General features: G+C 33.5%; 12 protein-coding genes, 1 long non-coding RNA gene and 1 pseudogene across 20 annotated transcripts; 7 read left to right on the top strand and 7 right to left on the bottom strand.

The window, feature by feature from the left end:
- The first annotated feature begins 5,760 nt into the window (after window positions 1-5,760).
- On the top strand, window positions 5,761-8,677 carry LOC122583158. Its single transcript, XM_043755587.1, has 2 exons — window positions 5,761-7,415; window positions 8,480-8,677. Exon 1 carries the CDS (start codon window positions 5,761-5,763, stop codon window positions 7,393-7,395), a length of 1,635 nt encoding a protein of 544 aa, XP_043611522.1. The 3' UTR covers window positions 7,396-7,415; window positions 8,480-8,677.
- A 1,553-nt stretch (window positions 8,678-10,230) lies between these two features.
- LOC122581133 (nodal modulator 1) lies at window positions 10,231-23,468 on the bottom strand. Its single transcript, XM_043753289.1, has 27 exons — window positions 23,282-23,468; window positions 23,068-23,133; window positions 22,442-22,528; window positions 21,368-21,424; window positions 21,181-21,245; window positions 20,876-21,045; window positions 20,584-20,645; window positions 20,362-20,445; window positions 20,018-20,177; window positions 19,575-19,690; window positions 18,917-19,045; window positions 18,202-18,273; window positions 18,018-18,113; window positions 17,806-17,883; window positions 17,497-17,625; window positions 16,731-16,907; window positions 15,942-16,145; window positions 15,732-15,845; window positions 15,394-15,644; window positions 14,780-14,825; window positions 14,460-14,708; window positions 14,053-14,283; window positions 13,881-13,972; window positions 12,663-12,891; window positions 12,193-12,549; window positions 10,853-10,926; window positions 10,231-10,740 (listed from the first exon to the last, which is right to left on the bottom strand). The coding sequence occupies exons 1-27, from the start codon at window positions 23,411-23,413 to the stop codon at window positions 10,650-10,652; spliced, it is 3,618 nt and encodes a 1,205-aa protein (XP_043609224.1). The 5' UTR covers window positions 23,414-23,468; the 3' UTR covers window positions 10,231-10,649.
- A 6,084-nt stretch (window positions 23,469-29,552) lies between these two features.
- Window positions 29,553-39,991, bottom strand: LOC122582904 (protein MALE DISCOVERER 2-like). Of its 4 annotated transcripts, none has more exons than XM_043755334.1 (14): window positions 39,691-39,991; window positions 38,321-38,917; window positions 38,083-38,215; window positions 37,742-37,813; window positions 36,994-37,137; window positions 36,136-36,279; window positions 35,562-35,657; window positions 35,428-35,471; window positions 33,157-33,612; window positions 31,725-31,915; window positions 31,512-31,644; window positions 31,279-31,433; window positions 30,675-30,866; window positions 29,553-30,099 (listed from the first exon to the last, which is right to left on the bottom strand). In XM_043755334.1, exons 2-14 carry the CDS (start codon window positions 38,424-38,426, stop codon window positions 29,839-29,841), a joined length of 2,127 nt encoding a protein of 708 aa, XP_043611269.1. In that variant the 5' UTR covers window positions 38,427-38,917; window positions 39,691-39,991; the 3' UTR covers window positions 29,553-29,838. The 4 variants fall into 4 exon arrangements, with proteins under 4 accessions (XP_043611269.1, XP_043611268.1, XP_043611267.1 ...); XM_043755333.1 differs by having other exon boundaries at window positions 33,157-33,615; XM_043755332.1 differs by having other exon boundaries at window positions 35,428-35,477.
- Window positions 39,992-46,216: 6,225 nt separating this feature from the next.
- Window positions 46,217-48,815, top strand: LOC122581231 (uncharacterized protein At5g02240-like). Its single transcript, XM_043753406.1, has 7 exons — window positions 46,217-46,505; window positions 47,195-47,466; window positions 47,563-47,599; window positions 47,685-47,782; window positions 47,891-47,952; window positions 48,153-48,276; window positions 48,528-48,815. The coding sequence occupies exons 1-7, from the start codon at window positions 46,304-46,306 to the stop codon at window positions 48,645-48,647; spliced, it is 915 nt and encodes a 304-aa protein (XP_043609341.1). The 5' UTR covers window positions 46,217-46,303; the 3' UTR covers window positions 48,648-48,815.
- An 851-nt stretch (window positions 48,816-49,666) lies between these two features.
- Window positions 49,667-52,187, bottom strand: LOC122583852 (annotated as a pseudogene).
- A 2,373-nt stretch (window positions 52,188-54,560) lies between these two features.
- On the top strand, window positions 54,561-58,686 carry LOC122582535 (protein SCO1 homolog 2, mitochondrial). 2 transcript variants are annotated; one of them, XM_043754938.1, is made up of 6 exons: window positions 54,561-54,777; window positions 55,306-55,441; window positions 55,532-55,610; window positions 56,419-56,718; window positions 57,121-57,253; window positions 58,295-58,686. In XM_043754938.1, the coding sequence occupies exons 1-6, from the start codon at window positions 54,710-54,712 to the stop codon at window positions 58,401-58,403; spliced, it is 825 nt and encodes a 274-aa protein (XP_043610873.1). In that variant the 5' UTR covers window positions 54,561-54,709; the 3' UTR covers window positions 58,404-58,686. The 2 variants fall into 2 exon arrangements, with proteins under 2 accessions (XP_043610873.1, XP_043610874.1); XM_043754939.1 differs by having other exon boundaries at window positions 55,309-55,441.
- Window positions 58,687-59,286: 600 nt separating this feature from the next.
- Window positions 59,287-64,213, bottom strand: LOC122581531 (peroxisomal nicotinamide adenine dinucleotide carrier-like). The gene is made up of 11 exons (XM_043753761.1): window positions 63,992-64,213; window positions 63,793-63,879; window positions 63,030-63,104; window positions 62,815-62,945; window positions 61,320-61,374; window positions 61,086-61,238; window positions 60,924-60,992; window positions 60,734-60,841; window positions 59,869-59,937; window positions 59,743-59,797; window positions 59,287-59,620 (listed from the first exon to the last, which is right to left on the bottom strand). The coding sequence occupies exons 1-11, from the start codon at window positions 64,070-64,072 to the stop codon at window positions 59,430-59,432; spliced, it is 1,074 nt and encodes a 357-aa protein (XP_043609696.1). The 5' UTR covers window positions 64,073-64,213; the 3' UTR covers window positions 59,287-59,429.
- Window positions 64,214-73,546: 9,333 nt separating this feature from the next.
- On the top strand, window positions 73,547-74,032 carry LOC122583160. The gene has a single exon (XM_043755588.1). It carries the CDS (start codon window positions 73,547-73,549, stop codon window positions 74,030-74,032), a length of 486 nt encoding a protein of 161 aa, XP_043611523.1.
- Window positions 74,033-74,404: 372 nt separating this feature from the next.
- Window positions 74,405-78,141, bottom strand: LOC122581721. 4 transcript variants are annotated; one of them, XR_006321035.1, is made up of 6 exons: window positions 77,983-78,141; window positions 76,596-76,673; window positions 76,484-76,505; window positions 75,130-75,467; window positions 74,789-74,948; window positions 74,405-74,684 (listed from the first exon to the last, which is right to left on the bottom strand). It is a non-coding gene; the product is annotated as an uncharacterized LOC122581721 (long non-coding RNA). The 4 variants fall into 4 exon arrangements; XR_006321034.1 differs by lacking the exon at window positions 76,484-76,505; XR_006321032.1 differs by having other exon boundaries at window positions 76,484-76,673.
- A 13,160-nt stretch (window positions 78,142-91,301) lies between these two features.
- On the top strand, window positions 91,302-91,868 carry LOC122583161. The gene has a single exon (XM_043755589.1). It carries the CDS (start codon window positions 91,302-91,304, stop codon window positions 91,866-91,868), a length of 567 nt encoding a protein of 188 aa, XP_043611524.1.
- Window positions 91,869-93,412: 1,544 nt separating this feature from the next.
- Window positions 93,413-96,538, top strand: LOC122580886 (protein SCARECROW). Its single transcript, XM_043753036.1, has 2 exons — window positions 93,413-95,359; window positions 95,843-96,538. The coding sequence occupies exons 1-2, from the start codon at window positions 93,606-93,608 to the stop codon at window positions 96,264-96,266; spliced, it is 2,178 nt and encodes a 725-aa protein (XP_043608971.1). The 5' UTR covers window positions 93,413-93,605; the 3' UTR covers window positions 96,267-96,538.
- An 11,121-nt stretch (window positions 96,539-107,659) lies between these two features.
- LOC122582226 (bifunctional protein FolD 1, mitochondrial-like) lies at window positions 107,660-111,942 on the top strand. Its single transcript, XM_043754592.1, has 6 exons — window positions 107,660-107,767; window positions 107,911-108,162; window positions 109,637-109,953; window positions 110,388-110,624; window positions 111,042-111,209; window positions 111,579-111,942. The coding sequence occupies exons 2-6, from the start codon at window positions 107,949-107,951 to the stop codon at window positions 111,747-111,749; spliced, it is 1,107 nt and encodes a 368-aa protein (XP_043610527.1). The 5' UTR covers window positions 107,660-107,767; window positions 107,911-107,948; the 3' UTR covers window positions 111,750-111,942.
- A 281-nt stretch (window positions 111,943-112,223) lies between these two features.
- LOC122583162 lies at window positions 112,224-116,054 on the bottom strand. Its single transcript, XM_043755590.1, has 14 exons — window positions 115,883-116,054; window positions 114,942-115,069; window positions 114,706-114,838; window positions 114,402-114,558; window positions 114,132-114,251; window positions 113,908-114,024; window positions 113,732-113,812; window positions 113,543-113,605; window positions 113,400-113,448; window positions 113,158-113,232; window positions 112,863-112,910; window positions 112,734-112,769; window positions 112,581-112,655; window positions 112,224-112,371 (listed from the first exon to the last, which is right to left on the bottom strand). Exons 1-14 carry the CDS (start codon window positions 116,052-116,054, stop codon window positions 112,300-112,302), a joined length of 1,326 nt encoding a protein of 441 aa, XP_043611525.1. The 3' UTR covers window positions 112,224-112,299.
- Window positions 116,055-121,626: 5,572 nt separating this feature from the next.
- LOC122581410 (probable serine/threonine-protein kinase PBL8) lies at window positions 121,627-128,552 on the bottom strand. Its single transcript, XM_043753641.1, has 6 exons — window positions 128,192-128,552; window positions 126,778-127,115; window positions 126,549-126,684; window positions 124,286-124,422; window positions 124,052-124,175; window positions 121,627-122,296 (listed from the first exon to the last, which is right to left on the bottom strand). Exons 1-6 carry the CDS (start codon window positions 128,241-128,243, stop codon window positions 121,806-121,808), a joined length of 1,278 nt encoding a protein of 425 aa, XP_043609576.1. The 5' UTR covers window positions 128,244-128,552; the 3' UTR covers window positions 121,627-121,805.
- Between the last annotated feature and the right edge of the window lie 15,627 nt (window positions 128,553-144,179).

A 144,179-nucleotide genomic window follows, 5' to 3' on the forward strand; every position in this document is an offset into this window, starting at 1 on the left:
TGTAGCTGCAGCAACCCTGAAAACTGCACAGGTTCCCAGGCTACCCGCATGTAATAACACTTGGCTATCAAAATGGCTACCTGAAGTGTGTGAGACACATACATGCAATGTATTATGTATATTAACTTCAGGATTACAGTCATGTTTGATATAAACTTCCTTACTCGGGCCGGGAAAATAATTTTCTTGTGCTTTAGCCCAACGTTAAGGCCAAGGTCCTCTGCTAAATTGGATAAACCTTGCACACAAGAGCAATTAGAGACAACTCCGCAGTTGGCACGATCAGTACATTCTCGTAAGTGGCGATCAAAACTTGTAAGCCACTGCAAGGAAACCATTGTAGCAATTATTCACAAACTAAAAACATCCATATACAAAATTTCACTTGACCTGCACCTAGTGGTGAGCAAAATTAACACAGCGTTTTTTAACTATATTATATATACAAAAGTTCATGTTCAAGTTCAAGATAAGGCTATACAGTAATACTAGAGTTAGTGCGTAAACGATGGAGAATGGGAATGGAAGCTCCAGTTGATCGAGCAGCTAGCTGTGGTACTAAAAGAATCAAGCTAAATAATATCTCCTAGCTAGCAAGCATACATAACTATACTCATGTAATTTGAGAGGGATACATATATTGTAACAAGCATAAGAGAAATGAGAAATAGGTCAAACATATAAGTAGAAACAACCACATGCAGCATACATAATATTCCAACATATAGATAAGAACATTAAACATCATCGTCATCAAAGTTTTAGACGACACATTAATTAAAATAAAATTAAAAGAACATTAAACATTTAACGTCCTTCCTCCGGGAGGGGATGGAGGCGCTTGTTGGGGTACAAAAGAACATCATCCTTCTCATCTTTCATAATCATCATCTCGTACTGACCATCCATCTGCTTATCATTAGCACCTGTAGGAACATCATCATCATCATCATCATCATCATTGGGACCACGATTATCCTCAAATGAACAAAACTCTTCCCAGGTCAAGGGGGACAAGGGAACACCATCATCTTCATATTCCTTGCTTTCAAGGTCGATATCTTTCCACGGATCGTAACCCTCGGGGGCGACCTGGATGCAAGGAAGCGGAAAATCAAACTCTTCCCGAACAGGAATAAAATCATCTACTGAATAACCAAAGTCACCACGGTCACCAGCTTTCAGGTCTTCCACGGTAATCCCCGTTCTAAGCATCTCTCTCTCGAACTGGGCTTTTGCTGAAGTATCACCCATATCCCTCCCATACAACCTTGTCCGATCCGGATCCAATTCGTCCAGATTCAACCCCAAATCCACCGCCATCCCCCACATCTCTATCTTGAGTCCACACGGACCATCCATTCTTCTTCCTTCGATATATCTTCTTCGATACGATCGATATCTATCTAGGGTTTCTTTTTTCCTTCCTTTGATACCTAATAATCTTAATTTTGGGGATCGTGTTAGGGACTTTTATACATAGGGTCGTATTTAATTACACGGATGGCCCCCCTTGTTTCTTCCGATTTCACACTTCATCCTAAATTCTTACCTCACTCGGAAATCATAAAGAATTAAAACGTAATAAGGAACGATCATGGTATCCGCGCAATGCGACGAAGACAGCGGTCTAGTGGTGTCGGTGACGGTATTATTAGTGGTGGTGACGGTGCTAAATGGTGTAAATTGATGTAAAGATGATAGTGAAATATTTAAAAACATAAAGATTTAAAGTGTTAATTATTTTTATTTTTTTTTAAAGGTAAAAAAATAGGGTTTAAGGTGTAGTTATTAAAATAAGGTTTAAGGTGCAAATTAATTCATTAAAGAAAAATTTGGTAATTTATGAAAACTCTTTTTATAGTGGGTGTTTATTAAGGGCAATTTAGTATTTTCGTATGTAACATTTGAGTAACACTATCTATTTGTGGTGGGTGAATAATTTTTATAATGAAGTATAGATAAACATAATGGAAAAAAGAATGAATATTTAAAAAGAAAATAAATGTTCTCATTTGATACAAATAAAGAATAAATATCAAAAAAAAAAAAAATTAATTAGCAATCACATATAACTAGAATAATACCCGTGCGTAGCTCGGGATCCACTCGAATATCAGTAGTTGGCTATTTGACTACTTGTTGGTTCGGTTTTCCGACGACCCCTTTTTTGGGGTTTCCGGTTTAATCGATATGGTTCATGCTGCTTTGTTGGTTTGGTTTTCCAGTGAGCCCTTCCTTAGGTTTCTGGTGAACTACTGCTACTGCATGTTGCATCGGTTTTCCGGCGAACCCTTTCTTGGGTTTCTGGTTAGACTGTTGCTGCTTATATGTATATTTATCTTTTTACATTGCCGTTAATTGCATGTTTGTGATTAGCTTGGTTGTGTTAAATTAGCGGTAGCGTTGCCAGATTTTTCCTTGGCAGCGTTGCCGGATTTTGTTCCATTAAAGCAATAGGTTGCCAAAAAAAATAGTTTTTAGCCGATGATGGTATCGTTGAACAGTTTTAGGTTGCCGGTGTTACGTTAAATGGGCGATGATGATACAAATATTCATAAAAATGGGACTCGGATGATCCGAGGCGTATCTTGGCGGGGTAAACCTTCGGGTTAGCAGCCATGGCGTCTCCGACTTTTGAAATTCCCGACTCCCAAATTTCGAGCCCAAGTTTTATTTTATACAAAAAAGGTCACTTTTTTAGTTTTACGACAACATCGATTAACAATTCCGGTTACCTTTTATTAGTTTTCAAATTGGCAAGTTTGGCTAGTTTTCTTTGCCACACCACTTGTTTTGGCTACTTTTGGCTAGTTTTTTGCTACGACACGTGGCGAATTGTGATTCGTCGATAACTTGCCAAACTAACCAATTTGCCAAAACTTTGACACTACACCCTTGCCCCTAACAATCAACATTCTACCTTTGTTCAAATAAACCATTGCCTTGTAACAATCAACATTCTACCTTACATTCGTAAGCCAAACCCTATGAGTCTACTTAACCCTTGTATCCAGCTTTAGGATATTAAAGGAAAGTAATAGAGGTAAACTAGAAGAAAATAAAATAAAATAACTAGAAAAAGAATCTTCAGTCGGAAGCTTGTACCTTGTATCCAGCATTAGTTTGTGGGATATTTTTGTGATACTTTTCCTCAACGAACACAAGTAAATTTATGACTGAACGTATATCTTCAGTCGGAAGCTTGTACCTTGCGGGTATTGTTGTTGTAGTAGCTTTATGGCATCTGCAAGGTATTGGCCTCGTTGTCTTAGTAGGGCTGTCATGTGTTCGTTTGATAAAATGCTCCCCTCTTGGCGTGTCTTGTTAGCGGTACACCAATTGTTTTTCAACTTGTGCCTTTGGGGGCAGCGGGGATCATAGATATAGCCTTCAATTCGTAGTTTGTGGATCTATCTTGTGGCAGAATACCGAAGAGAATTCCTGGTATTTTTGATGATGCAGTTATCTTTGAACCTGGACAGAGCATGGATTGCTTGTTTAGATATATCCGAGGCTTACCGTTACTTCATGATCTCACGCTTCATATCACTAGCTAGAGGTATTAATTCCAGCCCTTATAATATGCATCGTCTAGAGGTAGGCCGTAGTTTCTTTGATGTTCGCAGCTCGAAATAAATTCTACGGGTGTGATCACCAACAAGGTGCTTGTGTAATAGTGACTTTTTGGAGCTCCCCTAGTTGTTCTTTCTCGTGAGTGGCCGAAGATCATCATTTTTCTTATTTTCGAACCTCATAGCTAGCTGATCAGTGGCTACCAATTAACTTTGGCATAACTTTTATTTTGAAGTTATATATCCACGTGCTGATCAGTGGAAGTCTTGGAATTGATTAATGCGTACTCGAATGTGAATCACCTGCGTCGTCTCTTCATGAAATCACCTGCGTCGTCTCTTAGGGACAAAGTGTCTAACCGACTTGATAGGCAATGATGGAGGGTATGTTTGCTCATGGCGTTTTCTCAAGTCCTTTCGATTTGGTATTTTTTCTTGCCAAGGTTGAAATTTAAGGTACCTATACAGGCCTTAGTTGTCCCGTAGCGACTCCCCTCGTGATCAGGGATCATCTCCAAGGTGGTTGCTTGCGATAGTGTCATGATGGCACCCGTTTTCGGTTTTCTTGTAAGCTCTCTTTTTTTTTTTTTGAACTTTTCATGACCCCATGCTTAGTTCGATTGAGTGCAGATCCTCATCAGCATTTTTCCTGGCCCTCTTGGATGTTTATGGTTATAAGTGACGGCTGAAACATAGTTTGCGACGGTGCGACCGAAAAAATTGTTTTCAGTTCTTTAAACTTCTTTCCGTCCAAGATTACAAACCATCATTGTCATATTTATTATTTGAGCTCCATCGGGGAATCCTTCATGATTTAGAGATCAGATTTGCGGTGTAGGCTTCGTGGTGGCACCCGATTATGGGTTTTTTGCCTTTTTTTCTTGAAGTCCTATGTACCAAGGTTTTTACTTGATTTCTGATCAGGTCTTTCTTAGCCTGTTTCATGTGAAATCAAGCTCTAAACCGGCCACGAGTGGCGCTAGGATCATGGTTTGTGGCTACGCACCAAAAAACCGTTTTTGATTCCTTTCAATGTTTTTTCTGGCCAAGCTAGGTGACGACCCAAGGCATCTATACAGGTCTTAATCACCCTGCGAGATCTCTATTCGTGGTTGAAGACCAGTACCAAAGTGGTTGCTTGTGGTGACGATGCAAAAATTCGGTTTCTCGGCTTATTAACCAAGGATCATGATTCCACTCCTGATCTTCACTTGCATTATTCAGCGTCTTCTTTGTTTGGCTCCTGCTCTTTATTGAGAATTTTTCCAACCTTGTTGACATCAGATTTTATATATATGGTGGCTGTAGGTGACGACTAAACCGTAGGCTATAATAACGTACTTAAAAAATCGTTTTCGAGCCTTCTAAGTCCTTCTTCTTGCGAAGGTCAGAACTTGCGGTTTCTTACCATGTCGTAGCTGCTCCATAGTGGACTTTATCTGGGGCTCGGTCCTACAGTGATGGATGATGGTACTCGAATGGTGACAGAACCAAACAAACAAGTTTTTTTTTTTTTTTTTTTTTTTTTGTAATCGTGGTGAGGCCTTGCCTCTTCCTCTTTTCTTTTTCTTTTATTTATTTATGGCTCGAGGCCTGGCTTTGGTTCTCAAGCTCCGTTGCTGGTCCTTGCCGTGTCGTCAGGTGGCGGTATGGTTACAGCCGTTGATGGCGGTTCATCGAGTTTCTTCGATCTTCTTATGGTCTCTCCTTTTTTAGGATAATGTGATCAGTGATGAGAGGGATCTTTATTTGATGTCAATGGTTTTTCATCAGAAAGGTTTGAAATAATTAGTGGTTCATCTCAAACAATATTTGATGAGTCAACAATTGTTTTTGGGATTTCGACAGTGATATATGTATGATGGGCTGTATGTTTATTTTTTCTTTATGGTAGGGATTGGCGGGTTAATTGAAGAGTTTACAAACTTTATCCAAAATCATTCTTGGAGGAGCTGAAGGGTTCAAAATATCCAAGCTTAAAAAGGTGAACTTTCCATTAAGGGGCTACATGAACTAACCAATGCCATAGACGCGAAGGAAGCCAACTTACAGCAAAAAAAGGGTCTTCGTAATTTGGAGATGGAGATATGCAATCAATGATTCTCGGGATGAAAACTTTGACTTTGAAGTACTTGACGGGTTAAGGCCTTGTGATAAGTTGAGAAGCCTGATGATTTTGCACTACATGGGAACAGAAATTCCTAGTTGGGTCGGAGATCCCTCATTTGCTTGCTTAACCCAGCTTACATTACGTGGTTGTAGAAGATGCAAAAATTTACCAACACTTGGGCAATTACGTTCACTTCAGAAGTTGTTCATTGAAAGCATGAATGGGGTTAGGAGACTCGATCCTGAGTTACATGGACCTATTAATTCTCGTCATGATGTTGCATTTGCATCACTTAAAATTTTGGAATTTAAAGATATGCAGGGATGGGAGCTATGGTCAACTATTGGTACTTACAAAGATGGAACAGCAGAATCTTTTCCATGTCTTCGTGAGATCTCTCTGACCAACTGTCCGAATCTAGCTGTTGTGACAATTGAATCAATACAGTCACTTCAGGTTTTACATATACAAGAATGTTCTGTAACGGTGTTAACCAGCATGGTCGGTGTGTCTTCTTCATTTGTAGAAATATCAATGGTCAACATTAAAGGACTTACTCAATTACACAGAGAAGTTTTAGAGCATCTTGGGGCAGTTGAATATCTCTCCATCAAAGGCTGTAACGAACTTAGATACTTGTGGGAGTCAGAGTCAGAGGCATGCAAGTATCTTGTGAGTTTATCAGATCTGAGAGTAAAATCTTGTAAGAAGCTGGTGTCGTTGGGAGAGAAAGAAATGAATCCGGGGTTTGCTCTGAAAGTTGCTAAAATGGAACTTAACAATTGCCCGAGACTCAAGACTTACATTTGTCCAAGTAGCATTGAAAATTTGGTTATATACAGTTGTGGTTCAATTGTAGCATTGACCTTTCCAACTGTGCAAGATCCCCCATCCACATTGAAGATTCTTAACATTAGCTATTTCAATAATCTGGAGGTTAGCTGTCTGCTCAGCAACTTCTTATCGTCACTTAGATATCTTTCCGTGTTTAGGGTGCCTAATCTTCTTTCATTTCCTGAAGGATGCTTAATTCATCTCACCAAACTGACAATTTCCAGTTGTGATAACATAGAATCCATTCCTGATAAAGGCTATGGTTTTCTTCCCCTTCTATGCCTAAGATATCTTGAGATCAATAAATGCAAGAATCTAAAATCTTTTCCATATGAGCATTTGCAAAGTCTAACTTATTTGGAAGAGCTGTGGGTAAGAGATTGTCCACGTTTGGACTCGTTTCCTTGTAGGTCGTGGCCTCCTGCCTTAAGAGTCCTAACAATAGGGGGATTAATGAAGCCGATTTCAGAGTGGGGGATGCAAAATTGCCCAACTTCACTGGTCAAATTACATTTATATGGTAAAAATTCAGGAGCGGTTCCATTTGCAAAGGCAGAAGACGTGACGAATAGCGAATCTATGGCTTTATCGCCATTTATTCTTCCCCCGTCTCTAACTTTTCTACAACTACATGGTTTTATGGAACTGGTATCAGTGTCAGAGGGTCTACAGCACCTCACTTGCCTTGAGCAACTTCTTATTCGGTCATGCCCGAAGCTTAAAGATCTGCCACAGACACTGCTTCCTTTACTTTCACGTTTGTGTGTGAATTCTTCAACAGAACTCAGAAAAAAGTGTGGTTCGAAAGGCAAGTACTGGCCCATCATCTCCCAAATTCCTGACCTTCATCTAGAATTTGAAGAACTTGAAAGCTGAAATAGTTGATTGATCAAAAGGTACGGCTTCTCCTTGCACTCGATTTTTTTGAAGAGTCACTTTATCCATGTTTACAGCAGTTATTAAAATTAAAGAAAAAGAAGCATGGGTTATAATCCCCTCTTTCTTCCCTCATTCCAATCGGGTAGTGAGAATACGTCCCTATGACCAGAAAAAGAAAAAAAAAATGAAAAATTTTAAAAAAAATGAAAAGAAAAGGTTATTACTCATTATGTTGAAATGAGCTTAAATGTTAGTAGTAAGTAATATAGAGAATACAGAGACAGAGACCTAAGGATCAAAATGAGCTAATTAGTTAACATGGACTTTGCGAGCCGATCACAAAGCAACTAAAACTGAACTTTAAGAGATTACCATGTGCAGTCAAATGTTACACTAATTAAAAGAACCAGAAGATTAACTTCGTACAAAATCAAAATGATAAGTAAGTCTTTGAGCCAATGGGGTGGGTGGGCTATTTGTAAGGTAGTTGTACATTGAGGCCTCCCATCAGGTTTCAAATCTTGGGAGGGGGGTTTATTTGAGTATTGTAGTAAAAGTCTTAGGTTTCATCCTAGGCATTCGAGTTATTTTTAGAAGCAGGAGTAGGATAGGTTGCTGTTCAAAAGAAGAAGAAAAGAAAGTAAGTCCTTGAACTTCTTTTTACATATTATTGAATTAGCTAACCTACTAATTTAACAGTCATGGAACTCCAAAGAAATTCACAGGGAGTTGAGTTTGACCAAAAAAAGTCCAACTTCTATCGCAGTGACAATCTGACCAAAATACTTGACTAATATTCAAATAGTCTCATTATATCATTTAAGGTTGATCATTGCATTTAGTTAAGCTCTTCTTCTTTTTTTTTTTTTTTTTTTTTTTAATTGGGAAAGAAACGAGACATGTATGGTTTCGTAATTAGGCATTGCGAAGAAAAGGTGGAAAAACCTCAGATTGTTTAGAAAACATACATGCATATCTTGATTAAGATTGGTATGCATGTAACCACATTATCAGTAACTAAAGAAAACCTGTAATTTATATGTTTATCCAGTATAACTAAATTTTGTGTGGTGTATTGCAGGCAGTGGAACTGAAAGCATTCAGTATGACAGAAGACGAGGACCCACGTGTATATATATATGTGTGTGTATGTGTGTACGTGTGTGTGTGTGTGTGTGTGTATACATATATATGCACCTTTTAATTGATGATTATGTAATTTTGAACCAAGTAATGACTATTTTTCAACATATAAAGACATTTTTTAATTGTTACAGAATTTTGATTGTGAGGTATGAATGCAAAAAAAATTCATTCCGCCTATATCTGGGTGGGGATGGTCTTGAGGTTCCAAAATTTCATTCTATTTTATACCAAACGAAGGTATAAAATCAAAATTTCAGAAATCTTGGCTGCCTAAATGAGAAAACACAATATGGTTATTGTCAAACAGAATCACAATTAGAAAGCATCAACCTGACCCCTATTATACATATATACATATAATTGGGGTAAAGTTTGTCAATTATAAGTAGAGCTCTTTACACAAATTGAGTATGTCCGCGTCACATATTTGCTCGGTAAAAGCTTCAAGGGTCTCATACTCTCATCTTAAAGAAAGGAGAAAACATACTGCAACTAGTGAAAACATAAAATGCCTGAATACACCTCTAACAATCAAATATTACCTCAGTGTCATATTTTTTTATATTATATTAATAGAATGTAACTAGCAAGACGCTAGTTATCAAATATTACAGAGTACAATTCTAGAGTTTTACAATATTAACTATTCTAGACACTATCCGAGACATTAGCTGTTAGGATTGCAAAAGAGGTGACAATAAAACGAAGTGGAGTTTGTAGCAAGGATACATATCAAGACTACACAAATAATAACATCTGCAATAGACTTTGGGGACCTCATGATCATGACAGAAACAAGTAACATCCCAATAATGACTCATTGCAACCAATCCAAAAGTAGCAGCATAATATCCAATACCCTTTGCATATCTTCTTTACTAAACCAAAAGTCAATACTTTTCAATTTGTTTGATACTCTATGCAAGTGGGATCAAAGCATACCAGAATAGGGCATGGCAGGGCAAACACGAAAAGCCATCACTCAACCCTTGTAGCTCAATCCTTCAAAGGCAAAAGCGGGATTTTGATCCAGTCTTCCCAAGAGATTTTTCTTTTCTTATATCTGTTGTTATACCACAAATAGGAATAATGAACAATAGAATCTACGAGAACAATGTCTTGTTTTTTGATGGTATTAAACACCATATCATTTCGGAAACGCCACAGTGTGTCATATTGCTAGTAATGACGGGGGAATGAGAAGATTGGGAGGTGTTACTGTAATATAGACCCTAATAACATGATATCCATCAACAAAACTTATCATTCAATAAGTATTAATTAACTTTTTGTATGAACTAACATAGGATTCACGAGAAATCTAATCCTTTAATATGAAAACAAAACTTACAAAAGTAATGGTTGAAGGGGATTTCCCCAGCAAGTATATAATTTAGAAGATAAGCGTTACAAGACAGACATTCTAACAAAGTAACTGTAGACCTGCAAGACATGCAAATGCACCCGAAGAAATTTGGAAATTATATTGCACAAATTTTGAAAATACAAAGCAAGTTGCCAAAAATTTATAAAAACATGCATATTTTGTTCACTTAAATAGTTATGATTGAAACTTAAAAAACCTTTGCCATGTTCATCATTCAACTTTCCGCAATGCAAAAAGAATAAGCTTGACAAAAAAATGCATCTAATACTAACCACGATCACAACTGTTGATCATTCGTATCTGACAATCATGTTTTATTCACCAAAATATCTTTTCGTCAATGTTTTGTTCAAGTCACAATTGTATGCTACTGAACATTTGGAGAATGATCAGAGACCCTCGCTAAATAGCAAAAACATCAGGTTCAACTTTTCCTTGCATTAATACATAGTGCACTAGTTTACTCAACAAAAATGGTTAGAAGTATGTGACAACTCCATTGTGCCGTTTACTGATTGAACTAGGAGTTTATCGAAAAGGCGATGGCAAAATTACTTGTACATCAGACGTACCGCACTAAATCCCTGAAATTTCATAGGTGAAAAAGGATATCCCTATAACGTAATGACCACTTTAACAAGTCTCCTCTACCAATGGAGAATATCTCAAACTATGTTGCTAATGTGACATTAAAGACACTTGAATGCACAAAGGCTCCTCAGTATGTTCTTTTTCTCACAGCTTTCTTAGTTGATGCATTGGGTCCTGGAACTAGGGCTCCGACATTACTTTGATACACGTCTTTTAATCTGCAGATAACCATAAAATTATGATCAAAATATAACGACAATGGGTATGTTTTCTGATGAATTATCAGAGGTATGTCTTACAAAGAAACATTGTACAATAGAATTCAGTTACCTCGGGATACTAATAAATAGTGCAATCACCATTACTCCGAGGATGAGTTGATATACAGGTGCCGGAGTCAATTCCTGGTGAACATGGGTGAATGATTAAGCCAATAGGTTATAAAATAGACAGCCACATATATCAAAGGCATGCATACGAGATTAGTATTTGGATGAACAATATAAATCAGGATCAGATTCTACATGATCTCCACAATACAATCAGGGAATCTATCCATATAGCTAACAAAGGGGCGTATTGCTGAATTTATATATATCTTTCTCTTCAACCAAGTATATATTGACTGAAATTAAACTTGTAACTTGACCCATTTCTACATCCAAGTCAAAAAAGAAAAGTCAACACAGTCGAAGTTACCAACACATGAAGTGCCACACTATGTTATCAATTTCGGTGAAATTTCGGTTTTCGGTGGTTGGCCATATTTTCGGTTTTGAATTTCGGTTTAAATTTCATTTCCGAAATTTTCGGTGGTTTTGACTGAAATTCATCTATCTAAATTTCGGTTGATTAAGTGGTTTTTTCGGTGGATTTTTTCTTTTTTTTTGGGCTAACTTAATAAAATAAATGGGTTTCTTTTTGGGCCCATATGTCAATTAAACCCATGAGTAATAAAACCCACCAAATATAAAACAACAAAAGAAACCTAATTTCCAATAACCACCGATCGGATCAAGATTCAACTATTCATGTTCTTTATATGAGTACTTCACTATTTAAGCTTCTGAACTCTGCTTTTCTGTTTCATGTGATCGTCTGAATTATGTTTTCTGCTTTGCTTTTTGGATTCTATTTTCTGTTTTCTAGTTCTCTGCTTTTGAAGTCTGTTTTCCAGCAATCCAAATTCTGTTTTTCTATTTTCAGCAATCTGGATTTGTTTTCTGTTTTCAGCAATCTGCAATCCGTTTTCCGTATTCAGATTGTGTTTTCAGCAATCTGTTTTTGTTTTCAGCAATGTATATCCTATTTCAGCACTTCCAGGTTTCATCTTTTACTCTTATTTATGTATATATATATAAATATATATGTGATATTAGAATTACCGAAATACCACCAAAAAAACGATATTTCGTATATCAGTCCTTGACCGAAACACCGAAATTTATGTCCTTAACTACTTAGGTGCCACATCATCATTTTGACTGGGCTGGCCAGATTACCAACAAAAATCTTTGTAAGAAGAATATCTTGCATCAAATTTTGTATTTAAGTCTTACCTTTTTATAGGTGAAAAGAAGGGATTGCTGCATTAAATAAAAATCTTCTGAACAATTCTACGCAATTAGTCTATTTTCAAATGTTTACAATTCTTAGTGAAGGGGAAAAACCTGTTTATGGTGATCATCTTCAACTTTGTATCTGAGAGAACCCACATGTATTTGAGAAATTTGGTCCAAATCAACTTCAATTACTTCAGATTCAAATCTGAGGGTACGTGGTGATAAAGTACATCGAAGCTGCAGAAGATGCTTGCCCCTAGGCAAGCCCTTCACCTGGAAGAAGTTTGAAAGTGACAAAGGTGTCAAAGATTCAACACTGGATGGATCACTAGCCGATCTGACTTCCAATTGTAGGTGTTCATACACCTCTTTAATTCTTTTTCCATCAACTGTGCCGGTCAACAAAGTTGTGGCTGGCTGCTCGAAAACCAAAAAGTCTAATCCCTTGATATCTTCATATCCCACCTACACATGCCAAACGAATACGGGATCATAAAACAAGCTAAAAAAGAGATGACCCGCTTTATGATTTTAAGGACTTTAATTATAATTATGGCATATTGACATGTACAGCTCACCTTGACCACAACGGATTCCGGGGAAGCACGTTCAATGTTAGAACTGCCAAACCCACCTATCTTTGCTATTCTAATTGTGTATGTTGTATCAGGCTGAAGCCCCCTTAGGCGATATGAACCTGATGAATCTGTTACCGTCTCCTCATAATAACCTTTCATGTCAGAGCGAGCCTCAACTGAAACACCCTCTTTTGGCAAACCAGACAACAGAGTAACAACACCCATGGCACTAAAAGTAAGAGAAAAAAAAAAGATAAGTTAAACTCTGCTGTCTCCAGCATACAGCAAAAAGATTTGATATATAACAAACCGATTGAGCGGCTTTTCTTTTTTAGAAAATTATCGAGTAGTTTATGTTTATAGATAGGCAAACCTTGCATGCAGGAATTCCATATATCCCCGCCTAAACTTGCATAATTACATATATCCCCAGAACAAACATTTTTCAATGCATAATTACAATACTCTTAAATCATGCTTTGTGAATATATGGAATTATGCAAGTTTAAAAGGGGATATATGCAGATGCACAAAGTAAGTAAATACCATCGATGACCTTTAGTAGAATTTTTTTAATGAAGTGCTAGAGGGATCTTAGATGTTTTTTGGATAACATCAAAGGTTAATTAAAAAATTCACAGATATGTAATTAAATCAAGAACATTTCATTTTAAGCCTTTATAGTCATAAATCATATATATCATGTCATTTTAAGCCTTTATAATCATAATCATATGTATCATGTCATTTTAAACCTTTATAATCATAATCATATATATCATGGAGTGCTCTTTTCAACCTTAAGTAATTCTTTAAGTTAGTGTACATCTGTATGAGACCTAACCATCAAGTTAACTTATAAATCTTTGAAGTTTGCTAGTGTTTCATGAGCTATCATTTCTGTTTATTACAATGTACTAACAAAAACCGTTGATTCCAAGAAATAATGAAGCCCAATACACCACCAAATACATGATACTTAAATCAACATACAACGTGGCTCTCTATTGTAGGAGGATTATCATACTGGAGACCTATGACAAAGCTTGGGCACCTTGGGGAGAAAGCTAATGATGCAATGAATCTTTCAAAAATAAACTTATGTAACAAAGTGGTAATCGATATTAGCAGAAAATTACAATGTGTACCAACTCAACCAGTTCGAATTTCTTTCTTACTACAGTTGTCAATAATAGATTATAAATAACAAAAAATTACCTGTAAGCAACACGTGTAGCTTGGAATACAACCTCCCTGGACTCTCCAGAACCAAGCTCAACTGGTTGTGCTGCCGGTGAGAAAGCATACTCCTACAGATGACAACAATTATTATAGGAAAACAACACTATACAAACTTCATATGAAGGAAAATGAAATGAAGAGCCTGCACCTTTAACAGAGGACGGAGATAAAAACTTCCAGGAAACAGATTATCAAATACAAAAGCTCCACCAGCAGCAGATATCGAGTTATTTCTATAACCATCTTCCCCACTTAATGATAACAGTACAGAGGGAAATAATTCCTTGGCATTTTCTTCAGAATTTATATGCACGAAGATTTGACCAAGCTTCTGACAAGAAAAGGAATACGGTCCAATTTTCTTTACATGATAACCATGCTATTAAAAAAGAAGAGAAAAAAAAGTTAGTGCAAGAACTATAAAAGTACAGACTAAACCCTCAAACAAATTTAAATCTTTGCTGCTGATTATGAAAAATGAAAAGCATATCAGAAAGTTGCATATTATGTATCAAGTGTTTGTATATTAAAGGTAGTAGTTGGCTAGTTGCATACCTTTGAAGCCTCGACTTGGTAATTTATGTCATCATATAGGGGTCCACCAATAAACAGACCATCTCCGCTTGTAGTTGTTGCAAAAGCTAATTCATTTTTCTTGATTTGAGCATTGTGACTGTCTCCAGAAGCAATGATTCTAATATTAACATCTGAAAGCGGGGGAGAAACTGATCCTTGTATGTATAACCCCATTCGCCCAGAAAATAGAGGAACTGAAGCTTTACAGTCATCTTGTGCCACCTTGACCTGATCAAAACAATGACTTGAAAAGTGAAAATTTACTGACATGCATTAATATTATCTTCAGAGTTGTTTACCTGATGTTGTCTAGGATAAAATAAAATCTTCTTGTCATTTTTACTCCTGCATCACATGATGCAAACGGATCAGCCTTGATTTTGGCATATGGGGTGCATAATATATAGGAAACAAAAATTAAGATGAATAGCAAATTTAAATAAGGCTTTTGTCATTCACGTATAAAACCGGACATTAGGCAGAGGGTCATCAATAGTACCACTACTCAAGGTGTTGACGCCGTATTTTAAGATTCAACGGTGAAATATTACTCTCTCTTCCATAAACTAACACTCCGTAACACTAAGCAACTCCCCCCCCCCCCCCCCTTCCCAAAAAAAAAGAAATAAATTCATATCACTGCTGCTAACCACCACACAGGCAACACAGCCAAAGGAACCACCAGAAATTACTCTTTGCTGGCTTATTGCACGGGTACTACGCTAGTTAAGCACGAACCGTGACCTATTGTTTCATTCGGTTCAACTCATGAGTTTGGTTTTAAGCATACACCTATTCAAAAGCCCAAGATATTTTGCTAATAATGCATCGTATTCCAATTAGTACTAATAGATTTAATGCGAAATGCGCATGATGAAAGAGTCAAAAAGTAAAGACCATGCAATAGACCTACCCAGTATCCTTGGGTACAAATGCAAGTCTTTCTCCAGGATTTGCCCATACTTTATACTCATAAAGAGCTGGATTTGAGTGCTCATTTCCAGTGTCTACTAATCTTGCAGCAGTGTTATCAATTACAGTTCCTTCATCGTTCAAAACAGAAACCAATAGATTTCCAGGTAACTGGTCATCCCCATTTTGTGAGCTCGATTCAACCTTTATTTGTCCTTGCAGCAGATACTTCTCTCCTTTCAGATAGATAGGCTAAAGGGCAAAAAGAGCTAATGAAAAATGGAGCCAAATAAAAGTAAAAAAACTCCAGCAGTGAAATTCACCAAATGAACAATGTACCATTTTGGTTGCTGTGTCAACTTTCACAGGTGAGCTTTCAAAAAGTATACAAGAGTTTACAAAGTGAAGTTCATGCACTCCAGGAGATTCAACACATATACGCTGAGGACCTTTCTGCAATTGGCAATAGAATCAACATGAGCGAAAATAGGTTTGCATCATGTGTGAATGCTCTCATGTTTAATATCATGTGTGTACTGTCTGAAATACCTTGATTTTTAGGTCCACACGAGAACCATCTGACTGGAGTAGATATGCATCTACATCATGAGTGGAAACTAAGTTAACCCAATAACCTTTTTGCACAAATTTAACCCCTTTAACATCCTCTATTCCAACATTAAGAAGGACAGAACTCTTTTCCCAACACCATTTATCTTCTCCAGCAATAGCTTCTTTAGAGAGGTGTTTGACCTAAAATTTAGCATATGGTATAAGTCAAACACTTAAATAAGAATCGCCACAGTAATACAAGTAATTCTGGAACAATTTTAAGGTAATTATACAAATCCTTTAGTTTAATAGCTTCTTTAGAGAGGTGTTTGACCTAAAAATTAGCATACAGATATATAAGTCCAACACTTGAATAAGAATAGCAACAGTAATACAAGTACTTCTTAAACAATTTTAAGGTAGTTATACAAATCCTTTAGTTTAATAGCTTCTTTAAAGAGGTGTTTGACCTAAAAATTAGCATACAGAAATACAAGTCAAACACTTAAATAAGAATAGAAACAATAATACAAGTACTTCTGAAACAATTTTAAGGTAGTTATACAAATCCTTTAGTTTCCAAGCAAGATAGGTTAAAATTTAATGTAAGTATGTAAATATGGAGTTGTATTGCTACTTTAACTGAAGACTATAGAGCATCCTACAATAGAAAAAAAAGAAACAAGAATTTAATTAATGGGTTTACTCTTTATTCACTAACTAAACAATTTGTCAATATCAACTCAATTCCAGAGGTATAATAGCAACCATAAAGTAATGCATTACCTCAAGCTTATATTTTCCGGGTAGAACATTTTGAAAAATAAACTCACTACTCTGGTCAATCAAACCCACTATCTGCCTCTTTTCTTTGCTTTTAGCATCCAACCTCACAAGATCAACGGATACAGATGAATCACATTTCTCTTTGCAAGTTACCGAGCCATGGACCTTAACTTGGGACTGAAATTTGAAAATATATAAGACACTGAAATCAGTCTTAGATCACACATGTAGTATAATACACCACTCACATAAAAAAAATTCACATTTGGATTTTGAAACTAAATGGACTACCATCAAATTCGATATTAACACACAATTGTCGAAGCATTCAGATAACTGAACTATAACGATATTATCATGTAGAAAAGGATCATCCATATTGAATATGAAGCTAAGGGGGTGTTTGGTTCGCAGAATTTCAAGGAATTCGATGGAATTGGAATTGGAATTGGAATCTGAATTCCATTTCATATCATGTTTGGTTGGCAGAATGAAATTCAGATTCCATTCCATTAGTTGTTTGGTTCACATGGAATTGGAATTGGAATTGGAATCCTTCAAATTCCATCATATGATGGAATTCAAAATTCCTTCACATATCGAAAGAGGAAATAACTTTGAGCTAAAGTTCAAAATGGTTTCTGAAACTGACAGCTAAAGATCTGAGTTCCTAAATTGGTTATTGACATTCTGTGATCAAATTTAACAACCTGGAAAAAGTAAGAAGGGACAAGCAACTATAAATTGAACTTTGAGATATAATTACCTGATAGAATTTCAGCGATAGCAATGGACCATTCACATTGACATCAATATGTGGTGGTGAAAACAGAAGATCTGGATTACTTTCAGGTTTGGATGCAATAGCTGATAACCTATAGTCACCAGGTGGAACCTGAAAATATTAAGACCAATGAAGTGATACAAATTGGAGAAAGTTCAGGAAATATTTGTCTGTAAGCTTTAAACTTCATCATTAAGAAGAGATAATCATAATTCATGACATGGAAAATTAATTGTTGTCATCATGAGAAGAGCTTAACATTTGCTCTTAGATGCAGAATCTGTAAACTACCTCAAAGCAAAAATAGCCGGTATCATCAGTCTGTTTCATTTGTGGCTTAGCATTATGCGGTCCATGAGTCAAGGCTACCTGAGAATGTATAATGTGCGAGTTAACAGCAAAGCACATTCACTGTTACAGTACCTTCTCTTAAAAGGTTAATTATAAATTAAAAATTATACGTACAGATAAATACAAGGAAAGATATAGAATGTTGGGAATACCTTTGCTCTGTAACCAGAATCAACTGTCTGCACCGAGCCACAAACATCATATAACACTGCTTTTATATCAGCAACCGAGGCCATGTTTGGTAAAACCTAATTATCAGAAACATTAATGGTAAGGGTTGCCAGCAAAAAAATAAAAACAAAGTTTATATGTGCCTCAATATTCTGGTGCACTTGCCATGAAGTTAATCAATTTGTCAAACTTGTAGTGCTCCTTTTTCGCTTCAATCTGATACTGTTTAGATGTTACCTGTAAGACAGCATAGGTGGAAATAATTAGGAAGGATAGAAGCATAAACAAGCTTATCGTGTACAAATTTTGAAAGTTTGGTGGGGAACCAGTGCAATAAAAAAGTCTATGGTGCAACCGTGTACAAATTTTGAAAACATAACTAGGCAATCAGTTCAATTAAAAAAAGTTATAGTGTAAACGTGTACAAATGGAAATGTACATCAGTGCACCAATGATTAATCCCAGAGAAAAATTAAAACTCTGTAGTATAATTAGACCAGTCCATGTACTGAGTACATATATCAAAAACGGAACCAAGGGAATACATCCTTAAAAAGCACCAAATAGACAAAACTTCAACCTTTACTTTCATATGAAGTCAACATATCAAAATGCATATGATGCAAACCATTTTTTATGCTAGAATATATTTTAAAATACTGCTACTACTGAAGCCGGTCAAGAAAAAAATATGTATAGGGTTAATCATGTCTATGAAATTCAAGCTTTTCATAAGATTCTCTCAAGTCTGGTACCTTTACATAAATATAAACAAGCATAACAAAATCCCACATTCATAGATACACATCCATACACACTCACACACACACACACATCTATGTGTTGGCGTATACACACCGATGCCGATAAATGAACTCACTTGGTCAAGCTTATAATATCCTTCTTTATCAGTGATAGACCTCTCTACGCCATCCACCACAACTGTTACACCATCCACTCCCTTGCCATTAGCATCAACGACACGGCCCCCAACAGAAAACCCAGTGACCTGCACATGATTAGTTATACGAAAGTTTTACTTCAGAAGAGAAACTAAGGCAAGCATATAATCATGACTGGTGATTAAAAAAGCACTCAAGCTAGTGATTAACCAAGTGATGATTGTACGTCGACGAGAAATTTACATGTTGCTTCACACTAGGGGAGAAAATCAGGATTAATAGAATACAATGATGATATGCTCCCTTATGGCTTAGAAATAGTAACTTCACTTAGAACTTGGATGGTTTTTAATGTCAGGCTCTCTGGCTCAGAGTTCTAAAATAGTGCGGAGAATTTAGATATCTCCTAACATAAGCAACTAATTTTAAGGTTCTATGGTCTGTAAATGGGAATAGAAACTACAAAGAGAAGGGAAACCATTAAGTATAACTTGCCACTTTGCAGCTAGAAATTGAACTGTTACTACTTACTACCTGCGAGTATTATAAAATCCTGACAGTACTTGATAAATAGCAAAACTGCAACAGATACCACCAACATCAGAACTAGAAAAGAAGATTGATAGATTTATGTACCTGAAACTTCTGAAACAGTATCGCATGCTCATGCTGAACAGTCACATCCGCAGAGGGAGGAGAAACATCAAAAACTGTGTTCTCGCCCTTATAGTAAGGTATAAGTTTATAAACCCCTGCAGGTATCAAGTACATTGAGTCATCATACTATACACAATCCTTTGGATGAAAACACATCATATGCTCTGAGTAAGATAACTAACAACATCCATTTTTATAGGTATAATTAAAATTCAAAGATATAAATACTATGTGCACCAAAATTTATTGGGGGTGTTTGGTAACATGGATATAAAAAGGAGGTAGTGGCACAATGTGATTGCCTGATTGGTAGTGTTGAATTCAAAATAATGATATATAAATGCCATGCATAATAGTGTGTGTGCGTGTATGTGTTTGTGCGTATATGCAATTGAGTGGAAGAAAGAGAACCAGAACATTACCGCATGGAATGGACTTAAACTTAAATGTTCCATCAACATCAGATATAGCATGGCAAAGGGCAGTTTTATCTCCAGAGGGTTTACCAGAACCCTGTGGGCAGTGCACTTCCTTGACATCATCAGAATACAGATAAAAGTTAACCCCCAAAATAGGGTTTCCCTGAGATAGCATAATAGAGATTGTGCATTAGCTTTGTTAATAATCAACATCCACCCATACCAGCTTATCTTCTTTGACCGCGACACTATATAACTGATACAACTAGATCGTATAGCATATGATAGAGTGATAGGCCCAGGATAAGAAATTTGTATTTCAAACGTCTAAAAAGGGGCAAACTTACTTGTGCAACGACCAACCCACGAATATCATAACCAGAGACAAAGAAGACATCATCAACTTGAATATTTCCAAACCCCAATTCAACCTGACAGTTTATATACAGAATAAATCATGTGAATTGAGTTTGCATTCAGATGTAAGCACATGTAAGAAATTAAGTGACAGCAAACAAATTGAAAATGGACGAGAAAAATAACAAAGATGACAGGTAAAAGTTTATGACCTCTGTCGAGCCTTTCACTTCAATATTCAGGTCATCACGGGATGCTCGTAGGTTGTATCGTCCTACACCCAAAAATGTTGTGACTAATATAATCAAAGAAACAATGGTATCAAGTATCAACTTGATAATTGTCACGCAAATACGTCACGAACCAAGTGTGAATTTTATGATTTGTATAAACAAGCACTTGCACTGATTTTGTTATATTGATATTACAAAGATTGACACTCGTGATGAACACATATAGTCAAACACAACGACTTCCAATCATGTCCATGCAGAAAATATTAACCTGGATTTATGTTGGTGAATAAGTAGCTTCCTGCTACTGATGTCAAAACAGATGATACAACACTCCCACTAGAATCCAAAAGCTCAACATTTACTTTCGATGGACCACCTTCTGCGGATGAACAACTTGCACCGCCAACTGCTCCCACGATTTTTCCACTAATACTAAACCTGCAAAGATATCATACAGTAGAAGTTGACGTCCAACAAGATCTAGTACAACATAAGTTTCATCAAATGTAAGTCATGCATACAGCCACAATGCATAGATTATTTATAAAGATGATGAAAATAAATAAGACCAACCCTGTGAATTGAAAATTTATATCTTCGTTTCTGTTGCAACCAGTGTGATCTACAAGCACGGGAACCTAGGAAAAGGAAGACATCAGATATTGCATTCATATACTAAGATACTTCAGTACACAAATTATCTATCAGAGAACGAAATATAGAAAAAGTAAGATGTGGACTATTATAATAATTTACATACCTGATCTGGGTCCAATGACCATCCTTCAGGTCCCTTAATCTTGATAACAAATGAACCCTGCACCAAAACTATCCTCATTATAATGGTGTCATGTATTCACGTCGACATAGAAGACCTACAGCCGGATGTAACCTATAGTGTAAGGTCAATCTAAGAAAAGAAAAAAAAAACACTACGAAAATAAAACCTACAATTTTAAAAAATGTTACTGAACTCTGAAGTATTGTGTTAACTAAATCTATTACCAGGGTATTTTGTGTTAGCTATAAAATATGAATAATGGTAATGAAGCCTTAATCCACAGAGGTGTGCGTCCTAGCTTTCTCATAATGAGCAGTGAGAGAGGGGGAGGGTGTTCAATGTACCCCATGTAATAAGGTTTATCATTTAACTACACACAAACTTAAAAAACCTAAATAATGTTTTTTGGTTGATCAGCTGCTCTACATAATGCAAGTATGCAACTTAACAAGCCTAAATGAGTTGAACCCACCAAATCTATAACAGCAGCTGTGAGTTTGCTCACTAATTTAGTTTCTTAGACTTTTGGTGGTTCATTTAAAACCTAAATAATGTTTTTTGGTTGATCAGCTGCTCTACATAATGCAAGTATGCAACTTAACGAGCCTAAATGAGTTGAACCCACCAAACCTACAAAAGCAGCTGTGACTTTGCTCACTAGTTTCGTTTCTTAGACTAATGGTGGTACATTTAAAACTTGATCTAAAAGAGTTCATTTGTGGCTTGAAACAATCCCTAAGAACTGACTCAATGAGTCAATGCTCAAGCTTATGAAAGCCTATATCAACAAACCAAAAGGCCACTTATACAAGAATGTTGGAACCAAAACAATACTAGTCGAGCCAAGGCTTGGCCTTAGACAAGCTGATCACAAACCTGAAACTAGCACATGAGCAAAAAGCCCAAGCATCAAGAAGCAACCTAGGGCTCAAGTTGGGTTGAACACAATATACTATAACTAAAGACAAAATATACAAAATACATAATTAAGGATACAAATTGTGAAGATCATTAGTAAGCAGTAACTTAAGCCAATAGTGAATGTTACCGTACCTTATCATAAACTGGGATAAAGTAGTAACCATTTGGAGCACATTGCGTTCTGTCCTTCACCAAGCCATCCAAAGTACGCAGCTCGACCTAAAATATGATAAATTAACACATTGGAAACCTCATTATTTGTCTGGATCTTCATTGGTGAAAGCATAAAAGAACAGTCCACTAAATGTTGAATTAGATTAAAATCATATGATAACTTTGGTCTACATTCAATCTTTTGCACGACATTATCTAAGAGCTACACACATACTCCGTCACTTGTAACCGCCACATCAATTCAGACATTTTGTTATAACTTCTATTTCTGTCGCATTTAAGACTACTTGGAAATTCTATGCATCCTAACTCGTATTCCCGTGTCCTGGCCATCCCAAGATGTTTACCTATGTGTTCCGACTCTGGTCTATTCAAAACGCCTAACCGCTAGGCCACCTTGTACCGAACTAAATTAGGTTCAGGTAAAACGGAAGCATATTGAATGTATTAACCAAATTTTTTTAGGTCAATATCTTTCATATATATTTTTGTGTCATATAGCTACTTGCAAAAATAACAACAGCAATAATAATAATAATAATAATAAGTGTGAAAATGGAGTAAAAGCGAGATGCATATAATACCGTGATATGAGAATAATCTAATTTTGAATCCGTTGACTTCCTTGACTTGATCAAAGAAGAACTCGCCTACAAACACAATATATACGTAGAATCATATATATATGTACGTATATATGTATATGTATATTTTATATATATAGATATAGATATAGATATAGATATGATGAAAATAGTAATAAATAAAATGAAAAAAAAAAGTGTGTGTGAGCGATACCTCAACAAACCCGCCGCAACCTTGGATAGAATCGGAAGCAGAAGCAAGTGTAGATGTATAGATGATGATGATGATGATAGTGAAGAAGAATGAAAAGTGGTTGCAGTTGTTGTTGTTTAAGAACTGCGCCATTGTTGTGAGTACTCACTGACTCACTCTCTGGTGAGAAGTTCTCAGATCTTATACAAAATCAAAAATATATAATCTAATCAAAAATATAATTATAATGATCGACGGGTGGATACTCCAACAAACAATAGGCTTTGAAGTGTGGCTACTGGCTAGGCCCATCTATGTAGCCCGAAGCCCCGAACAGATTAATGTTTTTACATAAACATGTGGGAATGAGTAGACAAAGAAGGAAAGTGTAACATCCCAATATTTTAATATAATAGATTATTAACCTTTTTGTAGTTTAAACATTAAATTAGTTTGCTACTATTTTATTTTGAGATAAGGGGTTAATTTAGTTATAACTTTAGTGGATAGCAGGTATAATACCCTTTTTATTTCTAAGAAAAACGTGGCTAACAGGAAATAAGTCAGCCAAACAATTCTTATGACTCATATTTTCCCACTCAAGTTCCACTCCTCTTCTAACTATCTTATTTCTCAAATTCTTCCAAAATCCATGCAATTGAAACTCCAAATCTCAAGTTAAAGAGTTGAAATCCTTGAACAATAACAATTATCATCTCTAATTAAACTAGAAATTGAAATTGAGGGTTTGTGTGGGGGTGGTGGTGGCCGAAAATTCTAAGAAGAAAAGGGGAAGAATTATGATTTGAAAGCCCTAATCCTTTGTTTTTCACTTTGAGGTATTGATTTCCTTAACCCTAGTTTTTATTTGTTATTGAAAATTAGGGTTCTTAATCTTACAATTGGGGGTTTTTGTTAATTGAGATTTTCAAGTAGAACCCTAATAAAATTTAATTGAGAAATGGTTAGTTTGATTTAAAGAGTTTGTTGATAATGAAAATTCCCCATAGTAAGAATTTCATATTTAGTGGTGTTTGGCTAGTAATCATGAAATAAAGTTCTATTATGAGAACTTGGATTTGTTGGAAAAGTTGTTAGTAGTCAAACACAATAATGTTAGAATTGATGAATGCTAGTAGATACTTGTAGGGGAGTTGAGTTTATAGAACTTATAGAATGTTTATGTGTTGGTTCATGTATAGGTGGTGAAGAATAAATTGTTGAACCTATTAGCCTTGTAGTACCAAGTAGCCAAATTTGATGTGGGTGTGTATACATATAATCATGTTCTTGTTATTAGAGGTCATAGGTGGGTAAATTCCTATGACCCATTGTTTGATTTATTGTGAGAACTAGTAGGTGGGTAAATTCCTACTAGTCATATTGTTTGTAAGAGCTAGTAGGTGGGTAAATTCCTACTAGCCAAAATGTCCATGGCCATGTTGAAAATGAATGTGTGTTGTTTGTTATGAATGAAATGGCTAGCTTGTTAGGCTTTATGTGGTGCTTGATGCACATTGTTACGGTAACATGATTATGATTATATGTGTATGCATTCACTAAGCGTAGCTTACGTTTTAGATGTTTAACTCTTTTATAGGAGTTGGTAGTAGCAAAGGCAAGGACTTGACCGAGTAAAGATAAAGTTGGAAGCTTTAGTCGCCAAGAGGGTTGGCAAGTTGGATAATTTAAGGGTAGATAATCCCTTTTGACCTATTTGGCTCATGATACATGTTTTGGTTAACAACTCGAATTTGGTTTAAAACCTTTGATTATGTTCAGTTTTTGGTTCTTTGAAGATCTGATGGTATTGTAAATGTCGTTGGACTTATATCTTGGATAATTGACCCGTTTCGATGTAGTTTGGGTAAATGACCATATGGGTCACAATATTTGATCAAAACCTTCTTGAAATTTTAGAATGTGTATCTATGTATCACTTTTGTTGTCATAAGTAAATTTCAGAAATGGTATGGAAATTTGATGTTTGAAGACAAAGTCTAAGTGCAGGAAAAATTGGTTTTTGAACAAAAGGTTTTCTGCAGGTAGTCCCACTGCGCCGCAGTGGGAGTCTTTCCAAGCTCACTGCGCCGCAGTGGGCTTTTGGTCATTTATTTCCGAGAGTTTCCACTGCGCCGCAGTGGGTATTGATTAAAAAAAAATTATTCGATTTTGATTTAAAAGGTTTGGGTCCTTACAGAAAGTCTTCAAATACATTATATAGGTTACGTGTTGGTGCATGTGGAAAAAAAGGAATAACAAAAGGTCCAATAATGTGGAAGTATATCGCGTGAAGAATCTCGAGAGTATAAGTCTTTCGATTTTTTAAGGTATAGAAACCGAGCTAAGCAAGCAAACCTTAGTTGGGTCGATTGGTGTAATTTCAATATTGTGTAATCTTTGTAAATTTTGTACTGTATGCGGTTTTTGTCGCCTGTGAATACCATTACCTTTCAAAATAAAAAATTCAAGGTTGTAAATAATGGTTGACGGTCATTCGGCGGTCGGGGCCACCTTTAAGATAAAATCTCATTTCGCAGAGCTATAATGAAGACTATAAAATATAAAAGAATTTATTTAAAATATATATATATATATATTTAGCAATATCCTAACAAAGTTATTCAAAAGTGATGTCTTTTGAACGTTATTTGACCGTTAAATCCTGTTATTTGACCGTGAAGCTCTGTTAAATTCGTTATTTGATCATTATTGACTCAGGCCTTCAAATTTATTCTATAACCCCTTTAATGTGACGGTAGACATCTGTTACCGTTATAACAACCATTATAACGGTCTTTAAAGCCATTATTAACAACACTGTGTTCAATACGGGATTTTTCATATAATTACTAATGACTAAGTTAATATATTATGTGTTGTTCTCTATGGTTATGAGTTATGACTACGTGAATGTGGCAAGCTATGTTTTGTTTTCTTTGCATGGATTGCTTTGATATAACATTTTTAAATTTTGACCATTTATTTTAATTTAATGGTCAAGATTTTTTTAACATGACTAGTCATTCCCTTTTGATACAATTATTTTCTCTTTAACTAACAATTCTTTATACATCAATTTTAACATTTGTTTTATAATAAATAATAAAATAATACCTTTATATATATATATATATATAGGAGAGAGATCAAATAAGAAGGTCTCTTAAGGAGAGAAGGGAGAGGAGGTCTTGTGAACCAATCAGAACGCGACATGTGGATTTAAAAAAAAACGCGGTGACATTTTTGTAAATAAATCAAACTTTTGTCAGCCTGGTTTTGGGTCAGCTTGGATCTGGGTCAGCTTGGGTTATGATCAGCTTGGTCTGTCAGCTTGGTTGAGTCAGCTTGGTTGGGTCAAATTGGTCAGCCTGGGTTATGGGTCAGCTTGGTCAGTCTAGAATCTGGGTCAGCTTGGGATCTACATTTGTGTAGATTGTGTAGTTTTGTGTAAGCTGACCCAAAAACAAACTGACCCAACTTGACCCAGACCCCAAGCTGACCTAACCCAACCCCAAGTTGACCCAACTTGACCCCAAGCTGACCCAAAACCCATAATCTACATTTGTACATTTGTGTAGATTAATCTACATTTGTGTAGATTGTGTCAAGCTGACCCAACCCAAGCTAACCAAGCTCACCCAACCTGACCCAGACCTCAAGTTGACCCAACCCAACCCCAAGCTGGCCCAACCTGACCCCAAGCTGACCCAAAACCCATAATCTACATCTGTGTAGATTAATCTACATTTGTGTAGATTGTGTCAAGCTGACCCAACCCAAGCTAACCAAGCTGACCCAACCTGACCCAAACTCCAAGCTGACCCAACCTGACCCCAAGCTGACCCAATCAGACCCTGACCCCAATCTGACCAAACTGATCATACTGACCAACCAAGCTGATCAGAACCCAAGCTGACCCAAACCAAGCTGACCCAGAACCCAAGCTGACCAAACCAAGCTGACTTACCAATCTGATCATAACCAAAGCTGACCCAGACCAAAACTGACCCAAAACTAGGCTGACAAAAGTTTGATTTATTTACAAAAATTCCACCGCGCATTTTTTTTCATTTTGACACATGTCGAGTTCTAATTGGCCTATAGGACCTTCTATCCCTTCTCTCCTTAAGACACCTTCTTCCAAGATCTCTACCCTAAATATATATATATATACTAGATATTTTACCCCGCGCGATGCGCGGCTAGTTAAAAAAGTTATTTTATGCATTAATAAATAGCTATTCTATAGGCTTATTATGTTGAAATTGATTATGTTATAGTTAATGGTTAATTCCTGGAATACCTCTGGTCATCTTTTGTCTTTTCTGACATGTCGATATTACAGTCACTAAACCTACTATAGTGATTACACACCAACATTTAACATAAGATATTTTGATATCATTAACAAATCAAACGTAAATCGATAATGTAGCATGATATCTATATATTCATCAAACGAAATAATATATACAAAGTAAAAAAACTAAACATGACAAAAATTTAGTCATATAAAATACACATAAATACAATACGAATAAGTAAAAAAATAATAAGATAAATAAGAGAAAATCATTATAGTTTTTGCTTTCAGTTATGCTGAAAAGATGGAGAAAATACCTTATGTAGTGACGGGAAAAAATAATCCTAAACACAATTAGGAAATAAAGTATTTTATCTCCAACAATCAAGAAATTCATTCGTAAACTCAAAATAACTACTATTATCATTATAAAATAGACATTTTTTTGTGGTTAGAATAACCAATTTTGGTTAAGGTTTTGGCCAAGAGAACGAAGGAGAAACAACAAAATTGTTTGGTCGTGTATAACCTAATAATATTTTTAAATAAATTTTAAAATTTGATATAGTCTTCAAAGTTGTATATATTTTAATAAATAATATTATTTATGTCAAATTAATAGATGTATTGGACGTCTTCTTATATCTTAATATGGGTTTTGATTTTTTTTTTTTAATTTTGTGTATATAGTTTTGATTTAATATTTTATGTTATATTTAATAAAATAAATTACATTGGTTTGAGAATAAATAGAGGTTATAAGATAAATATTGTAAAAAAAGTATGGAGATGCCACGTAGGATACAATCCTATGTGGCAATGTTTAAAGCTAGCTTTAGGTTGAAATAAGGGTTTAAAAGGCTAGGATTTTTACTGTTTTAATATATATATATATAGATTGGTATACGACAGAAGAATAACTTTATAAATTAAAAACCAATTGAAAAATACTTCATGATTATGATAAATTAACAACGAAGAAAACTGTGAAACATAATATATGTATAGATAGATTATTAAGAATAACTTTATAAATTAAAAACCAATTGAAAAATACTTCATGATTATGATAAACTAACAATGAAGAAAACTGTGAAACATAATATATGTGTAGATAGATTATTATAAAGGGTTATGTAATTTGAGGTGTACGTGTTGAACGTAATATATATAGTTTGATTATGAAGTGTATATAGTAAATAGAAAATGAAAAAAAAGGAAAGAAAAGGTAATAAAATATCATGAATTATGAGTCATGAATTATGAAGTGTTTATAGTTAAAATAAAAAAGTTAAAAAATGTCATGCAATGTTAGTCGTGATTTTTTATATATGTTTGATTTATATAAATATAAATTTTATATATATATGCTTTTTTATATGCCATATTTAAAATATATGTGGCATGTTTAGAAATAATTTTAATTTGAGGTGGATGGCTTTAAAAAGTCAGGATAACTATTGTTTTATTATGTATATAGATATAGATAGATAGATAGATAGATGGATAGATATAGGGGAAAGATAATTTGAGACCAACTAAAAAAAGTCCAAAAAAGGACCATTGATTTTCGTAAGTTACACACCACCATCATGATCTACTACGATATATAAGACTTTTTTGTAAAAACACTAAGACTTTCCAGTGATGGATCCATAGAAAAATCATGTGTAAGTGTGTAAGTTAACTTACACATGATTTTTCTGTGGGCCCGTCGCTTGAAAATCTTAGTGTTTTTACAAAAAAGTCTTGTATATCATAGTAGATCATGATGGTGTATAAAAATCAATGATCCTAGTTGGTCCTAAAATAAGAGGTGGTCTCAAATTATCTCACCCCGATATATATATATATATATATAAATATAAATGTTACATTATTCAGTTAAGCAATCAGTGAATGCTTTTTTTAGCATAGTTAGAATAACAGTATGCAGTTAAGCAAATCGAAGTACGAGTGACAAGATGAACTAGTTTATTTGAAAGCTTTTAAACAAAATCTAATTTATCTTCTATAGAATACATCTCAAAAATCTTGAAACTGTGGTTCAAACAATATCATCCTTACCTCGAAACACATCAAGTACACAGGCCAAGCATGTTATGTTACACGACAAACAATTCCTCAGAAAATAAACTAATAAATCAAATCGGGCACACACTTGACACACAATGATATCTATACATATCCTGTCATGCATCCATCTAATGAAACTCCTTGAAATCTACAAGCAGGAACAGGGAGTCATGTATCTTCAATAATTATTGCTTCTTTATGCTGCTTCGCCAGATAAGATCTCGAGTTCAGCCCACCATAGAGGCGAGAGTCTAGGAATCGCTTGCTCTGGCGAAATCCTTAACACTTCCCTTAGTTTTGCAACCACTTCTTTCATCGTTGGTCTCTTTCGAGGATCCTGCTGAATGCATTCTTCGATAACTTCACATATGACGTCGAGTTCGTGATGCTTGAATGATTTAAATGTTGGATCAACCATGGCACTGGTGTTTCTTTTATCATTCAGATATTGAGCAGCCTAAACAGATAGATGGATCATTATGGTATCGCAAAATGCTATGGAGAACCACTTAAATGGACAAAGATTTGATGAGCAATCATAAGCAATTTATCGTTATTACAAAAATGTGATAAGAAACTATTCTGAAAGGTTAAGCACTCAAGAACAACGTATATTAATTTGTAAGTAGAACGCCATAACCAAATTAGTGGTTTTAGTCTTTTAGACAGCATAAATGTCGAGTACAAAAATTTTCATTTTCTATTTTTCATCCAAGTTACACAATTGGTTCAAAATCATTTGATGCGGCAAATAATTTTCTAATTTTCATCTAAGTTACAGAATTGGTTCTAAAGATTTTGGCATCAATTAGTTTTCCATAAAGTGGTCAAGTGGGTTCGTTAATAGTTATATTTTTGAAACAAATCGAACTGTTTGGAAGCCCCCCCACCCCAACCAAAATCACCAGCTTTGCATCATTACCCTACCCGTCCATTTTTCCATTTCAAGCAGGCACTATCTTTTGAAATGCTGCTACTGAATACTATAATAAGTAATGCTTCTTTTACTGCTCATCTTTCCAAAGGTCTTACCCAAGTTACAAGAGATCCTTGTTCATCGGAACAAGGAAGCTTGCCAGAAATAACTTCAAGCGTTAAGATACCAAAACAGTAGATGTTTGTCTCGGTATCAATGAGCGGCGGCAGTGTAGAATGCTCTGATTCGGACTCCACTGATACCTTTGCTTTTGATATCAAATCTCGCCAGAAACCCATCTCTGCAACCTGAGAAATAAGATTATTTTAATAATTTCTTCATTTTCCACGGGTAGCCAAATCAACTGTAATGCAGGTTAGGTAATCGGTTCAGATCAAAGTGAGTAATTATTATATATTATGTCAAATATGACAAAAAAAAAGTAGTATTATGATAATAACTAACTTATTTATATAAAACAACTTAATAACATTGTGAAAGGATTCAAATTATCGGCTTTTATCATCTATTTTTTAATCCCCATTCTATCTACATTTCTACAACACATTTGACCTCTTAGAGATAAAAGTCATTAAACACAGCCAAAATCGACACACATAAAATAATTGGTTTGAATTTGCAACCTGTTCTTCATACCACAAGTAAGCAGGTGATGAATACATGGAAAAGAAAGAAAAAAAGACTTGGAAGAAATCTTACTTTGGGTGCATAATCATCTGTCAGAAAGATCATTGTTGAGGTCAGACTTGTGTGCAGTACAGGAGGATTCAATTCGTGCATGTACTCGAGACAATAAGCGATTCCCATGATAATTCTCATCCTTGAACTCCAATCAAGATGCTCAAGTTCTTTAACTGTAACAGCATCGTTTTATTCCATCATAATAATCTAAAAACGAACGTCTAATGCAAATATAAAAAACAGGTTATCACCATGTAGATGCTCTGAGAGTGAGCCATTAGGAGCATACTCAAACACCATCATCCTAACAAAAGGTTCGTCCTCCTCACAATAACCAAGAAGATTTACAAAGTTCTTGTGATTCACTCGTGACAACGCATCAATCTACACACATGTAAAGTTAAATGTTAGCTATAATTAAATTGTACACTGGATAGATAAACTTAGACACCCAAAATCAACACCTTCTTACGGAACCCTAGTTCTGCACGTTTTGACCAATCTTTGAGACTGTCAATAGAAGTTGATGCCACACAGATCTCCACTCCACTAGATAATGTGCCTTTGTATAGTGTATAGCTTTCTGTTGTCTCAATGATGTTGCTAAAATCCTCACATGCTGTTTCTAGCTCGGAGCGATTTAGCTTTGGCACACCTGTGGACAATAACAAGTGGCGTGAATCCAGGATTTGACAAACAAAGTATGCAGTTATGCACTAGTAACAGATTATAATTACTTGTGTTTTCAGAAAACAATCCTTTAGCCTATCTTACATATAGGCTTGCCCATGGTGGAGTTTCAAAAATAAAAAGAGTAAATGAAGAGGGATCCCTGTTCAGGATACCTGGCGAAAGTCGAGCCTTTGACTCTCATGTACGCAGCATTACTATAGCATTTACTGATCTATGATAATCTAGTAAATTGATATTTTGTGTTTCATCATTCCTGTTCTAAAATTAGGATTTACTGGTTTGACGAAGAGTCTGCGTATTTCATTCTACTACTTTTCAAATGATTAAGCTTCCAACTTTCAAACATTATAAACACTATCTTCTGCACCATCATTCCATCAATTATTTCAACCCAAGATTGGAATGAAAAAAATTGAAGTAAAAGACTCCTGAAATTTACTTATCAGTTCAATTGATGCAGCAACTACAAAACAAACTATTTAATCCTAAAATAACCTAAGATAATTGACCTGGCGGTATGTGAGTTGACACATCAAGTCATCAACCAGAGATAGAACTTGAGCAAGTTCTTGGGAGGCCAAGATCATTTTAGATATATACGGGGTTCTATAAATTGTGATACTTAAGGTTATAGTATAGTGATGATAAAGAAAAAACCATTATTAATGGTTAAAAATAACTTTGGCATTAGTTTTTTATTCTTAAACAAGATTTCATCAACCAAATCATTGTTAATATTACTTACCCATACATGTACATATATAAGCTAATTTAACTATAAGATTGCGTCATTTGATCGACAGTTATAGTAAATACATATAGAAATAGAGCTATACTTTGAAAAGCAATATTTTAATGGGGAAAAAAATGGCACCAGGTTTTGAGCTCATGCGTTAGATAGAAGGTAGAGCCCGAGCTAAGCGTTTGCATGTTAATTCTTTTTCTTGAATAGCCAATATGGCAATATGAGATTAGTAGTAAAGAAACCTCCGGCAAGGCGCCGAAGGATTACAATAGAAGACTTGAATTACTAAAGAAGCTTTTGCATGTTAACAACCCTCCTAACATAAATTTACAAAACATTAAAAACCAATGAATGCAATTTTCAGTGATCAGATAATCAATCCAAGAATGCATATGCAAACTTCTAACTATGTTTCAAACTATAAATGGAACAAATAAGGAAGTGCTTCCGAGAATTACCTGTAACAAAAGCTTTCTGTAACTGTCCGCTGATACCAGTCCTCCAAGGGCCAATGGTCTTTACAGCTCTACTTCGACACACACACCACACAGCTATGGCTATGATTATCAGCAGAAGTAAACAAGATATTATAAGCCAAATCTTCCACTTATCTGAATTCCTTTTTTCACTTTCATTATCTAGAGGCTGATTTGCTGGTGGTTGGTTGGAAGTTACGGTTTGAGGAGTTGTTCCAGCGATGTCAAGTGGTGGTGGTGGTGGATTACTATAAGGATGCTGTTCTTTCTTGTCCTTGGGTACAGCAGGAAATGATCCACTACTTCTACTAGTTGGAAGAGCTATAATCATTGGTGGACCTATCCCGGCATTTGGAGAAGGTGCAGCTGCCAGGTTTAAAGACTCTTCTGCTAGCTTTCGACGTACAACATTTTGGACCATTTCTGATTCCAATGCACCTACTAATTTACACACAAAATGAATAATGAGCAGCAAATAAAATTAGTAGTTTTTAAAATATATTTGGTGACATAATGGTATTGTGACGCAACATTAGATTCACCTCACCGCACCGCACCGCCCCGAAGACGCTTCTTGTTCAATTTCAGAAGTTTAAAAAAAGAAATACTTAATACTTGTATTGAGTTCTTAAAGGCTCAAAGCGCACGAAGGTGCAAAGGGATTTTCAGGGCTTAGCTGTGGGGTTCATGAATGTGACTATGTGCGGCGCATCATATCAAATAAATGAAAGAACATATATATGCATCTCAAAAAGTATAATAGCATTTAAAGTAAAAAACATAGGTTAATGCTATAAATAAAATATCAAGCATAGATCAGTTATGCACGAAGAGCTTCAAACGTAGTCAATTCCATATCATGACATCATGCATAGCCAAAGAAAGTTTGAAACAACTAGAGCTGAAAAAAACCATCAAGTCATCATCAACTAAGGTCACTAAACTCCTTATCATCATCATTTGTATTTTTCATTCTTGACTGACAAGCTGTGGAAGCTTAAGAGTTATTTTAGGTAAGCGGATAACCCCTGGTTAGCCTATTTTTCCTCAAAACAGTGAAGTACAAGTAATATGACTACCGGAACTTTTGATCGATTTCTCTATGAAGATGGATATGAGAAGAATGACATAGTTGCTAGAGGTTTAAATTTAAGGAATACTATATTGAATATCTTAAATAGACTAATAAGATCCAAAGTTCTTAGTCAACCTAATGTCCCAAATATTCACCAGGGGGCACCTAAGCCCTTAAAGACCTCACAACCAAGGCATTACGACTAGGTGAGACGGTTTGAGCCTAGCTCCTGAGCCTAGGTGTGACTTAGGCATGCTTTTAACAACTATGTTTTAATCCAGTTGAGATTACACATAGCCAAAATTAGCCCAGTCATCAATATGTTGTTCGAAATACATCTAATCCAAAAGAATGTTATGCATAGATCACTAAGTTACAAGTAACCATAAAATTGACCCAGTCATCAATATGTGGGTCGAAATGGCGACAACCGGTACCATACATCTAATTCCAAGATAATGTTATACTTGGATCACCTAAGTTGCATTCAGGATTTCCTTTTTCAGTCTGGAATAAGTTTACCCATTGCATATGATCTTGTCATCTTGATTCATAAGATTCACATTGTCATTTTTGAGCCATATTGTAGACATCTTACTAGAAGTAAATCACTTTAATCAAACTATGATAGAAAATATGCTACTAATTTAAATGAACTCCCCGATAAGGCCTCAAAACTCAACACAAAAGAGGGTTTTAAGGTAGATATGGAGCATCTTGGGGGGAAAAAAACAATATACTTATGCATAATGAGCATGTTTGCCAAATATATAGGCCTATAGCATGTCTATCCATATATAGACCCACGGAATCAACTTCTTTTGCTTTATCTTCACCTTTAATGTTGCCATATGTCTTCATCCCTTCTTAGACATACTGTTAAGCGTACATTTCAAACACATTTATAAAGTTTGATATGAAAAGAAATCATTTTGAATATTCGATCGTTAGCTTGGGCAGGGGAGAACCAAGATTTCATAGCTGGTTTCTTCATCTGATTAGTTTCTATTTCAGCCATTTATCACTATCCAGTTCTTTTTCTTGTTATTTCTGTCAAAAATTGCTCATTCACTGCCAAATCGTTTCCATCAAACCATATGTAGAACCATGTATTGCAATTTCAAGAGAAAAAGAGAGTATCACTTATCATCATCTGCTTATTAAACATTTAAACTTACATTTTTCACTGATAGTACAATCGTTCGGGGAGCTCTTGTAAATCCTGAAACTTCAGTATAAAAAAGAGCATAAATAAATTAAGTTAAACAAATGAGCTAATATTTAGCAAATTAATCTAATGGTTTTTCCTTACAGATGGATTTGATTGAGGTAAGTATTAACTGTTCCTTTAATTTGTATCAGAAGAGAATCAGCTTTCTTTTGAAGTTTATAACCTTCCTGGCATATGCTGTCCATAATACAAAACAATAAGTAGAAATACTCCTCCATTCAGTATAAAAAGGGATATCAATTAAAGCGGGGTGCATAGGCAGCACTCCCTGCACAAATTTTTATCAACAATCACTCATATCAAGAATAAAATAATTGTACCGAAACATGCTTAGAAACTATATTTGGTCATTGTTGCTTACAAGTTTAAGCACTTGATCCAAAGGGGTTGTTTGGGGGTCTGTTTTAGAAGTATAATAAATAAGTTATTATATGATTATTTAGAGGTAATAATATCACTTTAATCTCTTGTTTTACATTCTAGTCTGATGATCAGAATCAGACTAACACTCACCTTATTCTGCAAAACGCTTAGTTGCCTACTACCAGATTTTCATTACTCAATATCACATGATCACTTACACAATGCTCATCCAAATACATACTAATTCGAATTGAGAATTTGAAACATATTATAGCAATGAGTAGATTCATACCATCGTCCAAATTTCCTATTTAGACATCCAATCCCATTGGCAACAAGGGATAAAAGGTTGTCATCATACTGTATTTCATAGAGAAAGTTGAGAGTCCTGAGTTCCGTAGGAATGGATCCTTCGAGATTGTTTTTACAGAGCAACCTAAAATACATAACTACCAAAACTTAGGTATTCATGTAATCATGATCAAGAGGATGTTTGTATATATTATAGAAAAACATATACAATACCACTAATTAAGAATCTATATGAACCATGTGTATTCACAAGAAATTAAAATATTGTCATTAAGTTGCAGAACAGATATCGACAAATACAATTGCTTGTTTTGGGACAAACAGTAAAAAGAATAGATCTTACTATCTTAGATCGAAAGGGGGTGTTTGGATTTTGGATGTGTGTTTTCGAAAGAATAACGTGAGTTCAATTAAACTAAACTAAAATCATTTGACTATATTAGGAAGCCAGGTAACTTTACATTTTGATGATGGATACTCTTATTGCAACTCCTTACTGGTACTCCAACATGATTACTTTAATAACAAAAACAATAAGAACGAAATCACAATCCATTGAGCACGAAAAACTAACTAATATGACATCGCTTTAGGCGCCCATCCCCAAACAACTCCCTGAGTTTCAAAAGTTATATGAACTACTTTAAAATTAAACCTCGATGCATAGTAAGTTTAACTTTTGGGGGAAAATGGATAAATACCTTGGTGGATCATGAAGCAATACTAAAAACACATACGATCATCGAACGATCACAATTTTAACGTATACAATTTTGAAACTTAAGAGTCAAAAGATGAAAAATCAGAGAAAAGGGAGGGACTAACTTATTCCACTTACAAACGTTTTAGCGAATACATCCTTCCTAGCTCTGATGGAATATGTCCACTCAAGTTATTATCCCTCAAGTCTAGAACTTCCAACATTGAGAGTTCACCAAAATCTTTTGGAATAACTCCAGAGAATTTATTCTGCGAGAGGACACTAGTAAAAAGAGAAAAAATATATATTAAATAAAATCAAAAAACAATGATTCTTGATCAAATCATTGTCCATACATTTGGCTCTCTACAGTAATTTTGAGTATCTTAACGTTGTACAGCCTTAATTCTAAAAAAATTGCAAGCTTCCAATATCAAAGACTTGAAGAAAGGGGACGATCAAATCAAACTTAAATGTTTACCCATTATCCTTGTTACAAACCAACCAACTGCAATGATTTGGGGCAACAAGATTCCTTTATTCACTATAGCATAAAGGTAATTTAAATATTTTATAAAGAACACTATATTTGAGGTAGTGTCCTTTTAATACAGAAATTAGCAAAGCTCCTTCTGTTGATTAATCACTATGTGCTTGCCGAATTCTTATATATCCATATACAAATTTCAGCAAAGAAACATAGGCCATAAACATTGAAACGAAAAAAATCTTAACCGGCATTCTATTCAACCAAACTTCCTTAAAAATTTAAACTTTATTTCAGTGTACATCTGTCATACCAATAAAAAGATTGATAGAAAGAGGCCATAGATCATTATTCCATGTTGAATCATAAGGGAGAACTACAAAATGAAAGAGCACTCACAGACATCTCAAATTTGTGAGGTTCCCAATCTGCGGTGCCAATACTCCTTCCAAGGATAGCCCTTTAAGATTTCTTCAAACAAAACACAAAAAAGAAACTACATCAAAATAAATAATTATTCTAAGTCGCTATTTGTTTAAAAGTTATTGCGTTGAATGGTATAGATTTTATTCGGGATTTAATTATTAAGCCCGTGACTTATATTCAGCACTTCAACATGCAAATCAGCCACAATTCACACCGCTAAATGCATTCAACTATACAATCATCAGTTACCCATTCAACATTTATAAAAAAGGGAACAGGCCCTAAAAAGAACAGGAAGAGAGTGATGAACTTACAGCACATGAACATTACCATCTACACAATGAACATTAGACCATGAGCATGGATCAAGGTCATTGTGATTCCAACTTGTGAAGGCGCCATATGGATCATGAGATACTCCTGTCCGAAAATCCAACAAGGCAAGACCTATAGTCCAATTATAACCACCAAAAACGCTTAAAACTGATATATGACACATAAACTTAGACCTATGAAACGACCAACTTATGTATAAAAAATAAGTAAACTAACCCTCAGAATTCAATGAAGAACACCCTTGGACTAAAGCAAGAATCAAAAGCAAGAAACAAGATAAACCGTGTTTATATGTTGTCCATCTATCACCCATTACGCGCATAGGCAGCAATGGTTTCCACCAGCAGCCAGGACTCCAAGAAAATGATAAACAAACTTGCCAGCTTTATATAAACACCCAAGTCCCCTTGAATGAACCGATTACGCAAGGCCGCGTTATCATTCAACCCACATCTACAGCAATGTTTTCTGCTTTTTTTTCACAGCAGAAAAATTTACAACATATAAAAAATTGGTAGCCTACACACAACAATTTTTTCGCTCTTTCTTTTTTCTTCTCAAAAAAAGAAATCACAAAAAATAATGGTAACCTATACAAGTATACAACAGACGAATAAACAAACTTCACACTCCCCTAAAAAAATATCCTAGTTTCACTTAAAAAAAATAATATATACATACACCCCTCTTTAACTTAACGTACAAACTGGGTTCTCTCGTTTAACGGATATCTAATCTTTTTTTCTATAATGCACGCCTCGTTTGGTGGCTTTGGCATCACCCGACGAAATATGCAATCCTCAAAGGTTCAAACTGAAAAAAAAAAGATTTTAGAGATATATAAGAAACCGTTACATACACTATTTCACAATAAAGAACCAAATGAAGGAATACCCTCAACACCAAGTAATCCAAAAAACGGCATTTTAATATATTAGTTGCTTGATATGAATGGTTCACTTTAAAAAAATTCTTTACTTGCTGATGGGGTGATCCCAATCATCACAATAAAAAGTATTAAAAATGTAAATCGGATATAGTACGCGTGTATGATGTATAAAGGGGATGACTCTTAGCAAGAGACACAACCGAAGGAAAAGATGCAACAGTTCACAAAGGGATATCAAAGAAATAACACAACTATTCACTTGCACCTTTTCGTAATGTGAGTGTGTGTATATGTAGAAATGTAAAAAGCAAGCAACTTTCTATCTTTAATTTATCAAATTTAATAAAGTAAGTACATTTAGTAGCAAATAATTAGTATCAGAGCATTGATTCATGTTTAAAATTTCTGTTTGGATCAAACCGTGGGCTTAGTTTCGGTCAAAGAAAAGTAATAGAATCCATTTGTCACCGCCGATTTTAATCAATCACAGATTTTAATCAAGATATTAACAACCGGCATCAAAGGTTCCAATCAAATCTACGAACAGTAATCAAAATTGTCAGAATAATCGACAATGCACGAAAATTGTTCAAAAAAAAATCAAGATTCACAATCATAGGGACAACAGTAGAAGATATCATCAAAATTAGGGCAAACAATTAAAAGGGTCCAGAATAAAAGGGGGAAAATAACACACATTGTATCAATTGGAGGATAAAAGCCCGCAATTGAATCACAGTTGTCCAGAAAAGATGCCCAGAATATTCGGAAAGCAGAATCCCCAAAACAGTGAAACCCTAATTTCGAAAAATAGTAAATCATGGGATTCCTGAAGGAACCACCAGCACCACCACCACCACAGGTCGGAGAAAAGGTGACAAAAGAGCCGGCGGTTGACCAGAGAAAGGAGAAAGGAACGGGGGGCATCGCAGGGGACCCAACAAGGAAAAACAGCGGGTCAATTTTAAAAAGACCCTCCTCAGGTTCCAGATACTCAAAACCCCCTCCACACTTTAGTTTTAAAAATTTTAGAAAATGAAAAAACCATAGTTTTTATTTTCGTTTTACTATAATTTTATATTCGTATTTTATTTATATGTCCGCTAGCGGTGCAGGATGGTGGTATCGGCCACGGTGGCAGTAAATGGTGGTGGGGGCGCCAATGATAGTGAATGTAAAAATAATTGATGTTAAAATGAGAGTTTTTAATATTGTAGTTACTTTAAAGATTGAGAGATTTATGTTATAAATTATTGTAGTTACTTTAAGGTACTGGACATATGCTCGGCGGTGTGGCGGTGGCGGCGACGGCGGCGGTAGCGATGGGTGTGGCCATGTGGTTCTGAAGGTAATTTATGTAAAATGAGTAGTGTATTTATTTTCATAGTTGAAGGATGTATTTTGCAAATAATTTTAATAAATATATTATATATACATTAGGTAGAGATATTTAAATGAATGAATAAAGAAAATAGATAATTTAGGTTTATCAAGTATTTGGAGAAAGAAAATGGTTTATAAGGTAATTTTAATTTAGATTATATTATATAGATTAAATGAGTAAATCTTAATTTTAATTTTATCTTAATTTTATCTTACCTTAATCTTCTTTATCTTATTATATAATAATCTTCGTATTTTATTTTAACTTATTTTATTTTTAATTTATATTAGAACACAACTAATTTAATAATTATCGACTAATTACAACATTTAATTTCTTTAAATTAACAAAACCAACATATGTCATTAATATAATTTACATTTTTTTCCATATTACTAATTTACATTTTTTAAGTGTTTTTTTTCAATTTTTCTCCAATTAATTTTGCAAATCTATTTCCATTTAATAGTTAGAAAGATGTATTTTTGTTTTCTTAATAATAATTAACATATATGTGTTTCAAAACTGTAGCTTAAAACAAAACGCTTTTGTCAATATCCAAAACTTTCAAGCCAAATTATACACATTCAGATTCAAGATGTTATGAATTCTTTATTATGGCTATCCACATTCCATAACTAATAACCTTTCATTTTGTATTTATTTATATACGTATTAAGTGTATTAATTTTATATAGCCTATATATAGGCTTGATGTACATTGAAATGAATCAATAAAAATGAGCTCTCCTCATCTCCATTTCTTGTGTCCATTTTGCTATTGTTCTATATTTTATTATAAGAATCATGTTATGCTATTAGGTCGTTGTTTTACAACACGTTATCAACACGAATTGTTCTTAGAATCGATCCTTGAATTAAAAATTTATTCGGATTTTAATCATCGATTCCCATGATAAACTTTTGAGGGATCGGTGAAAAATACGGTATTTGAATAAAGTGTGGTACATGAAGTTAGGGAATAATATAAAAGGATTTGATTAAGTGGGTTGATTTCATTGGATGTATTTGGCATATCATATGATTCAGTTTTCTATAATTATTGGATGACTTTCGTGAATTTTGCTAACTTCAAAAGAAGATTAAATGATGAAACATCAACACGGGCTTAACCATATATACAAGTACGCATGTTCTACCCAACTTCTTTATTTGACCATAAACAGTAGTAATATTATGTCCACCGTGACTGTTTGAGGTACTATATATTCACATATTAAATCTTTTATTTTATTTTTCTGTAAGTCCATCGTATATCTCTTTACATGGTACACGTTTATTGGTTATTTCCTATACGAGTGGTTGTCATATGTGATTCCATGTTAATTCTGTATTTAGAAACTTGATGCATGTATCATGTATGTGGCCTTCATTTATCTTTTTAATAACTTGGTATATGTAGTCGATCTATCAAATCATCTTTATAAATGTTGTCATCATGTTTAAGTAAACATAATAACATTGTGAATATTGACAGGCAGTTAAACATAATAACATTGTGAATATTGACAGGCAGTTAAACTAAATTGTCATCATGTTTAAGTAAACATCATCTTTATAGTAGTTAATCCTATTAATATCACGAGACTACTAGAAAATTGACAGGCAGTTAAACTAAATTCATATATTTCTTCAGAAGTTTAATCAATTCGTAACTGATCATAATAACATTGTAATATTAAATTAAATATCACTATAAAATACCCAAGAGTACTAGTACAATATATGTAATTTGTTGCACTAAATTAATAGAGTTACATACGTTATATAAGGTTGATTTTTCTGAATAATCGTTATCGCACCGATTGTACGTTTGCATGTAACTTTAAGTCTCCGATTGTTTTATATATTTTTAACAAGTAAAAGTGATTATATTTTTGTTTAATATATTAAACTGATCATACAAATTGTTTATTACATACACCTTTTTCTTTATGAGAATTGATAATCATACCACATATTTTGATAAAGCTACCATGATTATGTATTAGATGTTTGTACTGTCTGTTATATCAGTTGTACAGTGTGGTGTATTAATAAAAATGTGTGGTACAGATATGTGCTCCCTTTCTTTATTATGGCTATCCACTTGTCTTCCTATTTTTAGCCCTTTTATGTATACAATATATTTTTAATTTACAAAAAGGAACAATTATAGATGGTTCCACTTCTACATCTAACTTTAGATGTCTTTATTAGAAATCAAAAAGACGTTTTACAATTATATTAACTTCAGCGATGAGATACAGTGGTCAGGTTCTGTAAGTCGCCGTCACCGTAGTTGGCACCATCAGCAGCGATTACCTTTTTGTTTATTGAAATAATAGATAGAAGGAAGTAGCAGCCAAACAAATGGTTTTGAGGTTTTTATGACCCTAAAGTTTCAAGTTTTAGAAAATAAGTTTATTTCATTTTACGATAATAATTTTTTCTCTAAACTTAAAAGCTTGAAGCTCTTTTAAACAAACCAAATTTAACCCTTAAAATCACCGACCTACCATCCTTACATTTAATACCCCTATAATATACGTACCCCTATGTAAATAGTTTTTATTATGTTAGAAAAGGGGTGAATGTTATAGTTGATGGGACAAATGAACCTCCCGCCTATTCATCTCCATCATATGTCACACTTTCATCTCCATCATCTCTCACACTTTCATCTCCATCGTCTCACACTTTCATCCCGCCCATTTTTCCTACTGCTTGATTTTGTTGATCACTTTTCCGAGTGAAACATGTCGCGGTTCTCCCACTCTTTAGTATTCATTGTCATCATCTCACTCCTACAACTCCCTTCGTTATTTTAGGGATTTTTCCTACTGGCTTGATTTTGTTGATCACTTTAGGGCCTGCACTGTTTCGATTGCACTGTTCCGATTGAACCAAGGTTTGTTATGATAAATTGGGTGTTTTTTTTTTTATGAATTGGGTGTTCTTGAACAAGGTCATTGTTTTATTAATATATCAAACAACTCAGTCTAGAGTTGTTTTATCAAACATGGGTCAAAATTTACTGGAACAAAACGAAATTTGATGGTAAAAGAATGGAGTTAAAATATTACCCCGCAAAGTGATAACACTGGTAACTTTCTAATGCCATGACGCACATTTTTGTCTATTCGGTAACCATCTTTAAAAAACAAAACAAATAGTTGGTGCATAAAGTGATTTAAAATGTATATTATTACAATAAGAATCTAAATCTTTCGAATAGAATGGGTTTCGGGATGATGTGTGTTTTGAGGTTTTAACTCTTAGTGGATCAGTTCGGTAACTTTAGAATGAATTACATGATATAATATGGATTTCCAAAATTTGATCCACCAAGAGTTAAAACCTCAAAACACACATCATCCCCAAACCCATTCTATTCGAAAGATTTAGATTTTTATTGTAATAATATACATTTTAAACCACTTTATGTATCAACTATTTGTTTTTTTTTAAAGATGGTTAATGAATAGACAAAAATGTGCGTCAGGGCAAGATTAGAAAGTTACCAGTGTTATCACCTTGCGGGGTGATATTTTAACTTCATTTTTTTACCATCAAATTTCTTTTTGTTCCATTAAACTTTGACCCGTGTTTGACAAAACAACTTTAGACTGAGTAGTTTGATATTCGAATAAAACGTTGACCTTGTTCAACAACACCCAGTTCATTTAAAAAAAAACACCCGATTCATAAAAACAAACCTTGTTTCAACCGGAACAGTGCAAACCCTAAAGTGATGATGAAGGGAGTTGTAGGAGTGAGATGATGAAGATAAATGCTAAAGGGTGGGAGAACCGCGACATGTTTCAATCAAAGAAGTGATCAACAAAATCAAGCAATTGGAAAGATGGGCGGGATGAAAGTATGAGACGATGGAGATGAAAGTATGAGAGATGATAGAGATGAATGGGAGACGATGGAGATGAAAGTGTGAGAGATGATGGAGATGAATGGGCAGGAGGTTCATTTGTCCCATCAACTATTACATCTACTCCTTTCCAACGTAATAAAAGCTATTTACATAGGGGTACGTATATTATAGGGGTATTAAATGTAAGGATTGTAGGTAGGTGATTTGAAGGGTTAAATTTCGTTTGTTTAAAAGAGCTTCAAGTTTTTTAGTTTGGAGAAAAAATTATTGTTGTAAAATGAAATGAACTTATTTTTCAAAACCTAAAACTTTAGGGTCATAAAAGCCTCAAAACCATTTGTTTGGCTGCTACTTCCTTCCATTTATTGCTTCAATAAACAAAAAGGTAATCGTTGCTGATGGCGCCAACTACGGTGACGGCGGCTTACAGAACCTATCACCGTATCTCATCGCTGAAGTTAATATAATTATAAAACGTCTTTTGATTTCTAATAAAAATATAAAAAAAGTAAATATGATGTTGTCTCACATCTAAAGTTAGATATGCAAGTGAAACCATTATGTTTTTTTTTTTAAACTAAAAATATATTATAAACATAAAAGGCCTAAAACTATCACATAGGAAAATGTCAATATATTTTTTTATACGAGTAATAAATAAAAATGAAATACAGTAAGGAGCAAGGGTGTAGTCGGCAAGTTTTATTAGCAAAAACCATCGGCAAACATCGGCAAATCGGCTACTCTATAGCACTTATATCGGCTTGTTTCGACAAGCAAAATCGGCAAGTATTGGCTATATATATATCGGCTAGTTTTGGCCGATGGTAGTGAACGTTGGGAGCGTTTGTTTTGTGACCGTTTTTTTTTTGTTCTTGTGTCATCGCCGGAAACCTAAAAATTTTTTTGGGGTTTTTCGATTTTGAGGCTTGATCTACGTTTTTCTTGGCTTCTATTATCGGAATACGTGCCGATAAAACTTGTCGATGCTCCTAACGTGATATATCACCCTTCCGGTGAGATCCGAAACCCCTTTTTGGGGTTTCCGGTCGTCGCCGGCCAGAAACGTTCACTTTTACGGCCAAAACCTTGTTTGGTTTTGATAGGGGTGTAGTTGGCTATGTTCTTACTTGTTCCTTCGGTTTTTTGGCGATCCCTTTTTGGGGTTTCCGGTTTTCCGATTTGCTTCCTGTTGTTTCTTCTTGTGCTCCTGCATGTTGCATTGGTTCTCCGGCGAACCCTTTCTTGAGTTTTTCGGTGAGCCCTTTGCTGCTGTTGCTGCGGGATGTTTTCCGGCGAGCCCTTTTTGGGTTTCCGGTTAGACTTCCTGCTTATATACGTATATTTATGTATATTTATTTATTTACATTGCCGGATTTTTCCTTGGTAGTGTTACCGGTAGTGTTGCCGGATTTTTTCCTTGGCGGCGTTGCCGGATTTTGTTCCATTAAAGCAATAGGTAGCCGGAAAAAATAGTTCGTAGCCGATGATGATATCGTTGAACAGATTTTTAGGTTGCCGGAAAAAATGGGCGATGATGATACAAATGTTCGTAAAAATGGGACTCGGATGATCCGGGGCGAATCTTGGCGGGGTAAACCCTTCGGGTTAGCAGCCATGGCGTCTCCGACTTCCGAAATTCCCGACCCCCAAATTCTGAGCCCAAGTTATATTTTTTACAAAAAACAGTCACTTTTTTTAGTTTTCTAGCAACTACATTTATAAATTCCAGTTACATTTATCTATTAGTTTTGAAATTGGTTAGTTTGCCTATACTACACCACCATTTTTTGCTAGTTTTTGGCTACGATACGTGGCGATTTGTGATTCGCCGATAGCCTTGTCAAACTTGTCAAATTGCCAATTTTATGGCACTACACCCTTGCTCTAATATTATTTTTTTGAGAATTTTGGCTAAGTGGATTGGATAAGGAAATCCAAACACTGAAATCCATCGTAACATTTAAAAAAGATTGACCATCAAAATTGACATTGTAAAATCCTGATTGTTCTGGAATCCCAACCCACCATTGATTGATGGCTTGCATGACACGTGCACTTATACCAAACTCATTAAAATGTATCACTTGTAATATCACCAATAATAGTACGACTACTTCTGTTACAAAAAAGCCTCATCTGCCTAACACCATATCCAGAAGTAGAAGGTTGTCAGTATTATCAATGGCGGATTCCAATCGTAGCACTGTTCTCGTTACTGGTGCTGCTGGCAGAACTGGTAATCAACCTATTTTTATTTTTATTTTTTAATTATAAAAAAACAACTCCCAATATGATCTTCACGAGGTTTATATATTACTGTACTTGTGTGTGGTATCATAGATTATTATGAAATTTACTTAGAAATAAAAAATGCTTTGGTGGGGCCAGGACCTTTGCTTGCCTCATATGGGTTCCCAGCTAGAGTTAGGTAGGTCAGGTGGTACCTAATACGTTATTAGAGTCCCAATGACCACGTTTGCTAAGAAGCTTAGCCAATAAGCTTATTTAACCCGGCCCGTAAGCTAACCCAGCCAAACACTCCCTTGGCAGTTTTTTAGTTTTTAGCGGGTTTTTTCCGTAGGTTGTAGTTCTTACAGAAATTGCTTTTGAGAGGTGGTTTATTTGCAATGAAACAAACAATGGTCGTTTGAAGATGCTACCCTCACATCATTGAAAAAGATAACGAAAAGAAAAATAAAAGAAAGACACGAGTTTAAGGCCTAAGTGTAAAATTGTTAAAATGGCAATTGTTTGGACCGTAAAATCAAACTTTTCACCCCCGGTGGTGGCTATCACCTTCAAGTTACTAGACATCACCCTATTCTTTCCAATATTTGTTTCAAATACCTTAAGAACTAGTTAAATTTGTTTCAAGTTAGTCAAATGACGTATTGTTATGTATATTTTTTGCTTATTTTTTGACAGGTCAAATAGTTTATAAGAAGTTGAAGGAGAGGTCAGGCGAGTATGTTGCTAGAGGTTTCGTTAGAAGTGAGGAAAGTAAGGAGAAAATCGGTGGAGCAGATGATGTTTTCATTGGCGATATAAGGAATGCCGAAACTCTTGCTCCTGCTATTCAAGGGATCGATGCTCTTGTGATTCTCACAAGTGGAGTCCCTAAAATGAAACCTGGGTTTGACCCAACTAAAGGTGGAAGGCCCGAATTCTACTTTGAAGAGGGATCATACCCTGAACAAGTTAGTATTACTTAGAACACTCGCTACATAGGCATTACAATTTATTTGAAGTTTCGTTATGCTGATTGAACTATGGTAATTGAATATGTGTTCTAGGTTGATTGGGAAGGACAGAAGAATCAAATAGATGCTGGTAAGTTTTGTATAACTTATATCGGTTCTTCATGGTGTATATATGTTTGTTTGTGTGTATTTAGTTTTGGTGCACCTGTGTACAGCTAAAGCTGCTGGAGTGAAGCAAATTGTTCTGGTTGGATCCATGGGTGGAACAAATTTGAACCATCCGTTAAATAGCTTGGGAAATGGGAATATACTGGTTCGTTTAACCTCTTTTTATTCACATGCAGATATTAAACAAAAACTTATTTATCTGGATGGTATTTTCTTCATGACGAAGTGAGTTTTATATGTGATTGTTTTGCAGGTCTGGAAGAGAAAGGCTGAACAGTATTTAGCAGACTCTGGGGTTCCATACACTATTATTAGGTTAGTGATAAAAATCGGCTTCTTCATTTTTCACTTTGACCCAAGTTTGAAGTCCCATGTGTCAGTAGATGGTAAAATTTTGATTGAGTATGCATGACAACAGAGTGTGCTCAACACCTATATATAAGATTTATAGTTGAAATCTTAATGTCAAGCAAACCATCTGAGATGATGATGAACTGATGCTAATAACTTTGCAGGGCTGGGGGTTTGCAAGACAAGGAAGGTGGTGTGAGGGAGCTGCTAATCGGAAAAGATGACGAGCTTCTTGAGACTGATACCAGAACCATTGCAAGAGCAGATGTGGCTGAAGTCTGTATTCAGGTATATTCATTCCTGTAGGCTGTAGCAGAATGTCCCTTGTTTCATCCATGTTGAGTAAGGTCTTTCTTGGTTGTTACGTAAACGAAAATAATGTATAAACTTTTACTTTCACAAATCTGAACTAAAATCGAGTTTAAAAGCTACTAATCCATGTTATTTGCATCGCTTGATTTTCATATTACCAAAGATAATGAGTTTTATGCCCGTACCAACCTTATTATTCCAAAGTCTGATAAATGTGTTGTAAACAGGCACTGCAGTTTGAGGAGGCACAATTCAAAGCATTTGATCTTGCGTCCAAACCCGAGGGAACTGGAACGCCAACAAAAGACTTTAAGGCCTTGTTTTCCCAAATCACTACTCGGTTTTAAGGTTGAGAATTTCTTGACTTGTTCTTCCATCTAGACACATAAAATGTTTGCTACAAGGATTGTCCTATTGTTATTAATTGTTGGTCATATTGTTGGGATTCATTGAATCATGGTCAATGTTGGATACTAATGAGTTGAATGAGTTGTAATAATTTCGGATTTACTGCAGATATTCTAAAAATATTTTCATTCGGGCAGCAAACTTATTAGTGTGCATAAACAAATAAAGTCGATGAAAGAGTAAAATTTCTTTATAATAATTTACATCCTTTAGGTATTTCCTTGATATTTTAAATCATCGAGAATCCTTAGGAAGCGGCTAATCATTTCTTCAATGTATAACATGACAGGTAATTCTTTATCACGACGCATATTAACACGCATTTAAGAATAGCTGAGCAGGTTTTGCTAACATACATGAAAAACGGTTAGAGAAATTCACAAGATTTTATTATAGGAACTAAATTTGGGTTGTGTGTTGGTTAGGGATGTGCACGGGTCGAAACCCGGCCCGACCCGTGACCCGCGAGAGTATGAAAACGTGACCCGTGACCCGGCACGTGAAGGTTCAGTTCGGGTTCAGGCGGGTCACGGACGGGTTACGGGTTTCCTTCACAATTTTTCGGTTTTTGCCTTCACCCGACCTAGCCCGACCTGTCCAACCCGTGAATGCACTAAAAACGTGACCGGGTCGGGCGTGGGTCAGCGGGTCTTTTGCTCATCCCTAGTATTGGTCAGTTAGTTTAATTTAGATGAATATTGACTATTATGATCTGTGTTATTATTGAAGTTAAATAAAGAGGTATGTTGGCTGTTTAAAGTCTGAAACCATTATAATGTAAATTATAACAATGCACCCTGTACCATATTGATACAAATAGATCTAGCCAACTGGTAATTGAAAAAACAGGGATGAGCTACATGCAACTTCCATTTGTAAATCGTCCGTTTCTAGTACACTTACGACACTAATCACATCAACATATAACAATCAAAGAACTGATACGGACAGCGATGAACTATTTAGATTCACCAAGCTCATAATCCTTGACAGGATTGATTTCCAATCCATCCTTCAGTAAATTAAATTCCTCTTCGGTTAAGCTATATTTAACATGTGGTGTAGGGGTAGCCGCTTTCTCAACCTCCACTGCCCAACTATAGATTACCATGCCCCCGACTGCAACAAGCATTCCCATAATGTTCTTGAATGTAAGCTCAGAATCGAATAAGAGCCAACCCAATGTCAGCACACACACGGTTTTCATATGACCCAAAACTTGGAATGACCGCTGAGAAACGTCCAATGCAAAGGTACTGGCTAATGTTGCTGAAAACTGCCAGCAAGCATGAAAGGAGTATGAAAAACTGCAATTATTCAGACTACATTAGCTATACAGAAACTATGATATTTTTATTTGGAGAAAATTCTTCTAAGAGCTTACAATTGCACCAGATGATATGGTCCTCATGTAACTTGATACAAGATTTCCACTTAGATAATAGTCGATGAAGGGACCGAATACAAGAAGTGAAACGGCCTGTATTTGCGCCGTTTTACTCAACAATTCAAACGCTCCGATTAAGTACTTCTTTTGCAATGAGCCTATTGACTGCATCACACAAAATTCTTCCATCACAAATCTGAGATACTAATAAAACAAAATTATCATCCACGCATAGATTGGATATCTAGCTTAGCACAAAAATCATTTATTGTAATTTTCATATTTTAGAGGTGGTAAGATGGGTGGGTCGGATGCTTTGGAAAACAGTAAGCTGGTTCGAGTTATTGTGTCATGTTTTTAATACCGGCCTAAACGGGTCTAGCCGACTTGAGTTGCCCCAAATACAGATGGTAGTCAAAGTGTACTTACAATCTGTTGCAATGACGTGAAAACAACTGCTACACAAGCGCATATAAAACCTTTAGCGTTAACTTTGACATCAGTGATGGTGCAAACACCCACGCCTATAACTACAAGCAGAACAGAGATTTTAACTTCCTTCGAGTATTGCTTATTATGAAGGACCCATTCCATCACACAAACCACCGGAATCATGCTCAGTTTTGATATCTACATAATATAAACGCAGTGTTACTATTAGCGACGGTACAAGCGTCCCTCATAGTCTTTTAACATTAAAATGGTGATTAAGAATCCATACTTGGTAGAATCCAACTGAATTTAGCATGAGGCTCAAGTTCATCCCAGTAATAGACATATTCGCTACAATTGAAAACCACAGAAGTTCCCACAAAGGAACATGCTTTGATGCAGTGTAGCCTGTAGAATTTGACACAAACCCCACCAGTGCAGTTACAGCAAAGTGGAATGCTGTTAATGTTGTAGCTGCGCGCAGAAACCAAAATATCAATCTAATGTTGGTTAATGAAACTATGAAAGGCGTGTCACCGGTTACATATGCCTACGTGGCACGCCGATTGTGTAAAACAAGCTAATGTCATGCGCCAGAAGTCCTAGTTGTGTAAATTTAAACACATCATCGTTACATAGGCTTGCCGCTTGCGTAAATTGTGGGAAGATAACAATGTCATAATGTCACCATTTACTCCTTTTACCTACAATTTTTCTTTACACGTCAGTTTCACCTTCTCACCCCTTTCACCTTCTCCTTTTCGCCTTTAACCATTCACCTACCAATTTAATAACCCACAATACCTCATAATAAACCCAATCAAAATAAAACAAATACTTTAAAATAAAGAAATGGACCACTTATCCACCTTTTACCTAGATTATTTACCCCTTCACCTTCATGTTTCACCTATTTGCCTTAAGGGTGGTAGAGAGTACCTTACCATTGCTTCCCAATCCTCCCCACCTTTTTCCCACCTGCACGGAATACCTCACCATCCTTCTCTCCACTCTTTTCCCACCCAAATAAAGACAAAAAAAACAAAAAGAAAAAAAAAAAAAAAAGTGGCCAGTGAGGAGCTCTCTCCCCACCCATAAGGTACCTATAGGTGGAATAGCTTGCAACCCGGTTACCGACGGGTACCGGCTTGGTCCCGTGGGTACACCGTCCACCCTAATAGTTCACTTGCCGTGTAAGCTCATTTTACCGAGCTTTCACCTAAACTTACAATTGCCTTATGTTATGCTATATATATTTCTCACATTTGCCCTGTCAAGTCAGCATATGTAGTACGTACCAACATCGAACAATAATATTACAATGATAACAATCATATTAAGATCATTCTAAAGCATCAAAATCATCTTAAGAACTTTTCTTGTTAAAATTTATAAAATAACACACATATATGTAACGACTATATATAGAGCAAACAAGATGGAAACAGAGAAATCATGCATAAAAGGGTTTTAAAATGCAAAGCAAGCTAAAAGTTAAGAGTTAACTAATTAATTACGTACCAAAAGTAAAAGAATAACCAGAAGGAGTAGATGATAAAAGTTGTTTGTTAGCCATGATAATTCCAACAGAACTTATAATATTTATAGCCCATGCGACCATATCTGATACTGCCCAAAATTTCTTCTCACCATTCTCCATTTATAATTTATTAGTATTATTCTTATTATTTTTTGTACACAAATGTTTACGTAGTTATTATATAGTATATGTCAAATACATACATCTGTATGAAAAGAAGATGTTATACATCTGGAATGAAATTTTTGATTATGCGGGTCTTTGGAAATTGGAATGAATTAAAGAGGAATAAAAAAGTAGGAAGATTTACATAAAAATTAAAGGTTAGGGCTAAGTTGAGTACTGACAAAAAGATTATATATTCTTGGACTTAAAAAATGTCAGCTGATCAACCTGATCTATCATGACCTGATTGTGTGATACTGACTCTCATGTATCTCGAGTTTTTTGGGATTTTTATTCTTATTATATATCACGTGCCTTTGAATAAGAAATGCCATATCGAGTTATCGACTCATAACTTTATTAATATCGACTGTGTTTCATCCTAGCTATAACTCGTAAACCGCATAACTCATCACACCATTGGAGCCTCAAAAATTCCCATGCTTTTCTTGGAAGCCTCAAAAACTTTTCTTTTTAACGAGAAAGATGAAATATTATATAAACGACCAATTAACTAGCAATGTACACATACTAGAGGACCCATGATACAAATTACAAACTTCATCTTTATACAAGAGATTGTACCCCTTTTCGGAGTCACAAAGTATTCTCTTCGTAAACTTTCCCCAATATAACAACTTCACTATACAAAACCCTTTTTCATGACACCATTCGACAAGTTCTCTCTCTCACTAATATCTATTTTATGACTGATATGAAAGTTTTGTCTAGACTTAGTCGTAGGTTGTCGATTATGGTGCATCTTATAATCCTTTTATTTGCACAAATACATTGGTTAAAACCATTACCTTTAGATTCTCCCCGTTGCTTTCAAATCATCATGACATTTTTACAACGTCAATTAAACCCAATCTTCCAAAGAAGTTAGGTATTGTCGACGTTTCATTGACCCCTGGTGAAGTTTTGCATTTTTGCAACAAAGAAAGGAGACAATTGTTTTTTTTTTCTCACTTCATGAAAGCCTTTGTTGGTTACTGGTGTCTTTTTGCCAGAAGATTCAACTCCTTCATGAGATGGTACAAACGTTTATGGCTAACTAGTTTTTGGTAGTGTCATATCAACAACACATCAGAAAAATCACCCTCATCACTAATCAATTACTAATTCCTTATAACATTTATAATACATAATTAACTCATCACTAGTTTGGGATCTACCAAATCCCAATAAAAATAAAAAAGTTTTTGCCTTCACTGATTAATAAAAAAATGAATGGCTTCATAATTAATGAGCCAATAACGATTTAGTCCTAAAAGTGTTGGCTCGTTATCAAAGCAATAACAAGCAGACTATGAATGAAACCTAAGGGCTTTATTTAGCATTTTCCTAAAAAAATTACAAGTCTTAATTTGTGAGGATAGTAGAGCGTAGTCTTTGTACTAATTTATCACTTGATGTGAATATTATGCATTTTTTTTTCAATTTCGCAACAAAAGCTCCCTTTTTTGTAATAAAAAAAATCATTACAAATTTAATTGAAATAAATCACTACTCCCCTCTTGTTTTAACCTATGATGCACCGAAACTCCAAATAGGTAGCCGTACCCGTATCCGAAACTCTATGGAAACGTTTCCGCGTACGAAACACGTATGAAACGTTCCCTTGAATTTTCTATAGATACCGAAACGTTTTTTTGAAGTTTCCATACGGTTTCTAATTAATATCAAGGTTTTAATGAACTTTTTATATTCCCCAAACCCAAACAGGCTATAGTATATACGATTTGATCAACATTAAATTTTTTATATACCAAAACCAATTATGAAACACTAAACATTCGATGAGTGATCACTGATCAAAAATGTATTATACAGTTATACATATACAATTATACATATAATCTTTCAAATCTCAAGTCTCTCTATAAAAAAATGATATAATTTAAATTTGTATATTTTTTTATTGCCGTACCCGTATCCTAAATTTTTAATTTTGTCGTTCCCTGTTCCCGTACTCTTTTTCCGTACCCGTTTCAGTGCTACGTACGTTTTAACCACGAGTGGCCGTAATACGGAACATATACGACTATACGAGTCATGTCACACTTAAAAGGTATGCACTCGTGGTCACGTAGAATACAAGCCGGATAAAAATAAAATTCTTGTTGTTTTTTGTTTTCAATTTTTGTTTCTTTAATGTTTTTTATTTAAAAAAAGCCGTCAACCATTAGTCATAATTAATTTTCGGATAAAATTAGTCTAAATTAATTCTTGGGTAAGAAGAAACTTAAAAATGAAATCAAGATATAAAATATTAAAAAAGGGACCCCTGTTAAAGCCACCTCTCCAAGAAACCCCAATAAAAACCCACATATATGATATATCCCTTCCTCCCCACCAGAACAAATTCTTCTTCTTATTCTTTAGTCAGCAGAGGGTTTTTGTTTTCAGCAACCTAACCTAGTTTCATGTAAATAGTAGTAGTAGTAATAATAATAATAATAATAATATTAATAATGGTAATGCAAGTTTTCAAAATAATCTATTCACTTGGAAAAAAATCCCTATTCTCACCTGCAACCAGGTAACCCTTATTATTCTTATCATTATTGTTGTTTGGATTTTGCAGTAAATTTTTGTACATAAAATAACCGCCCCATAACTCATATTATTATATCAATGATATTATATATGATTTTAACTTCTTTTTTTTATTATCATTATTATTATTATTCTTGCAATTAGTTTTAGGTTACTGGGTTTTTGTAATTACTTGATTATATGTGTTCTTGCATTATATATATATATATATATATATGATCCGGGTGGCCTAATGGTAAGTTCCTAGAGTTTGAATCTCACTAGGTAACATCTTAAAATGACCATGGAATAAGTGTAGAAAACGGCCACAGGAATACCGGTTATGTCGTGTATATCAGACTATCAGAGCCGATTTCTTGACTTTCTCCTGACAGGGATCTCTATCTGATTATGTATTTATATATGATTTGATTTAGATATTGGACTTAAACAAATGATCATTAGTAATGTTAGCGGTTAAAACTGTTGGAAATGAGACTAAAGGATGAATTTGTGTGTTTCATTCTTGAAGCAGGCGATGTGCCTCACAACAGAAGATGTTTCATACGTCTACCATGAAGGCAGCAAAAAAGAGTGGTCCTTCATTGGAAGCGCTTCCGAAACCACCCGCTTCTCGGCCACCATCAAAGTGGCGATATTATCTGCTTGTATGTATCTTTTGTAACAGTCACGAGTGACTGTATTGGTAGTTATTGATTCTATGTTGTCTTATTGTTTGTTAACTTTGTTACTTGTAGCCAACTGCTGTTCTTGGTGGAATTGGTGGTGGACTTCTTTATTTGCATTTGAATGATGAAAAGCGAGCTATTCGTATAGGTCAGCTTCTTTTTCAGATAGCGTACATCACCTTTTCCTTTCTTTTCTTTTTTTTTTTTACATTTTCTCTACTCTATTTTTCTATGTTAGTTGATATTCATAGTTAAGGTGTTACATTATTTATACGAGAAGCATTTAAACTTAGGCTAAACCTTATTTGTAGTGTGAACGTTCATTTTAAAATGATGTCTTAAGGGGGTTGCCAAAGGGGCAAAGGGGTATTTGGCTGCTTGGGTTATGCATCAAAGTTATTTTTAGTTCATGTCAACAAAACCAATTCGACGTTTTTACCTCTTAGCGATACATCAAATTGATGCATTCATAAGTACATCGGTCAAATTTGCTATCTCTGGAGGTGTGTGTGTGTGTGTGTGTGTGTGTGTTACTAGACATTATTTGGTGGTTCAAGTGATGGATTATGTTTCACCCAATAGGGTTATAAAATTGGTACCGACATATCAAGATCAATATTCGAATTGGTAATATTCCTGTTTCCACGACATTAACAAATTCACATATGGTAGTATGGAATCATCTTCATATCAAGAATTTCTTCTCATATTCTCAAATCAAAATGTACCCTATAATTCATATAATATATTGAGTGAATAGTTAAATAGGATTGCCCATTTGCCCTTGATCTATTCTTTAGACTAGAGAATGTATGAAGAATGTTTTTGTAAGTTAAAGGCCAAAGCTGGTGTTAGCCTAAATTCCCAATGAATTGAATATATGCTCTCTCCATGTTACATTTATCTTTCTTTTTTTTGGCTTAAGTTGGTTAAAATTTCCCAATTGACCCAAACAGGACAGGGTACAAATGTTGGATATGGTTCACGAAACGGTCCAGTTATTGGTGGCCCTTTCAGATTGATTGATGCAAATGGTAGAATAGTTACAGAAAAGGATCTTCGAGGAAACTGGGTACTTTTGCACTTTGGTTATACTTCATCCCCTGATGTGGGGCCTTCAGAACTTTTGAAATTAGCCAAGGCTATCTGCGCATTAGATTCCCCTGAGTCGCAACCAAACATGAAGGTTCAACCTGTTTTTGTTACAGTGGATCCGCAGCGTGATACCCCATCTCATCTTCGTGCTTATCTTAAAGGTCAGCTCTCATTATGGTAGCCAAAGGGGGGATTGGTTATCGGATCAGAAAAGATTTGGATAAAATAGCTAGCTTTTCGTGTACGGGTTGGATTAACCTACATACACTTTACTTTCTTTCCAAATTTTATGTTTTAAAAGTGATTGCATAGTCTTTTCTTTTCTAATAAATACATTTCGGTAATCACATAATTAAGTTTTTATGTTTTAACCTGATTCTCTTATAGCTAACGCATCTTAATGTACCATTAGAGATAAACGTAACTGAAAATTGTCCCATTCACACAAGTAAATGACCCAAGTTGCCACCTAGAGATAAGTTAGTTCTGAATCTAATTTGATCAGGGCTAACGTTTTACTGCACTTTTCCCTCACGCACTTTATGTTTGAACATGGATTGCAGAATTTGATGAGAGAATAGTGGGTCTAACTGGACCAGTTGGTGCTGTAAGGGATATGGCGCATGCGTACAGAGTGTTCTTTAAGAAAGTTGACGAAGATGGGGATGATTATCTTGTCCAAACTTCATATAACATGTAAGTTATCGTTTCCAAAATCTCTGTTATTAACTTAATTACTTTTAATCAATTTTTGTTTTTCTAAGATACTGTTATCATGAAAATTAAAAGTGCATATATTTTCCGGAAAAAGAAATTAGCATTACTTTCTATCAAGAAAGTTTGATATGTTGGTCACATTTTTTTTTCCATCGGTATCACTGGTATCTTGTATGGAGATTTCAACACTAAATGTTAATATCTGAAGACATCAAGGTAATATGTCATTTGTTTCATTCACTTAATGACCTTGGAATGATAAGGTTTGTAGAAATCATAATAGTTTTTAACTATTATACTGAATACTGGAAGATAAATAATGAGAACGATGGTCGAATAATAGAATGTTATCTAATTTGAGTTGAAGAAACTGAACCTGGAATCTGAGAGATACCTTCAATTTTATAGGTGTTCAAGGACTGTAATTAGATATGCCAGGTACATGTAGGATAAACGGGTGGGTTGGGCAAACTGCACAAAAATTGGCTTTTAAGTACAGGTCAGGTTGACCTGCAAACACTTTTTTGTTGTGTTAATTATGATAAATTGAACAGAATCGTTATAATAATAATCTGAAGATCTTAATAAAAGAATTTAGGAGCTTATGCATTAATTACAAGCTATCATTATAGTCTAATAACGGTTTAGGAGCTTATTTGCATTAAGTTATAATTTAAGATCTTTGAACTACTGACCTTTCCAGTTTTCAGTAAACTTGGCCTTTTCAAGATAAAATATAAACCAGATTGACCCCCACTCACGTGTAAATTGGTTGGAATTGCCACATCTATGTATCAGCGTGTACTTTTTGTGTTGAATCTTTATGAAGTGTTTTTTCTTCTTTATTTGCATCATATCTTTCTAGGATCTTTTATTTCATATGCTATCAGAAACAAGTGTCAAGAGTCGCATGTTTCATCCGTTGTTTTAGCTGACTTGAATTTGTCTAAACATGGTTAATATTTATTTCAGGCGAAATGGGTCACTTACTTGTATGCTTGTTTGTATTGTGATCCGCAGGTACTTGATGAATCCTAATTTGGAAATTGTTAGAACCTTTGGGCTCGAGTATAATGCAGAGCAACTAGCAGAAGAGATTCAGAAAGAATTACACAGGAACAAATTGTAACTTGTTCTTTGCATCAAAAAATGAAAAATGTTACAATAGGTTAGAGTTAGTTTAATTCGGGATCGTAGCATCATATAATTCGTAACGGAAGCACCCATTAGGCCATTACTGTTAGATACGAGCTCTAAGTTCGATCATGGGGTACACAAATTTTTGAAAGCCAGGTTTGATTAGGCTCATACGGGCTTTTTTTGTCAAATTGTTGAGAGTTAATTTGGATAGACTGAATCATATGGCCTTCATGATGATTGTCAAATGAAATTTTGATTTCTCTCTTTTTATATTTTTGAATTGGATATGAATTCCTGAATATAGTTTACAAATATGATAGTATTGCGAATGACAGCCGTAAACACTTTGATTGGTCAACTGCAATTTTGTGTACAGATAACTAGTTTCTTTTATAATTCTGTTCCGAACTATACATCATTTTTATGTGGTTTTACACAGCATAATTGACATAACTCATGACTTCGAGTTTCAGATTCTGGGTGACTGATAGCAAAGTAGTACTGTGTAGGAGGGGGTGAAAATTACCCAAGCTGTGCAAAGATGGGACATGCATATGAAATGGATGTAGTAGTGATGTGTATCATGAGCGATATGGATCAAACTTTCCCACGACATTATGAGGTTCTGAGTCTATCTTCAGTGTTATCTTTGATTCCATTGAATGACCTTAATCAGATAATACAGAGGGAAACAAAAGATCTCCATAAGAAGACACATATATGTAGGTTAATGACTTGATGTAGCACCCTAGTGGTCATCTGTCAATTAAACTAAGTCACCAGCTTAATTAAAATTGCCTTTATAACAAGCTACGACCAAGTGACCAAGATCTTAATAAGAAGACACATCCAACTATCTAAGGGACCAATACTTTTCTCTGAAATCTCATCTATTATAGCAAAAAATATCTCAATGATGACAATTGTTCAGATTCACACAAAGATCACTTTTCATTTCTACTTCGTGTTGCAATTAAAATACATGTATACAAGTTACCCTATATATCACAGTCTACTAACTTGACAGAGTTAATAATATCTTCTGGCTCTTCTTTGCTAATACTGCATAAAACTTAACAAGCTCCTCCTTAATCATGAAAAGTACAGAAGCAGCAAATACACTTTGTACTATCTTCGTACTCATTCCTTTGTAAAAGCTTGAAAATCCTTCGTAGCGAATCATTTTTACAATTGCGTCCATGGTACCTTCATTGCAAATATATAAACAAATAAGGCATTCAGATTGAAAACATAGGCCTCAACATGTAATTATGATGGCATTAGTATATCAACAGTATTTTGTATGAAATTGAGAAAACATAAGATACCTGAATATCTCAAAGAATTGTTTGTACTGATTTCTTGTTTTGCTTGAAGTCTTGACTGTATATTCCAGAATAGCAAGTTAAGAAACTGAACTGTAATACGAGAACTGTATGGTGGTATAGTATTACCTTCACGACTAACAGTGGGTATGTTGTAACAGTTGCTCCAAGTTTCGCAATGGCACCTACGAGAAATACCTGTTCACACATGGTGCAAATGAGATAAACATTGTTTACAAGACTACTGATAAACATGCTGGTTTTAGAGGTTAGATTTAAGCTACAGAAGTCAGAAAGTTTATGTTCATGTTAAGGAAGGGTTGCAGAATAGGTGAGATGAAAATATACATGAGAAGGGTTGTCGTGCTAACACTAAGTTAGTATGCCTGGACCTTATATGATTTTGAGAAATTTAAAGCTAACAAGGGTTTAAATCCCCTTTACCGAAAAAAAAATATATATATAATATATATATATATACATGAGAATAGTATATGATCAAGACCAATATAACATTCAAAAACTGTAAAACCCTTCCAAAATTAATGATCTCTACAAGGAACCCATAGGCAATATACTGTATTTTACATAAAGATGACGATTGGTGCTGAGTAGAGGCGGCAAAATGGGCAAGGCTGGGGAGTTAAGTAGAGGCTCAAAACAATTTCATGTAATTTTATCAGCAGGCTGAAACAGGTTGGTTAGCACAGAAACACCATATAACTTTTCTTACAAGTAGTTAACGTGCGAAATATGATTTACCAAAAATATATTATTTCAACAATCTAATTTTTTTTCAAATCAATGATTTAAGAAGTTCTGTGCATTGAATATTTAGATAGCTTTCAACCCATTTGACCGGTGTCATTTTGAGGGTTTTTATCCATTTGAACTACTACAAATAAAACAAAGGCTAAAACAGACGGTCAAAAATAATGGGTCAGAATTTCCACCCCGCTGAGGGATACATTTTACACAAGATTAAAACTTTTACCTCCAATGCAGAAACTTTGTTTGAACTCAGCTTGTTATTAGCTTGTTTAGCTTTCAAGTACTTTAAAGAGGTCTCGTATATCATGAACTGTATTGATGGATTGCACACCTGTCGTATCATTACAATCGTATTTAGCAGCAATATAAGTCTCTTACTATACACATATGCATTATGGCGTAATCAACCTAACCATGATTAGAGTCGGCACAATGCCTTTCCAAAATCCCCTTATCCCAGCTTCATTATAAACCTCGTATGCCTATAAAGGCATAAACCTTCATATAAGAAAATGTCACACAATAGAATTATCATAATATGATACAAAAACCATAGATATGTTAGCAGTACCTACCGCATGCAACGTCCCGTAAGGGTTAGGCTTCACTGAGTCAAGTTCACGTAACTTATCTTGTAAAGAAGAGCCAACCAAACTGCTTTCAGAGTATTCTCTTATCAGAGCTTCCTTCTTTGCTTCTAGAATCTTGTGTTCTGCTTGAGTATGCGTCTAAATAAGATCATCAGCAAAGATATGATCACGTAAACAAATAATAAACCAATAATGATGCAGCAATTATTCTTAAGGTACCTGCATACGTGTGACAAGCACCCATATCGGATTTGTAAACAGTACATTCAGTGATCTGAAAACAAGAAATTTCCAGTAAGGTACCATACATAGAAAATCAACTGCACCTCTTTGCAGACATGTAAGTGCTTAATCTAAATGAGTCAAAATTCTTCACAAGTTTCTGAAGGTCAATTAAATTTTATAAAGTCTGAATTTCCGCCAACCTCAACCAAACCGCCCCATGCCAATCATGTAAATCAAATAAAAAAGGAAATTGTATAAAAAGAAAATTTGAAATTTTTTTAAAGGAAAGAAAAAGCCACTTCCTCAATTATAAATGAACCATCTCTGAAACCACAAGGGTGGTGACCTAGTGGTAAAGACTTGATCTCTAAGGGTGAAAATACGTCCCAAGTTCAAATCCTAGGAGCAACTAGATATGCCCCCCTTGTAACCACAGAGGTTCACCCGTGACGACTCTAGGCTCCCTGAAAGCGGGTGGTCAGCCTGGGATTAGTCGGCTCACAAAGAGGGTCAGATACCTAGGTTAATCAAATGAATATATACCCTCTCAGAACTATTTTAACGAGACAATCTGAAAAGGGTATGAACAAATAGTGTAGGAAGTATGATACAGATAATTGATCTAATCAACATCGACCAAATTATGATTAAAATTTTAAATTCGAGCAAGGAACCATGCTTTATAGAAAGATTATTGTGATTTCATTGCCATGAATTCTCACCATGAGCAATTAAACCATAATAATAAGTGGTATAAATGCCATCATCCCTTTCAAGGAGTTTGATCTCAGATTGTAACTGGGGGCTGATACAAGAATTGAAAACTCGGAACGAATACCTACTTCTTATTTGGAGGGTAACAAGTACAAAAGTGGTCTTAGCGAATAGCTGAAAAAGTTAGGAAGTATCTATATCCCTTCATTATACGAGTTCTGCTCCCAAACGCAATACTTAACTTTTCGGAAAAAAATAAATTTGTAATATGAGATGACGTTAATACAGAGTACATTGAGTTGAGGCCAAGACTTGGAACACTAACTAAAACATACAAAGACTAATACTACTACGTCTAATACTCCCCAATCTCTAGCTGTAAAAGCATTTTTGAGGTAATTACAACACAAATTATAGCAGTTGGGCAATTTGGGACTGTAAGAATAACAAGCTCAAGAACCAAACATACCATGAACATTAAAACTATCTTGTTTATCCTTGCAATTACTCTAATGGAGACATGAAAATTACGCTTTCATATTGGGACATCAAATCTTTTGCAAGGCCTTGGTCCTAGGCTAGTGGTATATGAGTTGACCCATCAATCAATAGGTTGTGGGTTCAGGTACCAAGATGGACAGCTTGTAAATATCTATGGATTTTGTGTGGAAAATTGTCTTTCTTAAAAAAAAAGTGTCGCTCAACTTCTAATCAACAAACATTCAGAAAATATTTGGATGCATCTAATATTTGGTGTTGAGAGCTGACTGCTCACCCAGCTAAAGCAGCAACGACAAGCCACGAGAACATGCCCACCGTACCGTCCCCATGACCCTTTCTTTTATTTGCAGCTGCGATAGCTTCAGCTTTATTCTTAAAAACCTGGTAAAAGTAATAGTATATCCCCTAACAAAAATAAAACAACATAATTACTTTCACATAACGATTGAAATAAGTGACCCAGCTAAAAGGGATGTAACATAGTAGAACCTGTGACGTAGCAGTTCCAAGCAAAGAAGGCTTGAGTCCACTATATAACCCTCCAATCCCTTCACTTCTTATTACCTGTTATCACCGAATGACCATTATCCAACTGCAGCATACAATCAAAGCTCTAATAGTTCTACAGTTTGTATCATTTTACGAAAAGACCATCCTTTAGATTTCCCTCTGGCCAAATAAGCGTCGACTAGACACAAGTCATACAGCTTCAAAACCAGCCATTTAATCATGTGAAAAATGTCTGATAAACACGTACAATATTATAAATGTGAACATTTGCTTAGGGAGGGGATGAATATCTTATATTTACATTATTACACGTGTTCCTCACATGAAATTCACTAAAGATCATGACATGTTACGTTCGTGCTACTCCTAACCGCCTCATTTTTTTCTAAAGTAGGTTCCAGAGTCTGTAAATAGATTGTTAGGTTCATTTCAGCATTTAGCTAGACAAATTTGTAAGAATGAGTTTTTCTCTCTTAGGAAAATCTATCCCTATTATTCAGGTAGTGATAGATCATTCAACTTTCGTTTATCTTCTTGTCACTTTCTATCTTATGGATTCTGGATATTCAAACCATATCTTATCTTCAGATTATGAAAACGGCTATATTCAAAAGTTAGATATTCTACTAAAGTTTGAAGTGTTCGAATACGATATACTACAAGGTATTGGTCCTAAATATTTGCAAGGCCTGTATGGTTGCACTTCTAGCACACCCAAAAAACATAACAAAATGTGACATACTTGCAGCATTTGAACAAGTGTACCACCAGATGATCCTTTCGACTGCGATTTCTTTGCGATTCGCTCCGTTTGCTGCCGTGTGTTTACCTAATATTATTATCATACAAAATTATTTTACATGTTATCTTAGTTATTATAAGTACTACTATAAATAGATAAAGTAACTACTAGAGGGAAAGAAAAAAATTGGTGGACGTACTGATTGGAGAGGATATGTGATTATTTGAGCAATTATACCTCCGCCGGCACCGGCGAGGCCATTCACGACGGCGTTTGACATTAGCCCAACCGGTTACAGATGCTGATGCGACAATTACAGAAAAAAAAAAGTTTGTTAAGCTTCCGTTATCATAAGTCTACCGGCATGATCATATAGTTTGACCGGATAATGAGTGGTGTGTGTGTCACAGTGTCTCACGAATAAATAATTCTGCTTTTTTGTTTTCTCCTTTAATAAAACGGTAGCAAGTACCGTGAAATGGCGGTGGTGATTTTAGGTCATAGAGTATGATAGTAAAATGTCTTAATCGTATGGGTTCCATCCTCGGATATAAAAATTTGTCGAAAGTATATCGAATGACATCTCTAATGAAATAGCATGAAATTTTAAGAACACTCATACAATTTTTATAATTTATCGACGTACGGTTTTTGATATAAAAGAGTTTGAATAAATTGGAGGAATAAATGATTTAAGGAAGAGAGAGAAAATAGATGATTAGTTGAGATTTGAGAAGAGAAAAATGGTATTATAGTTATTTTAAATAAATATAGAATAGATAAGAAAAATCTGATTTATAATATAGTATAGATTACCAAAATGTAAAAATTTATTGAAATACACTATACAACCAAGTGACCAACGAACCTAAAGGCCTTATAAAATATTTTTTGGTTTTTCAATTCTATTTTTTTTTTAAATGAAAAAGGTTTTAACTTTTCAAAAACATTAAAAGTTTTAAAAATACGTTATAACTAAAACACTAAAACATGTTAGGGATGTAAGAAAAGGGAAAAGAATGAAATGACAAATGAAAATGAAAAAAAAATAATGTTTTTAAGTTTTATATGACAAAATGGCAAACATTGTTTTTTATTTTTTTAAAAAATATTCTTAAAAACTATGATTAGTACGCATTTTCTGTTTTTCATGTTTTTTTTTTTAAAAACAAAAATGAAACACAATGATGTTTTCCATCCTAATATTTTTCACACTCATAATTCTCATTTTTTTAATGCAATTATTAAATGACTAAAATGATTACCAATCACTCAGGATTAATCTTTATATATATTATAAGATTGTTGAACTAATGACTTATTAACCAATTACATCGTTTGATTTCATCAAATTAACTTTTGAAGATGTCATCATTTAGATAAACTACAAATTAAAAATCTTAATAATCATTATCCAAATATATTATTATATTAATATTTATATTAATTTGTAGAAAAAGTCTCATTATTTACACTTTTTTGTTTTCCATCAATAATTTATACTTTTTAGCCCTGAATACTTAATTTATATTTATTTTTAGCCGTAACTTGAGAGAATTTTTTTAAATTTATAATCATTTAATTAAATAAATTTTTTTTTAACATATCAAATATTTTCTAAAAAAAATTATTTCAAAACCTAATGACTTAATAACAAATATTAGATTAGATTTTTATAATTATAAATATTAATATTTAGTTTAATATTAGATATAAATACAATGTTAGCTTTAGATACATATTCCAAACATAATAACAAATAACGATATACAACATCATTGTCTTAAACACAATAGGAATCACAGGATATAGGACGATCATAGAACCAAACACGATTTACAACAGAGGGTTACTTGAATCCTAAATCCAAATCAATATAAACTCCATTCAAAATTCATTCTATCTCTCAATAAAAAAGGTACATAATTTCTCCTTTTTCGTATATTAGTTTTGCATTTTAATGTTTAAAGTTACAGTTGTCACTCAAATCAAGAGTCCTAATTGTTATCAAGGAATATAAAAACAATCCTAATTGTTATCATATTATCATAGAACAAGTTATTGAAAATAAACCTATGCGTGTTATGAACGCGCATCATGATTAAATCCATATACCTAAATGTCAAGTACAAGATCACAAATATGTTTATATTTTTATTCTTAATTATCTTTCATAATAATATCACATTATGAGTACATCTGGTTTCAAAATATTCTATAATGGAGAAATTATTATATATAGCATGTGCCTTGTGGAATGACTACAGCAAACAATTTCATCAATATGTCTAGGCTAATAATGACAGTGACGAACCTATGATTATTGTACTATAACTTGCAAAATATAACACTTAAAACCGTATTTTTTTCAAAATTATAAGCTTTTATGACTTAAATGTATGAAGATCTAATATTGATAATATCGTAAATCTCCTGTCCAGTGTTGGATACGGGTCTAATATCTAGTTTATCCCTAAAAATCTTATGTCGATAAGCTAATTAAGCCAGGTAAGATACTTTAAAATTAAAGCAAGATATTCGACCGACACGATTTCTTCTTTTTCACATACATCCAATATGGTGGTTAAATAATCGGTACTTATCATTTCCACAAGTCAACAATATGTCCGTTTCACCGTTTGCAATCTACTACTAGTATAAATAAAGCTCCAACCCTCATCACAAATAAATATCTTGAAATATTTAGCAGCAAACATGAGAATTGTGCATCAAGTCAAGGCAAAGACTTGTGGTTTGAAGAGGTTCTTCACCAATGGTCTAAGATCCATAAAGTATTCATGCACAAGAGGTTGGTACAAAATTAGACATCCTCGTAGAGGGAGGACTCACCATCAACATCATCAGCGTCGTCACTAACTTTTACAGTCTGATGTAAAAATTATACGTTATGGCAATATATATTTCTACGTTCTAGCTTCGATTATTCGAAGTTCTAATCATGTAGTTAATACTATTGTTTTTTGTATTTTTGAACTTATTAAATGTGTGGTTTTGTTCATGTTTAGACTTTGATTTATAAGTTTGTGATGTAGTTGGTTATTTTAATTCAATAAAGCGTGTGTGTTTTTATAGATTTTGAAGATGATGTATTTTTAGTGTTAATTTTATACTTATATATTCGTTTGTGGTATTTGAATTCTGCAAGTCTCTAATTATTTGCCCACAGGATTCAGCTTTATATTAGCATGTTCATCGATCATCATAATAAATTTTAGATTTTGCTAATGATAGTTTTTGAATTGGTTGTAAACTTTTGTTTAACGGCAAAACTGCCAAAACAATGTTTAATCAATAACTATTTGCAAAAAGCGGGCTTTGCCTGATATCGAATTATGGATCGATAAAAGATCTTGCAAATTTTAGGAAACATAGGGAAGACACCCCGATGCCAATCAAAGATGACGACTGAATAAGTAGCACCCAACTTCATTTTTTATGGGTTTTATAAGTCTCTTGTCTATAGAAGTTGAGATTTAAACCATTTTTATTTTAAGTAAAACGTTGCTTTTAGGTTTTACACATATACCAAATATAAAAAGAACACCTCATGAATGAAAATGGAACTTTTGATTTCTATCTCCAAAAGCAAACTTTAAATTCCAAAGTATACGAGTAATTAGTACTCAACAAAACGAATTGAAAGCTAGTCAAATTATATGATGATGAACCACCTTTCTAATATACTTCTAAACAAATTGCAAGCCTGTTGAATTAAATATATGATGATGAATAACCTTTTCTTCTGCTGAACGAATTGCAAGCTTGTCGAATTATATGTTGATAACAACCTTTTAAGTACTCTAATGAATGAATTTTAAGCCAGTCAAATTATATTAAATGAGCATAACTTCACAATGAAAAACTTATCATAATAAATAAAAATAAAATAAAAGCAACTCATCATGCACGATTTAAAAAGCTTGCTAAAAAATAATTATATAGTTTGTATTTTTACTTAATTTTATATAGGTACACTTCATAAAATAATAATTGTAAATCTATTATATATTTAATATTTGTACTAATATTGCTTTTGGTTGGATTGTAAATATAAATGACATAGATTAGATTAAGGGGTGTATATGTAAAAGAAAATCCAATTTTATGATATTGGAAGTATATATGTACACGCGATGTGATGGTATTGACAGTAATAGTGACGGGTGGTGGTGGTGACGATGGGTGATAACGGAGTCAATGGTAACGGGTCGGGGAGGCGAGTGTGATTATTAATGTAAAAGTTTTTTATTTAAAAAGGATATTGTAACTATTTTAGGGATTTATGGTGTAAGTTATTTTATTAAGAATATTATAGGTATATTGTTAAATAAAAATTGTTGGTAGATTATAGAGCTAAGAGACAATTTTGGTATTTTAAAGTCTTTGAATGAGAAATACAGTTTTTTAAAAAAGAAATATAGAAGAAGTGGACTAAATTTTGATAAGGGATAGTGGAAGGGTCTATTTTAAAAAATGTTATGTCGATAAGGTAAATTATTTAAAAATTGAAACGAAATATTCGATCGACACGTTTTCTTCTATTTCACATGGATCCAATGGTTGTCATCAGTACTTATCACTTTTACAACAACATATTCCTTTATCTACTACTAGTAGTATAAATAAAGCTCCAACCCTTGTCACAATATATCTTGAAATATTTTGAAGCAAACATGACTAAAGTTGAGCATCAAATTAAGGCAAAGGGTTATGGTTTCAAGAGGTTCTTTACTAATGGTATAAATTCCGTGAAATATTCTTGCAAAAAAGGTTGGTACAAGATTAAATATTTTCGTAGAGGCAAGACTCATCATCATCATCAACATCATCAGCATCACTAACTTGTATAGTTTGTTGTGAAAATTAAACGTTTATGATATCATAATCAAAATTCATGATAATATATTTCGGCCTTTGAGCTTTGAAGTTCTATCGTGTAATTAATTCTATTTATTTTTGTATGTAAGCTTATTTTACGTGTGGATTTGTTCATGTTTAGATTTTGATTTATAAGTTTGTGATGTAATTGGTTTTATGGTGGATATTTCAATTCAATGAAGCATGTGTGTTAATTTGTGAATTATGATAATCATGTTTTAAAGTGTTCTTTTTCAGTATATTTTCGTTTGTTATCAATAGTCGAGTTATATACAAGACTTTCCCAGATTATTGATTATTAATAAATAGTTTCTATGTTTTAAAATTACATGTTCATCATCATAATAAAGTTGGATGTTGCTAATGATGGTTTTTTGGTTATACCTTGGTTAATGATATCCCAAACAAAAATTAGTCATCCACGATATATATATATATTTTGCTACACAATAAAGTAATTATTATTATGAATGATTAATTTGTGTTGGGTGGATATTACTTCTCTTATACCTTTTCTCTAAAGGAAAGTAATTATTATTATGAATGATTAATTTGTGTTGGGTGGATATTACTTCTCTTATACCTTTTTTATAAAAGAAATGATATTTGTACCACTATTTTTGATTAATCTATTACAGTTATGCATTAATAGTTTGTATAGTTAACTATATAATTTTGGTAGATTTATTAAAAATTGTGATACAAATATCACCTCTTTTTCTAAACGGCAAAACAGTGTTTAATCAAGAATCATTTGCAAAAAGCACCATTTGCTTAATATCGATCAATATGAGATGTTGCAAATTTTAGGAATATAGTAAATGAAAGATGAGCCTATAGAAAGACAACCCGATTGAAGGCAATATATGAGAGTTGACAAGGACTGGTGTTGAGTGATGGCCAACTATTTGAGACATTAATTAGTTCATTATTACTGTCAAAATAAACATCATTGTTATTACAAAATTTCTAGTATGTCGATCATACATGTCGATGAATAAAGAACTTATCGAAACTTCGAGGCCGCTTTTAATTATTCTAAATCGTTTAATGGTGATATATTATGAACTTTTAATGACAGTACAATATTTAAAATAAACAAGTTTAAAATTTTAATGTCAAATTCCTTTTTACATGTATCAACAAAAAGTTACAATCAATTCTAATCTTAGTTATTTTCCATTGAATAACAGATTTAGCACAAAGAGATCTCAAAAACACTCCTGTCCTAGAGACAACTGATAGAAACCAACTGCCTAATTCACTATACGAACGGTAAATATATTGTTCTTTTTAAACTGATCATGAAACAATTCAATTAACTTGTTAAAATTTCTTTTGTGTCATTGACAACCAATGTCAAAAAAAATTAAACACCATCAATGAGAAATAATCAATTTCGTTGCACATTGTCAATTTTAAAAGGTCGATTTTGGATTGCAAAGAGGGAAGGCCATAGCTTTTTGATAGAGACAAGTAGAAGATTTATGTTTTTTTGTTTTTGTAAGAGCACAAAAACGGTTATATATTATGGTAATCTATATCTATACTCCCTTATAAAGCAAACTAGTTTTAAGTCATTAAGAACTTAATAAGTCTAAAATGCCCCTCACCTTAAAACATCTTTCTATACCCACCTCTACAGTTGGACTAAACTACCCCCTGAATCTATCTCATTCTTAAAACAAAATTCCGCCACAACGTGCGGGTATTATGCTTGTATAATATTAAAGTATATTAATCTAACGAATAAAAGTTAAAAATTTATGAATTTTTTTAATGTCTATATTGATTTCAATTAAGTATAAATAAACTCTGTTATCTACAACAATAAATTTAGTAAATGATGTTTAGTATAATTAAATCTATATTTAATAAATGGAAAACACTTATGTGTATAAAATTTTTTGTATTTTTTCATATCAAATATCTATCTAGTTTTAAATTTTATAATAAATATACAACTTTTAATATATTTTTATAAAAACTTTTTTAAGGGTCTTTTTAGAATAAAACACTTAATAAATTTAAAAATAGTTTTTGGCATTGTCAAAGAAGATGCTCTAAACCACCTTACAGACTTGATAAATTGTAAAGCAATTTTGGAATAATAATCTAACATATCTCTTTGCGTGAATATATCAAAGAAGTAGTTTAAAAAAGGGCAAGAAACTACTAGACCGCCACGTTTTGTTCGATCTTGCATCCCATCAACCATCCAACGGCCGTTATATATTCTCGTTTCTCATTTTTGTTATATAAACAACTCAACAAATCTCCATTTGGTTGACATTACATTCACAGTATCGATCTCTCCAAAACTCTATAATAAGTCTTCCAAATCTTAAAAATTTGAGCACCAACAAACAAAAAATTAATGGGTCGATTTGAGCATCAAGTTAAGGCAAAAGCTTATGGTGTTAAGAGGTTCTTTAAAAATGGTTTAAAAACCGTCAAATATTCATGCAAAAAGGGTTGGTACAAGATCAAATACATTCGTAGATGATTTCTATCTTCTACCTTCGTTTTATGTTTTATTTTAGTGTGTGTGTTTTTTTGGTTCGTGATATTTGTAAAGGTGTGGTTTGTTCATGTTTATAGTTATGATTTATTATAAGTTTGTGATATACACTAATACACAAAGCCACAAAGGCATATATATATATATATATATATATGTGTGTGTGTTTTTTTTTATGGTGTACGTATCGATTGTATTTTAATTTGTATATAACTTTTGATGGTCACGTTAAGGTTTTGATTTATTCTTTTCTATTGCAACTTAAATTTTTGATTACTAGTTATTTTTAAGGTTTTAGAATGTAATTTTCACTGCATATAAGTTTTTAAATCAAAATATAAATAGGTTTAGGAAAGATGTTTTCTGAACCGGAAATTATTACGCAACAAAAAGTTAGTGCCCCTTCAAGTTAATTTCTTGATAGTTTGAAAAATCTTTGACCTTTCAATAAAAATAAATGGACAAAATTTAAAGATGCTTTTGATTTTCATTTAACTATCTAAGGATCAAGATTACTACTACCTTCCGTCCTATATTAAATATCCAATTTTGAGTTTTTTGTTTGTAACTTTAATCATAAATATTTTTTGTTTGTGTTATCTATTACTTGATGAAAGTTATATCAATGAAAAGTACATTGAAAACTCAATGCGTCCATATAAATTATATAAAGTTTTATATAATATATACTACTATATTTACGGTCAAAGTTTAAAGCAGAAGACTTGACAATTCAAAATTGAACATTTAATATGAGACGGAGGGAGTAATCATTTACCAATAAACTAAAAGAGAATTAAGGTATTTTTAAAACGACACGTGCCGTAATTCTAGACCGACACGTGTTATTCAATTTTTTTATAAGACTTAGAATTAAATTATAACTTTTATCTTATAGATACAAAACACATTATAACCTTATTTAATAGATCGTTTCTATTATTTATATTACTTATTATAGCTTAATAACATGGAGACTTCAAAAAATTGAGTTTAAGATCTAAAATCACAATGCTATTTGCCGTCATCTTTTATTCTTACAATTTTCGATTTTGATGTGATTTTTTAAACTTTAACTAAACATATATTATATTTTATCATTATTGTTTATCATAACTTAGCTTCGATGATCATCTGTTTACTTTAACCACAATTTATTTCATACTCACAAATTATATATGAGGCATATTTGATTTTTTTTTATATACAATTTATATAGTTATCGTACATCGTACGGGTATTAGGACTAGTATTAGGGTAAATTGGGAGAATCCTCTCCCATAAATATATATAAAAGTGAATGCGTAAATTGGAAAATTATGTATAAAGACAAAATTGAAATATTTTATTAATTACAAGAGGATTACGAGAAAAATATTAAATATTTTGAACTACATGTATATCGTATCCTCCACATGACGACCAGATAAGGTAAAACCAACCAAGATAAATGTTTTTATCTTTTAATAACATGCCAAAAACACTCAGAAAGATGATTTTAGTAAAAAGGTCGTGATTGTCGAAAGCTATATTCATCCAAGATATTAAAAAGCACAAATTCCTTAAGTCGTTGCACGATTTAAACACGGGATGGATACACCAATTACATGTTTTTTCCCGGTTATCCTGTCGTCGGATTAAAAAAAAAAATTGTTTAGATTGACAAATGAAGCTTTTAGGAAACATTAGGACTTACTGCGTTACCTGGTAAAATTGGACGATTAGCGAAATACCGATCGACCAAACCACATGAGTACCATCCGTAACAAAGTAGATCTATACCCGGTCGTTGACCGGGTTATGAACAATAAATTTATACTTTAGACTACGCGAAACATGTTCAACTTTGTATATAAAAATACCATAAATTGATAAAAGTACAAATATTCAACTTTTATTAGTCTATAATATCTAGTAAAATAAATCACCTCTCCTGTATTTATTTTCTTTAAACTTTCTACATTTAAAAAACCAAAAAAAAAACTCCACGTCAAATCATCCGTAACAAATAATTATTACCTATTACACTCTTTTGGAAAAAACCAATTACCTAAGACGTTTTCCAAGTAATTACTAATTAGCTACTGATTGTTCAAATTAGTATCATTACTATATTCCACGTCAAATCAAAATGTTAACTTTCTTAAAATAGTTGAGTATTCTAATCCATTTTAGACGTTACATATATACTTTAATACAATAAATCAATTTCACCGTAATCCCCTGCGTGACAAATTCCAATTTTTGACCCGGCCCATGTTTGTATATATTCACACATATTTGCTTTGTGTTTTAGACTTCATCGTCATATATCTCAACAAATTGCTTCAACAAATGGGAAACTATGCATCATCAGCATGTAATATCATGATCACTCCTAGACTAAAAAACAACAAATCAGCTAGAGTAATTTTCCCAACGGGCGAAATACGACAGTTTCATGAGTCAGTAAGTGCGGCAGAGATTATGCTCGAGTGTCCGAATTTCTTCTTGGTGAATTCAGAATCTTTGAGCATCAACAGAAGGTTTTCGGCTTTATCGGCTGATGAAGAGTTGGAGTCTGGAAATATTTACATCATGTTTCCAATGAGAAGGTTGAATTCCATGATTACCCCTGCTGATTTGACGGTTTTTTGGATGGCAGCTAATAATGTGGCTAAGCGGATTTCCGTGGGGATGTCTTTAGAGTCGGAAAATGAGGACGGGCAGATGAGGGTGGTGGCGAATGATTTGCCGGAGTTTAGTCACAGATTGGTTGTTTGTAGGTCAAGGAAGCCGTTACTAGACACAATTATGGAGGAGCATATTAGTTGTAGATGAGAAATTGAGGCTTGATTAATTTATGTTATGTTTTCTGGATTAATTTTCCTAGTAGAAAAGATATTTTAGTTTGACCCTCATGGCATAGTAGCCTTACATACTTGATGTAATTTTTGTGTTTGGTATCTTGCCGAAAGCTGAGTTTTAATATCTACTCGTAATTTTTTTGGTGTTAAAAAATATATATCTCAATTATCATTTGTTCATCTCCTAAATTTCCTAAATATTTGGGGACCTATTATGAGATTTATGGACACTATCTAATAATAAGGTGTATAGAAAAAATTATTATGGATATATATATATATATATACTATGTGAAACCCGTGCGTTGCACCGGTCTGTTTTATGTTCTACGTAATTTATTTTGAATGACATGCAAAAATAATGTTATAACAAAAACCGAATAGTTATAAGTAAATACACAGATATATATATTGATGAATATCCGAGAAATAAATGAACTATGTCTTACGTAAAGTAAATTTTTGTAACCATTGAATTCATTGTGGAAGTCGTTTGATCTATGACTTGTTGCAATTTGCCTTTTGATGTTGTTGACGTTGACTAAAGTCTCCTCATCAAATTTACCCCTTGAATAGAAGTTGGTTCAATCGTTTCTCCCTTCCTCTATGCTCCTCTTAACATCCACCTGTGCCATATTAATAAAACCAAAAATGCAAACATTCAATCTTCTAAAAAAATTAATAAATACTTAATAGTCTGTGTTTCATAAAAGGATATCCTCAACTTTACCACATAAATCAAACTCGATCAACTCAGCCCAGCCTACCCCTTTAATCTGGCCAATTCTAACGATCCTCATAAGGGTGGTATTTGATTCTTGCAGGGAGTCATTTCTACATATTGTATACTAAAGGTTTCCGCGTCACTTCCAATTTGATATCACATATGTCTAGAAATGATCATTTAGTTCAAGTTAGCAAAAGCTCACACAGAAACAATTTGGAGAGGAACTAAAGAACAACATTTTAGTAGACTTCTTATCTTGATAAAATCCTCTAGTTTATGTAAAACAAAAATAAGAAGAAAAAAACAACTTGTAATTAAATTAAATCTTCGGCAGAAACCATCACCTTCTACCATGAAGCTAATACGCCCGTTGTCTTTCTTTCTTAATATGCTCAGCCGTCACACCTTGTATTCTTTCTTAAAGGAGCACTTGCATCCTCACATGCAATATTGTAAAGTGTTTTATATAAAAGAGTGAGTTGAAAGGACTGTTAACAGAAAGACAAAGAAAGTTCACACTTCACAAACACGATTGTTCGAGTGACTTACCTGGATACCCGTAACTCCTTGAGACCCACGATACTTGCTGCTTGTTCCTATGCTATTTGATTTTCTTTTTAGACTATGATGGCTGAATGGCCCGTGACCCACATCATGGAGTAAACTTATGGATGCAGATAACCTTATGAAATAATGAAAACAGAAAGCATATCCAGAGCATCAGGGATTTTCTTTATTTAATTTTGGCATGATATAGCAGAGCATTAGGGAATTTCTTTATTTATTTTTGGATTTTTGTGATAGATGATTTCAGCTACATTTGCCTGATTGCCCAACATTTTGACCAAGTTTATAAACACAATTGACTTGAAAATTTCATAAAATTCCCTAAACTACCTTAGACTTTTCGAAATATTTAGTTATGGAGGTGACATTTACAACACTAACTCATACTTTATGAGGTTGAACATATGACAGTGTGAACTTGAGCCACTAGAGTACAGATAAGGTTTGGTAAACAGTGAAAATGTTGCATTGAATGTTAAACTTACTTGACAAACTTATTCACCTGAAAAGTGCCATTTCAGAAGGCATGAAATCTTCAATAAAGAATATATACACACACAAAGGATGATTAGACTCACTCCTATTAATTCATTATATCCAAAATATCATTCCAAATGTATCGTAATGATATCAAAAAAAAATATATTGATACCTAAATATTTTCTAAAATATTGAAGGGTGTATGTTTACACATCCACAAAAAAGGTACTGCAGTGTCGATGACTAAACCTAAACCTAACCCCAGTGTCAGAGGATATCCATTTTCAGTGTCAGAGGATAGCCACACCAGTAAACCTAAACCTAACACTATTAAGGCAGTGAACTAAATGCCCAAGACAAAAAAATAAGAAATACAAAATATAATCTATATAAAAAAGAACTTATGAACTAATATTAATGGTCTGGGACATCTACAATTAGATATACGACCCTCAAAGAAAACACAATGGCACTACCACATTTAAAAATAAAAATGTGAAACAAATGAATTCTAGAAATGACTTAGATAAAACAGGTTAAACTCAGACCATAATATGGTAGGGAAAATAAACAAACAATGCTGCAAGAAAGGCAGGCTTACATAGTCTAATACTCCAATTAATATAACTGTTAATGTCAAACTACACTTACCTAGTTACCTCGGCACATTAAGCTTCATGAAATTGAGATATATGCAATGTTTAGAGAGGTGAAAATGAGGCAGAATTTAAGCATTTGACCATTTGTTTAGAGAGGTGAAAACCTGCATTATATACATCCCTATCAATGGCGGAGCTTGGCCTATTTAGTAGAGGGTGCTGAAAGTCCCGGAACCAAATGGCTGCAAAATACAAAAAACTCATCAACAACTAACGAACTGGTAGCACGACAGCAGTTGTACTAAATGGCTGCAAAACACAAAAAATCTACAAATCTAAACAACTTAAGCCCTCAAATTTTATACAGTTAATGTAAATTCTTTGATATGAGCTATAAAACAAATAACAAAAGACATACATGTGAAAAACTAACACAAATTAAAACCGGAGTACACATATCGCTGCTTTTTTTGTAAAACTCTGTAGCACATAATTGTTTTCTAAGATGCTAAAGAATAACTATATAAATAGGCCATTATAGGAGCCAACCTAAACACCAATCGAAATAAATTTTAGAAACATATATGTAATGAATTATTAGAGAACCTTTGGCTGTATCTGAAATATATATTATTTCTCATATCAAAAATTCATCTAGCCACAGATTCTACCATTATATATGGTCTATAAAAAAAAAAATCCAAACACAACTTAACGTATTAACAACTTTAAGAATGTGCATTTTCAACCGTGTGCATCTAGTTAGAGACAATCAAAAACTAAAAAAAAAAACGTTTATGGAATATTTAATTCTTACATGAGCAAACAATACATGTACATTGTCAAATAAAAAAAAAAATAAACATTCACTGTCCATGTCAACAACCAATTAGCCTTATTGAGCAATATATATATAACCTATATTTATATATATATATATACACGTTCATAATGAAATACTACGAATACAGATCTAATAAGTTTTGACTTTTATGAGAATGTATCATAACTTCAAGAACAATAAAAAAAAACCCAAGTGTAATGGTTCCAACGTTCTCACCACTATCGTCCAAAACAAAACGAAAGTGAAATCGGAACGAACCTATACTTTTCATTTGGTTCTCCTATCTAGTCACGAATCACGTTAATTAATAAACTATATGATACAATGATGATCAGATGCTTTACAACTTCAAAAATGACAAACGCTAAGCCACAGTTTCAACAAAACGATATTTATACAGTTTTTACAATCACAATTTGCAAATGAAAAACGTAGAATTCTACTAAATATTACACATAACCAATAAAATGAATAGCTTCAAACCTAACATTAATTAGTTATATATCGCTATTCTGTAAAAAAAAAATTAATACATACATACATACACATATCGATCCTGCAAGTTTTTAATATTAATGATATATATCTCCAAAACACAATTTTATTAAAATATGATTTATATATACAAAACCCAAAACCCATATTCAAATACGATAAATACAAATTAATTAAACTACTATACAGTGAAAGGATAAAAAAAATTTAACCTGGATGAAAGAATTGAATTTCATGAAATTGACAATGGATATAAACAAAATTAGAATGTTGCAACGATCATATATATATATATATTATAGACTTCAGCCATTGAATTTGAAACCCTAAATCGTTCAAATTTAGGGATTTGAGGAAGAAAATAGGAAAGAAGATACACTGATGGAAACCGATCTGGGATAATTATTTCCTAAACTTATGTAACAAAGGAACGATGATTTATTAATTATGGCTTTCCCAATTTAAAACAAAACCAATATTGGTTTAGCTGGTAGATATGCAACGATGAGATTCGGGAGGTCTCGGGTTCGAAACCAACCCTCTATTTTTTTAGTAAAGGCTAATTTGTGGCTTATATTTGCTTAAGTGGACATCACATCAGCAAAGAAATTGCCTACATCGATGCCATGGCGAGCTGAGAGATCGCCACGTGAGCACTTTTCGATAGACTTTTATATTTTATATATATATATACTAGGTTTTTGACCCACGCAATGCGCGAGCTGTATAAAAAACTATATAATACACTTTATATATGAAGAAACGATAGCGGACATATTTAATTAAAATTACGTGATGTGAACTATATAAATAGTTTAGTAATATATAAACATATGGTTGAACAGAAATAGATTCAACCAAAAGCTTGACAAAATATGAACTTAATAGAAGGACTTAAGCTATACTTTAAATTATTATTAAGAATTTAGTAATATGTTTTTCTTCTAGTAATTCTAGTAATTTGTCTTTTGTTGCCACTAAATGATCTACATCTAGAACATGTATCATGTAGTCGTCTTGTTACAACATAACTCAAAGACATACAATTTGATCCTTAATTTAGAGTGACAATTCCACTACATTTCTCTCCAAAAAAGTTAAAAATCACATGAAAAATTACAATTGGCTGGATATATAATTCAAAGAGAATAATTTGACTATGCCTTGTGTGTTGAGTGTTCTTCTTAACATCCAAAAAGTAAAATAGTTATATTCATTTGAAGGTGTTGCTGCGATTTTTAGAATTGGATTATCAACACTATGGTGGTTTTAATTTTTGTTTAATCTAATTGACTAATCCAGAAGAGGTAGAATGTGTCGTTCCAAAAAAGAAAGAAAAAGAAAATTAGGATGTAGAATTTGGTTTAATGGTGGGGTAGGTCTCGGACTCCAGGTGATTTACAATTACTTGAATTTATATGACTCAAATTTTTTTTTTGGTTTAAAATGAAACCCTAAGGGTTTTTGTTAAAGTGTATTAATTAGTTTTACGTTTACCATAAAACTCATCTTATTTGTACTTACCGGTTATTGGCAAAGAAGAAGGTATACACCAAGGTAGTTTTTATACTTAAAAGAGGATATTGTTTATTAAAACAAAAAGTTTAAATTTGGAACATATATTCAAGGTGTAGTTAATATAATATTAAGATTTATGAGTTTCGATGTTATCTTTTAATTAATTAAATTTATTTTTTACACTTAATTTGTTTTATTTATTTGTGTTATTTTTGTATATTCATATAATTTTGAGAACTTCCATATAATCATCATAAGAAAAAAAGGAAAAGAACTTTATGTAATGTTGAATAAAAAAGATAATGAAATATCATTAGATATAGACGTGATTTTTTAGTTAAAGAGAAGATATCATTTTATCTAATGAGAAGATTTTAGATTTCTACAATATATTTATTTATTTATTAATTAATTAATATATATAAGTTCATTTTTTTTCTAAATGTATAGTTTATTTTTGAAAAAAATATGGAGTTGACACATAGGATAAAATCCTATGTGGTATTTTTTCAATATAGTTTTAGATTGCAAGATGGCTTTAAAAAGCTTGATTAACTACTTTTTTATAAGAGTTATATATATATATATATAGATGGCGGTTTATGTGTCAAACTCTGAGAGACGAACGATGTAAAAACGCCACGTAGGAAAAAGATGATGTGGCGAGTAAAGAGGTATGTCACATCATCGCTTGAAGATAGAGAATTATATATATATATATATATATATATATATATATATATATATATATTCGAATCACCTCTTTATCGAGAAATAGTCTAGAAGTCATAGAGGGGTTTTAGCAGGGCTGTAATTACTTGCTTAATTACCTACTGACCTTGTTGGTCAGAACCTAAAAGTGTCACAAAATTTACGCTTATAGGCAGAATACAGGATAGATAAATTTCAATAAATTTCCAAGTGTAGTGTACTGTATGTCAGTAGGGCTTTGCCAAATAATAAAACATGAAAATAATCTAAAATCGGGCCATTACAATAGATGGTTCTTTCATTTGACCAGGCCCAATAAATGTTAAGCTACTGCCCATTTCTGGCCCATACTAACTTATCAAAATTAAGATTTTTATTCAACCTATTTGCAACAGTTCAACTAGTAACTTCTAGCAACAGGCTAACGTTTACATCTACAAAAGTACAAAGAAACCATCGATTATTGGATCTAATTGAACCTTCTTCAAGTATCAGATTTATGTAATGAGAACAAGTTTTTAAATACCATGTTATGAAGTTGAAATGGATGTAAACCCGTGATCTATTTTTCTAAAAAATATATCCTCCACAATATAGTTTCCATGAAACATGTGAAAATGAATGATGCCAATAAACTCAAAAACTATCTAGCACACATACTCGTGGTTCTATTTTTTATAATATTTTTTTCCCTTTCAAAATCAATGACTGTATGTGACCAATACCACTATCGTTCATGGTGGTGTAACAGAATCGAAGTCTCGTAGCTGAATTAAAATTTCTGTTTCTTTTAGAAAGGGTTGTCTTTATAAGTATAACAAATGAAATAAAAAGATTAAAAGTTAAAAGTATACAAGTATACAACATTATATAAAACACTATGCACTATAAGTTTCAGGTCATGAGCTATATTACGGTCTTAGTCCTTTTATCTTCAATGTGAGTGGCTCTCAATTTTTAGGCAAACTCCAGCAGAAGTTTGATGTTTTTTTTTTTTTTAACAGGACTTAATAGCTAAGAGACATTACAATAACATCCAATTGAGCAGTATGCGGATCTCGAACCATGCATTTCCGGTATTAAACCCATAAATTTTAAAAAATCCCAGTAATCTACTCTACAATTATAAAAAGTGGGATTTAAACGCTGATTAAATTTCCTAAAATTTAAGACCATACCAAAGGCTATCAATCCCATTGACGTGGAGAGGTTTGAATCTTGAAAGTACAAGTTTCATTTTTTTTTAATTACTTTTCTTCTTTTAATCTTTAATTTTTTAACCTATCTTCCTTTCATCTATGCAATTTATAGTTAAACACTTAAACGTGTTCTAACAAACAAAAGAGTATATATAATTACATGAAACCCTTAGATAACTAGATCTATACCCGGTCGTTGACCGGGTTAGATCGTATATATATATATATATAAATTGAAGTCTTTCTTTCTTTTTATATTCTCAAGCGAGAATCCCACACAACAAAACTTATTTATATTTGGCAGAAGGATTTTTATATGAAGAGTACTTTAAGCTTTTTCTTTTCTTTTTATTGGTCTTCAAGTCTAACATTATTTTAATTTCATTAGCTATGTAAATTATTATATTTAAACTGAAATTGTAAATACATGATATTTATATAACATTTAAGAGTTACCATGTTCAACAAAAAATTGACTTTTAATTTTAAAGGCTAGGATTGTTTTGTGTTTTTAAATGGTCTAGATTAAAGCTTGAATTTATTTTTTTTCTCTTTGTAGCATGAGCCATCCGGTCGGTGACCGGGTTACCAAGTAATTTAAAAGTTTTTACCCAAAAAAATAAAAATTTATTATGAAATTAAGCATGATGTTAAAATAAATTTTAAATATTATACATTTTTTATATAAATAATACATATAGTCGGTTGAATATATATTTATATATATTATCAATACTTCACCGGGAAAATGGGTTAGGGTTGTGATATCTAAACCTGAAAACCCGCCAACTTTGTTTTTTGTGTCGGTTTAACCTTTTGGGTTAGTAAGTCAACCTGGCAACCCATAAATATTTAAAATTTATACGATATTAACTCATTTGATTCAACAACCTACAACTTATTTGACTTAAACTTAAACATAAAAGCAAACCTCACTTTTTACACAATCGATGACCAAATAAAAATGTTTACACATGTTCGACCTGCCAACCCAGATTACTCAAAACAATCCATTTGATCAAAAACCAGCCAATTTGACATGTCAATAAAAAATAACTCATTTGACCTAAAACAACTCGTTTGACGTGTCAACCCATGTATTAATCGGGTGATTGGGTCGACTCAACTTTGTTAGGTTTAGAAACTCTTCAACCTTTCAACCCGATCCTCTTGACCTGGAGGATCGGGTCATAGAGAAAACTTATCTTTTGTACTATTTTATTTTATCTTGACCTGGAGGCAAAACTCTTTTTTTTACAAAAACCTTTTACACATTTTTATATCTTTTTTTATAAAAAAAAAAAGTTTTTAGAACACACTATTAGAGATGCTTTAAGGTTCGTTAAAATTTAGTAGTTTTAGAAACCTTAAGTACCTATTTAGTTTTTCACCGAATGACAACCATAAAAATGTTAAATAATGTGCAGCGTTATTTTTTCATGTATAAAAAATGTTCAACTATATATGACATTAGTGGGAGATAGTCCAATATGCTTTATATATAAATATGCATGTTATAACTTTTTCATGTTTTCATGCACTTTTTTATTATATTTGTCTATTTTTTGTGATAAAAATTAGTATTTGTCTAATTATTGTGGTGTAAATTTTGAATTTATTTTATTTTAAATGACGCATGGGTTTTTCTTAAATGATGATTATATATACCATTGAATTAATAAGTATAATGTCAATATTAATGTTCAAAAAAAATAAATATATTGTCAATATTACATATGTATGTCACCGAGAAGTTTTTTTTAGATGGTTTCATGGGATTTTATTGCTTGCAAGTTTGCTTTAAGTTTTGTTTTTCTTTTTATAAATAAATAATCTTTCTTTTAAAACTCATTATTTATTGAAAATGTGATTTCTTCCTTCAAGTCAGATGTCTTCATTCAAATCAAATGCGATTTTTTTTTCACTATTTGAAGTGATTGGTGTCTTCAAATCCTATAAAAAAAAACATAAAAACTGAATATTAGTTAACATTACGTAATTATATAGAGTAATGTAACATACAAAGAGCATATGCATATTGACATTTTGCATGACATGAAATGCTATGATTATGAAGAAAACATGAAGAGATATATATGAATGTAAAAGACATTACTTTTTTCATCATCTTATTTGAAAATTATAATTGTATTGAAATGAAAAGAAGATAATTGTACTATATATAATGGTATAATAAAATCTTCTTAACATTTATAAGGATTTATTATTAATTTTAAATTTTGACTTTTCCTTATATATGTTGTACAAAACACCACTTTAGGCAATATTATGGTGTAATATTTTTGTTTCTAAATAAATGTGGACAAGTACTGGTAATTCGAAATTCGAAAGAGGTGTGATATAGTCAATGGTTTAGTACAAAATAGTTGTCAAATTATATATACCACATTTCTTATTGATAGTTTGACTTTTTAGTTTGAATAATTTGACTTTTAATTTAAAGGGTTAAGATTAAATTTAATTGTGAATTTGAATGGTTAAGGTTACTTTGGTTAACTTATTTTTTTCTCTTGGCTATGGAAGCCGTATATATATATATAATTATTGATTCTCTTCGTTCATTTCTTCCATGTATTTTTTCAATGACATGTATATATATGTGTGCGTTCGCAAAGAAAACATTTAATAACAACGAAAAGTTATGACATTCATGTAAAACCTATGCAGTTTCGTGAAGAGATGGAACCAGAAAAATAATTTCGATGATGCAAATTAGAATGTTAGTCCTACTATTTGTATTTATTTGTTATATTTAATTCTTTTATAGGGAAAAAAAAATACAAATATATATTTAAAATGAAAAAAATTACCTTATGTCAAAGTTGGGCTTAGAGCAGTTGCTCACACTATCCTAATGCTAAATCCGCCCATAGTTATGTGACAATACTTAAATGGTCTGACACACGTAATACTTAGAAATTAAAATGATGACACATGTAATCCAAAATAAGAGGTTGGATAAATGCTTAACATTTTTGCCTCTTAAGACAGGATTTAAGAGTTCTATTCACATGTGTTGCAAGGCAAGATGTCCTGAATTATCTTAGATGGAACTTGAAAACAGTCTCTCTACACCGTCGTGGTAGGTTAAGGTTGTTTACATCTTAACTTCCCTATACACCATCAAAATATTGAGACTCGGATCCCGTAAAAAACGTCTTTAGGTGTTTATTTGCTCACTTTTACTCACTTTCTATGTATTTTTTTTATTCTTTTTTTTAACAGCTACTCACTTTCTATGTAATGCAAAATTCTATGTTTGTAACTAAAAAAGTGTACTTTCATAGTTGTTTTTTTCAAAGATCAAATCGGTAAAAGATGAGTAAGAATAAGCGAATTTTGGGGCTTTTCTTTTTTAATGAATTAAAATGTTTACATAACTTTTTAAAACATACAAAATATATATACGAGGTTACTTTTAAAAATATTAATATTATATCAAACACACGGTATATATTTCCACTGTATAACTTTAAACCTTTACTTTTGCTTGAGCATTGTAAAAAGAAGAAAAATGAAAGGAAAGGGAGGTGACCAGGACTGACAACAAAAACAAAAGACGTTTAACTTTTACACGCCATCCCAGCATAGTCCCTACTGTTCTAAAATCCCCTCTCTATACACTAAACTCTAAACTTTGTGTGCACCACTTTTTTCTTCTTTCTGACATCTCTTCTAAACCCTTTTAGCTTTTTCGTTTGTTTTCCCATAATTATCTCCTATATTTTCCGAGGTGTTTTACCTTTTCCCATTTGGATTAGATACAAAGTTTATAAAGTGAAAACACTAGTATCTTGAATAGTTCTTTGTTGGTCACCTGGTTTTCCTCTTATGTACAAATGTTCAATACCTACGTGCACTTTAACATATTTGAAAGATAACCTAAAAAATGATGTAACATTATAAATTAAAAGTAAATATAATCTTTTTTGTCTAAAAGTGAAAAAAAAAAAAAAAACTTTCATTTTTCACATAATCTAAATTAAAAAAACCTTATCTGTTGTCTATACTTGTTTATTTCAAACGCACAGTGCTAAATCTACAAAGTTCTTCGATTATTACACTACAAGGAATTCAAAATAAAAATATACAAACAGAGGGGTGTCCCCGAATTTCTTTTGGTAACAATGTTGGAATTGACAAATGATATGCACAAAATGTACATACGAAGCCAAATGCAACAATATTTCATGATCGAAAGATTATATTGGGAAATGAAAGTAAGATAGCACAGCATTATATTATGACCTTATTAGAAAGTTACAATTTATTATTATTATTAGTTTTTTTATTGAAAGGATACATTTTCACAAGAACACCAATTTGCCGAAAACTATGGGATCGAAGTGGCAAAGAATTACAATGAATCATGATATACATTTAACCGTTTAATCGTTTTCTATTTAAGTTTGGTGATTAATTTAGGAGCCTTCACTTTCACGCTCCCTTCAAGTTGAGAGTTGGATGAAGATTTGACTTTTGATTTTTTTTTTCTTTTTCTATATATATATATATATATATATATATTACAAAGCTAACTAAGTAGGGGTTGGTTATTATTAAATAAATATTAAAGTAAACAAATAAGACAAGATCCAGACCCTTAGATCATGATAAAATTGATGCACAAAAATTCACAAAGCATGAGTATATGTATTGATGCACGATAAGTTTCGTGGTGCACGCTGATTTTCAGTGAAGAAAAACCAATTTTTTTTATTTTACTTTAATACTTGTTTAATTATACCCAAAACCTAGTTAAGTATTATAGTGTTGTGCGTTAAGTAATATCTTTATGTGGCGTCTTTTACGTGACTGCCTACCGCCACGATTAAATCTCAACAGTAAAGGTTTGGATATCAATGACATTTTTTGCCCCTTATGCCAACATAATGTTGAATCTATTGAGCATCTTTACTCGGAATGCACATTCTCTACTCAGTTGATGCAACTCATTGTTAATTGGCTCAACATTGATTTGCCTAATTCCAGTCCGAAGTTGCTGCTAGAATGGATTCAGGCTTCTCAATACTCATATAGATTCAAAAGAATTTTGGAAGCTTCTTGTTTCGTGTGGTGATGGTCGCTTTGAAAATACATAAATCAAGTCGTTCACCGGTCTATTGTTGAGTCTTATAGTGATGTGTTCCACTTTATTGTTTCTATTTTGTATTGTTGGTTATCTAGTCGTGATAGAAAGAATAGTTTCTCATGGCCTCTTTTGGCGATGAGTCCTCTAATTTTGTAATTGTAATTAATCTTTTTTTGTCTAGCCGCGTTGCCAAAGCATTATAATAAAAGTCGTTAAAAAAAAGGAGAACAAAATCCTTGAGGCGATGTATATATACTTTTCAAGAAAGCTTTGGATGTCTTCATTTGAAATTGTGTTGAAGGTAAAATATAAAAATATAAATGCCGAGAAGATTTAATAAGTACGTAATATTTTGTTTACTAGCAAAGTAGAGTTTTGTTTTTCTTTACTTTATTTATAATCAAATTATATAAGTTCAAACATATTGTCAGTCTCAAGGGAACCGTCCAAAATTATGCAGTAGTACTGTATTTTTCATATCCAAAGACAGACCAAGACGAATGCATGACCATACAAGACCTACCATAACCGAAGAGTCATAGGAATGACAAGAGGACCACTAAAAGTGTGGTTAGTTTTTACCCGAAAAATATGCTTAAATGTCAAAGTTTTGATTCTATTTTGGCTGGATAGTATGTTTGAATCATGATGACATATTGACATTTGTTGATTATAATTTATGATATCGATAAAATCTTTCATATCTAGTTTAACTTTCATTAATCCATGTTTATTTTCTTCAAAGATGAAAACTCACTTAACAAAGAACAAATGGATTCCACAGTGTCGAGATAAAAGGGTATGGTGAACGTGTCTCGCGACGCTTTCGAACAATATTTAGGCGTTAACAATATTCTTAAAATCAAAGTTGTATCATTCTAATTCTTGTTATCATTTATTTTTGTGTATATGCCTAAAGAATAAGAAAAGAAAAAAAATAAAAAGAAAAGATAAAAAGATTTTAAAAAAACGACATTGAACGGGATACGAATCATTTAAAGTTGGATCATTTTTATCTTTGTATTCAAATCAAAATTTAAGATTCAAATTTTTGATCTTTTAGTTTAACCATTGATTATTTAAAAGTTAATTAGATGTTTCTCTAACTTTACCTATAAAATTAAGCAGGATATCTATCCCATAGAACGACATGTAGACATTGGTTATTTGGTTGTTGTAATATATAGATTTGAGCTTTCAATGTGTTTTCATGGTGGATTGTATGGAAATTAAGGATAAAAGGCGGAGAGAATAGATAAATCAATAAGTCATACGGATAAATTTGGGTAACAGGCTTAATTTATACTTTTATACTCAAGGAACCGCCTCCTAAAATCTCAAATTACAACTTCAACCTATTAAAAATACCTACTTTCTTTACTCATTAACTTAAACAACTGCACCCAATATACCTATAATACTCTTAACAATATAATTAACAACATAAACTCATCAATCCATAAAATAACTACACTAACTCATTTAACATCAATTACTTTTACATTTATCACTATTGCTACCCTCACCACCCATCTCTGCCACCACCTGTCGCTACCGCCGACGCCACCCATCGCCAGTGTCGCCGCCAAGACCACTCCACGCCGCTACACCATCGTCGACGCAGTGTATGGGCATATGACTCATTACAAAATGTAAGTTTAAGGATAATTATACATTTCACCTATTAACACTAATACGCTTTCCACATATTAGAATGTTACAATTTAGCAACATGAATTATATTTCTAACAGTTGTTCGATCCCGAACTATTTTATGCAAAAGAAGTCAGATTTAACACAAAATGACGCTTATGACAACAGCGAACGACGAAAAACACCCCACGGGGTGTGATTCAAGTATCTGCATTCTGAAACCTGTTTGCTCAATCAATCAATTAAAGTAATGTAAGTTAATAGAATCAATATAGATATGAAAATGGTAAAAGGGAAGAGTCAAAAGGAAAATAGTGGCAAAAGTACATAAAATAATACAAAAGTGAAAAAAGCTGCAACACATCTGAATTGATGGATGCCCGTTGAAAACAAAATGTCAAACACTAGCATTTGTTATTGGGACATGGACCTATGCTTTGCTTTTTGCTTGCTACCAAACCCCACTAGTTTTCTTCTTCAGCTCACTTTCTCGTCTTTATCCCCCTATTTTTTAACTTCAAATCATGTGCTATTTACCTTAATTTACGGAGCGGTTAATAAAACTTATTGACAACAAATTTTAAAGAAGATTGAGCGGTTAATAAGATTATCTTCAATTGAGTGTTCTTGAGCAACATCTTTAAAAATTTAACCCTTAGACTTTAATTTAAAAGTCAAAATTCGTAACTTTACTAGTATATTTGGAAACAATTTTAAGGGATCTCAATGTCATTAATAATGAAGATCAAAGTGCCTTGGCGGCACAATCGGTACTCAAGGAAAAATCCCAAAACTTATCCTTCATGAGAATCGAACTCAAAATCTTACGTAAAATCGAAAATGCCTCAAAGTAACTCAATTGATCATTACTAACCCAATTTATTGTTTTGATAAATATACTGAAAATGATATTAGTACTCATTTGTGCAATGTTCAAATCTCATTTTGTATTAACAACTTATCAATCAATAACATCATGGCCATTTCTTTAGGGAAAGCTTCACGTAGAGTTGGATTTTTGTGATGCTTTTTAGGTTTTTATATGTGTAACATATTGAAAGTTTTTGATTGATGACTCATTAATAAGGTTTTTAACCATAGATATTCTATCGGTTTCTAAATTTTTACCTACAATATATCAGAAATTATGTAAAAGCCAAAATAGAAATATAAGGTATTTGGGTTGGCTTATTTGATAAGCTTAGTCACTTATTTGTTAGATAAATTCATTTTTAATCTTTGGATTAACTTACTGGTAAGTCCCAACTTGATGGGTTACCCGAAGATATCTCAATATCAATAACAATGACTTGCAAGCAACACTGATCTGGTAAGGTAACCAGTTTAGATATAACGATCCAGATTAGGGTAGAACAAGTAATAAAGTAAATGCAATAAACTAAAATGACTGAAAGATAAACACTCATGTGTAATATTTAAACAACATTGAAATACAAGTAATCTAATAACTTAGAAATACTCGTAATGATTACTTAGATTATAACTCACAAGTTGCAATGCCAAAGCTTCGAGTAGTTTGCAAATGGTAAGATGTCTTCTATTTGTAGGCAAAGTCCATGATGACGTGGATTTGGTCGTACATATTATGGTTGAGAGTCTTTAAAGAATTGAATGCGTAAATGAAGTATAAGTGTGAAAATCACTTTGATGTGACAATTCACCTTTATTCTCAACCTTTTTACTTTTTCAGACAATATGGTATTATCCGGATAAAGGTCGGTAAAGTCAAAAAGTCTTCCTCGTAATCAGTGTAAAGTGTTGTAAGTACTTTACCACTGAGATGCTTCAGTCTTCGATCAGGTAAAACTTTCTTTGAGTTCTGCTACTGAGATGATTCTTTTTCTTTGGTCTTTAGTCTTCGATTTCAGATGAATGCTTTCAGTTGAGGCTGATCTGAAGTGAAGTGAAGCTCAGTGAATATTCTGAAACTGAAATGTTCAGAATTCAGTACAAGTATTTTTTAATTTCATTATTACTTTTCATCACATTATTTTTTTTTAATTTCATTCAACCACTTACCAAGTTAAAAATTAATAATAATAAAAAAACGGCTTAGATTGGTCGGGGACCCATGACCTCCTCTGTCCGCTTCATCGGTTAAGCGACTAAGATAACTTATTTTTTAAAGTGGCGTCGGTTTGCGAATGGTGTCACAAAAGTGACGCTAACCGACGAGCAAACGCTTCATCGAGAGCATTCTAACATGATGGAAAATGATGGGAAAAAACTTGACGAAAAATGATAATTTTTTCCTAAAAGCTTAGAGTGTTAGCGTTGAGGCGTGGAGAGGGCAGTGGGTGGTGCGACCACTCACATGAACATCGCCGACGACCCGTTTCCACGCGTGGGTGGAGGGTTTTGATTGGTGGGACGACGCAGTGAAGGAAATGTGTAGTACATGAAACGAGGTAGCTTTTGACCGTTGAACGACTCTTTTCTTCTCTTTTTTTATGTTTTATTCACGGATTTTATATATATATATATATGCGTGTGTTTGTGTATTCAAACACAAACACAAAAAACACACTTTTCTTCCAAAAAATGACAAATCTTATAAAAAAAAATTAACACGCAACAAACCAATAATGGAAAAAAGAATTGGTTCTACCATTTTGATAGACGAACCATTCGAGTGGTCAGACGATTGTAGTCTAGAAGTGTTTGAAGCCGCGATTGAGGAGGCTAATGCTGAAAGCTCTACAACATGGTCAAGATGCAAAGTCGTTAACCGTAACCATTGGGCCGCTTCACAAAGGTTACATGGCGGCTACTTTTAACGGCTTAGATTGGTTGGGGACCCATGACCTCCTGTCTCCGCTTCATCGGTTAAGCGACAAAGATAACTTATTTTTTAAAGTGGTGTCAGTTTGCGAATGGTGTCACAAAAGTGACGCTAACCGACGAGCAAACGCTTCATCGAGAGCATTCTAACATGATGGAAAATGATGGGAAAAAACTTGACGAAAAATGACAATTTTTTCCTAAAAGCTTAGAGTGTTGGCATTGAGGCGTGGAGAGGGTAGTGAGTGGTGCGACCACTCACATGAACATCGCCGACGACCTGTTTCCACGCGTGGGTGGAGGGTTTTGAGTGGTGAGACGACACAGTGAAGGAAATGTGTAGTACATTAAACGAGGTAGCTTTTGACCGTTGAAGGACTCTTTTCTTCCCTTTTTTTATTTTTTTTCTAGGATTTTATATATATATATATATATGCATGTGTTTGTGTATTCAAACACACACACACACACAAAACACTTTTCTTCTAAAAAATCACAAATCTTATAAAAAAAATTAACACACAACAAACCAATAATGGAAAAACGAATTGGTTCTACCACTTTGATAGATGAACCGTTTGAGTGGTCAGACGATAATAGTCTAGACGTGTTTGCAGCCGCGATTGAGGAGGCTGATGCTGAAAGTTCTACAACATGGTCAAGATGCAAAGTCGTTAACCATGACCGTTGGACCGCTTCACAAAGGTTACATGGCGGCTTCTTTTGTGTGGAACCCAAATATGATAGTGATTTTTTCGAAGGTAGGTACCGCATGCCTAAATACTTGGTTTTAAAGATCGTTCGAGATCTTAAGTCGAGATACTCCTATTTCCGGGAGTCATACGATGCTCGTCAGACAAAAAGTTTTATAGCTATTCAAAAGTGTACATCTGTAATTAGGCAGCTCGCAACCGATAATCCACCAGATGAGTACGACGAGTACTTAGAGATGGCACAACGAACATCACATGAATGCTTGCATTTGTTTTGTGACGCTATTGTTCAGACGTATGATACAGAATTTCTGCGTAGACCTACAACACATGATATACTACGGTTGTATGAAGCGCACGAAGAAAGACATCACATCCGGGATGCTTGATAGTCTAGATTGTACACATTTGGCTTGGAAAATGTGTCAAATGGAGTTCAGGGGTCAATATAAGCGGGGTGATCATGAACACCCCACTATTATGATGGAGGCGATGGCGTCTCAAGATTTGTGGATATGGCATACTTTCTTTGGCCCTCCAGGTTCGCTAAACGACATCAACGTTCTGCAACAATCTCCCTTGTTCCTCCCTGAGCGTATGGGAATTGCGCCTAACTGCTCGTTCATTGTAAATGGGCATACGAACAAACGTGGCCACTATCTTGTCGATGGAATATATCTTGCGTGGTCTACGTTTGTTAAGGCTTACAAATATCATACGGATCTGAATGAAAAAATGTTCAAAAAATCACAAAAGTCGGCTCGCATGGATGTTGAACAGACTTTCGGTGTTCTCAAGAAAAAATGGGGTATCCTTGCTTGACCATTTCGTCAACGTTCGATCAACACAATAAGGAATTTGTTGTATGCGTGTGTGATAATGCATGACATGATTATCAAAGATAGCGGTCGTGCCGTTAGCCCAATTCATATAGGAGATCCCATAGTCCAGGCGAGTAGTCACCGGGATGCATTACCGGGGATACAAGATGAGCAGGCACACCTCCGTCTCCGAAATGATCTGACAGAGCATATTGCAGCTCAAAACTTGACACACCTCCAGCCAACCCAGTACGACCAAGACGTTGAGGAGGAGGACTAATATTTGTTTTATGTGTTTTAGCAATATTATGTAATGTTTTTATGTTTTTAGTAATATTATGTAATGTTTTTAATAATGGAACTATAGCTTTAAAAATAAAAATAAAGTTGCAATAAGTGGTGTGTGACTGGTGACAATGATAATAAAATTTGGGTGAGTGGTGGATTTAAGGTGACATAACGTGATTAGCTGTAATTGAGTGGTGAGTATAACACCCTTATTATGATCTTAAAATTATAAATTTATCTTAATCACTTGATTTCACGTGTAATCAACTTTTTATTAACAGAATTATTAGATGGGTATTTTTACTCTTTGTTTAATCAATGAAGTATTAGACCTGTAAAATCATCGAATCCCACATAATCAAACTTTTCATTGACGTACCACAATAACATTATTATATTAAAATAATTAAGTAATAAAGAAAATTGATAGCGAAAAGGCGGGGAAAAGATAAGGAAATCGATATGAGTTGTGTCTAGTTGCAGTTTGTAGGTGTAGGAATCGAGGATTCATTGATAACCTCGCTATTTTGGTTACAAAGAAAGAACCTCCAATCCAAACATGTCAAACACTTGCAGACACTCCACCACCTAGTCTTATTTCTCGACAAATACATACACCAAAATACACACATGTCACTCCAATCACATACCCAATTTAATTTCTCCCCCCATCTTAACCACTCCCACCACCACCTTGTCTCCACCGTCCGCCTTTCTCCGGCCCAACTCATCTCCACCATCTTGGTACTTTTTTCTTTCCAATTAATTTTATAAATGATAAATATATAGGTATGTGTACATTATATATAGGTATGTGTACATTATATATATGTAGTGAAAAAAGGGTGCACAGAATCCCAAATGTTTCTTCCCTTTTTTCTTCTTCTTGATGCTTTATGTCTTGTATCTCTTGACATTTTTCTCACATTCACACTACTTAACCTCATGGTTTTCTTTTTCAATTAAATCACCACAATCATTTATCTCTTTTGGAAAATATTTTGAAGAAAAAAGAAAATGGTGAGAAAAAGGGCGGCTTCCGATATGGAACTCCAACCTACTGATTCACAATACCATCATCATCACAGACTATTACGCCGTCCACCGCCACCACCGCCACTCGACATTGTTGGTTTCCCTGACAACAACAACGTTGTAAATATAAATGATGATGATGATGCAATTGGTGGCGGCCACCATTCCAACTACTCCACTATGACGACGCTTCCGTCGTCAAGTTCAACAAATACGGCTATGTCATTATCAACCACCACCTGCTCAACTAATTTCATGAATTCCAATTCAAGCATTTCTTTAATTCACAAAAACCCACAACAACAACAACAACCTTTGTGTAATTATTCAGGTCTTCCTTTATTTCCTCCTCCTCCTTTATCAGCAATTGTTACACCAACAACAAATACAATTCATCACGCTGGGATTATGACGTCAGATGATTCATTCACATCGGCTACAGCGTGGATTGACAGTATTATCAAAGATCTTATTCATAGTTCAACGGATGTATCTATACCTCATTTGATTCATAACGTTAGAGAAATTATTCATCCTTGTAACCCTAATTTGGCGACGTTACTTGAATACCGCCTTCGTTCTTTAACCGAACCTCCGCCTCCGAGTTTAGTTGATCAACATCCACCACCAGGGCATGATCGTACGGTTCATTATTCCTCTGATGGAAATGGAAATGTTTCCACCAGAGGAAAAGAAACGGAAACACCGTTATTACCCCAACCTCCCCGCAATATTAGTATAAATATTGCGGGAGGTCTTGAAAGTATGTACCCGCTCCCTCCAGCAGATCTGGATTGGGGCGGGACAGCAAATAATAATAACAATAACAATAATAATAATAATAATAATAATAATGACGAGTTTGGTAATCAGCCGCCAAACTCGTCATCGATTATTTCATCAACTAATAACCAGGAACTACTAGACTCTCCACCTCAGCCACCATCACAAACACCTCCACCACCACCACCACCACCAGATCAAACAACAGTTGCCACCACACAAGCGGCGGCGGTGGTGTTGAGAGAGAAGAAAAGAGAAGAAATCCGACAACAAAAACGAGACGAACAAGGCTTGCATTTGCTCACTTTGTTGTTACAATGTGCTGAAGCGGTTTCAGCTGATAATTTCGAAGAAGCCAACAAGATGTTACTAGAAATATCCGAGTTATCAACACCGTACGGGACCTCGGCTCAACGCGTTGCGGCCTACTTTTCGGAAGCTATGTCTGCAAGGCTAATGAGTTCATGTTTAGGGATATACACAACTCTTCCACCAGTTCATCAAGGTTTTAAAAAGATGACGTCAGCTTTCCAAGTGTTTAACGGGATTAGTCCTTTTGTTAAATTCTCGCATTTTACCGCGAATCAAGCGATACAAGAAGCGTTTGAAAGAGAGGACAGGGTGCATATAATTGATCTAGATATCATGCAAGGCTTGCAATGGCCTGGACTTTTTCATATATTGGCATCTAGACCGGGCGGTCCGCCTTTTGTTAGGCTAACTGGTTTGGGTAACTCGTTGGACGCACTCGAGGCCACTGGAAAACGATTGTCGGATTTCGCTGATAAGTTGGGGCTCCCTTTCGAGTTTGCGGCCGTGGCCGATAAAGTTGGGAATTTGAATCCGGAAAGTCTGAAGGTTAGCAAAAGGGAAGCTGTTGCGGTTCACTGGCTGCAGCATTCTTTGTATGATGTAACTGGCTCGGATACTAATACTTTATGGTTCATCCAAAGGTATATATATATATATATGTTCATTCATTTTGAGTACTCACTAATTAATTGTTATTCATCATTATTTGGCATAAATGTTTATTGTATGCTCTTATTTATGGGGATTAATTTATTATATTATATATATACAAGCAGTGTCTACCATTCATCGGTCAGTCTAATATCTGACAATATGACATACCCCGCACAGGCTTTTCTAGTTTTGTCCAAAAATTTTTTGGACAAAATACTAGTAACACCATGTGGTGAAAATTTTACTACCTGTACAAAATTTTTGTGGGATTATGTACTGTTCTAAAAATTTGTTTCATATTACGACGTAGTATGTAACTAGGCGGTTGATATTTTACCAGTGCATTGTGTAATTAGCAATCCGCGGATTTGGTTCATGGCGATGGGGTTAAGTATCTTTGTGTGTGTGGGTTTATAGGTTTTTAGTTATTAACCTGATAATGACCATTTTGTTGAATCATTGCATTTCAGATTGGCCCCGAAAGTGGTGACAGTGGTAGAGCAGGACTTGAGCCATGCAGGATCGTTTTTGGGACGTTTTGTGGAGGCAATTCACTATTACTCAGCATTGTTTGACTCATTGGGATCGAGCTACGGGGAAGAGAGTGAAGAGAGGCATGTAGTCGAGCAACAGTTGCTGTCAAAGGAGATTAGGAACGTGTTGGCAATCGGGGGGCCATCAAGAAGTGGGGAACAGAAGTTTAACAATTGGAGGGAGAAGTTGGAACAATGTGGGTTCAAGGGGATATCTTTAGCAGGAAATGCAGCTGCCCAAGCAACGCTTTTACTTGGAATGTTTCCTTCTAATGGATACACTTTAGTGGAAGATAAAGGTGCCTTAAAGCTTGGATGGAAAGATCTTTGTTTGCTTACGGCATCCGCTTGGAGACCTTAATTGGTCCATGTATCCCGGCTTGTATCTTTTAAAGGATCAAGAGTCCCACTAAGTGATCTGAAAGTGTTTTGCTATGATGCATGGGTGGGAAAAACTGGAAAGACACAGATCAATCCGTTCGGAGAATAGCTAAAAAGAGAAAAAATGCAAGTGTAGCAAATTTTGAAGGATGGTTCCTTTTGTTATGAACTGTGTTCTTAATAGATTTATGTTCATAGTCTATTCGTTTTATTTTTGGTTACTGCAATAACATACCATTGTCTTGCCTTTTAGTTGTTCCTTGTTACAACGCGATCTAAGATCAGATGAATATTTGTACGTAAGATTTAAATCACTTTACCAGTAAAAGTAACCGAGTTTTTGATGGAACCAAACATTGTGTATTGCATAGGATCATCTATTTGCTGAGATAATGAAGTTTTAGTAACCACGAGCATGAATATCTGTTGAAAGACAAAGCTTTGCTTCAACCATAAAGCAAGAAAGGTCGGAAGACGAGTATCCTATCTAGGAATGTCCTGGCCCGGGATTAAGAAAAAGATATTCGGGGAATTCATAGTGACGACACTCTCGTCACTAGGATGATCAAGGTTGCGCATGCAAAACAACGGATCAACAAGGCAAGTTCATTGTTAAATCTTTATAGGGTGTAGGATTTGAGTTTAAATCTTTACATGGTGAAGATATTGGTTGACTAATATGGTCATAAAAGCCAAGGTAGAAGATTTAAATGATGAATGTATTATGTATATAAGATGAAAAAAGATCAAGGATAGACGAGTATGTTAGCATCAAACTGAAGTGGGGCACAACGATGAGCGAGCTACGCTTGGAAAGAAGCGGAAAAATGCATTTTGATCATTTGTCAATACTTGTGGAGCATTGTTGTTGTGATGCAGACCTCTGAAGTTTATCAATGCTTGGCAACAAGGGCCTGGCTTATTTACAATGTGAACAATATACGGAGAAAAGCCAAAAGGATTTTTCAACTTCATTGTGATACCCTAATGTTTTTTAATGAGTAAATTACAAAAGGTTTGCGTTAGGGGGTGTTTGGCCTAGCTTTTTTTATAATAACTTTTAGCTTATTTGTTTATTTGGAAGAACAAAAGCTAATTTAGTGTTTGCTTTGGCTTTTGAGTTTATGGCTTTTAAGCTTATATAAGCCATTTTATAGAAGCTACTCCTCTAACATTGGTTTTGAATCAAAGCTTTTGGCTTTTTTTTTGTAAAAATGTTGTAAAGATTCCTGTGCCCCTTCTTTCTTCAATCTGTTTCTTTCCCCCTTGTCCCCAGGAAAACAGACGAGGTATCTTCCACTCTATTCTGATAATCTATTTCACAATCAATGGCCAATACTTACATACATTTCAATTTATACAATGATTTAAACTATGATTTCTTTTTCTTTCTATAATCATAATCAATGGGGCAAGATTACTTTGTTAAGATTACTTTCTGTGAAATATAAATCTTTTTGTTCAACACCACATCTATATAAACACTTTAATCCATGGATTCCTACATCTATATAAACAATGATTAGATTATATAAAATATATGCTTATATATAACTCATAAAAACAAAGTAGATACATATGAAATATAAACATGTCCTTTTTGGTCATTTACAAACATAAGCTAAATAAAAAAAAAGCTAGCCAAATATCCAAAAAGAGCTTATTGGCTTATAAAATATAAGTTAATCCAAACACTAAAAAAAGCTTAAAAACTTATGACATAAAAGCATAATCAAAAAAACATAAGCCTAAATACAAAAGCTAGGCCAAACACCCCCTTAGTTTCGGATGCATTTTTTTTTAACGACAAAGTATAATAATATTAATATAAGCAAGTAGCAAGGTACTAGATGCTTAAAAAGTGATACAATTACAACACTAATCGTCAACGACAAATCTAGAATCAACATAGAATTACATATTCTAGGCCCTTCCCTAGATTTTTTCCTCACCTGGACAACCAAACCACACCAAGACACTCATTATGAGTGTCCATCTTTCGCGACCTTTAGTAACGGATTCTTCACCCACTCTGACCAACTAAAATTCAACTTTTTGTATCTGTCCCGAACCAAGGTAAACGAGAAGTTGATAATAGAGTCAACCAATACCATCTCCCTCCTTTTGATCGAATTAAAAATTTTCTCATTTCTAATCGCCACAGTTCCCACCATGAGGTATAAATTATAGCAATGATGATACTCTTTACCATTGGGCTATAATCACGAGACATAATAGAGTTCAACAAGCCAACTTGGTCAGAATGTGGTAAAAGTTGGATACCGAGCCACTTAGATAAGGAATTCCACACATTTTTTGCAACATTACATTATTTTTTGCAACATTACATTATGATAATGTATAATGTAACGTTTCTATACCATTAATACATATAGGACATATTAGAGAGTTACTGGTAATACCTTTGAACCAGAGATTGAATCTGGTTGGTAGTCGATCCTTAAGGACTCGCCAAACATGGATGTTTACCTTTCTGGGCACAATCTTATTCCATCTTGTGGCGCTGAAGTGGCGAGGGAGCATTACATCATCTAAATATTTTCGCATACCATTGACCATAAAGGAATCCATTTGAATGCCATTCCAAACCCATTTGTCAGGAGTTTGCACAATCGTCACCTGAGTAATGCTACCACAGATAGCTCTTAGCTGGTCCTGTTCGTTCCCACCCCTAACAGGGCGTCTGCAGTTCCAATTAAAAGTCAACCCATTCCAACGTTCCACAACCATAACCTCTTTGTCAACTTCCAGGTTGAATAAACACGGGTACTGCACCGCAAGAGGTTGGTCATTATGCCAAATATCAAGCAAAAAACTGGTTGAGTTCCTATTGCCAAATTTTTTCTTAATCACCGACAAAGGAACATGCCCATGCTCATGCAGATTGTATGCAACTTTCATGATTTTGTGCCACGGACCAGGTTTACTATCAATAGCGACTCCAACTCCAGGTTGTTTAAATTTAGGATAAAGTTGTTTAATAATTTTGACCCACAATGATTGAGGGGAATTATAAAATCTCCATCTCCATTTATATAGTAAAGCAAGATTAAAAGCATGGAGGCTTCCACCACCAGGGCATGATCGTACGGTTCATTATTCCTCTGATGGAAATGGAAATGTTTTCACCAGAGGAAAAGAAACGGAAACACCGTTATTACCCCAACCTCCCCGCAATATTAGTATAAATATTGCGGGAGGTCTTGAAAGTATGTACCCGCTCCCTCCAGCAGATCTGGATTGGGCCGGGATAACAAATAATAATAATAATAATAATGACGAGTTTGGTAATCAGCCGCCAAACTCATCATCGATTATTTCATCAACTAATAACCAGGAACTACTAGACTCTCCACCTCAGCCACCATCACAAACACCTCCACCACCACCACCACCACCAAATCAAACTACAGTTGCCACCACACAAGCGGCGGCGGCGGTGTTGAGAGAGAAGAAAAGAGAAGAAATCCGACAACCATAACCTGTTTGTCAACTTCCCGGTTGAATAAACACGGGTACTGCACCGCAAGAGGTTGGTCATTATGCCAAATATCAAGCAAAAAACTGGTTGAGTTCCCATTGCCAAATTTTTTCTTAATCACCGACAAAGGAACATGCCCATGCTCATGCAGATTGTATGCAACTTTCATGATTTTGTGCCACGGACCAGGTTTACTATTAATAGCGACTCCAACTCCAGGTTGTTTAAATTTAGGATAAATTTGTTTAATAATTTTGACCCACAATGATTGAGGGGAATTATAAAATCTCCATCTCCATTTATATAGTAAAGCAAGATTAAAAGCATGGAGGCTTCCAAAACCGAGCCCACCATGATCCTTACTAGCCAAGACCAGATCCCATTTAACCGAAGGTATTTTGTTGTGATCCTCATTTGATCCCCAAAAGAATCGAGCCCACAAAGATTCTAACTTTTTACACACAACAATTGGCATATTGAATAAAGAGAGGTAATAAGTCGGCAGGGATCCAAGCACAGAGGTGATAAGTACAGACTTGCCTCCGATAGATAAAAGATTTGCACGCCATTTGGACAGTCTTTTTGTGAACTTGTCCACAACAAGTTGCCACAATAAGTCTGCCCATATTAGCCCCAATGGGGATACCAAGATAATCGAAAGGCAGTCTATCTCCCTTGCACCCCGCATATGCAGCAAGATGATCGATCTCGTTTTCCTTAACTCCAATGCCATAAAGTTTAGACTTCAACACATTGATCTGTAATCCTGATGCAAGATAAAAACAATTGAAAATGTCGATAATATTTATAAAATTTGATTTCGACCACTCACTGAAAACGATCACATCATCAACATATATCAAATGAGACAAGCTAATGTCACCAATATCAATGCCACAAAGTACTTTGGCAGCTTTTGCTTCTTCCATGGCTACGTGAAACCCTTCCATAGCAATGGTAAACAAGAAGGGGGCTTATGGGTCACCCTGTCGGAGGCCACGACCCAAGGAGAATTCTGCCGTGGGGCTGCCATTTACCAACACAGAACATCTAGCTGATTAAAGACACGCCCTAATCCACCCTACACTCTTAGGTCCAAATCGCATAAATTTCATAATAGAGATGAGATACTCCTATCTAAGGGTATCATAGGCCTTCGCTATGTCTACTTTGAAGATGAAGCTTTTAATTTTTTTTCTTCTTTAAGGAATGGACAACCTCATTAAGAATCATTGGTCCATCGAGGATCTGTCTATCCTTTATAAATGCACTCGTGCAGCCTCTTTAGAGACTTTTAACTCTTATCTTTGTTGTCTTTACCAAAGAATTAACTATCTTTATTGAGTTCCATTCGTGTAGATAGTCATCAATTATTAAACACATGCAGTAAATCTCTTACAATGGTGCATGAAGTTTCAAAATTTTCCACACTGAACACTACAAACAGTGGTTGTGAAAATACGACAAAAGTCTGCTTTCTCCGCCCATTTATTTTTTCTACTCAACAAAACAACCAATTGTTAACTTATGGTGCCTAGAATTAAAAGACCTAAACTCTCTCATGCTAAGAGCTCTAGCAATGAATATTATGTGACTCGTTGTCTCCACCACAAGCATTCACCAGTGTGTGTGATGTTGGAACCACGTTAGTGTGACCGTATGTATTATTCATGATATGATAATTGACGATAACTGAAATCTCTATGTCTATTAAATATATAATGAGCTCATTTAATCTTAAAGACGTAGTATAGGGTTTCCCATTAGGTGATTGTAACTAAGAGGACTAATGGTACACACATTAAATACCAAAGGAGTTGAATGTGTAATTACTCTCATTATAAATAGAGGGTAATTAACCCTAAGTTAAGGTTAATCCCTACACACATAATACCTTAATTTTCGTGTGTCTCTCATCTCTAAATCCGTGCATCAAGTTACATCCGAATTACTCATCTCATTATTACTCAATCACCTTGTTATGGGAACCCTAAATCAATAGCAATGATGTTTTATCACTTGAATTAAATATATAATGATGTTTTATCACTCGACGATCTAGGATGTTTTATGTCGTTGATGTTTGGTGAGGGCTTCCGGGATGGCAAGGAGCAAAGTGAAGGTTTATTTTTCTCCCCTTTCTCATAGGTTATGTATGAAAAAAGGAAAGAAAAGTGGGTCCCTTGATTAATGAGGTATTAAGAATGTTGTATAGGATTAATTGTTAATTAGCGAAGGGAAGAGATTTTTCTGATATCATGCTAAAGAGAACGAGTGGTGGTGCTATGTAGTTGAAAAACCAATACTAAGCTGCTAAGAGCACCCCTAATGTAGGGTGTATTGGCTAGTATTCGAGTTTGAATACGGTCCATACCATTGGGTGTGGGCCGTATTCGGCTGTATTCGATTTCGTATAGGAGCGTCCGTGGTGGGGAATACGGAGGAGGAAACTTTTTTTTAATTCAAAGGTGACAATATATATATATATATATATAATTTGAGACCAACTAAAAAAAGTCTAAGAAAGGACCATTGATTTTCGTAAGTTACACACCACCATCATGATCTACTATGATATACAAGCCTTTTTTGTAAAAAACTAAGACTTTCCAGCAACGGGCCTACAGAAAAATCATGTGTAAGTTAACTTACACATGTGTAAGTTACACACATGTACATGTGTGTAACTTACACATGATTTTTCTGTGGGTCCGTCGTCGGAAAGTCTTAGTGTTTTTACAAAAAAGTCTTGTATATCGTAGTAGATCATGATGGTGTACAAAAATCAATGGTCTTAGTTGGTCCTAAAATAAGAGGTGGTCTCAAAATATCTCACCCATATATATATATATATATATATATATATATATACATAAATGTTTGTGTGTGTATGTGTGCTGTGAGTGTTTTGTGAATGGCGTTTTCTGGCAGGCGGCAAACACTCCGGTGAAGACCCATGCTAGATCTTGAAGACAAACTATATATATATATATATATATTTATTATAATTTCCAGTTTTTACCCTATAGTTTAATATTTATTACAGTTTTGAACTTCATAGTTCCATATATATTTCAAACTATTTTAAACTTATTATTATTATTATTTATTAGTATTATTTTATTGTTATTATTATTTAGAGTGTAAAAATAAATATTAATTGAAAGTTTAAAAATAAATATGTTGGAGTGTATTGGAATGTATTGGATGTAATAGGTATTGAGTATTGGGTGTGAATTGAAGGAAATGTATTGGAAATGGGTTTTTCTGATATAGCGCTGATGTGGCAGTGTATTGGAGTGTAATCAACCCACCCATTAGGGGTGCTCTAATACCCACATTAGTAAAAAAAAACTAACATTTAACACATCACAACGTAACATGTGATATTACTCGTATTTGGTGCCATTTACCTCTTAAATTTGTGGTGTGGGCGATATCGAATGCTTTCGTGAGCATGTTTGTACGTATACGCTTCCTTGGCCTTCATATACTCGGGGGAATGCTTAGAGTGGGTAGCAGACAATATACCTTTCTTCTTAGAGGAATTTACCACAGCATCAACCAAACTAATCGCCTGTGGACCCGTAGCAAGAGTCTCGCACAGGTGCAAGATGACCTTCTTCACAAACATTTTCACTTCTTCCCCGAGTTCAATGTTATCCAGATCTCTCTGCAACAGTTCATCATGGCGCCTTTCCAAGCCAGAACGAAGAGCCTTTATCTCCACATCCTGCTCCGTCGACCGCTTCTCCAGAACAGCAATCATGTCAAGCAAACTTCCAACCACAGATTGAGACTCTTTTAACATATCTTGAGAATACTCGTATTCCTGACACAAGCCACGGATCAAGAGATTTTTCCGTTTACTCATATCTTCAGAAAGTAGTTCCTCTTCTATAAATTTACGAGCGGTGTTGCCAGAAAAAGAAACGGGAGATATATCAACAAGACCCTTCCCCTTTTTAGAAACAAGATTGTCAACAGGAGAAGCAGAAGATCCAGCATCTGTCATCTTCCTCTTGGATGCCATAACCTAGAAATAATGAAGATCTACACGAACATACGAATAAACAGGAAAGCAAAAAGAATAAGGAAAGTATAAAGTGCACAGTAAATAGCGGCGGAAGAAAGAAAAAGAGGGGTTACAAAAAAGTAGATGGAAAAGTTACAGAGGTATAACGACGATATTAAAAGATACAGACGGATTTTACTATATGTATGTGCAGAAGTAAAACCCTAACCGTCCATGTGAACACCTTGGGATGCGCGTACTGACAAATAAAGACTTTTTAGATTCCATTTTTTACCACACCCACAAGGGTCAGTGACTTAACAGCGCTAGTCCGAGGCAATATTTATTTGGCAAAAAAACACCCCCTCGGACTGGGGGGCTTGATGACATACCATCCCAACAGTACGCAGGACCTGCCACACGAAGGAACAGTAACATGTTACGACACGAAAGCTGTCCGTAACGAAGGCTTCCGCAGTAAGGTAAAAATGATAAGAATTGTTCTCTTATAATTTCGGGATTTGATCTTATCACTTGCAGCCAATAATTAAGGAAATTATACTCCTGGCCTTTATCATCAAAACCCTAGATCTTGGCTTTCTCTCCAAGCCGAAGTTGCCCTATAAAAGGAGGAGAAAAAGACCTTCAAAGGATCATCACACAACTCCTCGTCTGCCCAATATTATCATTCATTCCTATTCATTCATTATATTCTACATACGATCGATCAGATCCAAACTTATTCAATAGCACGATCTCAATCGGCTAACAATCAAACCATAATTGATTAGCGTAAAGAGATCAAAACTCTACCTTCGGGGAATCGCCAACAAACAACCAAAAACACCCATCATCCCCCTTTCTTAACCTAATCTCGGTTTGGTGTACAATCACTCATCCAATAGACATAGGATTTACTCTCCATACACTCCAATCAAAATGATGTTTCTTGTGACGATTGGAAATCCATAGAAAAGATAAAGATATAGTAGAAGTGACAATGTCATCGGCGCTAAGGGTTTGTTTGTTTTTTTAACCATTAAGTGACTGAATTGATAAGTGACTGAATAAATAAAAAACGTCTTTATGGATTAAGTCAATACAAATGTTTTTTTGTTTATTAAGTTAAAAAAACAAACACTTTTGATGACTTAATGGATTAAATTTCTTTAATTAAATCATAATTGAGTTTATTAAGTCTCAAACAAACACCACCTAAATAACTTATATAAATTTGGTATAGTACGTGTTGAGTCAAATATGGTGCAAAATACGTAAATGAATAATGCTTCACCAACTTTTTTTACCAGTGTGATGCCTCGGTTAGGGAAGGATTGCACCAATTGCTACATTGCTTGGTGCATATATTATATATATATGTATATGGCTACCATAGCTAAGAGAAAAAAAATAAGTTTAACATGTGATCTTGACCACTCAAATTAAAATTCAAATTAATCTCAACCTTTTAAATTAAAAGTCAAACATAAATATTTTAAATATAGTAACTCTTTTATGTATTTACTATACATTCTTTAATCATGGTAACTTTTAAAAAAATTATTGTAATGGATATCAATTTGAGAATGGACTTGAATTTAACTACTTCTAATATTAATTGTCAGCCCACGTATTATGAAGTAACACATTTATAAACTAAACAATATTTAAAATATGAATTAAACAAATATATAAGAAGTTCGGCTTACAGAATTTTTAACAATAAAACAATATCATTTAATTAGGAGATCACATGTCAAGTAAATAAAATTGTTTGAATCCCATTATGATAAATTATAATATAGAAGTTTAATTAGGAGTTCATACAACAACAACAACAGGACCCAATCCCTGCGTGGGGTATGGGGATGGTAAGCTGTAGACAGTCTTACCTCTACACAAAGGTAGAGAGACCGTTTCTATAGGGACCTCCGGCCACAATGGAGTGCAAGACGAAAAAATGAGAAATGTTTAGAAAATCATACATCTCTGTCGAGAATCTGAAAAGAAGAAATACCTGTCTGCTGGGTCCGACTACTATGCGGGTCGAACGTTTATCACTCATGCGTCCTACCGTTTAATTAGGAGTTCATATGTCAAGTAAATATGTTAAAAGTGTTACTTTCTTGAATCTAAGTTTAAAGTAATAATAAATAACAATTATTTGACTTTACATTTTAAAACTTTCTATACAAGTTTTTTTTTTCTTTTTTTCTTTTTCTTTCCATTTTATGTCATGTTTATACCAAAACAAACATATTAGTTCGGTACTATATGCGGTAACGAGGTAATGGTGATCAGCTTTGTCAATCATCCATTTTGAATTTTGATTGTTATTTATTGGTGGAATGTTTAAAAGATAAATGGTTAAGTTGAATAATTATATATACATATACATAATATAAATATTAAAGCTATAAGGTAGAGACTTACTATGATATAATGGCTATACTTAGCGGTTTAAAACTAAAACAAATCATATACTTTGTAGTAGGCCTATTAATCGGGTTGATTTGCATACGGTTGGCGGATTGAAACTTTATGACCCCAACTTAAGCTAATAAAAGTTTTAAGACAGTAACTTCAACTCGGACCTGAGTAAGGATCTACCTAAGCGATCCGATTAATATGTTGATTTCAGGTGGGTTAGTGGGTTAATTTCATGTCACATGGGTTAATAAAGGTAGGTAGGCAGGTTAAATGGGTTGACAGTTTGATCCCGGGTCATGTGTGTTGGTAGGTTGACAGGTTGATTCCAAGTCAAATGGGTTGTGAGATAAAATGAGTTGGTAGGTCGACCTTTAAAAAAACATTATTTAAATTTAAATATTTTTAGGTTGGCAAGTTGAATTATTAACCCCAAAAGTCAACCTGGCCCCAACCTAAAAAAATCAAGTTGGCGGGTTACCAGATCGAGATTTCACAATCCTAACCCAATTTTGCGAGTTGGTTTCAAGTCAAAATTCGGGTAAGATCGAGTATTGACAATTTTAATATATATCAAAATCATTAAATTCGAGTAACTCACTAAGGAGGATCTGGTTAGGACAATTAAATTTAAATCTATTTGCAGATTTTACAATGTCATCCTATACCAATGACGATTTTAATTTTAGATTATTTGTTTAAGTTTTTTTATGAGATAAAGTTGATCGTGTTTTGTATGCTTATCAATATACTTTATTGTTTCGAACCTGATCAACGACCGGGTATAGATCTAGTTGAAGTTGCTTAAGATGTCAAGTAAATTTTGGTACAATTAAATACAGATTTAGATATTTTAATTGTGTTGAGTTGAATCAAAACAAAGTGTGACATATATTGATTAGTTTGGTACCGTGTTGAGTGATACCAAAAATAAAAAACTCAAAAAGTTATGTCAATACTGTACCATATGTATAACGTGAGTATCAATAAAATAATTTTATTCACGAATCAACTTTATTTCCATCGAAAATTTTTGAAACATTCACATCACAATGAAAGGAGTCGACGAGTGATCTAAGTTTAGAGCCTTGATCTTATGTTTGTTAACAACTACAACGTCAACAGTCATTTATACATGACTCGTCTTTATTGATTGATGGTACTTTGGAGTTTTGACAAAATCAACCGAAGAGAGGTGTGCACTTCTCCATTTCCGTACTGAACCGGGAAGAACATTAGTAGCGGTATTGACCAATACCCATCCCGATCACTCGATAGTATTTCGGAATTCGGACCTTTATCGATACTCATAATTTTCCTATGACCTTTTATTTTATGGGGGTATAAAGTTGAAGATTGTTACTTGTTCATGGACCAAACTTGTGTTTGAGCTATTTTGCCAAGAGTTTGAATGTCTCCGAGTTCCCCTCAGAAAAAACCCCAAACCAAATTCACACACCCAGCCGCCGAATATTATAACCTCACTTACACTTTCTTTTTTGGAAAAAAAGTTATTTTCTTGCAACTTCAACTTTCGGTAAGTTCAATTCCCCCCTTTTATGTTTCATTTCATCATAAAGCTTGAATCTTGTTATCTTATTAATAATGGGTATGTAACAAGATTTTAGTAAATGCATTAATTGTAACATTTGATTCATTTCTATGGTGTTTTTTGATTAGATTATTGTGAAAAATGACTTTTTAGAGAAACAAAAGAAATGGTAGTGAAGAATAAAGTGCAAAGTGTTGTAGTTTCTTGGTGGAGAAAGAATGCATTGTTGTTATCTACTTCAAGGACTTTGAATACCTTTGCAACCGGTTTCGATAATCGGATTCTCAAGTCTCCTCCTCTTGTTTCCCTGGATGACTTCCCTGATGACGTGTGGACTTCTAGTTCTACAAATTTCTATGAGCCCTTGACCTACAAACTCGGTAAAGACTTGAATTGATTACTTTAGCTGATTGAATAGAGTTGGCATGTACATATGACTCAAAAACTCCCCTCCCTGATTAACCGGTTTTCGTTTAAGCTGTTTATAAATTAAAATGTGCATAAAGGTGTTTGCTTTCAACCCAACCCGAGCCATATGAACCTAAACCTATTATCCAGTAAGCACTTGAATATTGTTTTGCAAGCTATGGGCAACCATTTGCCAAAGATATATTCTCTTCTCTAAGCCTGAAATTATCATAGTATCTACATAGTTATGCTGTTATTTTTGTTATTTAGATAGGTTTGTCCACTTTCCAAGTTGACGAGACATCTTCGTGCTTTGATCCATTGTTTGAAGTTTTGCTTTAATAAAATTTGTTTCTTTTTTCCATTTGAAATGATCTACTTAATGTTGTCTTCTTTTCCTTAGCTTTATCGATAACTTGGTGAAAGTTAATGGCAACATGTCATAGATAACAAGTTCTTGTTGAGATGATACTTATTAGGTCGACAACATGTATACATGCCTTTTTTTAATCTTTTGAAAGGCATAATTGATCACAATCTAATAATGTATGATGTGAAATGAGTTAATACACCCACATATGGAGTTATGCACTATATGTGAGATGTAGACGGAGCACCATAGTGGGCCTCACGCCCCCACCATATATGGCTTATTTTTGGAACCCCCCCTTCTGTTCTTGTTATGTTGAATAGGAAACCACCCTTTTGTTCTTGTAATGTCGAAATCCACCATAATGAATAATTAGGAATATGATAAACTGTGAGATAACTGGTAGCTAAACATGCAAAGACACCATACAAAGAGAATAGGTTGTCATAGTGTATTGCGAGTAAGGTTGTTTGACGTAGCATGACAATTTTGAAACTGAGAACCCGATTTTGAAGCACCACCGTGGTAGCGTTTTGTTGAACCAGTCAAATAACAAATATACTAAAACTATGATTACCATGAGAATTGAACCCTTAACCTCACTGTTACAAGTTACAACTGAATGACATACCGATGGGCTACAGGCCCGTTGAGAAAGAATTATCCGAAAATGCCAATCCTTACAGTCTATTTAGATTACTAGGGTTATGGGTCAGATGTCATTGGTTGATTTGATCTTAAACCAACCCATTGGCATGTCTACTATAGGTTTTCCATTTTCTGATTGAACAACTCGCAAAACACATATTTATGAAAACAGAAAGATCCTGAATTTTACTCTTAGTATTAATTATCTCAATGTTCATCTTCCTCATCAGGGTTAGATTCAACTTCAACAACTTTGGAAGTCCCTATTTCTGATCAGTCTAATACAGTAATATGCATTTTATTGTTGTGGGTAATGGTTAACTATCTCATGGTAGCTTTAAATCCCCAACCATCCAGTTGTAACATGACACTGAGATAAAGGAAAATTTTTGTACTTACAACTTACTGTGACTGATATTTTAACACAGCTAGTGACCATACTGCAAAAGTAATTGATGGAAAGCAAATTGCTGAGGAAATTATATCAGAAGTGGCTGTTCAAGTAAGAAGTATGAAGAAAACAATCGATGAAGTTCCTGGACTCGCTGTGATATTGGTAGGTGAGAGGAAAGATTCCCAAATATATGTTCGTAACAAGATGAAAGCATGTGAGGATGCTGGAATGAGGTTTTCGTTGACTGAATTTCCAGAAAGTTGTACAGAAGATGAAGTTTGTGACGTCATAATGAGTTATAATGTGGATCCATCTTTTCATGGTATCCTCGTGCAGCTTCCTCTTCCTCAGGTAAACTTTAACTGCGGGTCTGCGGCAAACGAACCTAGTTAGATGTGCAATTTTGATCCCTATTCTTATGAACCGGTCGATCTAGGTTATGTTTATCTCTAATGAGTCCAACAAGAAAAAGCAGATAAGTTAGCTAAAACGGGAACGAGTCAAAAGTCATCAAACATGTACTTTAAATGCGTGTTATCTTCTAAATCATTTTATTTGGCAATTTGGATTTTATTAGCTTAATATAATGTGGATAATTATATATGACAAAATACTTATCCATCTGAAATAAAAAATTAACAAAGTTGAGCATCTAGTGTTCAGGCTCCCCATTCTGACACATATGTATTACCTGAATGGACCTGCTACATACTGTCCATTTTTTGCGTCCCCTAAATCTAGTACATCTCATGAATAATAGCTTAAAAGTTATGTCTTTGAAATAGCATCTAAATGAAGAGAAGATATTGGATTTACTGAAGCTGGAAAAGGATGTTGATGGTTTTCACCCGATGAACATGGGAAACCTAGCTATGAGGGGAAGGGAACCGTTGTTCATCCCCTGCACCCCAAAGGGTTGTGTTGAGTTATTAATCAGATCTGGTGTGGAGATAATGGGTAAGAAAGCTGTTGTAATCGGGAGAAGCAACATTGTCGGTCTACCAGCATCCTTGTTGTTACAAGTAAGTCTCTCTCTCTCTCTCTCTATATATATATATATATGTATGTATGTATATACATCTCAAGCTACATGCAGAGGTTGCAGTTGACCCATCAACTTATGAATGAATTGATTCAGGTTTTGGTTTATCTTAAACACTTAAAATGAATCATATGAAGAAACTAATGGAAAGTGGAATGCATCAGATTGTATATATATGATATACTTTATTTTAGAATAATACTATCATTTGGTAAACATAATATAAGAATTAATTATTTATTATTTTTCTTAAGAATAGAGTGTTTGTGGGTTGGCCAATTCACTGGTCCGGTTTGACTTGTTATAGTCGGCATCCAACCTGCACATAATGCTACCTCTAGCTAAAACAGATGTCATTGCAAAAATATTAATATGGCATGTTTAAACTGTGGCCCAGCGGCACCATGCAACGGTTAGCATTGTTGATGCATCAACGCCTAACCCTGAAGAAGTCACACGTGAAGCTGATATATTGGTGAGTGCAGCAGGAGTCCCTAATCTGGTTCGCGGAAGTTGGCTGAAGCCTGGGGCTGTTGTTGTCGATGTTGGAACTCATCCTGTTGAGGTATCGAGTATTGGTCCTTTATGCAATATAAACAATGTGATTATATCGAAAAATTAGGCCAATGTGTGGGAAGAAATTTTCAATAACATTCTTGACTGTCCATGTCCGCTTTTGACCAGATATCTGATTATTAAGTTTGTTTAGGTAAATAATCAGTTTTGGATTATGAGTTTCACTTAGTTGGGACAGTAATAGTTACCAGAAACAAAAAAAAAAAACCTTACCTAATTGCCCCTTTAACTTAATTTGAGAGACTTCACATTGGTCATTTTATGCATTTGACTTTTTAATAGTAAAAATCTGACATCCGTGCTATTAGAACTTCAAACAGAAAGAAATTATTGTTTAAGCACCATATATTTGGTACAGGACCCTTGTAGTGAACAAGGTTATCGGCTGTTAGGAGATGTATGCTTTGAGGAAGCATTAAAGGTAGTTTCATCAATCACTCCTGTTCCGGGAGGAGTTGGGCCTATGACAGTTGCTATGTTGCTTTACAACACACTTGAATCAGCCAGTCGTAAATACAATATTCTGTGACAAGTTGATGTGTTAATGATTAGGTTATGTCGATAGATTTCTGCAAATGTATATTCCATATAAGCACTTAGTGAACATCTTTTTACAGTTATGTTAGCTTTGCTTCACCATGTTTAATTCTTGTAGACAATCATCTCAACAATCTACTTGTAGAATTCATTAATTTTCCTTATATTGATATTCTTTTTCGTTATCTGGTTGTACTTGTGGGGGCTCTGTTTTACTTGTCACATTTGCCCATTTAATTATGAAAATATATCTTTATTGATATTTTGCAAAATCACTGTGTTTAGACTTTTACATCTTATGCCTTACGCTATATATTTGAAGCAGTGTTGGTTGTACGCATCTGCAGAATCCTTTTCCAAATTCGACGTACAATCATTCAACATACGAAGCATGTTCAATTGAAAAGTACACGTAGATAATAAATGCGTCATGCTTCATTGAAGATACATCAATAACAAATGATCAAATTTGATTACCCTGAATAGTGGTTTATATAACTCATGGTTAGGCATGATCTTTGTAACAATGACATGTCATATACTCATATTGTTTCTGTTTCTTCCTCTTCTGGTTCCACAACTGGTGGTATACAATCCACCTTGTATCGCAGGGCCTGTGATATTTTATAATCGGTTAATGTTCTAAAACCAACTTTAGTTACTACGGAGTATAAGAAATTTGTCAGATGCGTGCAAGTGGATATATTCAGTTATGCTGCAATCTTGTATTATGTTCGTTTTCATAAGACTTTTTAGATAACGGCTGTCAATCTAATGTTTACCGCTTAAAGTGTATAATAAGAAAAAAGAATAGTTTGGCAACCTTTCTGAAGAATGTTGAAAATGAGTTGTCCCAAATGAGTTTGTAGTTGCCAGCCATGACTGTGCAGAAGTTACCCTGCAAAATAATCTAGTCTGAGCTTTCAATCCTTTAACTGATTACAGAACTTAAATCTCTAACAAAGAAATTACTTACTTGGTCAGAATTATATCGGCGGTAAGGCAGTATCAGCTATGTAAGATGAAACACACCAAAAGACCAAAATCAAAAAACGAATAAGCAAACCCTCTCTTCCATAATAAGGAAAAAGAAAGAAAATGTTACCGTTTTTTGTCCCATCGGATTTGTATACTCTATGCTGAATCCAATATCCTGGGCATACAAGATAATATATTGCAATGTCAGATCCCTAGTTTAGTCTAATATCAGAATAGAAATACAACTAGAGTACGCTCATTTCTGTGTAATTGACCCCACTACATTTTATGCTATCAATGTGTAATATTTGAGATTGAAAGGCAATATTTTACATATATCTGAATAATTTCATTGTTAACTAGGAAAAGAGCTATACAATTTGATATCAACTTAAATCTCAGATTATATCATAGATACATACCATGCTAATTTTCCCTTGGGCAATGGAGAAATCCCAAGCAATGTATGAATTTACCGATTCGACCTCCAATGAGACCTAATTAGAATTCACATTATAAGTTAGGTGCTGAATAATTAAGTACTTAAAGTGTCCTGTGCTCTATGAGGCCTCCAATAAACATAAACTTTCCATCTTAATCCTCTGATCTATCAAAGAGTTATATAATTATATTGTCTTTAGCCTTTAAAATCTGATTGAAATACCTCATAAGTTGTCCCAGCTGGAATACTTTCTTCTCTGTAATCATTTTTACTGCAGAAATCATAGTATGAATTAGTGGAAACAAAACTAAGCAATATTCCAAGTAACATGTAAACTTGCTGGCAAAATGAAGAAAATTACTTACTTTGCTTCTATTGCGCCGGCTTCCTCAGCTGTCACGAAGAAAGGAGAATTTGCAAACACTTCGCTATGAAACATATACAAAATAGTGTCATTACATACTCTACTGGTATATACTAAAATACCAATTCACAAATTAGATATCTATGAAGATATGAACTTTTAAATAGATAGTAATATTTCAGAAAAGTACGCAATGAAACTGAGGAATCTTTCCAACTCAGATGTATAGGCATCAACTGCTTCTTCTAAGAGGGATATTTGCTGCTTCTGTCTGTTTAACATAAATCAAAACCAACCAAATGAAGAAAAAAAAGGATATTAAAAATGAAAAAAAAAAAAAAGATTAAAAAGAACAGTGATGCTCACAATTTAACATCATCATAGCGCCACCATGACAAAGAAAGAAAAAGGCGAATATTAAGCACCATTTTTGTAAGAGCATACATAGGAGGTCCATAGCGATGCCTCTGCTCTTCCATCGGCCTAGATATATATATATATATATATATATATATATATATATATAAATTTCAGCTTACCGTATAATTAGAAAATAAATTTGTATTAGTCATTGCTAAAAAAGACGATACCCTTGATCATCATTTATCTGGCGAACAAAATCCAGTAGAACCTGTGGCACACCTACTAAGTATTTCACAACCGTCTTATAGACACCTGCAGCAGAACCAAGTTGAGCTAATTGTCTTCTCCTGGACACAAATACTTTGTTAGCAATTTTGTTGCTGCCTACAACCAACCTAAAACGACCCATATCAACTGTATATGACGCGTGGAGTCGTATACCACTTAATCCTTAATTACTCTAGTTTGCCATATTGTCTCAAAATCAGCTATCTTACCGTTCCATTTGCTGGTGCCATAGGAGAGCATATCGTTCACGTATGCTTCCTCCAGAATTGACTAAAGCATCAACTGCAGCTTTCTTATTCCTTTCTGACCGCTCACGTTGTTTCCTGATTAGTGCACCCCGAAAGTCTTGGGGCATATAGGTCATAACTGCATATGTATCCATATCATTTGTCATTTATTCTACAAAGAAAAACCTTTAAGAATCAGACTGTATGACTCATCCTTTAAGAAGTATAGAAAATTAAAACTTTAAAAGTAATTGATTCCCTTTTGTAAACCTAGGATTATAAAAACCTGTGTTGAACACATTTTCAGAACTTTTGGACTGGAAGGATTCCACAATCTTCAAAATGCCTTCAAATTTTGCTTTTAGCTTTCTAAGAAGGCGAGCAAGTTCAACATCTTCAGGTGTAGATTGTTTTTGAAGCTGCTCACATAATGAAAAAACACTCAGAATCCTAATGTAACATGACCCAGATAATGAAATAAACTTAATAGTTGAATTATAGTTCAAGAACTGTGTTTCTCACTGTTATAGGCCAATGAGAGCTTTCCAACAAAAAAATGATTTCTTCAATCTGTTCTCGGTTCTTCCACATGTTCTCATCGATCTTATGTGGTGGCTGCGACTCCACTTCTTTTAACAGAAGCCTTTCTCCTGAAACATATCAATGCGTTAGTTTTGCCACAAAGTGGTCAAATCATGTCCATTATGTTCTGTAGTTTCTTGGGTTCAAAAGGAATTAGAACTGCACTCAATAGATATATTATCAATGACATTACTTACAGAAAGTAGCCCGTGCACACCAATATTTTGCCATACACAACTTTTTCAAACTATACCTAGCTAGTTGTACTAGTCTGCAGTTAAGTCGTTGGTGCTATTATGTATTATGTTGTGTATATACAAAATTTGTTGTGCACATACATACCATCTTCCTCAGTTATATACCCACCGTAGGTTCAATCTTTTAACATCACGGATTCACGGGGCGTGAAAAAGCCATAAAAAAGACACTTTCTCAATATTCTGTGCACATCCAAAATAAACAACATTTTGTGTTTTTATAATGGCTAAACTGTTGTATAACTTCTACTTTTAATCCTAAACTACTTTAATTTTCCCCAAGAGGCATGAGCCTGCACCAACCGGACTCACCTCCGTTTAAAAAAAAAACCAACTGTAATGGGCAACCAAATTGACAAATACATTCTGAAATTTTCGCAACGTATATGTTAATTATACAATCCATTATGTGTCATACTACATACTGTATATAATGAAGAACACAAAGTACATATATAACTAAATACACATGATCATATTAGCAACATATATATAAATAGTACATTGGCTACAAAAGTAAAAATAATAGAAGGCAAGTAGGCAGGCAAACTTAGTCTATTCTAAAAAAGTTTACAATCTTATAATTAAGCAATGAAACAACTTTTATAGATATGATAGATAGACCTTGAGGAAGCGGAAGAGATGTGTTGCGTAGATTGTTCGACAAGTTATGAAGTTGTTGGGAAATACGAGAAACGTCATCAGAGACAGGCGGAAAATGGTGTTTATCGTAGTAAGATGATAGAAAAGCCCTGGTTATGGGAACAAGACCACCTCCTTTGGAACTGGAAACCATTTTTATTTTGGTGTGTTGAATAATTTTGATCACTTGCTACGTTGTTAGCGTGCGACTTACTGAGATTTCATATGCATACACGACACATTTGTTAGTTTTAATGTGTAATGTCATCATAAAGTAATCATAGAAATAAAGAATATCCTAATTTTGGAAGAAGAAGATTCTTCTTTAAGTTGCTTGCGTACGTTGAAATGGAACCATCAAACTTAATATACCGTTACATTGTTTCATCATCAATCAATGCTTCACAATGAAGTTAGTGTAGATAAATCATGACTTAATAAACATAATTTTGAATGGTTTATGATCTTTAATCAGCTTCAAAAATCTTTAAGTATTTTTGAGAATTCATGACTTAATATATAAATTTGAGAACTCATGGAAACTTTTTACTAAAAAATAACCTTATCTTGAATGGTTTGTGATCTTTATTCAGCTTAAAAAATCTTATAGGTTTTTTTATATATTGATATTGTTCTATGATTTAAAACCATTTAAAACAATTATCTTATGCTCTTAATAAATATATACTTCCATTTTACAGGTTTTTTTTACTAATCTATACTATATTATAAAGCAGATCTCTCTGTTTACATTTTAAGTTTCAACATTTATTTTTTCAAAATGTCCATATATCAATTATATATTTACCTAACACTCTTTCTCTTCCTTCAAATCTCAATTAATCATTTTTGTTCTCTCTCCTCCATAAATCATTTATTCCTCCAATTCATTCAAAATCTTTTATCTCAAAAACCATACATCGATAAATTCTAAAAATTATATGGGTGTTCTTAAATTTTCATGCTCTTTCATTAAAGATGTCATTCGATATACTTTCGACGAATTTTTTAAATCCGAGGGCGGAGCCCGTACGGATAAGTCATTTGGTATCACACTCCATAACCTATCACCCCCACTATCTCACCGCCGCAACACGCGGGTACTTACTCTCGTAATAAATAAAAACAAAACAAAAAAGTCCTAAACAAAGGCCCAAACTAATTAAGCCCATTTAGGATAATAGTACAGTCCAACAACTGGCCTCTCTATTGCAATACGGGCCCAGGCTTAAACAGTTAAACAGCTTAATGCATATGCGCACTGCTTAAAAGTTTTATCAATACATACAAAGTTAAGTCGTGTTCTTTACTGTTCAAAGCTTCAAGCATATTTTCTATTTGATAATTACTGCTTTTTATGAAATCTCCATTGACTCATGCAAGTTGCAAGTTGTGGGCTAGTTACTTCACATAAGGTCATCACGAACTCATCAAGCATGAGTTACTACCAAAAGTTCTTGGCAATGATCAAATGAACACATTGGTCATGGCCCAATGCTGATGGTTGAAAGATCTTTCAAAATAGTCATAGATGTCTTAAGTTCTAAAGTTATGTACATATGTTAATACATATACATAAATAAATGGGCAATACATATTTTACTTTTTGGTGGTGAAGCCTGGAATTCACATTCAAGAAGATTGGTTGCTTGATTTCAAAGAGATCGACGGGCGAAATTAATGTTAATTCGACTGTTGGAATGAAAAATTATAGGCCAAAAATACTTTTCGTCCCTGTGGTTTTTTGAATAAGCATTTTTCATCATCGCCGTTAACTTTTGGTTAAAATCGTCCCTGTGGTTTGCATTTCGTCCCTGACGTTATAACTTTGCCGTTAACCCCCTCACATGCAAGTCACGTGAGGGGGCATTTTCGTCTTTTCATAGAGTTAAGTGCAAAAATCATCCCTGTGGTTTATTGTTTTTGCATTTTTCAAATTTTTCGTCCTCGCCATTTACAAATCCGGGAAAAATTTTCAAACAAAAAAAAAAACAAACAAAAATTACCGTACCAATTTAATCAAAACAAAACAAAAACCTATATACCTACGTTTGAGGATCTGCTCAATCACTTTCAAATGCAAACATGTACATACAATGTTTTAAATACCGGTAGTATTACCCGTAATACCGTTATTGGAGGGTACCCCGGTACAACTATTTATGATATTTTCGGTATTACCGTTTCCGGTACTTCCGGTATTCACATTTTTTATTTTTTGAATTTTTTTAAAAATTATTTTTATAATACTTTAATGTTATTTTTTGTAATTTGTGAACTTTCTTATATTTTGTTATAAAGTACCTATTTGTTTTTTTTTTGAGTGAATTGTAATTATATTTTGACTATTTTCATTAAATTGTAGTAAGTTCTTATATTTTGACTATTTTTGTTAAATTGTAGTAAGTTTTATAACATTTTTAAAAAAATAAAATAAATTAAATTAGTTGTACCGGCCGGTATGTATTAAATTAGATCCTCATATGTAGGTGTATGTATATGTTTTTGATTTAAGTTTGTTTTGGTTTTTGATTAAATTTTTGTTTGGAGGTTTGTTAAATACAAGGATGAAAAATGCAAAAACGACAAACCATAAGGACGAATTTTGCACTTAACCATAAGGACAAATGGGTGAAAAGACATATATGCCTTGCACGTGAAGGGGTTAACGGATCCAAGGACAAAATGCAAACCACATGGACGATTTTAGCCAAAAGTTAACGGCGAGGATGTAAAGTGCTTATTTGAAAAACCACAAGGAAGAAAAAAGTACTTTGGCCTAAATTATATAAGGAGTTATGTTTGTTAGAAGGAGTTGAACACCTTCTATCCCCATACTGTTTATAGGGTTAATTACATAAATGGTACCTGAACTATACAACATATTACTGATTACCTACTTGTAGTTTAAAATTTACGCCAGTCATACCCCAACTTATCATTTATGCACTCGGATCATACCTGAACCTGATGGGCGTCGGTTTGACCGTTAAGTTGGGGTACAGCTACCATAAATTTTAAATTATAGATAGGTAATCAGTAATATGATGCATAGTCCAGGTACCATTTATGCATAGTCCAGGACCGGTTTGACCACGGTCTGACCGGATTTTTCAAGACTTCCGGTCGAACCGACCCCGGTTTAATGGTGGAAAATGAATCGGACTGAACCATTGTGAACCGAACTGAACAGTGCGAACTGGACCGTTATCGAACCGCTATGAACCAGGTCAAACAAAGTCAACATCTTTTTTATGTTGTTTTTCTTCTATTTTTTGAGGGAAAAAAGATCCAAATCTTACGTTTATAATGAATTCATCCTATTTAGAGTAGATCGCAACATCCACTGCAAGATCAACCTTCGTCACTTATTATTATTATTATTATTATTATTATTATTATTATTATTATTATTATTATTATTATTATTATTATTATTATTATTATTATTATTATTATTATTATTATTATTATTATTATTTTTTATTATTATATTAAATGGAAGAAGATGAAACTGAATTTTGGTTAGAGATTTGGAAAAATGGATTGAATGAAATAGGAGAACTAAATCGATGATGATCCACGTTTGAAAAATGAATTGAAGAAATAACGTGAGGGATAAAAAAAAAAGAGGAACTTATATTGTTGATTTTGAGTGGGGTAACAAGAAGCCATTACTACTGATGCAGGAATGAGAATGCTGAATAATGAGCTTATTTGTGGACTTTCTTATAGAAAATTAACTTGTATTTCCCAAAGTGGTCTTATGTGAGAATTAGTCAAATTTTATATATATACTCGTATCTTAATTTGAATATGGCCAAGACTAAATAGAAAATAGAGAAAATGTTTATTGATGTTGGATGACATTTGAATGTGTTTAAACATATAATAGAACTTGTTAATCATGTGTTTTGTGTTAGACTTTGGTTTATTATTAATTAATACTTGAACTTTAATATTATTAAACTTATGTTATATTTTAACTAGAAATCTTATGGTATTACTTGGAAAAATGTATGTTTCGTCAAAACCCGGTCCAACTACAGTCCGACCGGTCTGACCAGTGAATTTTTGTAAGTCCGGTTCAATGTCCGGTCCGATTTTCAAAACATTGGTAAAAAGACTATTTTTATAAAGATGCCCACCTAAACTATAGATATAACAAGTTTATAATACGCAGTACAAGAAGATGTAATCAATATGAACAATAATCCTACTAAAATTAATACATACCGTCGTCAAAGTTTTTGCATTAGGATTTGTTTGTGGTTAATATGTTTCGAAATACTCATAGGAGCGTTCATCTTAGACATAACACACAGGGTGTTAATATTATATTAGATATGGATTATGAACTATTAAACATGCTTTATATAAAATTACAACACAAGGAAGTAAGAACAATAATACATAGACTTAACAATCAACTAGTTACTTGCCAAAAGAAAGAAAACAGAAGTTGGTCAAAAATACAGCATCAAATAACACAGTTATCAAAATAAAACAAAGTGGGTGAGGGAGTTCCCCAATACAAAATACACATTCTCTGCAAAAACAGGTACAATCTCCATTATCTAGTAGTAATTTTCAAGTAGTCTTATTTTAAGTTATATGACAAATCTAGGAAACATAAGCATATGGTAACTGTCACATGTACAATAAATATATAATATATATTTGAAAATTGAATCTGAGTAGTATGCTAAGTAGAAGCACAAGTGGTACAGTTACAGGTCCTGGGGACGAAAGCACAAACGCCGAATGGCTTATTAGGAAGCTGGCAGTCGATACCAAAGCAGCACGGCATGTTTGAACATGTAGTTGGATCAGAGGCCATAACACAACACCTGCATACCAAACATACTTGAAATGGACCGAGTTTCCTCCTTTGGCCAAAATCGTTCATTTCAAACATTTTGTATTCACTCGTTCCCACTGGCACTGCCACTACGTCTTCAGTCGTGTTTTTTGCTAAGGTACCTGCATGTTAATCAAATTAGAAACATACCAACATGACAAAATTACATAAAGAACCTGAAAAGTGAATGGATATAAGACTAGTTAGTAAGGTGACTAGCCTGAAGTTGTGTAGATGAAAAGGAGCAACAAGAGAAGAGTGTAAGCATGTTTTGTAAGCATGTGTTTGTTGGTTGCCATGCTAACAATTTAGTAAGTACAAGGAGAGGTAGAGAGAAGAGAAGGACCAGAGTAGAGTCAGATGAGAGATTCTTTGAAAGGATATATTATGTGGTGTAGAGAGGTCAGGGAAAGTGGGGATGATGAGGGAATCTTGATGTAAACAAGCCAGCCTCTCTGTCTGTCACACTTGCCTTGATGTTTGTATCCTATGATATATGCTTCACACTCTCTAAGTTAGATGTGACAATTTGTAAGAATAACTTTTATTTCATAACTACTTGATTTGGATCATGTTTTATCTATAATCAAATGGTAACACATGTAAGAAGCCAAACCTTTTTATTCAAATGTAGGTCCTTCTAAAGCCTCTTGAACAGAGACATGCAACAAAAAAGCCATATAGGTAATGGGTTAATGGATTCTTTGCCCACTAATAATTATGCACCAACTATGAGATAAGAATGGCATCATTAAACTCTTTAATTAGGCTTTTGCATTACGCTACTTAAAAAAGAAGAAAGAAGTCACTAGGCTAAAAATGGTAACAAGAAAAATAAAAGGTAAAAAGGGGGGTACAGCAGAAATTTCACACAAATAGTATCAAAGCCATTTGAGAACACAAGAAATCTCAAAACATGACCTACTACATACCATCAACATGTACAAGCATCATCTCAAAGTAATGATCACTGTAAACAAACAAATACACACTGAAAGAAAAATTTACAAACTAGTTTGCATAATTTATATTTCACATTTATTTTTATCTGACCCGGCAAGCAGTAGAGGGTCCAGGAGAACAATTTGGGTTAGCCGATCGGCACCCAGCACCAGCGCCAACAGTTTGAACGAACTTGTGATGCATCTGATAGGCTGCGTGATTACCCATGACTAGAGGGCGTCCCACGCTCAGTGAAGACGATAACGAGACTTCATTTGCACTGCTGCTGCTGCTTTGCAAAGGCTCTAATGTCTCGACCACATCACTCATAAGCGGTCTTGCTTTGGGGTTCTGACTTAAACAATAGTATGCCAAGCTACAAGCTTTTTGAGCTCCCCTTACTGAATATTGGCTTTCTAATCTAGGGTCTATGATTTGGAGCAACTTTCTTTTGTCATTCAGCTTGGGTCGTGCCCAATCCACTAAGCTCTGTTCTTTGCTTGGTCTTGTTTTGTCTACAGACTTCTTTCCGGTTAATAACTCCAGAAGAACAACCCCAAAGCTGTATACATCACTCCTTGCAGTAAGATGCCCTGCTCAGTGAATCATCACAATCTTTCAGATCAACAGAAAAGTAAACATGAATGACAATCAGATAATTGTGTACTGTAGGAATAGTATTTGTATGCGAGTTAATGGTTGAATGTTTGAAAGATAATGATAAATTGACATCACTGTAATAAAAGACTCTTCATACAGGAAAGGATGAGTAGATAAGTAAGTTCATCTTCCCCTTGGTTTTCTTGCAGCTAGCATGCAATGGTGGAATGTACCCAATTTGGTTTGGGGGTGGGGTTCAATCAATATGTAGAACGTAACTCTTGTATTTATATAACATACATGTTTTATAATAAATGTATATATAAATGAAAACTTATGGAGCTAAAATTATCAACTAATCAGAAGAATGGCATTTTTATCCGCATATTGAAGACAAAAACATCAAGTCTACAAGTCGCATCAGATAATCGGTTCCATAATGCAAATATAAACAGCTTTTTATCCTAGAAGATAAAATAAAAGCACATCAGCACTGTGTGCTCAATTTTCACTATGTTTATTTGTTACCAGTAGTTCCTCCGATTTCAAAACGTTTTTGTCAACCTAGTAAAAAACTGACGCATGCTCAAATTGTGCCATCTATATAAGCCTACATCAACGCAACTCCCAAATCCCATTTTATATTTTCAGTTTTTCTACAAAGTCATTACGGAACCCAGGGGTCTCTCAAAGGTAAAGTTGATAAAGCCAAGACTTTAGGCCTCTGAACTTTTAAGGCCCCAGATTTCGTAAGTCCTCCTATACAAGGACTTAAAAATGAACCGACTAACTTGAGGAAGCTATTTTTTTCCAATCATACTTGATCCATTTTACTCTTGATACTTTTAAAGAGAATAACAGTTTCTTTAAGTTCTGCATCAATAAAGGTGTCAAATTAAGTTTGGTTTTTTTTAGATTAAATATTACTTAATAAAAATAATAATAATGGAAAAGACCCTGTTTATAAAGTTTGCTTTTGGCCACAAAAAGTCTTGACATGCCCCTCTTGGGGGAACCACAACTGAGGGGATTGATTTTTTGCCACCGTCCATTTGTGTTGATAGAAAACATTTATAATCATCAGAAAAGCACTCCAAAAACTTCACTAAAAGTAAATTCTTTAGAATGATGTCAAAAGACTGGAATATTACACACGAATGAGGAGTTGACAGCAAGATGATATATCAGATATGGGTTTACCATAATGCCAAATTTTCTTGTCAAAAGCTAAATAATAATGTTGTTATCGTATTTTTACAAAGTTATCAATTTACAATTAAAAGACTCGTTTAAAATCAATATTTTATGCAGCACCGCTCGGCTACAAGCGATGCCAAAGATATAAACTAAAATTCCTCACCCCTGATCATGTGCATCAGGAGAATGTTCAAATTGTAACACAAACTTCTGTATCCCATATGCGCAAAAAAGATTCATATTTACTTGTATGTTTCTGTTTTGCCTAAACATGGCTAAGAAGCCGTGCCATGTGACCTTGAAAACATAAATTCCAGAATCGAAATGTGAAACCTTTAACGGAGATAGTAAATGTTAATTTTAATCCAATTTAAAACCAGATGAGATCATTGATCCCCACTTGCCAAATGCATCTCACATGTACAAAATACAAGTAAAATTTAGAGTTTTAAGATGGTCTTTCATAAACAAACATCTTAATTTAAAAATTTATTATCATGTACAGATAAAACATAATAAAATAATTATCAGGTTAACTTTGAAAGGCATACCAGTCATCACATATTCAGGAGCAGCATAACCATAGGTACCCATAACTCTTGTTGATACATGGGTCTCGTCCCCTTGAGGTCCAGCCTTTGCAAGACCAAAATCAGATAGCTTAGCTGTATAATCCTGCATGTTCATAGTACTTATTAACCGTCAAGCAACTATTCAAAACAAATGTAATACAATAGGAAGGGTTAAAGAATATTAAATATGACATTACTCTGGAAGCCACCTACCGAGTCCAACAAAATGTTAGAAGTCTTAAAGTCCCTATAAATTACAGGCCGTTCTGCGTTATGAAGGAAGGCAAGGCCTTTTGCTGCCCCAAGAGCAATCATCATTCTTGTTGACCATGATAAAGGTGCACTTGTTTCTGAGTACCTCAATAAAGTATTTCACTTAAGTTAAGAAAATTTAATAGACATGCAAGAGGCCAAAGGTTATCATATATCTAGCTTTATTCAATAAGATATCAGCTGTTCAAAATGTTGAGATGAAGAAATGAAACATTGGAACAGTAACTCATGTATCAATATAGGGCAATAAGATAGATAAGCTACGCCACTTGATTTTAATACAATTGCAGGAGTAAAAGCAAAGGACATCTGAGGCTTCCTAATGCCCAAAAAGTCTATATACTTAAGTCCATAACAACAAACGGCTTTTGGTTCTTCATGCTATAATGTAATTTATTATCTTCAACGGCTTACTCTTAAACCATTTGGAAAAGATTGAACTGCATACTTGGAAAGAAGTGCAAAGGAAAGAACAGATAAAGTGGGGGATAATGGGACTGGAAAGAGCAGACGAGCAGTTACATCATAATGAAGGTAAAAAGGTAAAACTTATGACGCTATAACAGAATCGCAATTGACTTAGCTTTGACAAAATGCATACCACACCTTTTACTTACTTTTCCTCTCGTAGTGGTGGGGGCTTCTCAGTTTTGGGGTTGGGGTGGGGGCAGTATAGAACCATTGATTAATGAGTTTTCAGGGTGAGTTAATGACCTAATCGAAATTAGACACGACGGCACAGCATGACACAGTTGCACAAGATGACACAGAAAGGGTTACCATATAAAAGATAGGGATTGATTATAGATAAAGCTTAGATAACATTTGATAAAGCTAACAAGATAGAAAGATAGAACAGTAAGTGAATAATTTAGTGCTTGATGACGGAAAAGATATATTAATAGCTATAGTGCTTGAAGACTAAGAGATTAAATGATCATGGCAGTGCTTAATGACATAAGATGGAAAACATAGTACGACTACTTGACTATGAAAGCACAAAATGACATGAAACTTGGTTACTCAATGCACATTTCAAATGCTGAGATGTATTTACGAAGTAAATTGTAACATGAAGTTCTATTATTGACAAAAGCATTACTTCACATTAACTTAAAGCTCAACAAATTACACCTTTCAAAGGAAAGAGATAGACAAGCAGCAATCCGGACTGTTTCAAATAGGACCAAAAAGCCATCAAGAACCCTCTCCTCATATATGAAGTTAAACCAACTAAGCTAAATCAGTACAAAAAAACATACCCATAATTCTAACTCGAAGTTTTTAAAAAGATTACTAGAACCTGAAGTATTCTATTACGATAGAAGCACCCCGAAGGGGTGGTGGTGTAGTACAATTAAACGGTTAGAAGTGAAAGAAAGGCTGAGAACTGGTCTATATAAAAAATAGGCATTAAGTTCTGAAATGCCAACGTGTTTTCCTATTTATAGAACAGTATCCGCGCGATGCGGTGGTGGTGGTGGTGTGCGGCGGTGGAGGCAGCGGTGGTGGTGGTGAGGGTTGGTGGTGGCGGTGACAGTGGCGGCGACAGTGGTGGCGGTGGCAAGTAGTGTAGGTTATTGATGTAATTTGGTTTTGATGAAATGTTGAAACTTAAAATTTTAAACAAAAAGGCTATTTGCTTTATAATATAGTAGATATATAGATGCACAATGAACTTTTTTGTTGACCTAGTTGCCCAACTAACTTTAATTTGTTCACATGTGCACATCGCTTATTATTACCATCAAAGTTTCAGTTATTGCTTAAAAATGGCCGTGAACTTCCAAAATTTGTTCACATATGATCAATTAAACTTTGAATTGTCTTATCGCCAAATCTCAACAATTCTGAAAGTCAGATGGTAATAAAACTAAAGTACGATATGCATATGTGAACAAATTTCGAAAGTTTGTTAGGCCACAAGATCAATAAAAAAGTTTGTGGTGCAACTATGTACAAAATGAAAAGTACGTTGGCATTTCAGGCATTTATCCCATAAAAATATTATCACTTCCCATTACATAGATACTGCTATATAGTTCCGATAAAGATAACAAAAAAGGCGGTTACAGTCATAGTAAGTCGGGGAGTACGTAGAATAATAATTTTGTATGCGTCCACAAAACTGGAAAAGTAAGAATTAAAAAGGGAAGAGGGGCTTAAGCAACGATTGGGAAAATCATGGAAGGAAAGTGCATACTTCGAAAGAGGTGATTTTCAAGGCTTCCACGAAACATGAACTCATAAACGAGCAATCTGTGATCATCTTCACAGCAATATCCTATTAACTTCACCAAATTCGGATGCCTGAGCTGACCAAGGAAATTAACTTCCGTCTGCCACAATTTAACATCATCACACATATCAAGTAAAACAATAATAAAGCTAACAAAATACTTATTTTAGCAAGAATAATAGAAGAATCTTACAAGCCATTCTCTGTGGCCCTGAAGACCTTCCTTGTTCAAAACCTTAACAGCAACGGGCAACGATTTCAGTCCAACTCGAACATTCTCATCAATATAACCTTTATAAACAGTCCCAAAACCACCCTCTCCAAGAATATAATCAGACCTAAAACTCTTGGTAATAGTCTCGAGCTCAAACAAAGTGAAGGCAATCACATGAGTATATAACAACGAGTTATTCCTCAAGTCTTCAATACCATTCAGATTATTACTACGTGGGGTTGATGGATCACTAAAATCCGATATCGACCTACTATGCTTCTTTTCCAAACCCTGATGTTTCACCTGTAGCTGTTTTACTGTCCAAAATTAATAGTAACATGTTATTATACAGAAATGCACATTGACAAGGAATCGTACTAACAGAATGTCCAACTAAAAAAAAAAAAGTTTATGTACAACATTTATTATTGGAAAATCCATATCGACTTAGTTCATCAACCATGGAGAACAATGTGATGCCAACAACTGAATAGTCATTTATAGAAAGAACGCACATTGACTTGGAAATGTGTAAACAGGTGAGGTTTTCCTTCTTTGAGTTAACCGGGAAGGGTGAGTCAAGACCTTGGTATAAAAGGCGATAGGCACTCCAAGGCATAAGGCTCAAGATGTTAACGATCTAGGAACACGACTCACATATAAAATTCCTTCACCAAATACTCACATCAGTTCTATTTACCATTTTCTACCAAGCAAATGCGGTAAACATACTGGCGAGTAATATTATCATCGTTAGCTACTCTCTGCTCAATCGTGCTTTTACACCCCCACATTTATTCACAAACCGGGTCTAAAAAAGGCCAAGTAACAACATGCCCATTACTTAATAAAAAAAAAATCCCAATATTTGGTCCTTCTTATCAATGAAAACACATGGCGCTGCATCCAATGTCGAGGCCTAGGAGCCACTAGGCAATGACTGGCTTTTGAAACCATCATTGGGGCGCGTGGCGGTTACATTAACTTGGATTTGAACCAACAAATCAACCAACTTTTATTGTCCAAAAACGATTCATAATGTTTTTCGAAACAAAAATTCGCTTCACGGAGTTGTTAAGTTGTACATTGCACATTATGTTATACTACTTATACATATTTGTATATGTATATGCTAAAAATATATATTGACTTGAAATCCAACGAACCAAGTAAATAAAAAAAATCAAACTAAATAAATATGTCCAACATTAAATTAACGCGTTATTCAATTAAAAATTAATAATAATAATATTAATAATATGCACATTGATTTGGAATTGAACATATATAATAGAATGAACAACTATATATAAATTTATATCAAGAAAAATAATCAAATGGTAAAAATGTAGAAAAAAATAAGGGTAGATCTGAAAAGAAAAAAAAAAAAAACCTTGAGCATCTGAAACAACAGCTGATTCTTCGCGAGTACCACAATTACCCATGATAATGTTTCAATAATAATAATGTGGTCGATTTGAATGTTGTTTTGTTGTCGTATCTCATTATTTGCCCGGAGTTACCTCCGTTCAATTTTGTTTGTTTATTGTTAATCAGATTATTCTATGGTTTGGTTTAATTAGTTTAAAAGTGATAGATGAATTGAAGAAGTCTGAATGAGAATGGGGGTATATTTTTGGGTGTGATTCCCGAAATGAAAATGGTGAAGGACAAGTATTTTTAGTAGTGTTTGTCGGTCAGTTACTACTACTACAGTCTGACTGTCACAGTCGGCTTTTTATTTTTCTTTAATATATTGACTGGGAAGAAAAAACTGTGACTAGTTGTTGTTTGCTTCCACCACTAAATTTTGCCTTCGTTATCATCGTCAACTTATATTTTACACCCTTCTTCTTTTTCATTCTTGTATATTTCTATATTAAACTTTTCTTTGACGTGCGATTCTTAACTAATTGATTATAACGATTCATATGCCCGCACAATGCAACGAAGATGGTGGTACCGGCACGGGTGATGGCGGCGGTGACAGCAATGGGTGAGGGCGGTAATGGTAGTGAATGTAAAAGTATCTGATGTTAAAAGAGGTATTGTAGTTATTTTTAAAATTGAGAAATTTATGTTGTAATTATTTCATTAAAAATATTATGAGTATATTAGGCGGATGTTTAAATTAATAAATAAAAAAATGATATTTTAAGTAGTTCAATTCATTAAGTCTTTTGGGAAACTCTCCCTTTTATAAGTATAGAATTATAAATATGGTTATAAATACGAGTAGTATATTTTCCAAATCTATATGGTAGTAAAACTTCAAATTTCGTCCAATATAAAGAATATGTTTATGTCACTTAGCAACGATATTAATGATATAGTTAAAAAAAACAAGTAAAGGTTCAACACCTATATTTATATTTTACTTATTGGATATAGTGGTTTAAATTTTAGTTTGCATTAGTATTGAATTGAGTTATGGATATATATAAGTTTCTTGCTATGTCAATTTTCTTCATATCCTTAGTAAAGTTAAATATTAATATAACGATCATAAATATTTTATAAATAACTACCAGCCTAAGTTTAACGAACGTCCAATGTCATGTAATTACTTATTGGGCCCAATGAGAGCTACGTTATACTTAGTAACGCAACGACTTCATGTTTATTTTCATGTGATGTTCAATAATAATATCATCCGATTTGCTATAACGAATCACAAGTAAGTATTTACACAAAAATGGCAAATTGAAACAGATTGGTGTAAGTGGGTGAAAAGCCATCTGGGTTAGTGGATGTAAAGCCCAATTGGTGTAAGTGGCTCGAGAAATATAAATCCACGGATATAGATGTATGGTGGACTCACATTTTTACAATTTGTTGAGAAATATAGATGAACTCGGAAATACCCTTTTAATGGGAGTATGTTGTTCACTGTTTTGAAAAATCTATATTTTAGTTTAACGGACAGGGTGTCAAAAGCCCATAAATTATTTGACCGGTTAGACCCGTATTTCCATACTAGCACGGTAGTCGCGAAATACGACGTTGTGTTGGCGGGGATGACTATTGGTGTTGCAGGCGGCGTCGAGTGGGGTTATTAATTGGTGTAAAAGTAATTGATGTAAAGAGTTAATGCAAATGTTATAAAAGTTAAATAATTGATAGTGTAATTTAATCATTAAAGGTATTTTAGATATTTTCTTCTATGTAACTTTAACATGAAGTTATTATTTTTATAAGATAATATTGAAAAATGACATTAATATTGTTACAATTCAATAAAAAAACACTTAAAATCCACTAAAAAAAATACCAAATAGTCACAATTCAATCAAGTATATTTAAACATTACAAATAACCCCAATTATCATCAAAATATCTCTCTATTTGTTAAACGAGAACACCTCTTTTTACAATTAGCTTAGGTGTCATATAATTAGATCAATTCCAGCTCTAAACTTTTTCACTATTTGCAATTAACTCCATGAATTTAAATCTTACACTAATTGCATACTTAAATTTTTTTCTCTTTTAATTATAGTAGACAATTCAAACCAAATATATATAATATAACTAAAAGAAGATGTTGGAGGTACATTTGGCATCCCTAATCCTCCTTCTTTAGCTTAATACTCCATCCTTATTAATCCTCTACTTTTTGTAATATATATTTAATAAAAAAAATGGCCTACACTTTTTGTTTTTGTTTTTATTTAACTAAAGTTGGAAAAAAAAAGTAAACTGGAATCAATATTTATATGAAGTTAATTTTCATATGTTTCTTCTTTAGCTTTCATATTGATTAAGTTGTGATATTTGTTATACACTTTTTGTTTCTCTTTTTATTTAACTAAAGTTGGAAAAAAAAAAGATAAATTGGAATCAATTTTATATGGAGTTAATTTTCATATGTTTTTTCATTAGCTTTCGTATTCATTAAGTTGTGATATTGGTTATACACTTTTTGTTTCATAATTATTATAAGATTTATATATCTTGAGACTACTCATCCAATGGACGGGCCTGAACACTAATTTGATTATAAAAAGTGCTAACACCTTAACAAAATTTGGATAAAGCATCAAGTCGTTATTTCCATGTTATTGGTTTAGTAAGGTTTTATCATCTCATGAAACCATCATCGAAATTACATTTCTACCTCTTTTCATTAACCACCCTTTCTTTTAATTATAGTAGACAATTCAAACCAAATTTAATTATAAAATGTGCTAACACCTTAACAAAATTTGGATGAGGGTTTTACCATCTCATGAAACCATCATCGAAATTACATTTCTAACAAGGGAGAAGTCTTCGTACTTGCAGATGCATTAAAATTAAAGAATAGTAGCCATCAACAAAGTGGATGTATGGGAGATACAATATATGGCAAAATAATCAAGGAAACTAGGAAAGTTGAAAATAAAGTATGCGGGGCTTTGAGGTGAATGGCATTTTAAAGAAAGCCAAAGGAACCAAGTTTGGCGACTATCTAAATGATCTCGTGGCCTCGGCATTATTTACAATCTTACTTTTTGATTTTTGAGCAAAACATAGTTGTGACTGGTTAGACATTTTCGGGTAATTAGATGTGGGGATTTCTATAATTCATGACCCTAGTTTTATGTTGTAATTAATCTTGTAATTCCGTAGGAATTTTAATACAATCTTTTCGTTAAAAAAGAATACATTTTCGGGTTAGATTTCAATGCTAGATACGAGTCACTCTCGTGTTCCTTTTGATTGGTTGGGTTATGTCATGGTAATTTTATGAAGTTGGTTGTTTCTCTAGTTTCATATAGTTGGTTAGAATAAGAACAGTTAGTTTCCAACATAGTAACAAACTAACAACTATTTCATTTCTAACATTTCTGAGTCAATGGTTGTATTACTACCATTTTATGTATATATCCAATTAAATTTTATAATATCAAAAATGTCGTTTTTAAACTTCAAATATATCAAAGATGCCCAAATGACTAAACTTAATCAAAATATAACATTAGAATCCTTCATACTTATAAATAATATTTTCAAGAGTTAATTACTGAAATGGTACCTCACGTTTGCATCATATTACTGGTTTCATACCTTTCCTTTCGAAATTACGCTGATCATACCTAACGTATACAAATCTCCACTCGGACCATCCTGGAGGCTAACGACGTCAGGTGGCCGTTAAAACACTACTACAGAACTGGAAAATACCGACAGATTTTTCCGACGGATGATAGTCGTCGGAAATTTCCGACAGATTACCGACGGAATAGCAATTAATTTATTTATTGGAAAAGTTACGACAACATTCCGACAAATTACTGACGAAACTCATATCCGTCGGAAACATAATTATATTTTAAAAGGTAATTTTATTATTATATCCGTCGGTAATCTGTCGGAACTTACCGACGGAATAACGACGAACTTCGAAATTCCGTCGGAAATATAGATATTTAATAAAATAAATTTTATTATATTATCCGTCGGGAATTTGTCGGTATTTGCCGACGGAATACCGTCAAAAAATTCAAAGCCCGTCGGAATTCCGTAGGAAATACAATTGTTAAAAGAATGAACTTTTACGACAACATTTTACAAGAAAACTTTGATTTTTATATAATGATATTTCGTGATTAAGTATTTTTCGTATGGTATATCTTTGTATCATTCTATAATATGTACTATATTATAAAGATAATAGTCTTTTATCAAAAGGTACATGGAAAGAAATTATCTAAAATGCACTCAATGAAGGATTTTCAACATCAGTTCTTTATCTTTCAAAATATCTTCATTAAAACTCTTTATATCAATTAATTTTACATCAATTATATACGTCGTTCGAAGCTGCCTCTACCACCAATAGTCGCCTCACCACCACACCGTCGTTGTCATTATCACTGTTGCATTGCGTAGGTACCGTGTTAATGTGTATATATATATATATAACGATACATTGTGACTAAGAATAACATTTTTTTCCTTTTTCATAATCATTAATTATTATAGTTAAATATATATAACGATACATATAACTCACGTTTTGCCCCTATTGAGCCGTGTGTGTTCGCTTTTCACTTGAATGAGCCTATTGGGTCTTAAATATCTTTTGTTGTCTCATGTGTATATATGTATGTATGTATGTCACTTTTGGGAAATTAAATTTGGTATCATAACAAAAAGGCAATCCTCGATGTCCCCTCTGGTCCTATCAACTACAATAAAATTATACACTAATGTTTGTTCATCTTTCACTTGATTAGGCCTATTGGGCCCTAAACATTGTTTGTTATCCAAACGAACTATATTGATACATATTAGGCTCATTAGGCCCAATTATTAGACAAAAACTATAAAAGGAAGCTTTTCATATTTGCTTATTATTAAGCCCAATTATATATATACATTCATACTTATCGATAAATATTTTAGGCCTAACCGAAAGATCGAGAAACATATTGAGTCTCTAAAAGCCCAATGAAATAAGAAGAGAGTTTTAAGGGCAAATGGGTCCATTCGATTAAATGACGAGCACACATAACTCATTTGGTTCATTTACACAAACGGTGAACATATTGAGCCTAACAGACCCAATGAAATAACAAACAAGGTTTTAAACCAAATTGTCTTATATATAATATATAAATTTTGTTTACCGATCTAAATTTGGTATTATAATAAATTTTATAAATAAAAGTTCTAAAATGACAGTTGTATAAATATTAAATTGTTTACCGACAATAAGCTATTTTTATTAAATACTAGTATTAATATCCTTACGATGTACGGTTTCATATATACTATTATTAATTTGCTTAGGAGATTTAGCTTACGTTGTCTAAAACAGGTCCTCGCTAGAGAGTACCTTCACCCTCAATACCACGTAGGAGGAAAGTACTCAATTAAACTACCGAAAGGCATAACATTTAATTGGGAAATTTTTGTCCTCTCAGCAAGACTTGAACCTGAGTCACGCATTACTGAGAGATTTGTGTGAGATACCTTATACCATTGACCTAATTGTTTGGTAAATAAAAATATTATCTAAACATGCTACATTATATGTAATTGGTTTTTAAAATGATTGCCTAATATTAAAAAACATGTATTTGAAATTATTGATCTAGAACTAAATTCATTTTTTTATTCCTAATTTGACAATGTAATGATGAATTTAACATATTATTTTATATAGATAGTTATCAGCAAGGAAAATAAATGATCCATTATGTTTGTCAAAAAGTATCTATAATATGGAACTTTTCAAAGATACATTATTAGGAGTACTCGATCGTTTATAGGGTTTATGGCATACAAATGTAACCACCTATGATCAAATCGTTATGTAATGTAGTGATCTATTCATGTGGCTATGTAATGTATGCACTTATGTTTTCTTGGCTACTAGATTTTAGACCCGTGTCCAACACGGGACACGGAATTTACGATATTAATAATATTAAATCTTCATACATTTAAGTCACAAAAGTTTACAATTTTAAAAAAACACGATTTTAAGTGTTATAACGCATATGTTTATTTTCAATCACTTGTTCTATGATAATATGATAACAACTAGGATTGTTTTTATATTTTTTGATAACAATTAGGACTCTTCTAATATTTGTTAATAAGTCATTAGTTTTTCAAATAAATATTTTTTTGTAGAAAATATTTCATATATATGTTAAATTTTTTTTATTTAATTAAATGATTGTAAATTTTAAAAAAATTTCTTAAGTTGATGACTAAAAATAAATATTAATTAAGTATTCAGGGCTAAAAAGTGTAAATTATTGATGGAAAACAAAAAAGTGTAAATTAATGAGACTTTTTCTACAAATTAATATAAATATTAATATAATAATATATTTTGATAATGATTATTAGGATTTTTAATTTGTAGTTTATCTAAATGATGACATCATCAAAAGTCAATTTGATGAAATCAAACGATGTAATTAGTTAATTAGTCATTAGTTCAATTTTCTTATAGTATATATTAAGATACTATGTAAAATATGTACGGACTTTACATAGTATAGCAAAAAAAAAATACATAGGTTCTTACATTGATTGACCCAAATAAAAAGAACCTTACATAGTATAGCCAAGAAAACATAGGTGCATACATTACATAGCTACCTGAATAGGTCACTACATTACATAACCATTTGGTCATAGGTGGTTACATTCGTATGCCATTATCCCATCGTTTATATGTCTAATAAATTTAGTATTAACATTGTTAAACTATTTTATAAAATTTATATATGAAAATTAAATACAATTATAATAATGATCTTGATGACAATACTAATAATATAATATATTAAAAATATAAGATGGGATATATACCAAATTTAAAGATAAGTATTTGACAACTATTGTTAGATAATAAAAGTTATTTATTTAGTGAAAACAATATTAACAAAAAAAGTTTAATTAAATATTAATTGTTTTAGTGTTATAGATAAATCTCTACTTGTATAACCACCACACAATTTTTCTCAAAAAAAATATGAAGTCACTGGCGGTAACTTTTGCTCCCAAAATATTGAAATCACTTCTCCAAAAAATAAATCCCTCCACTTCCTCAAAATTGAAACCCCTGTATCTCTGACTTTGTACATAGAACCTTTTTCATCCCAACAAAACCCAACCTCCCTACCTACTCCATTTTTTTTTCTCATTTTTGTGAAAAATCCACCACCGTCTCATCTATCTTCTTCCTTACGTCGATCTTGTTCACCGCTAGAAACCACCACAAAACGTGTATATATGTCTCAAAAATATCCAAAACCGAAAGTATATGTATATCATGTATAAAAACCGGGTTAGATCCGAGTTTTATATGTGAGTTGGGTTTCATAACCACGTTTTATTTTTATTCGTGAGCAGATCTGTTCACCTTCGAGTTCATCATCTTCTTCATAAGCTGCCTGAATAGATATGGTCGGACCTGGTCAAAAATAGGTTGAGTTCTTTGTGTTACATGGTCTTCTTCGCGATTCAGATTTAGATCTAGTGATTTTTTTGATTTTTGTTGTTTTCTTTTAATCAAATATATCATATACTTGTATATTTACTACCATTTGTTTTTTTGTTGTTGTTAGGCAGGAACAAGTATTTTGTATATATGGTTCAACAAGCAGATAAATAAGTAGGTTTTTTTTAGCTTTAATCTGTTTTTTTTTCCTTTTGAGTTTTATATATTTGATTTATAGGTCTTTGATAAATATATGTTTTTTTTTTTTTTTTTTTTTTTTCAGATCTAGGTTTTTTAGATTTAAACTGTTTTTTTCCTTTTGAGTTTTATATATTTGATTTATAGGTTTTTGGTAAATATATGGTGTATTTTTTTTTTCCAGATCTTGACCAGAGAATGGAAGGACAAGAAACAAAAGATTTTAGTTGATTTTAGATAAAGTATGATGTTGCAATATGTAATATTGTTGTATAAATGTTAATTAATATTTGGTTAATGAGATTTATTTTTGATAATTCTTTTTTGTTCCATTTATTTTGTGAGATTGGAAATATGGATATTAAAAACGTTAATATTACATATTTTAATTTTTTTTAATAATTTTTTTAAAATCTGCCAGAAATCTGTAGCTAAAATATCCGTAAAAAAGTTTGTCACCCAAAAAAATCCCGTCGGTAATTTGTCGCTAATTTTTTGTTTTTCCGATGGAAATAATTAAATTATAAAAACTTTTCCCGACAAAATTCGGACAGCAATTTTTGTCGGTAATAAAATTTTCCGACGGAAATTCCCGACGGCTTTTGAATTACCCACGCTTATATTCCGACGGTCTAAATCCGTCGGAAATCTGTCGGTAAAGGCCCTTATCGACGGAATTCCGACGGATTTCGGCCGTCGGTAAATTACAGTTTTGTAGTAGCGGAAACCTCCCCCATATGACTTGCAGGTGAGGGGTAAATATGTAATTTGGTTTCTTAATTACTGAAATGGTACCTAACGTTTGCATGATATTGCTGGTTTCATACCTAATGTTTCTTAATTACTTAAATGGTACCTAATGTTTAGTTATTAATTTATTTTTTTGTACTTTTTTAATTTGTTTTATTTTTCTTTTATAAAAATTCTCCAAAACTTGTTACAATTTAATGAAAATAGTCAGAATACACTTATAATCTACTCAAAAATAATACCAAATAGCTACTTCATAACAAAATATAAGTTTTAAAGTTTACGAATAACCAACAAAAAGCAATAAAGTATCATAAAACAATTTTAAAAAAATTTGCGAGGAAATTTTTTTTTTTTTGAAAAAATTCCAGAAATACCGCAATGCTAATACCATAAATACAAGTCAGTATTTACTGCGACACGAAGCTTAAAGCAATATTTTAGATCCCTGTAAATACCGGCTGATATTTCTAGTATTCCTGGATATTTCTGGTATTACCGTTGCGGTATTTCCAAAATTTTTAAAAAAGAAAAAAAAATTTTAAATTATTTTTATGATATTTTATTGCTATTTTTGGTTATTCGTGAACTTTAAAACTTATATTTTGTTATGAAATAACTATTTGGTATTATTTTTTAGTGGATTATAGGTGCATTTTGACTATTTTCATTAAATTATAACAAGTTTTGGATAATTTTTATAAAAGAAAAAACAAAACAAATTTAAAAAAATATAAAAAAAATTAATAACTAAACATTATGTACCATTTAAGTAATTAAGAAACATATAGGTATGAAACCAGCAATATCATGCAAACGTTAGGTACCATTTCAGTAATTAGGAAACGCGATATTACATATTTACCCCTCACGTGCAAGTCACGTGGGGGAGGTTTTAACGGCCACCTGACGGCGTTGGCTTCCGGTATGATCGGAGTGGGGATTTGCATACGTTAGGTATGATCAGCGTAATTTCGAAAGAAAAAGTATGAAACCAGTAATATGACGCAAACGTTAGGTATCATTTCAGTAATTAACTCTATTTTCAATGTACAATAATACCCTCCTTTGTTAAATCCTAATTATTTATACTATCTATTAAAAATTATAGCCCCCTGTTGAAAGTTACATGGGGAAAAGTCTATTATACCCCCACATTACAAACCATCTATCTATGCAATTAGTCTTATTTGGTAAGAATATGCAATGACTTATGCCCGTCAAATTCAAACCTCGGTTTAGGTTCTTGATCACAATTCTCATGTGCACATATGGTTACTATTTAATTTATGTTTATCAATTACATGATTTCAAAGTTCAAAATATATATCTAGGTTCTTGATTACAATTCCCATGTGCACATAAACATCCCATATGGTAAGTATCTAATTTATGCTTATCAATTATGTAATTTCAAAATTCAAAATAACAAACCTTTCGATATAAACCGACTATTGATCACCTACTTAATTGTGATCACCTATCATCATCACTATATAAACCTTTCGATCTTCTTTACATTGCACGTCTCCTCGAATGACAAAAAACGGACCATCTGTCGATGCTTCTTCATCGCGCACAATGAATGGGTTGTGATCTATCCGAGATTATAATTTCTCCTCATCAACAATGGATGTACAGGTTTTTTTTCTTTCGCACATTTCATCTTCTATTATTGCATTAGTTCTTTTTATCATATGTTCTTTTCTTTTCTTATTTTTTGAACTTTTTTAACAATGCTTCCACTTCTTGAAGCAACCTAAAGTGTTTTTTGGTAAGAACTCACCTCTAACTTTGCTTTTGATTTTCGATGTAATTGCTTTAAATTTTATTTTACTATTGAATAAAATGTAATTAATTTGAAAAAATAGCTTTCCACAAAACATGTAAATGTTATATGAGGTTAAGGTTTATGTGGCTTTTAGATACCCAAGCTTGGTATAGAATCCTTCATATCTTGTTTTTTTAATCCATAAAAAGCATGGGGCCAAACATTTATAGATATACTAAAAAATTAGGATGTGAGAGGTTCTACACCCAAACTTTGGTATCTAACAGTCACATACTTCATTTTCTCATGTTATATATATATATATAGAGGAAAGTTATTTGTAGTACATGTACTTTTTATAGTACATGTGTAACTACATGTGTAACTTAACTTACACACTTCTTCTTTCTTCATCCTTCCATCTCCGACCACCACCACCACCATGATCATCTTCGACCACCACCATGATCCTCCGGTGACGGCGACCATCTCCAGTGAGACTTACACATGTGTAACTAACTTACACATGTGTAAGTACAACTTTTTTTTATAGCATTTTAGCGTTTAAAATTTCTAGGTTTTTTCCATCGCGAGACAACCACCATCAGCCACCATCATCTCCGACCACCCAGCGAAGGCGCCTGCGCCGGCAGCAAGGGCGGAGCCCGTACCGTAGCACACCGACACAATCTCTTGGATCGCCGCCCATCAAATCCATACGATTCCCATATGCGTCCCTTGACGGTTAAGTTTAGAACAGATAAGGGCCTCTGGCCCGTACCTTAAACACCCGAAAACGAACCTGATTCTCGCCGGAAAGTTAACTTACACATGTGTAAGTTGTACTTACACATGTGTAAGTTTCGCCGGAGATAGTCGCCGGAGTATCATGGTGGTGGTCGGAGATGGAAGGAAGAAGGAAGAAGAAGTGTGTAAGTTAAGTTACACATGTTACACATGTACTATAAAAAGTACATGTACTACAAATAACTCACCCCTATGTATGTGTGTGTGTATATATATATATATATATATATATTTGTTTTTAAAAAAATATATATGTTCCAATTCCTTATTTGTTATTTTACTTTTAGAGATCTTGTGGGGTAACCGATGCTACATTGGAAGGTTGAGGGAAATTGCTTAAATGTTTAATTTACTATATTTATTTGTTCGATCTTGTTTTTAGTTAGATCTTTGATTTCATTTGATTAACAGGTCAACATTACCATAGTATCCTTATGAATTCGCATGCATGCTTTTCTTATGTTTTAATAGCCGTCTAGGCGTGTTACATTCACTGAAACGGTCGAAGGTCGCCGTTTCAATAGCATTATTACAAATATATGGTCCGGGACAATGATGTACAATGTAAAGCTCAAGAGAAGGTTACCTTACCATTTTTGTAGTCTTGAAACAAGAACAAATTTGTATGATTAGATATAAGTTGTGTGTAATAATCATACAACAAAGAAATTGTCAATATGTATCGATTATTTTTAGATTAACGTCTATCGCTATTGCAACTATGTTATCTATCATATGATATTGCTTAATTGGTTGTCTACACTTATTTGTTTTGGTAACCGCATCATGAGAAGCCCGAACCATGTTATTATTCCCCCTGTTGAAAATTACGAGAGGAAATGTTTATTATTCCTTCACCTATTAACATATCACCGTAACAATTGTACAGAACATAAAAACATCTTCTGCACACAATTAATACATATGGTAATATATTAATTCATTTTTATCAATTAGAAGTTTCCAAAATTAAGATGACTACGTATTAATTGATGATTGATTGATGATTGATGATGATAATTAGAGTAAACATGCTTTTAAAACTTTCCAACCTTTTCACTACGTATCAATTGATCACTACGTATCAAATGATCCTTCCATCTTCATTCACGGCATCTATAGTGTCCAACCTTTTCAAACAAGCTTTTAATTATTTGATAATAATTTTCATAACTAAAATGCCATAATTTATTTGAGTTGTGTATAAATACCTTTCATTTCACAAAAAATTTTCATACTACTATATAAATACCTTTCAATCTTTATATTTGTGTCCCTAAAATGGCAAAAACTGGTCCATCTACCAATGCTTCTTCATCGCGCAAAAGGAAAAATCGTCAACGCTCGCATACAGCCCCAAACGCATGCAAATTCTATCAATGTGTCCAACGGACGCGCTCCAAACTCGCCGTCTGCAGCCCCTAACGCCGCTGCAACCAACAACGCGCTGACTCCGGTCGTTAATCACGACATGAGAAGACTTTACCATAATATCCCGCCGCAACGTGCGGGTACCATGCTAGTATAACATAACATAAATTTACATCGTATATCATAAATGTAACTAAATCAGGTAGTCAGTATAATCAAAATTATGTTTGACAATGGTCTGCTACCCTCCTTTTGTTAATTCCTAATTATATAACATAACATAAATTTACATCGTATATCATATATGTAACTAAATCAGGTAGTCAGTATAATCAAAGACGCATTAATTAATTGTACACTTACCATAAAAATCATGGGCAACATTTAATATAGAATTATACAACCTTTTTATGCATGTTAAGTGAAGCCCGGGCTTTCATTTAGCATTTTGCTAAATAATATCTATATCTTTTCATTCATTCATATATCTGATGAACACCAATTCGCAAGCAAAATTTTTAATTAATTAAATCATTCAAACATGTTTCTTTACAACAAAACATGGCATTTTCCTATCCAAATGATGTTTCTTTAACCTGTTTTATCGAAAAGGATTATGATCAAGATTATGTTTATATACAATATATATTGGATCAGAGAATCCATTTTAAAGAATAATAGAAAGAGATAAATATAGATTTACCTGATTAGATGGGTTCAATACGATTAGACCTAATATGTGGAAGAAAAACAGGACTGGGTAACATTATAAATATACGTATAGGATATGTAATTGGGAATATAGGAGGCTATAATTGTAAAATGCAAATGTTGATTATAATTATAAAGGATTTTATTGTTTTATTTTAGCATTTGGACATTTTTGATATAATTGAAGTTTAAAAATGACATTTTTGATATTATAAAATTTAGTTGGGCATATATGATATTTTAGACTTTAACAATGGCATATATGAAATTTTCCTAATTATGTATGATAATTTTGAAAAGAATAGTTTTTTTTTTTATCATTCAGTCGGATACGACATCATGAAAACCTTACAGTATGATGGTGAAGCATTGCACGTACCTTAAATAACGAGATTGTACCGTTATAAGTATTTAAATGAAATAAATCCAAGTCTTACAATCATCAAAAATCAAACTCAAAACCTTGGATTTAACCAATATTGCCTCTAGCTAGCCATCATTGGCTTGAAACGAAAAGTTAATAAAGATATGGTGGTGGGTGACTGGGTGGTAATGTGGTATTATGTTTGTGTATCTCTTAAATTTAAGTTCTCAATTCTGATGAGAGATCCTGTTTGGTTACTGGATGGTGACTGGGCCGGGTTTGACATGATTGGGCTTAAGTTCACCAGATAGCAATAAATCAAAAATATATCATAACAAAATTGAGAATGAATGCTGAAAGTTAATCATGAGATTGTTTTCTCTCAGTTCAAGTAATTTCATTACTCTAAATTTATAAGTGGATAAAAAAAGTAATTTCATTACTCTAAATTTATAACTGGATATAAGACGGGCACAATTATTGTGTTTGTGTATATAATTAACGTAGTTTCAGGAAAAAAAAATAAGGTCGATATCATGAAAATGTAATAAACTATACACGAATGTTTATACCATAGGTGACGATCTTTTACTAGAAAAAAATGTATCTAACTATAATCATGTTTATTGTATGTATTTAACTTTCAATTTTTAAACATTGTAAGTACTTGACCAATCAAAATTTGCAAAATGGAAATCTGACAATCTACTGATAACATATGAATACTACATATATCCGCTACATACATTGGCGGATCCACAAGCAAAGCAGGGTGGGGAACGACCCACTCATTTTAGCCAAATATACCTTATGCCCCGATACAAAAGCTCAAAAAAACAAAAGAAAACCTAGTCGAAAACTTATAATCTCGCCAAAAAAAAAAAAAAAAATGGCCCATGTCTTCTAAAATTCTTGGATCTGCCACTGACTTTATATAATGTTAAAAGTTTGAAAGTTAAATACATATAATTATAATTGAATACATAATACAAATATTCGTGTATAGTTTATTATAATTTAATGTCATAATATTTATCTAAAGGTAACACCATGACCATAAAAAAAGATGTTAGAAAAAAAAAAGGCAAAAAAACCATAAAATTTAAAAGGATGCATGTATAAATCGAAATAGGGCCAAATAAAAAGTTTAACCCATTGGCCAGTTAATAGATCAAAAACTCAAAAAAAGCTCAGAGTTTAGAAACCAAAAAGATAGGCCCGTTAATACAGGCCTGGAGGGAACAGTGCTCAACGATAATAATAATATAAGTTCTTCTACATTTTTATCACATTATGTTTTAACGCTAAATTCGGATTCAACAACATTGTGTCTTCATATATCTAACTTCAATTTTAAAGAAACCTGATAATTTTCGAAAATACCCATGTTTCTAACTCAGAGCTTTTCGTTTACATCTAAATCCAATATCTTAAAAGTCTTAAATCTCTCAACTATCAATTTATCGATTGATAGTTGGTGTAAAACATGATTATTATGTCTTTAACACGAATGCTATCAAATCAAATAGCAATTTGATGACTTTTTTGTGACTCATTTAAGTTTAATGGTGGTTTATGAGCTTCAAGATTCAAGATTCGGTAAGAACCTACATTACATGTAAAATGGCCAAGACTCTGTGATAAACTAAAAATGGTTTTGTGATTTCTTTTCTATATATTCCTTAATTTCCTTTTGGACAACATCTTGCTAGCTTTTTTAAAAGATTAATAGTATAAAATTGAAAAATATGGAATTATGTTGAAAGATGATAATGTTATTTATGTATGGATAGGGAAGAATAAGAACCACATACAATAAGTGCTCACTTTTTAAACATCTATGTGCTTACTGGATAACTTGATCTTGTACATATAAAGATACGAAAGCAAGTACCCGCGTGTTGCGGCGGTGAGATGATGGTGGTGATACCTAGGTTATAGAGTATGATATGTTATAGGTGTTGATATGTCATAGAGTATGATAGTCAAATGCCTTAGCCGTACGGGCTCCGACCTCAGATTTAAAAATATGTCGAAAGTATATCGAATGACATCTCTAATGAAAGAGTATATTATTTTAAGAACACCCATACAATTTTTATAATTTATCGATGTACGGTTTTTGATATAAAATATTTTGAATGAATTGGAGGAATAAATGATTTATGGAGGAGAGAGAAAAAAGATGATTGGTTGATATTTGAGGATAGAGAAAGAGTATTATAGTTATTTGAGTTAAATATAAAATATATAGCATGGGCATTTTGAGGAAGTACTTAAAATCAATATTGAAAATTTCAAATTCAATATTGAAATTTCAATATTGAAAATCTAAAGAAAATCTACTTTATAATATAATATAGATAAAACAGAATCATCAAACAAAACTGTGTAATTAAATACATACTAGATTGATTACAATACACAAATGATTGATTACAATACACAAATGAAACAATACA

Source organism: Erigeron canadensis, chromosome 9 (assembly GCF_010389155.1).
Source record: "Erigeron canadensis isolate Cc75 chromosome 9, C_canadensis_v1, whole genome shotgun sequence".
In the NCBI taxonomy this organism is placed as follows: domain Eukaryota; kingdom Viridiplantae; phylum Streptophyta; class Magnoliopsida; order Asterales; family Asteraceae; genus Erigeron; species Erigeron canadensis.

Bases quoted from the DNA above. Each gene is read 5' to 3' on its own strand.
- LOC122582535 (XM_043754938.1), top strand. From the start codon at position 54,710: ATGGTAATGCAAGTTTTCAAAATAATCTATTCACTTGGAAAAAAATCC. The intron at 55,611-56,418 runs GTCAGCTTCTTT...TGACCCAAACAG, and splicing joins AAAGCGAGCTATTCGTATAG to GACAGGGTACAAATGTTGGA. The intron at 56,719-57,120 runs GTCAGCTCTCAT...CATGGATTGCAG, and splicing joins TCTTCGTGCTTATCTTAAAG to AATTTGATGAGAGAATAGTG.
- LOC122583161 (XM_043755589.1), top strand. From the start codon at position 91,302: ATGGAAAAACGAATTGGTTCTACCACTTTGATAGATGAACCGTTTGAG.
- LOC122583160 (XM_043755588.1), top strand. From the start codon at position 73,547: ATGGGAAACTATGCATCATCAGCATGTAATATCATGATCACTCCTAGA.
- LOC122583158 (XM_043755587.1), top strand. From the start codon at position 5,761: ATGGGAACAGAAATTCCTAGTTGGGTCGGAGATCCCTCATTTGCTTGC.
- LOC122582226 (XM_043754592.1), top strand. From the start codon at position 107,949: ATGGTAGTGAAGAATAAAGTGCAAAGTGTTGTAGTTTCTTGGTGGAGA. The intron at 110,625-111,041 runs GTAAGTCTCTCT...ACTGTGGCCCAG, and splicing joins CAGCATCCTTGTTGTTACAA to CGGCACCATGCAACGGTTAG. The intron at 111,210-111,578 runs GTATCGAGTATT...TATTTGGTACAG, and splicing joins TTGGAACTCATCCTGTTGAG to GACCCTTGTAGTGAACAAGG.
- LOC122580886 (XM_043753036.1), top strand. From the start codon at position 93,606: ATGGTGAGAAAAAGGGCGGCTTCCGATATGGAACTCCAACCTACTGAT. The intron at 95,360-95,842 runs GTATATATATAT...ATTGCATTTCAG, and splicing joins ACTTTATGGTTCATCCAAAG to ATTGGCCCCGAAAGTGGTGA.
- LOC122581133 (XM_043753289.1), bottom strand. From the start codon at position 23,413: ATGGCGCAGTTCTTAAACAACAACAACTGCAACCACTTTTCATTCTTC. The intron at 19,046-19,574 runs GTACATAAATCT...AATCATGTGCAG, and splicing joins TACTGTTTCAGAAGTTTCAG to GTCACTGGGTTTTCTGTTGG. The intron at 14,709-14,779 runs GTAAACAACTCT...TGTTTTGATCAG, and splicing joins TTTATCCTAGACAACATCAG to GTCAAGGTGGCACAAGATGA.
- LOC122581231 (XM_043753406.1), top strand. From the start codon at position 46,304: ATGGCTTGCATGACACGTGCACTTATACCAAACTCATTAAAATGTATC. The intron at 47,600-47,684 runs GTAAGTTTTGTA...ACCTGTGTACAG, and splicing joins GAAGAATCAAATAGATGCTG to CTAAAGCTGCTGGAGTGAAG. The intron at 47,953-48,152 runs GTTAGTGATAAA...ATAACTTTGCAG, and splicing joins GTTCCATACACTATTATTAG to GGCTGGGGGTTTGCAAGACA.
- LOC122581531 (XM_043753761.1), bottom strand. From the start codon at position 64,072: ATGTCAAACGCCGTCGTGAATGGCCTCGCCGGTGCCGGCGGAGGTATA. The intron at 63,880-63,991 runs GTACGTCCACCA...TAATAATATTAG, and splicing joins TCACATATCCTCTCCAATCA to GTAAACACACGGCAGCAAAC. The intron at 59,798-59,868 runs GTAATACTATAC...TGGAATATACAG, and splicing joins ACCCACTGTTAGTCGTGAAG to TCAAGACTTCAAGCAAAACA.
- LOC122581410 (XM_043753641.1), bottom strand. From the start codon at position 128,243: ATGGGTAATTGTGGTACTCGCGAAGAATCAGCTGTTGTTTCAGATGCT. The intron at 124,423-126,548 runs GTATGCACTTTC...TGAGGTACTCAG, and splicing joins TGAAAATCACCTCTTTCGAA to AAACAAGTGCACCTTTATCA. The intron at 122,297-124,051 runs GTATGCCTTTCA...TTCACTGAGCAG, and splicing joins TCCTGAATATGTGATGACTG to GGCATCTTACTGCAAGGAGT.
- LOC122583162 (XM_043755590.1), bottom strand. From the start codon at position 116,054: ATGGTTTCCAGTTCCAAAGGAGGTGGTCTTGTTCCCATAACCAGGGCT. The intron at 114,025-114,131 runs GTATCGTCTTTT...ATATATATCTAG, and splicing joins CAGATAAATGATGATCAAGG to GCCGATGGAAGAGCAGAGGC. The intron at 113,813-113,907 runs GTGAGCATCACT...TATGTTAAACAG, and splicing joins CGCTATGATGATGTTAAATT to ACAGAAGCAGCAAATATCCC.
- LOC122582904 (XM_043755331.1), bottom strand. From the start codon at position 38,426: ATGCGCGTAATGGGTGATAGATGGACAACATATAAACACGGTTTATCT. The intron at 37,138-37,741 runs GTGAGTGCTCTT...TCTTTTTACTAG, and splicing joins CTCACAAATTTGAGATGTCT to TGTCCTCTCGCAGAATAAAT. The intron at 35,478-35,561 runs GTAAGGAAAAAC...TTTATACTGAAG, and splicing joins TACCTCAATCAAATCCATCT to TTTCAGGATTTACAAGAGCT.